Source organism: Podarcis tiliguerta (genome assembly GCF_965153285.1).
Source record: "Podarcis tiliguerta genome assembly, chromosome: 5".
NCBI lineage: Eukaryota > Metazoa > Chordata > Lepidosauria > Squamata > Lacertidae > Podarcis > Podarcis tiliguerta.
The window spans coordinates 52,432,049-52,576,227 of record NC_139538.1 but is presented as its reverse complement, the minus strand read 5'-3'; the positions used below and the strand labels follow the sequence as shown (position 1 = coordinate 52,576,227).

Sequence of the window (144,179 nt, the reverse complement as noted above, 5' to 3'; positions counted from 1 at the left end):
AAGAATATCCAATAAGCCGCTTGAGCTAATGTTTTTTATCCACTGGAGTTAATCACATTAGTGATTCACTTTTGAAGTCACTCACAAATCTTCCCCGAAGAATCCATATGCAGCAGATTCTGACAGAGCATTTCCCGCACACATACTTCTATAAGGAATTCTTCCAAAAGCACTCCTGGGAATTTAGGTCACAAAGGTATGGTGGACAGAAAGTCAAGATTTGGAACTGGAAGAGTAGGTTTGAATTCCAACCAATGTCACGTTAGCCAGTCTTGTGACAAGCCAGCTACCCTGCAAGGACACTGTTAAGCACATTGTGTTATAAACTCCCCTTTGTTCTTACATAGAACAAAAAAGATCAAGCATTGTGCACAAACGCGGAAAGTATTTCCAAATAAAAATTCAGCCTCAGAACAGCAGAGGGGCAACATGTACGCATTGTCCTTTCTAGGGATGTGTATCATAAATGAGTAGGCTCTTCAGAGGTGAGTCGGGATGGGCTTGGCAGCTATATTGCTTGAGCATGCCCAAGTATCAGCACTTGACCCAAAGGAGTTGGTGACACAATTAGCAAAGGAAAAGGCATGCAAAGTGATATTTTGATGTGCCTGAAATTGACATTTTTAAGAGACATTAATTATTACCTCTCAGTTCACAAGAAGGTTTAAAACAATTTGTGTGCTAACATTTTCTTTTGTACTTGAAAAAGGTAATCAGAGATTGTTGTATTACTTAATTCTTCCAAAAAAAAAAGGTGAGACAGGATCTGAATGAGGCAGCTTGAGACAAAGTAGAGACCCTTGAAGTATTTCACGGTGCCTCAGCAGTCCAGATAACAAAACAATGATGCAGACCAGCATCTACTAAAAGAAAAAACTAAATATAAAGTATTAACACCCTGGGAAAGGTAATAGGGAAAGGAAGAGCTTGCAGGCAGAGAGAATGATTTTATCCATAAAGTAAATTAGTTCATGCCCTTGGAAGGGACAATCTTGCCTACAAATTTAATGCAATTCAACCCCAAAGTTTGGCAGGCTTTGTCCACTCTGGAGAGGCTACTATATCTGCAAATTTCATCCACTTCTGGCAAGAGGGGGGAAAGTTCTACAGTAGTTATGCTGAATTGTGTGTGGGTGTGTGAAGTGAATTCAGATGGATACCAAGCCAAATCAGGCAGGCCACAAAGTGCCTTAGACTGAGGCAGGCTGTTTATGAAACTCCAGAAACAGAGTCCTAACCAAATATTCTAGTCACTACAGATCCGGGTGGCGGGTGGCGGGTGGCGCTGCGGGTTAAAGCCTCAGCGCCTAGGGCTTGCCGATCAAAAGGTCAGCGATTCGAATCCCTGTGGCGGGGTGCGCTCCCACTGTTCGGTCCCAGCGCCTGCCAACCTAGCAGTTCGAAAGCACTCCCGGGTGCAAGTAGATAAATAGGGACCGCTTACTAGCGGGAAGGTAAACGGCGTTTCTGTGTGCGGCTCTGGCTCGCCAGAGCAGCGATGTCACGCTGGCCACGTGACCCGGAAGTGTCTTCGGACAGCGCTGGCCCTCGGCCTCTTTGAGTGAGATGGGCGCACAACCCTAGAGTCTGTCAAGACTGGCCCGTATGGGCAGGGGTACCTTTACCTTACAGATCCCTAATATTTAACTTCCATATCTACCTATGCTTGCCCAAATGACACCAAGGAAGTTTCTAGCAGAATACCGGAACCAAATTGAAAGTATTAAATTACAGATGAGGAACGAATGCATAACAAGATTTATAGTTATTGTTAATCATTTCTATAATCTCAAAAAGAATAGGTTTTGCTTGGCTCCTAATAAGTGTGTATACAAGATTGCGCTTTAAACATTGATTAAGTTCAGTTCCATTTCCTGTTCAGGGTTTCTTCGTACCAGTGATACTTTCACTCATGATAGGGCACTTTTTTTGATACAGCAGGCAAATTCACACAGCTGTAATTTGTAATGTTCAACTTGCTATGCCAACACAAGACTTAGGCCTCTACAGGAAGCACCACATGTCTCTAAATGCATCCAATTCTGAATGGTACTTAATTTTTTAGCCTGTAGGGGCATCAGAATTTGGTACAGGTTCTCCACAAGTATTTTAAAGCTGGCTAGATGTGCCTTATGCCTGCAAAATTTTCCCCTTTCAGTCACTGAAGATTATTAAGGAAATTTTCCAGAGTAAATTGCTTCTTTCACATTATCTGTTCCTGCACATATGGTTCACATGATGCAAAAGATCTATTTTCCTTTTCACATAATTTACCTTTTGGGTCTTGTAGCAACTGCCACTCAATTAACTCAGATAGACTCAGACCCAGGATTAATTTGGGGGTAAGAATAACAGAGCGCTCACTATATTTAGAAAAATAATACACGAAGATGTCAGCTATCGGTTTCAGAAGATTAATGGGACTTTGTTTAACAAAAACCAACCTACCAGGCAGAAAATTCATTCCTGGCATAACTAAGTTTGCAGTGCTAAATGATATAAACATGGTAGCTGGAATTGCCTGAACTAATTCATTGAGAATATTTTAAAATCTCAACTCTTTCCCCCTTTCCATTCTCTTGAGACCTGTTGGGAAATAAACCTTTGCCTGGTGCTATTCATAATTGTCTTGAGTGCAAATGGGTCCAGAATGAGAAAGGATGGAAACTGAGCTATATCTAAGTGAATGGATCAATGTTGTTTAGTCGTTTAGTCATGTCTGACTCTTCGTGACCCCATGGACCAGAGCACGCCAGGCACTCCTGTCTTCTGAATGGATCAATAGCATGGTTTAAATGCTTCAGGGTCACCTGACGGGCATTATTCAGGTGGGAATAATTTACAGGGGCCTGATTGGATACAGGGCATGCCAGGCCAGCACAGTGGGCAACATCCTTGTACCTGACTAGGAAAAGAAAAGACAGTTCAGAATATTTAAACTAGCCACACTCAGAGAATTATGCAGCTGCAGGCTCCTGGTTTCATAAAGCCTCAAATCCACCCTTTAGGACTGTACCTATTGTCCAAATGGAGTTTGTCACCATTTCATGTGTGTATGTTTGTTGCTAGATTAGTATGAAACCACTTTTTTATCCTTCCTCAGGGTGATGGGCTTGGAGAGGACATGTTGTTGATTTGTGAATTTGCCTAATTGGGTTCTGTTTTGTCAAAACTTGGCAGATGGGGCAGTGGTGGAAGAAGATCCAGTTAGACATAGGGCAAAAAGAACATATCCTCAGGAGACAGGTAGGAGAGATCAAGACACCTAGGAAAACTGTTGGGGGGAGAGTATTAGCTGGATGGCAGAGCTGTTGGCTGTTGGCTGGCACTGCCCTTCTTAAAAGGCAGGCTTGCCAGGTCTTCGGCAGCTCAGTGCTGAGCCAGTACTTGAGAACAACTGGCAGGACAGTCATTCCAGGTCCAAATGGCATAGGGACAACTGTGGCTTCATCGCTGACCTAGAATGTCTGTAACTTTGGACAGTTAACATATTTATGGTTTACAAGCAGTGGCGGCCTATTTAATTCCAGTCAATGTGCCCATTACCCTTGCAAATAAGTGTTTGTATGAAAGTCAAGTTGACTTCAGCACTGGACAGCAGTACATATAACTTGCCCAGGCAACACCTTTCCACACTGTTGTTTAGGCTCCTACAGATTAACTACTGCATGCTGAAGCAGGACATGAGATCACCCAATCTACTATTTCCTACACTAACTGACAGCTGCTGTCTTAGATCTCAGGCAGAGCTCTTTCCCGAGAGCCCAGCAGAGAATGGAAATGGAGGGGGTTTTCTGTGCTCCACAGCTGAACTATGACAGTCCCTTGAGCTCCTACGGTTCAGCAGCCTAATTGCAACTGAGTGAAACACTTGAGAAGGAATCAGAACATTTTTTAGGTTGAGCTATGCACATAACAAAGAAGTTGCTCCAAAGTCTCACAACAGATGACTGGAATGGTTTTGTGCTAATGGTATTTGGACATCAAGATTCTGAGTATTGGAAATGCAGGCAAATAGTGGATTTTCAGCTTGTTTTTATTACGTTAACAGCTCTGTTTAGCAATCGGCTCACATACACTAAATCGCACGGAGGTTAGCTGAGAGCTGCTAAACAACCAGAGAGAAAGCAATGAATGAATGTGCATAAATCTATCTGCAGTAGCCACTATTACTCACATTTTAATGAACTGTACATTAGCATCAAATACAAGCTTGTCCCACTGGCTTTCTACCACTCAGTTATTCACTGAGAGTGGTATGCCACTCTCTCTTTCAACTCATACATTCACCCAGACAAGTAATCTCAGAATGCAGGGTAATCAATAAGTCACCCATAGTCTATTGATCTCTTTGCTTCTTCTCTTCCTTTTGTATCCAGTGATTCTAATTCTCATCTAGAACCACTCACTCAGCAACTGGGTCTCAGGGCTGGTAAAGCACTAGTTGGAGAGTTGTATGTGACTGCGGACAATGGAATTTTAAAAGGATGTGAAGAATTTGGAAGATGAATTCTAGGAAAGCAACCAATATGAGAGGATAAAGCATGCATAGCAAAGAACAAAAACAATAAAAATCCACCCCACCCCGAAATTAGAATCCTACCTGCAATTTAAAAATTAAAATTAAAATTAAATGAATTAAATTAAATTAAATTAAGATAAAACTCGATATACCAGCAGGAACCATGTGCACAGAACTCATGCATCAATTTTTCCAACAAAATGGATGAAGAGGCAAGTGGCACGTCTTCCTGGCCCTGTGATGTGCAGCAAGCAGCCACATTTCAGTACAACTTATGTTGCTCTCCAGGGGGAAGAAATGAGAGCTCCCTTGTTGGCTGTTACATGAAAGCCTGAAAAGCAAATGCATGAATGACTCTTTCCTCCATGCTCACTATTTCATCAGAACATCTGGAATTGTCATCGGTCCGTGACAATACTGAGAAAAGTAGCTTAGCACTGAAAATGGATTGGTTTGAGGCTGCTTTTGATCAGAAATGAAATCTCACCACCTATTTGCTATGCATCTTTCAAATTAAAATAAAATCCACCATCATACTAAAACAAAACAAAACTATGCATGCCCATCTTTATTCCTTGGACTTTTTTTCTGCAGAAATGCTTTTATTCAATCCTTATTCTGCAGTTTACATTTCTCTGGTCATTTAATCAAGTCACTCTGCTGTAAAGCAACTTTATTCCCCAAGCCTGTTATTTTCTTTTTACTTCTGCCACTTTCCTCTTACATTTATCTTGTCTAATAGCTTATTTCCAGTTTTACTGGCACTCCAAGCTTCAAGGAAAGAAAATGTGATTTGAATTTCTCATATAGTTGCCTTTTCAGACTCTCTCTCTCTCTCTCTCTCTCTCTATATATATATATATATACACAGACAGACAGACATAAGAGTGACTGACTGCAGAAGCATCACAACCAGATAAAAATTTCACTGTTTTACATTCCTAGTAAAGAATATATGAAGTGTGATATCTAAATAAATAAAATAGTTTTGATACTCCATTGACATATTTACTATGTAGTTCTGTTTTTTATATTATACACCACCTTGTTATATTTCCTATGAAAGTGTGGTTTTAAAATATATATATAAAATATTTTTATAAGTTTTGTAGGCCTATAAGTGTTGTAAGAGGCATTATGTACTATATATTTTGGAAAGTGGTTTGTCTGTCTGTCCATTTTGTTTGTTCTCTGTGCATTCAGATGCCTTGCAAGATATTGCCAGCACATCAAGAAGAAAATCTTGATCTGTTTAACCAAGCATTTGGTGCTGAATCTGACATGTTAGTTAATTTGGTGAATCACACCCAAAATGTTCAAGCTAGTAGATGTAACTACATGTTGGATCTGCTGGAGGCCTCACAATATTGCAATTTAGAGCAAACTGGAAAATGAAATCACAACATCCCCAGGATCAGATCTATCAATGTGGGGTATATTCTATCAATAAATACAACCTGTACCAGAAAATTGGAATTTAGGCAATGCATCTCTGGAAATGAAATTGTTCAATACCCCAGTGAGAACTGGGCAAACAGATAAACATAGTATGAGCTAGAGAAGAACCATAACAGTTTTGCTGAAGAGAAGGCATGACCTGTCAATCTTTCAAAATCTCTTGAGGATGGTATCTTTCAGATAAAGAACTTTGCCCAACTTTATAAAAAGCAATTAAGGAAGTGGCATAAGAGGGATGTCTTTTTTGCAGCGGAAGAAGATAGAGGAAAATATAAAGATGAGGAAGAGATAAAAATAATGGATAGCTTTAATAACTCAGAAGGATGTAAAATGCAGGTCATCTGAAGTGCTAAAGTGGAACCTATGCTATTTAAACATTGTTAATCATGGCAATATAACAGAGAAGTCTGAAAAGCATAAAAAATAATTCCAGGAAGCTTAAAATTGGAATCTTTACAATAAGATCCTAAAGTGGTCCTTTTAAAATTTCTGAATATTGTAATGATGCAACTCTGACATCCTTGGAAAATTTTCTCTCAGTATTATATAGATAATAAAACTTTGATTAATGTCAAATAGTTCACGGAAAAGAAGAAGTAGAAACAGTTATGTGCACTGAAAGCGTATACTTACAAGAGTCCATTGGTCCAATTGTATAATGTCCATAGTGGCTGGCAGTAAGTCTTCAGGGTCATAGACAGGATACTTTTAGGACTGTGGAAAACACCTGGTGAGTTTATGATCGGAGGCAATGCAGAAAGAAGCTTCAGGGTACTAAGTAGGTGGATAGGTCCCTGCACACCTTTCAGTGTTTGACTGCCTCATGAGTCAGCTTGCTTTGGCTTCTGCAGCCCAGTGACCCCATATCCATTTGCAGCAGTTCGGTTTGAGAAAAACTGTGCAATACCCAATTTCACCCTACGCATTTTGGGATGCCCTTGGATGCATCATTTTCTGAATTTGATCTCCACACTTCCTTTCTTATAAGCTAAGACTTTGGCCTCTGTCCAGGGAGAATGTAGTCAAATTTGAGTCCCATAGCAATTAATGGGGCTCCAACTAATGGCACAAAGTAGATAATGCCCAGGATACCTTCTAGGAAAGCAGCTTTCAGTCTATCAGCTTCACACAGACACCACAAGCACCCTGCCCCCGCATGCTTGCAATATAACAATGGCTGAAATTGTCATAGAAAAATAGAACTGAAATGGACCATAAAGATCATACAGCCCAAACCACTGCAAGAATCTCCTAGCCCCCAACGTGGGGCTTGAACCCATGGCCTTGAGATTAAGACTCTTATGTTCCCCTGACCGAATTTTGTCCAAGTGTGAATCTAAAAGACACAATGACCACAATGAATTGCTAACAGAGCAATCCAGTGCCCCATCGAGGTTCATTAGAGCTTTTCCTTGCTTCCTTGTATATAGTATTACAGTCTTAAGCTGTCTGAAATCCATGGACTCAAGTTGGATTGTGACCATTAACTATAAGACCGGGTTTACTGCTTTTAAGTTCAGTACTGTGATGGTATTCTTTCCCATTTTTTAAATCAGGTAAAGGTAAAGGGACCCCTGACCATTAGGTCCAGTCGTGGCCGACTCTGGGGTTGTGGCGCTCATCTCACTTTATTGGCCAAGGGAGCCGGCATACACCTTCCGGATCATGTGGCCAGCATAACTAAGCCACTTCTGGTGAACCAGAGCAGCACATGGAAATGCCGTTTACCTTCCCGCTGGAGCGGAACCTATTTATCTACTTGCACTTTGACATGCTTTCGAACTGCTAGGTTGGCAGGAGCAGGGACTGAGCAACAGGAGCCCACCCCGTCACAGGGATTTGAACCGCCGACCTTCTGATCGGCAAGCCCTAGGCTCTGTGGTTTAACCCACAGTGCCACCCACGTCCCTTTTTTAAATTATCTGCTATTTAATTATACGAGTCTCCATTTACTTTTCAGCAAAGGCTGTAGCAGCCCTTTTAACAGAGGTCTGTCTTCAGTAGGGCACACTGCCACCTTAGTGTTTTGAATGGAAGCTGTTCCATGTTCCTTCACAAGAGAAGGTCCCCTAAGAAAAGTACATGCTGGCAGGTGTATATTAATGGTTTTGTATCTTGCCCCAATAAAATCTTATATCAATAGACATTGGAATGCTGCTGTCTTCTAATGGTCCAGTAAAGGGTAAGAACATACCAGTGCCACATGTTTATATCGCCTTAAATGTGGGACTGATGCAGGTGCAGATTAAGCTATTTCATAAAAGCTCATTGCCTATGGGATTCAACCAAACCTAGGTATGATCATTAACAGCAAGGCACTATTAGAAAGGTGTTTGCCACAGGGTAAGGATCTCATTTTAATTCTTCAGCAGAAAAAAAATGAGGAAATAAGGCAGGACCTGAAACTACTATCTCTCTCTCTCTCTCTCTCTCTCTATATATATATATATATATTGTGGAGATCATTTTGCTGTTGATGCAAGTCATTTTTATGCCTTGACATTGGCACATTGTAGGCAGAAAACATGCCTCGCATCTTTAAAATGTTGTCAACACCCCCTTTTTTATTATGCTTCCCAGACGTAAGTGCTCATCCATCATCGGTGATCACGAGGCATTGCAGATGTGCAGTTACCATAATGAGGTGTCCAGAGCAAAGAAACAATAAATGTGAAGGTTTAAAACTCTCCCATTAATCAACAGCATCTTCATAAGCTGTCCTGAGAGTTCATTAAAGGGAACAAATATGCTACCATAGAATGTAGAATTTGTTTATAAATGGATGTGAGGGAATGAACTACTGCAACATTTTTTGTTTTGTTTCCCCCATCTCAAAATTGATGTTTCTGGTATATTGGAGTCCACAGCACCCTTATTGGAAAGAATAGATGCTGGTGATTTAATGCAGATAATGTCTCGTTGATGTTGGCTTGACCATACATAGTATAATATTGACCATACATATTATAATATTTCATATTAACTTTGTTTTGGAGAAATCCTTGATATTTGTGGATGTTCACAAACTCTTAAATTATATTCCTGTGAGGTGGGGAATAACAGAGGGACAAGTACATCCTGTGGGACCTTATGGTGACAAAAGGACTTAAACTTCAAGGTTGGAAGGCTAAATATCTACCGCCTGTTACTCAGTGGCCTGGAAATCTTACTGCTCTTTCTACATTTGAACATATAATCAACAATCTCATTTGGATACCTATTTGGCCATATGCATGACTTATATTGCTGTATATGTTTAAATTAGGGTGGATAGATTATTCTTACCTTTTTTGGTGGCTTATTTGCATTGTTTGTAGCTTCAAGAACACTGTCTAACCATCTCGTCCTCTGTTGTCCCCTTCTCCTTGTGCCCTCCATCTTTCCCAACATCAGGGTCTTTTCCAGTTAGTCTTCTCTTCTCATGAGGTGGCCAAAGTATTGGAGCCTCAGCTTCACGATCTGTCCTTCCAGTGAGCACTCAGGGCTGATTTCCTTAAGAATAGATGCGTTTGATCTTCTTGCAGTCCATGGGACTCTCAAGAGTCTCCTCCAGCACCATAATTCAAAAGCGTCAATTCTTCGGCGATCAGCCTTCTTTATGGTCCAGCTCTCACTTCCATACATTACTACTGGGAAAACCATAGCTTTTACTATACGGACCTTTGTTGGCAAGGTGATGTCTCTACTTTTTAAAATGCTGTCTAGGTTTGCCATTGCTTTCCTCCCAAGAAGCAGGCGTCTCTTAATTTCGTGGCTGCTGTCACCATCTGCAGTGATCATGGAGCCCAAGAAAGTAAAATCTCTCACTGCCTCCATTTCCTCCCCTTCTATTTGCCAGATGGTGATGGGACCAGTGGCCATGATCTTCGTTTTTTTGATGTTGAGCTTCAGACCATATTTTGCGCTCTCCTCTTTCAAACTCAATAAAAGGTTTTTTAATTCCTCCTCACTTTCTGCCATCAAGGTTGTGTCATCTGCATATCTGAGGTTGTTGATATTTCTTCCAGCAATCTTAATTCCGGCTAGGGATTCATCCAGCCCAGCCTTTCACATGATGAATTCTGCATATAAGTTAAATAAGCAGGGAGACAAAATACAGCCTTGTCGTACTCCTTTCCCAATTTTGAACCAATCAGTTGTTCCATATCCAGTTCTAACTGTAGCTTCTTGTCCCACATAGAGATTTCTCAGGAGACAGATGAGGTGATCAGGCACTCCCATTTCTTTAAGAACTTGCCATAGTTTGCTGTGATCGACATAGTCAAAGGCTTTTGCATAGTCAATGAAGCAGAAGTAGATGTCTTTCTGGAACTCTCTAGCTTTCTCCATAATCCAGCGCATGTTTGCAGTTTGGTCTCTGGTTCCCCTGCCTCTTCTAAATCCAGCTTGCACTTCTGGGAGTTCTCTGTCCACATACTGCTTGAGCCTTCCTTGAAGAATTTTAAGCATAACCTTGCTAGCGTGTGAAATGAGTGCAATTGAGCGGTAGTTGGAGCATTCTTTAGCACTGCCCTTCTTTGGGATTGGGATGTAGACTGACCTTCTCCAATCTTCTGGCCACTGCTGAGTTTTCCAAACTTGCTGGCATATTGAGTGTAGCACCTTAACAGCATCATCTTTTAAAATTTTAAATAGTTCAGCTGGAATACCATCACATCCACTGGCCTTGTTAGTTCCAATGCTTTCTAAGGCCCATTTGACTTCACTCTCCAGGATGTCTGGCTCAAGGTCAGCAACCACACTACCTGGGGTGTACAAGACATCCATATCTTTCTGGTATAATTCCTCTGTGTATTCTTGCCACCTCTTCTTGATGTCTTCTGCTTCTGTTAGGTCCTTACCACTTTTGTCCTTTATTATGGTAATCTTTGAACGAAATGTTCCTTTCATATCTCCAATTTTCTTGAACAGATCTCTGGTTCTTCCCATTCTGTTGTTTTCCTCTATTTCTTTGCATTGCTCATTTAAGAAGTCCTTCTTGTCTCTCCTTGCTATTTTTTGGAATTCTGCATTCAATTTCCTGTATCTTTCTCTATCTCCCTCACATTTTGCTTGCCTTCTCTCCCCCGCTATTTGTAAGGCCTCATTGGACAGCCACTTTGCTTTCTTGCATTTCCTTTTCATTGGGATGGTTTTCGTTGCTGCCTCCTGTATAATGTTTCGAGCCTCCATCCATAGTTCTTCAGGCACTCTGTCCAGCAATTCTAAATCCTTAAACCTGTTCCTCACTTCCACTGTGTATTCATAAGGGATTTGGTTTAGATTGTATCTTACCGGCCCAGTGGTTTTTCCTACTTTCTTCAGTTTAAGCTTGAATTTTGCTATAAGAAGCTGATGATCTGAGCCACAGTCAGCTCCAGGTCTTGTTTTTGCTGACTGTATAGAGCTTCTCCATCTTTGGCTGCAGAGAATATAATCAATCTGATTTCGATGCTGCCCATCTGGTGATGTTCATGTGTAGAGTCGTCTCTTGTGTTGTTGGAAAAGAGTGTTTGTGATGACCAGCTTGTTCTCTTGACAGAACTCTATTAGCCTTTGCCCTGCTTCGTTTTGAATTCCAAGACCAAATTTGCCAGTTGTTCCTTTTATCTCTTGATTCCCTACTTTAGCATTCCAATCCCCTATAATGAGAAGAACATCCTTCTTTGGTGTCACTTCTATAAGGTGTTGTAAGTCTTCATAGAATTGGTCAATTTCAGTTTCTTCAGCACCAGTAGTTGGTGCATAAACTTGGATTACTGTGATGTTAAAAGGTCTGCCTTGGATTCGTATCGAGATCATTCTATCATTTTTGAGATTGCATCCCAGTACAGCTTTCGCCACTCTTTTGTTAACTATGAGGGCCACTCCATTTCTTTTACGGGTTTCTTGCCCACAGTGGTAGATATGATAGTCATCCGAACTGAATTCGCCCATTCCCGTCCATTTTAGTTCACTGATGCCCAGGATGTCAATGTTTATTCTTGCCATCTCATTTTTGACCACATCCAACTTACCCAGGTTCATGGTTCTTACATTCCAGGTTCCTATGCAATATTTTTCTTTACAGCATTGGACTTTCCTTTCGCTTCCATGCATATCCGCAACTGAGCGTCCTTTCGGCTTTGGCCCAGCCGCTTCATCAGCTCTGGATCTACTTGTACTTGTCCTCCGCTCTTCCCCAGTAGCATGTTGGACGCCTTCCGACCTGAGGGGCTCATCTTCCAGCGTCATAACTTTTATATACCTGTTGTCTTTGTCCATGGAGTTTTCTTGGCAGGGATACTGGAGTGGCTCCAGGTGGATCACGTTTGGTCAAAACTCTCCACTATGACCTGTTCATCTTTGGTGCCCTGCTCTGCATAGTTCATAGCTTCTCTGAGTTCTTCAAGCCCCTTCGCCGCGGCAAGGCAGTGATCCATGAAGGGGATCCATCTCGAAGCTACAAACATGAATCTGACCAAACTGTGGGTGGCAGTGGAAGACAGAAGTGCCTGGCGTGCTCTGGTCCATGGGGTCACGAAGAGTCAGACACGACTGAACGACTAAACAACAACAACATTTGCATTGTTAATTGGAGCTGGTGTGGGGCTTTTCTCCCTTGTCCCTTTTTTTCTGTTGTTGTTGTTGTTGTTGTTGTTGTTGTTGTAATGTGTGTGTGTATGTATGTGTGTGTGTGAGTGTAAAATAAAAGCACATAATAAACACACATCGCTTCTGTACATGCAGGTCTCTCTATCTGCATGCTTGCTATGCAAAAAATCACTTATCTGAACTTATATAGTTATGCCGAAACCTCGCTATACACTCCACAGATTCAGATATCCAAACACCAAGAGCTTGCCCACTTCCTTACTCCCTTGTTTGTTTGTGGTTTGCTGGTTGGTGGCAACCATTTTCAGGCAGAAACCAGGGAGGGAGGGAGGGAGGGAGATCAGACAAATCAGAAAGCAGGAGAGGTCAGACAAAACACTTTTTCCTTTGTTGGTTGGCTGCAGCAATTTCAGAAAGAAACCATGTAGAGAGGGGGAGAGAGACACTGGACAAATCCCTAATTAGAAATTTTCCCATAGGAATCAATGGAAACTGTGGACTTGTAATGCAAACACTCGCCTAGTAGATTTCTCATTGTGAACACATTGTGTTCGGTAAGTGAGGCCTGCGTGTAAATGCTACACATTTTTTAAAAGAAAATTTTAACTTAGCTATGTTCTTTAATATTCTGAGTAGATATTAGTTGAATATCACCCATATTCTATCCCACAGGGAAATATAAGTATATAATTAGAACATATTTTTAAAAGAAAGTATTTTTCCCCAAGGCACCAGCAAAATATTAGCTTAATAAATGCTTAAGTCAACTAGTTTTAACAACAAATCTGCTGTATATGCTTCTTATATAAGATTATATACATTTTTTTTTGTATGTTATGATAAAGTACAGCAAAAATCCCAAAAATATTTAATAATGTCATGTGTGAATTCTAGAGACAAAATTTTACATCTGTAAAAAGGCTTTCAGACAGCAATCTCTAATATTAGCATTCTGATTAGCTTCACTCATAATATTTTACTTAACAATCAAAAAGAAACATTTGCAGCGATTTCCCCATCTCTTACTCAAACAATAATTAGGGATTTGGAGAAAGTGACATTTGAAGATAAATTAAAAATAAATATCTATTGTTTGAACAAATGACTAATGGGAAATGAGAACACAGTTGTCATGAAATACCTGAGTTGAGAAAGGCATTATGTTGGGGGGAGGGGTCAGTGATAAAATGGCAAAGGAATTTATTTAACGTTAGCATCTGGTAATGTGAAAGTGAATAATTACCTGAAACAGATGAAAGATAAATACCTTTTCTGAGGGAATCCAAAAGTGAATTTAGACTAGATTAATCACCCACAGTTAGTGGCTGAATCATCATGTCAGATGTCTTCAGCTGCTATCATTTGTACTATTTTTAATTCCAAATTATTATAAAGCCACTACAATTCACCAAGGCAAGTCACATGCTGAAACTTATCCCCATACACAATTAATCATATTTTCTGCATGCACAAGAGGCTTCAGGATGGATGTGGAAGGGAAACTCTGCATTTAGCTTTGCCAACTCAGTGCTTAGCTTTGATCCTACCTCAAGATCCACAAATGGGGCAGCAAGTTTTGTGCCTTTAGACATACTCAGAAAAGTCCTCCCCCCTTCTCCTTTATGTTGGAGGAAGTGAACACCTTCTTTTCACTTACTACTTATCATTGATTTAGTGCAGAGAACAGAATAATCCCCTGTATGCAACTCCTCTTACAGACCTTTGGATCAGAAACAATGTGCATCCTTAAGCTAAGAAGACCCATTAAGATTATCAGAATATGGTTAGGCACTTCATATCATGTGGGAAATTGTCATACCAAGTACTGCCTTCAAACATCCTCAAACAGAACTCCTAAGTAGTGTAAATTGCTGTGGAACTATGTTAGGGTTTTGTCTAATCTATGGGACATATCTTAAAAGTAGAGACATCACCTTGCCAACAAAGGTCCGTATAGTAAAAGCTATGGTTTTCCCAGTAGTGATGTATGGAAGTGAGAGCTGGACCATAAAGAAGGCTGATTGCCGAAGAATTGATGCTTTTGAAATATGGTGCTGGAGGAGACTCTTGAAAGTCCCATGGACTGAAAGAAGATCAAACCTATCCATTCTTAAGGAAATCAGCCCTGAGTGCTCACTGGAAGGACAGATCGTGAAGCTGAGGCTCCAATGCTTTGGCCACCTCATGAGAAGAGAAGACTCCCTGGAAAAGACCCTGATGTTGGGAAAGATGGAGGGCACAAGGAGAAGGGGACGACAGAGGACAAGATGGTTGGACAGTATTCTCGAAGCCACAAACATTAATTAGTCTGACCAAACTGTGGGTGGCAGTGGAAGACAGGAGTGCCTGGCGTGCTCTGGTCCATGGGGTCACAAAGAGTCGGACACGACTAAATGACTAAACAACAAAATGGGACATATCCAGCCAACAAACAGTTGTTGTTGTTGTTGTTGTTCATAGGATTTATATACTGCCTTCCTTTTGAAGATGAAATGGGCAGCCCAGCACCTCCATACACAATGCACAGGCTTGAACCCCAAGGAGGTCACACAGTGATTTGATTTCATTCCCAGAGGTGTGCTCCATGGTCTCTCAAGACAGATGAATGCCAACAGCAGCAACAACACCACCACAAACAAATAAAAACCAAGAGCAAAAGAACAAAAATAAAACCAATTCTAAAAATAACAGCTGCCAGCAATGGAAATACATAGTAAAGCAGGTACCATACATTAAAATATCCATAATTAAAATATATAATTAAAAACTTTGTTAAATGGTGCAGTGGTCAAGACAACAGTTAGAGCAGAAGATTCAAGCCAGAAGATCAGGGAAGTGCTTATTTAAAAAAGCATTCATGAGCCGGTTGAATGCCAATATTGATGAGAACTCCTGTATTTTAGCAGTATAAAACTGAACTGCTATTCAACAATAAGCTAAACTAGGGGTGCTTGAGGAATTTGATCTTTATAAAGCCCTATATGAAATATCCTGATCCTCACATCTCAAGATTAGTTTGTGGATTGGAACTTAACTACCCACCACTTGAAAATACTGCAATGTATATATTACACTGGTAAAATTAGCAAAAATGTGTAAGACGTGCAATAAGTGTTGGAAATGTAAAGAAAAAGAAGGTACATTTTATCACATGTGGTGGAAGTGTAAGAAAGTGAAGGGCTTCTGGGAGATGATTTATAATGAAATGAAAAAGATGTTAAAATATACATTTGTAAAGAAACCAGAGACCTTTCTTTTAGGAATTACAGGGAAAGAAATAAGAAGAAAAGACTGTAAACTTCTTCAATATGCAGTTACAGCAGCAATTCTACTGGCCCAGAAATGGAAACAAGAGGAAATACCGACAATGGAAGAATGGAGACTGAAGCTGACAGAATATTCAGAATTGGACAGACTAACAGGGAAAATTAGATATCTTCAAGACCAAAAGTTCATCGAGGACTGGGGAAAATTTGTTGAATATCTGAAAAGAATATGTGATGTGCAAACAACGCTGGCGGGGTTTCAAGAGGCACTGTGAAAGTCGAGATATATTGTTAAAAAGAAATAGAAGTGGGAGGGAAGTTTAATGGCAATATAACTAGAGAAATGCGTATTTAAGAGGTAAATATGGATGATTGTCAGAGAAGCCAAAGGAAGTTCAAAAAGAACTAAATTTGTGGAAATTTCAATAAGATTGTATACTTGTGTTGGAAAATTAATAAAAAATATTAAAAAAAGAAAATACTGCAATGTAATTTTCATCAGTTTAGATATATCAAAACATAGATTCAGATATGTATTATGAGAAAGAATATTAAAATACAATTTTGATACTTTCTTTTTTTAAAGTGCAGGCTAATGAAACTGAATTGGATTATGGGTAAAAACACGCAAAAGTGACACAGACTAGGAATGGAAGGATTTGTTCACCCCCAAGTAGAATACTGCAGCTTTGCCTAACCCGATGCCATCCAGATATTTTGGACTACAGCTTTTATCAGCCCCAACCACCATGCCCAATAGTCAGAAGTAACCCATCAACATCTGGATGACACTAAGTTGGACAAGGCTGAACTACTGCATGAAATGATCTCCACTGACAACAACCTATCCCTATTAAGATACTGTTTTCTTTAAAGTGTCATTTTTATCTGATCAGCATACACCAGCAACTGGCACTTAATTCATATGAATAATTCACTTCAGCTGCTTTTATGAAGTTTTTGAGACTATTTGGATTATGATCAAGTTGATGAATACCCCCAACCCTTAACAGTAACTCAGCATGGATGGTGCTCTGCAGCTTCTAAGAATCTCAGTCAAACATGCCATAAAAATAGCACACACCTTTACTCAATTAACCATGGCAACAGTAATATTATAAGTGCTGCTTAATTAAACCTCATAGAGCAGCATCCACCTATGAAATGATACATGATTATCTCCAATGATCAGTTGAAGTTCAGATTAATGCAAAGCTTAATTTCCCATTGGAATAATTTTTATGATCACTGAGAAATTTCCTATACATCAGTGCCTTATCCCCTCTGAATATTAGTTCAAAATATGCAGCTCAGCTTCAACTTTTGAAAGTTAATCTTTGAATAAACTTGAGTGCCACCTACTCTGGAGCTCAAAGTGAATCAAATTCAAGTCTGTTGCTGAATGAATGAGCACAGAATGAGAGAGTGGAAAGAAACAGAGTAGAATCATAATGGAATCAAGGCAGCAGTCAGTATGAGCAAATGAGAAGTAGAGCTATGTGTCAGTTGCACAATTGTAATACGTCAGTCCAAAATCTAAGTACCGGTAACTAGGAAACAATAGTAGGAAAGACTATTCCCCCATCATCTACCTGTAGACTTTCTATAGTCATGTAGTTGGCCCCTTTGGGAAATAAGATGCTAGACCAGATAGGCCTTTGGTCTCATCCAGGAGGGCTCTTCTTAATACCCAGATGACCTATCCCAGTTGTTTCAAGTAGATGTTAAAAAGCATGACATTGGAACTCTGAGATACCTCAAAGCATCATATTCTGGATTTACCCCTCCAGAAAGGACCAAATCTTGCGTCTAGCCCTACTCTGGCAACACAGTCCAGAAAAATGCCATGGTCAATGGCACTGAAAGCTGCTGAGAAGTCCACTGTCATTTTTTTGCTGAAGGTCATCCACCAGCAACACCAAAGCAGTCCCTGTCCCATAACCTGGTAGTGCAGCTTTTGCTATCCCTACGTTTCTCTTGAATTCTACCTGTCAAATGGGCTTTTTCATTCAACATGTTATTAATTGATAGAGCTTATTGCCATGATACACGGTGCTGTGGTGGTGATGGTCCCTAGTTTAGATCAGACAAATCCATGGAGAACAGATTTACACATGATACCAGTGGTTCAGGTTCCAAGGCAGCACGCCTTGGAAGAGGTTAGCTCATGCCCTACTTGTGCACATCCCAGAGGCATCTGGATAGTCACTGTGGGGGGAAAGTCTAGATAGACATTTGACTTGATCCAAGAGGGCTATTCTTATGACATTATGTTGCTCTGTCATTTAAGGGATTCATAGCTTAAGGGTAGCTAAGCCATAATGTGCTACAGCTAAACACACTAGATGACACTAACAAATGATCAGTGATTAAACAGACAGCATAAGCATCAGACAGTTCAAAATGTCAGGTTCATTGCCATCCCTGTTTACTTGGCAGGATATTAGCTTCCCAACACATGGCTTCCTGGGCTATGTGAAGCTGGATTGCAAATCATCCATGTGTTTAGACAGGTAGAAAAGGGAGGTGCTTTTAAAGGTTACTCCTTCTGTGCAAGTTCTGGAGGGTGTTCCCTCTGAAGACTATGATTAATGTGTTAATCAGTCCCCATTCCTTGGATAGCCTCAGAAGTAGGACAATAGTAACCAGAAACAGGGAGAATATTCACTCAGTGAAAGGGAAAGGGAGAGAGATTTGCTTCTTCGGAAGCCTTGGGCTATGCCAGCTGCTTCCGCTGAACAGCAGGTTGACATTAGCATCTAAGGCAATCACTTTCCCACTGTGTCTCTTAGTAGGTTTCGAGTATTTCAGGATAATTCATTTCCTCTTCCCTACAGTGACAGTCAGAAACTCAATTCTGTTTCAATGGTCCACACTTAGCACATTCCAGTCCTGCTTTTTTATTATTATTAAAAAGAAGTGAGTAGTTTCTTGCCTCAACAACATTCTCTGCCCATTTTTGCAGAGATGGAATTCTCTTTGCATTCTTGGTCTGTATGTTGCTGTTTACAGAAACCAAACAGAGAGGGAAAGAGACACAGACAATCAGATTGTTCTCAGTGACAGCCTTGAAGACTAACAGTATACATTTAGCTGCATTAAGAGTGACTTATGAATAAACTGGTGATGTGTCAAATTAATTCTCTGTAGGAAGCGAAATCCCAACACTAGGATTATTCAATTTCGTAACACTCAGTTGCCACTTAATCCAGTCCGCCTTCCTTCACAGTGTCAGGGGGTATTCAGGCACATTTCTCTCAACTATGCAAAAACCAATACAAAGACCAATTTGTAAGTATAAAGGAGCAATTTGTAAACATCAGATTGGAGATTCAGCTCAATATTCTACTACCCATAATTACTAAGTTGACTTTTAGGTGCCTGAGTCAATAGGCATGTCTTTTCTAAGGGTGTTTGTTGAAGCTCATTAGAATAATGGGCTTCTTTTCCCCTCAAGAAAGGCTTGCCTCTGATTCTTTTCTATAATTTCTGCTTTTCTGTCTTTGGCATCACAGCCTGCACCAAAGCGTTCAACATTTCTGGACCTGAGAGAAATGTGATATGTGAGGACTGAGTCAAATGTTTATGGTCTGAGGTAAAGCATATGCCCCCTAGGACTCCAAGTCAGTTTCCATAAAGAAGTAAGGAGATGTGACATTTGTTTCAAAAGTCTCTTCTACGAAAATATGCCCCGTTATCAGCACCTCTGTGATAGGCATGTCCAACCACCCTCCCATGTCATCTGGGAAAGAAAGTTCTGGCCACAGCAGAGTTTACACCTCTCCTCAGCTCACCCTGCCCTTCTTTGAGGTACTTGTTGCCATCAGATAAGCGATGGCTGCCTTCAAAAGTTCCCCTGAGTCGCTCTGAAGCCTCCCTAGGTAGTACGAAGTTAAACTGATAGGCTTGAGGGTGTTTACATTATACTCAGACCACACAGCTTTATGAAACAAGAAATTAGTTTACTGAAATGGAAATATGGAATATAAGACATGCAGTTGTTGCAAAGAAAGAAATACAATGCACCCAAATTACAGAAAGCCAAAAAGCCTTTGGAGCAAAAATGAACAAAGTCTATACCACCCCTAAAACTCACCGGCTGTAGAATTCCTACTCTTGAGTAGCCTTTTGTTCTTTCAAGCCTCCCTCCTAGACTCATCAAATTGTATAACTTCGAGACCTGTCTTGGTCTCAAGGTTGGTACCACTGCAAGCTTCCTGCTGCCTTGCTGCTCCCACTCTCAGTAGCCACCAGCGGCAATGCGACCTCATGAGTCAATGCTGGTCTGTCTATTATCTTCATTGACTGGCAACAACTCTCTGGCTCTTTAGTATTTCAAACATGAATCTTTTACTGTTGTACCTTAGATATGGCAGGGATTGAATCTGGGGTATTTTGCATGCAAAGCTTTTGCTCTATCAGTAAGCTGGACCCTTTCCCCCAATAAATATTTGTCTGTTTAAGCCAGTATTGTCCACTCTAATGGTAGGCAATGACTCTCCAGGGTCTCAGGAAGCGTTCTTCTCCACCATCTGTTACCTGAACATTTTAACTAAAGATGACACAGACTTTCTGCATGCAAATTATGTGTTCTGCCATTGAGCTATGGACCTTCCCCAGCTAATAATAATGTGAATAGTAAAAAAGAAATGTGCTACTGCAGTAGGAAGAGATTTGCTTCAGCACTCAAAGGTGGACCATCATTACTAAATAAACCAACTGCAGTATTAGTGTGAAATGCATTTTTACAAGAAGCAGAACAATACAGTTACACTTTTGAAGATTCTCTGAATTCTCCAAGATCCATAGCAGGAACTTTCAAACTTTCTTTCTTTCTTTCTTTCTTTCTTTCTTTCTTTCTTTCTTTCTTTCTTTTTCTTTTGAGCTAACTCCAGAAGTCTGAGATCCATCAAGTTTTTCATGTTTTGAAGTGCCTGGCAGCACCTCAGAAAATACTGTTAATGGTTTGCTAATTATTGCAGATTCTAAAGATGGAGTTCTTAACCTATCAACTGTGCCAAAAATTTCAGTCCTTGAAATAAGTGAACAGGGCACACTCACAGAGAGTGTCAGTTGGACTGCATAGACCTGCATAGTCCTGTGTTGCATCTAGTCATCGTGTGACAGTATTCCCTAAACAAAAAATATTTTAGATCAACAGATACAAGGAATAGACAACATTGGCCCCTTCTGCTAGCCCAAGGACTCAGTTATACAGCTGCAAGCAAAACGTTTTGAATGTGTTGTAAAGTGCAATATAAAACTGTAACACTAGATGAGCTATAGTAAATTCAATGCATTTCTCAAAATGATTTTTTTTTAAAAAAAAAAAACATTTTCACAACGTTTTCAGCATGTGTGTAGATTCTACCACAGTCTTTCCTTGAGGGGAGGGCTGAATGACCTAATGTTTGTGTGAGCCCTTGTTAATATTACCTCTCAAGATGGGTGTTCCTGATCTGCCTAGTATGCCTGTATGCACAGGGGAGTTGTCTCTTTCCCCTTCTACATTCAATGACTACTTATTGAATGCTGATCAGAGAGTGCCCTGACTTTCAGGAGCGACATTTGAAAGCTGTGAGCTATTGCAGTTAGAATGCAGGGTCTGAAGTCTTGGTATACCTGCGACAGTTTGTATCTTGATTAGGGGGCACTGCACATAATAGACCAATTTTATGAACACACACACACGTTGGATGGAAACAATGAGCCAGCATTCCCATATCCTGTGTAAAATTGGTCAGATCTCTGAAAAGTAGTTGCATAACTCAAAATGAAAACCATTATCTCAAGTTAATGACATGGGATGAAAAGAAACAATATGCCATTTCTAAGGTCATTCTGGGACAACTGGTTAATTCAGATCTAAGTTCTATATTGCTATCCACAGAGCCATTGCCCAAAAGCAAATTTTTAAAAATATAACAAAGAGGTATATAGGATAGAAGCCTGTTCATTTCATTCTGAACCAAAAAAGCAGCCATCTGTTGAATAGGATTCTCAATCTGTTTAATGGTCACAGAAGCGCTACATAATAAGTTAAGATGGGACATTGGCAAAAAATATTGCCTCTAATGAAAATACAGATAGTCGCAAGGCAGCAAAGGTCCATATGGCCCCCAAATACTTATGCACACTGTACAAAGCCTTGTTAAAAATGATATTAAAAACTAACTGATGTATTACGGCAAGAGATGTCAGAGGAATCCATTGAAAGCAGACTATCAATATTATTTCCTTCTGTCATGGCAGTCCTTCATAGCAACAACTGCTGTGAACCCCAACAAGTACTTAAGATGGAGCAAGGCAGATACACTCATAAAAATTGAACTAAGCACAACACAAGAGTGGACAAAGAAACACAGGTTGCAGCTAGGAGTGGCTAGGAGGTAGGTGGAGTCATAGATCTAAAAAAAAAGTATAGACTCGCGCACACTGGTCTGCTTCCGTTTTAACTTGAAATGTTCTCACAACATTGGGCTTCTCAGAAGTACATAAAGGCAAGAAGCAGGCAAGGGGACCGCTAGTCTGCAATAGTGCCCACCTGAGAAGTGCTGGAACTGTGCTCCAGCATGCTCTGGCTGAAAAAAAACAAACCACTGCTACTGAGCCAGCTCATTAGTCTATTTAGTTCAATATTATCTACAGGGGAGTCTTTCAGATTGAACTGAGACCTTTTCCTTGCAATTTTGTCCTCAAACCACCAAACTGCCATTTCTCCCAATATCTCCGAAGAACCTAATTTTGGTCCATGTATGGACAATCTATCCGGAAGATAAATTGCATTTCGAGGAGTTAGTGATCTGACATGGTTACCCTCTCTGACTCTGTTCCTTAAGTTCTTTGATGGCATGAAGAACAGCCTTTAACGCCCTAATCAGTTGGAAGGAAGTGATAGTGCTAGGTACCTTCTTTGATGTTGGGCATTGTTTTGAGAAAGTGAGGCATTGGGAAGGGGTGGCTAATGAATGATCTGCATGTAGCCAGTCGGGCAAGCCACACAAGCTAGCTATCTATAAATTGGATGGTTTTGGGCAGAGTTTTTGAGAAGCTCGTGCATGGACTGATCTGGCTGCGGGGCCATGCAAACTGAGGCTACCTAGGGAGTCACTTTGCCGCTTCTTGAGGGCTTCCAAGTGGCAGACTGAAGTGCTTCCTTGGTATGTATATATTGCTTGCTGTTTAGAATAAAATCTTTAATCTTCTCACTCACTTGTGTTTTGTATTACTTCTGAATCTCATTTTAAAAGAACCACCTTGCATTTGGCAAGACAGCCCAACATTTGGTATTGGCTACTCTGCAGAACTCATGCAGAGGCTTTCTAACCTCACCGCCAGGTATCCTTTCCGACTGAACCTGTGACTTTCTGCATGCAAAACGCATACCTCTCTCCCTGAGCTCTGGCTATCTCCAAGTCTTGGTCTTCACTGAAATACGACGAAGAAAAGGGAGATGCATAAACTTAATTTAGCATAGGAAGTTTCATATGCTAAGTGCCAGGTATATTGTACCAAAATAGCACCCTAAGTGCACCTCATCAAGGAATTTGTCATGGTAATTCAACGCAGGGGAGAGGCAGGATCAATCTGTCAAGAGCATTTTATTTCAGCAAGGAGCATCAGCTATGTCTGCTTCAATCACTCTGTCCTCACTTCACCTTTAATACAAGGTATAAGTATTATTTTAGAGCTGAGTAAAAATGGGAAGGGGGTCAATTTTTGTGCCCCTGCAAAGCACCCCATCAGTGTTTCAGGAGTACATAAATGCCTGTGATATTGTTCATAGTCAGGAAAATGTGTTAGTCCCTTGCGGTGGCAACCTGATCAGAGCTCCCTGTCTTGTTATATTCTGCTGGTGGGCAATGAAGCTCCAGCACAGCAAGGCAAGACAGACACCCCAGTCCAACAAAAGAGACTGATGTGTGGAATCAGGTCTTCATGTGCCAGTCATTCACTGGATTAGGAAACATGTCTTAAATCAGAATTCTGATGGGAGAGAGGGAAGGGCAATGTCTTATTTTAGCTTTGAAGGTTAACTGAAGAAACAGAGCCTGGTATATTCTGTCAAATTTAATACATAAACTTAAGTCAGGAGCACATAAATTATGAACTATGTTTGTGTCCAAAAGAAACAGTGGTAATATAAAAGAGATATGGCTTGAGTGAGACATGAAAGGAATAAGACCAACTTGCTGGAGAAAAAGCTACACACACAAAAATAATAATAATGAAAGGCTGCATGATGGAACATTTCTTACTCTGCAAGTGAAGGAAAGAGAAAGAGGAAAGGGTAGCAAAATAAATAGGACAAGAATTCGAAAATGACTGCGGCAAAAATTAAACGAAGATCTCACAAAAAAGTGGCTATCACCAAGGAGATGTGTAAATATAGTACCCAAGTTTACCAGCAATGGAACAAGAGGCAGACAGTTTGACATGTCAGGTCCTCCATCATGGAGGGCACGTGTTGCGGTGAGATCACCAGAAACTGCCTCCCTGTTGTGGGGTGCGACCGTTTGGATGGCCACAGTGCCCCATTGGTTGCCCCTATGTTGCTGGGGCAGAAATTTGGTCAGTTGGGTTGGCTATTGGCTGCTGTGGGGCTACTTAAGCTGCTGCACGTCTCTGGAGAGTTTCACTTTCTTGAGACGTGCAGCAGATCACCCACCCTCCTCTCCCTATATTTAGGGTTGTTCTCATGGCCTTGCTATGCCTGTCTAGGGGTCGTCGGTTTTGGAGCAGGGGCCCAGTAGAAATTTTGCCATTTGACTGATTGGCTGGTGCCACTTGGTTTTTGCCTACCATGTAGCAAATCGTCACAACTTTGTAAGGTTGGTGGTTAGGCATTTGGTTCAATGTTCTGGGGAGAGAAAGTGGTTGGCTGTGCCTGCCCCTCCATTGCTGCTGCTAGGGAATTCCATTAAAGGAATCCAGGAGCTTGCCTTGCTTTTGTCCGAACCCTGTCAAGGGGCTAGGGCCATGCCAGAGCCGCTGGGAGCATCTGGGGTGAGCTGTGAGATCAAAGGAGTTCTTGCTCCCCCAGGATGCTTTCCCTTACTGACATATGGTGGTGCCCAGTGTCATTCCTGTTCCTGTCACTGTGCAGGTTCAGGTAGTCTGGAACCAATGCCTAAGCAACCACTCCCATGCTGTAATCAATAAAGTTGTGGCCAAAATTTAATGCCAAAAACCTTAAACTAAAATCTATTGTGTCTTCATTTGGGGGTGGTTTTGGGGGTCTTCACACACAACTAACTCAAGAAAACAATTTTTGAATAGATATTAGAATTGTAGCATTAGGCAATTGAACAGGTTAGGAAAGTTGAATAATCACATTTATGAGAGGTATCTATGAAAAGCTTGTGAAATGATTTGTAGAAAATGCTTAGAGCAGTAAATTGTGTCTACAAGGAACCAAGCCAGATGATCTATAATGCCTCTCTCAACTCCTAAAGGTATGATCAAGTCCCATTGATTTGGCTAGGAAAATTAAGCACGAATCTAATATCAACTGCTGAAATTAATGGGACTTTGTCTGGATTATGAGTCTAAAAAGGGACCAGAGTGGTTCTGAAATAAAGATTGCCTATCCTAGTTTTGCAATATGTTTCTTTTTCTTGGAGAAAGTAGACCAAACTCTTATTGGATGCTGCTGCACATACTAGATTCATCCTTGTAAAGTACATATTCATACCTGATTACTCAGAAATCTCACTGTGTTCACTGATGATGAGTTTCAAGTAAGCATGCACAGGACTGCAGCCTTATGAGTGTAATATTCTGCATGCCTACTCAGAAGTAAATTCCATCTAGTGCACTTGGACTTTCTCCAAATAATGTGTGCATTGGATTGCAGCTTTCATTTGCCAATTTGTTCCACCTTTAATATACCCACTTAAAAAACAAAACAAAACTAAAGACATGTTTTTAATTGAAATAGTAATATGGTTTCACTTTCAACTTGGCAGAATTTAGCATAACTTGAAATAATACAATTCTAATGTTCAAGAATGGCAGTGAACAAAAATTACTTGCCACATAGATCTTGATGACTTTCATGAAGGTCAGATATGACAGAGGTTTTACTCAAATTTATTAGTAGTTAATTGAAAGAATGAGCTACAGACATCAATCTGAATGTTGAATTGTTTGACTCTTCTAAATTTTAAGAGATAATGAACCAAGATTCCACTTTGCCAGTTTTCTGCCTCATTAAATTGCTACAAGGCTTCCTGTGCCAGGTAATTCAGTCCTTCATCAAGGCAACTCCAAGCATCTTCTATAGCCAGGTCATGGCACAAAAGATTTTTTTCCTCAGAAAGAGACTAATAAAGTAGAGATAGACTCACTGAGGGAAGAGGGCCCGTTGCCCATGCCCTCCAATACCTGGAGCTGACACTGTCAGAAGCCACTGAAGAAGCTCTCCATCCTTCTCTATTGCTATCACTGAAAAAACGATTTGAACATCAAGATTTGCCCTTCAAGTGAGCCAGCAAAATATGTTCTTCTCAAAGTCAAAGGATTGTCACCATTCTCCCACTCATGCATTGGAAATGTGGTACATTCCCCTCTCTTCACATGGGACACAGCACAGCCACCTCCTTTCTGAGACATTGGAGTCAGGAACTTTGTTCACCCTCTCACCAGCTGAAAGAAAAGAAATAAAAAACAGGGCATGGAGAGTAGCACTATCCTTGTCTTCTCTGGAAGTGAGAGGCTTGGGCCTGCCTTGTGTTCCTCCCAACTAATATACAGGTAGCCCTGAGGTTCAGTTGGTAGAGCATGAAATTTTTCATCTCAGGGTCATGGGTTCAAGCCCCACGTTGGGCAAAAGATTCCTGCATTGCAGGGGTCTAGACTAGATGATACTCATGGTCCCTTCTAACTCTCCTATGATTCAAATTCACATCTTACACTTACTTAGCATACGTGATCGCAGCTTTACATGTGTTACTGAAAAATAATTATTTATTAAATGGCACAAAAATGGTGTGCAGTGTGAGGTGGGATAAGAAAATTGCATGTGGGTGGGGGGAAAGGGGGCAGGAGAGCAGAAAAATGCAGACAGCAATCTCAGAGTGTTTGGTTACAGAAGAGGCAGTTGGAGAAGGTGATCAGAGGAGCCCAGTTAAGAAGGTGGTGATGACTTTGTTTAGCTCATCCAGGAAGATGTGGAAGAGCTAACTGAGGCCCAATAGGTACTGACTGTTCACGAACTGGAAGAACTGGTCAGATCAAGTTCAGAATGTGAGGATGAGTCAGCAATCTGGCACCTCCAGAAATTTTCTCAACTCTTCCAAGTCATAAAGCACGCAAATGATCTGATTGCTCCAGCTTGTGGATGTAAGGAGTGTGCTGGGGATGATCTCATTACAAGGAAATTGATGCAAATTATATAGATACTGTACCTCGTTTAAAACTTTCATGTTTTACAATTCCCACAAATATTCTAAAGACAGGATTTTATTTCAACAATGAATCAATAAAAGGGGTATTTTCCAATTAACCAGTGAAATTTCAGAAGTGGTGGCTTTAGAGAATTGTCAGGGGTTCAGGCACTGGGTTTTTTTCTATCGTCCACTTGAACTACTTGCTTCGGCAAGTTGATGCCATCTAATTCCCTTGCACTTAAATCCACAGAACTGTAACACACCTATAATGCTCCAGTCTTCAGAGACGACCCAAGGTCAAGGACTGCCTGATTCAACACTTAATGCCTACAATCATTCCTAGCTCCTTGTGCAACTCTCTCCATTTTACTAAAGAAAATAATTTCATTAGTGGAAGATGGGTGTAGGTTTTCCCCCCTCCTTGCAGGTAAGATTCCCAGAACTGCATAAGGGGGGGAAGTATTGAAAGATCTCATTAAGTTCTCCTCCTTACTGCTAACCTAGATAAGATGCTCAAAAAAAAGGAGAAAGGCAGTATGCTCATCTTCAGAACTGCTATACTGTGTGGGTGCAGACAAGTAAAATATGCCCAATCTTTGGGCATCTTACAGAGCAGCTCCAATTTGGCCCATTGCCCAGTTGATTTTGTGCTGTCTCACTTCAGAGTTATAGCAAGCAATATCCCCACAATTACAAACTTTAAACAAGCTTATGGAACCCATAGGTTGTATTTATTTAAATCATTTATGCTATGCTTTTCCTTGAAAGATTTGGATTGGTACATGATGCTTCCAAGTTGCATCACATCTAAGCCTTTGCCTGGTCAGGGAATGCTGGGTTTCAAAGGTGAAGAAAATAAATTAGCCACACTCTTAGGCTGTTCTCAGCTGCCGCAAGATGGACTATATCTTATGTCAGTTTCAAACATACAATTTTTTCAATCTTTCATATACCCTTTTCCAAGTCTGCCACCACAGGAACACCATGTTATTTCTGTTCCTGATACAAGTCTTGAATGATTTTTATTTATTTATTGTGCGAATCTTTTGAAAGCTGCTTTGAGAGCCTCTTAGGACCACAAAGCAGGATATAAATATTCTAAACCAATAAATGTAGGCATATATTGGAAACAAATCATAACTACTTAGGGGTTCTTTATTATACAAGCCTGAATACAGATAGAGATGTGACCATGGGGTGCAGGGAGGAATCCAAGTGAAAAAGATCTTTTTCTGTGTTTGGCACATCAATAAATTTAGCGACCTCTCCAAGCTGCTCTGGTTTTAATGTCAGCATTTTGTAATGACCCAAGATGTAAAAGGCGCACTTTGTATGGGAAAGGTATAATGTGCTCTTAAACTGCTAAGTGAAAGCGTTTCCCTGGACAATAAAATATTAAGCTGACTGGCAGAGTCTGGTCTTTTATGGAAAAAAAGTCCTTTTGTTTTTCATCCGCTGACTTTATAATTTTCTATGTTCAGTGAAGCTTTTTACAACCAAAATTCCTCTAACAAATTTGGAAGGGCAAATTGCAGCTGCCACCCTGTCTTGGATCTAAGTGGTTACTCAGTCTCCTGGAGGAAATGACAGGAAAGCTTTTAGGCAAATCCAGTACTAAATGTCCCTCTGTTGTGGCAAACTCTAAGGAAATTCAGGCCATGCAACGATTTCATATCATGTGGTGCCTCTGAAATCTGTGTCCTCATTGCTCTCTCACAACCTTGATGTACCTTATGTAGACATCACTATCTATCCCATCACCAACTCCTCGGGTGCCATGGGGGGGGGGCAGTAGGATTACAGGTAGACCCTAGCAACCTAAATGCTTGAGAAAACATCTATAGCAACTTCCCCATGGCAGAATGAAGGAAGAATGCAATACTGAAAATGAATGCCAACCACAATCTGAAGTTTGGAAAGTCTTTTAAAGACAAATGAGTGATATTGAACACTATGAATCCTCAGACAGTTGTAGACAGACAGATCTTCCTTTCCAGCTGAGCATTTAAACTTCCTTTTTGTATTTACTACACCTTTATATGTATATTTGTGGCTGCTGAGTTTTGTGGGTGATTTTTTTTCTAGTTTGGCTAACTGAACTGAATCTTTTTGTGAATCTTTTTGTGTAACGTTGTCATTATAGCGTTGCTGGTTGTTCTAGTGGAACAAATTGTTTTGTGTTGAATATTGGATAGGGTATTGACATTGTCCTGTGCTTTTTAAAAGAGTTGTCGATTTATTAATTTTCATAATGAAGTTAATGATTACACTGTTGTTTCCATATCGGAGCCACATTGGGTGTGGGGTAATTGCAGTACACAAATGCAATTCTTGACTTACTTGCAGTTCTGGCAAACGATGACTAGGTGAAAAGATTCCCCCTGTTCTTCAAGACCAATGTTTGGGTTGATGATAGAAGCCACATCCAAGTGTGTCTTGCAAAATCTTGCCTTTGGCTTAAAATAAGCCTCAGGACTTTGTGCACTGATTTCTTAAATTTTACAAGCAGCAGGGGAAGTTGCACAGAGCATGCATTCGAAGCAGTAAAACAAATTATAGGTACTACCCATTTCTTCTTGTTATTTGGATATTTACTTTCTTTTTCTGCCAATTGCTTCTGTCCCATTCATACCAGACCAGGGAAGCTATAGCATACTCACCATACACTGGAAGACAATTTCCTTCCAAAGAATCATGGGAATTGTAGTTTGTTAAGGGTGCTGGGAATTGTAGCTAAGTTGGAGTAGACCACAGTTCCAAGGATTACTGAGTGTGTGCTTTCAATGTATGTGTGTACATAGCCTATGTCTCTCTTCACATCCAAAAACAGCAGGTCCATTGATTAGCTATGCTTATCAGTCACTGAATTAACATTTGTACAGTACAGTGCTATTTTTCTAGAAAAAAGAGGTGCCAGAATGCACCATGAACATTCCTCTCATTTTCTTAGAATGGCATGTCAGTATATGAGAACATCGCAGCTGCAGACAGCCAGCTTGTTGACATCACAAGATGCGGCTAGCTGTGGGAAAGAAGATTCCCGGAAGTTCACAGGCTTCTCAGAGCTCTGTGAAGAGTGTAATTTGAAACCTTCCGTTTGTGTACGTACAGGAAGTTTGTCAGACTTGCTAGAAGAATTGAATTGATCGGACATGTTTTCTGTAGTGCTGTAAAGTCAGAAATAAAAGAATGTAAATAGACGTTTCTGACTGTCTCCTTTCCCTGCTAGGGAAGCAGGAGGAGGGGGTGTGCATTTACCCACGCTGGGAAAATGTTGCCTATCAAAATCTCCCTGGTCTGTCCGGGATGTCAGCCAGAGGAGGTTACCGGTAAGCAAGCTCCGAGAGCAGTAAGAGGGGCCAGCCTCTATGGAGGGGGCTTGTAAACCAACATGGCAATGGCGCCCACCTGAGAGGTGTCGGAACTGAATTCCAGAGAGTTCCGGCTGAAAAAAGCCCTGGTACAGTATATTAATCTTCTCAAAGTATAGCCAAATTCACATTTATTACACACATTTATACACTTTATAATATCCAACACTCAGTAGGTGTTATGGGGTTGTAATCAAGTAGGTCCCTCTAAGGGCAGACCAATTGAAATTAATGAACCTAAGTTAGTCATGTCCATTCGTTTCAGTGGGTCTACTCTGAATAGGACTAGTGTTGAATACCGCTCACAGACTGTCGGTGACATTCAATATAGTGCTAAGTGGGGATCTGTGTGCAGGGAACAAGTTCTGCTTGCACAACAGGACATCTTCCCTCTTTCCCTCATGCACACCCTAAACCAGTTCTAGACTGAGAAATGGAATTACCTCTGATTTTATCAGAAAGGTATTTTCTGGGATATTTCACCTGAGCTCCAACTGAAACCCAACACTAGGCACTCCACAACACTGTCACTAGCAAGTGAGTGAATGATGGGTGCTTTTCACTAGAGCAAAACTGGTTTTAAAGAAATGTTTTGTACAAATGCCTGAATCCCAAAAATCTGCACAGAAAAATACCAGTGAACTAGAAAGCAGGGAGTTAAATGGAAACTAGGCTACTTCTGTGTCCTCTCCCCACCCCCACCCTGCCTTCTGTTCCTGATTGTGGAGGTTTGGGTGGTGGTGAGAGAGGTACGCCTCATCTCACTGCCAGCATGTCCTGTGACAACTTGATCCTTTTTTACTTAGAGGTGAATCTCATGGGTCCCAGTAGCAATTACTTCCAAGTATGCTTAGGCTCCCACCCTAGGATAAATCTTCATGATAAGGCACGTCCTTGCTACTGTAAATAGCTCAGGACCCAAGTACTGTTGCGTGGAGCATTTAACAAGGAAGTATTAGCTTCCAGATAGCCTGCATGCGTATCAATATTTAATGCTTACCACTGACACTTCAATAACAGATTTTGTTTTACAAAACCTTCCCCTTCTTCCGTATGCTGTACGATGCATGGAGCAGTGTCTCAGATGGAAATTTACAGCTTGCTCCTGAAGTAGGTCTTTGTCTCTCCCAAACTTTCTACAAACTTCTCAGACAAAATGATGCTGTGCCAACTCTTTATCCATGCCTCTTTGCCTTGTGCCCTTTCCTCTTCAGTACCGGCAGAGAATATTACACAACTCCAGGGTACAGAGCTGTGGTCTGTGCCCTTGTCATCTCCAGGACTGGCCCAATCCATTTTGCTGCCTAAAGTAAAGGCCAATATGTTCCCTCTTCTCCCTATTCCATGTGCAAAAGCCAACCAGATTGGTAGGTGCATCTTACTTCAGACCAGTCTGGATAGTTAGCCTTGGTGAAGACTTGACGTTTTTATCCTCAAAAAAAGTTTTTGATTGAGTTTCCACTGAAATGAGGCTGCATTTTAATGCATTTTAATGTTTTAAGGTTGTATTTTAATCTTGTTTTAAGCTGCATTTCAAGCAATTGTTTTTATATTTGGTGTTAGCCGCCCTGAGCCTGGTTTTGGCTGGGGAGGGTGGGGTATAAATAATTATTATTATTATTATTATTATTATTATTATTATTATTATTACTTCAACACTGAAAAGTGGGCGGTGTCCTCCATTACACCCCAGAGATGCTGTCTAGATTAGGGCAGGCCTGTGACATTTGCTCAGATGCCTCCCCATTGCTGCCTACCCTGCAGCATCTGCTACCTCACTCTGCCTAATAATATAACCCCGCCCCCCGGTCATCTCTATATTGCAGACTGCAGTGCGTTTGTTGGGGGGGTATTTTTCTTGCAGCGGAACCAAAATATTCTATCAGTAGCAGTGCATTGTGAATTCACACTAAAGGTGATATTTGAAGAAGGACATCCTGGCATGCAGATAGTTCTATTAACCACTATGCTACATTACTTTCCAATTCGTTCTTCAATGGGACTCCCTAGAAACCTAGTTTACCCTGTCGCATAACAGGAGAGAACAAAGAAACAAGCACTTCTGAAAGGAATGTTTGTTTGCCTTTTTCATTATTGCTTTTACCACTATGTCTATATTTACACTTCAGTGCAGGCACTCTAAAACTTCTCAAAGCACCTCAACAAAGCAGAGCGGAGGGAATATAGATAGATGGATGGATGCAAATCACCTGCAAAAGTCCATATACACCAGCCTCCCTCACTGCCTCTCTCCCCTCTTCTTGCTATTTACTGGAGTGAGCCACTGCATTTAATTAAATTAGTGGCCTCCCACAGGAAGATACCTTTCTTTATTTCCCATGTCGTCATTCTGAAATGAAACTCTGCTCCTGGGGATTGGGAAAAAAATGATTCTATTAGGAGAATGATATTTTAAGAGAAACAAAAAGATGCATGGTGATGAGGGACAGAGAAGGGAGGTATGAAGGCAAAATTATAGAGGAACAAATTGGAAAATGAGTACATGCCAGTTACTTAGGAGAACATGACAGGAGAGTAAACATTGACTATGAGAGGAAGTCCCTTTGAACTCAACAGGACTAGGAAGTCCCTTTGAACTCAACAGGACTTGAAATATGCTTAGCATTCTCTTGCATGCAATTGGGCAAATTTGTAGCCCAATTGGTTCAGATCTTCCATGGAAAAAGATTTAGACTGAACATTATGAAGAACTTCCTGACAGTACAAATATTTGACATTGGCACATGCTGCCTCTGAAAGTAGTGGATTCTCCTTCACTACAGCTTTTCAAGCAGAGGTTAGATGTTCACTTAGCAGGGATGCTGTAGTGGTGGATTACTTGCATGGGGTGAGAACCTGGACCAGATGATCTTTGAGACCCCTAGCAACTGTACAATTCTGTGAGATGAGCCCATCAGCCATGCTGCTTAAGATGAAAGAGTAGTAATGGTCTTGTTGTCTTTATCCCACAACCTGTCCTCCATGACACACAAAAAGGTCAGTTAATCCTACCTTTATGGACCATTCTGAGTTGGACTTTCAACACATGCATGGAACAGCAAAGCAAACACTATGTTTCCTATTGAAGACCACCAGCACAACTCCTCGAGAACCTGGAAAACCACTGAGAGTCCGAGTAGACAGTACTGAACAAGATGGCCAAATAACCTGACCCGATATAAAACACTTTCCTATATCTGAATAATGCTCAGTGAGGAAGAGAGGGTAAGTTAGCAGCAAAAATCAAGCTCAGTTGCAGCAACCCCACATGACACATGCTGTTGCACAAATAAGAATGCGGTTATCTGCTATGTGCCTATGTTCTGCTCATTTTCCTACACAACTATAGTGAGTAACTCACATTTATAGTTATATAAACATGGGCATGCTCAGAAGCTTAAAAAAAAAAAGTACTATGAAGCTACAGCTGTGCATTGTACTTTCAAAGATTTAAGTAATTCACCCTGATATGCAGGGAGTGGGAGCCAAACTTGGATTCTCTGGGGCAGCCCACAGACCCGGTGACTGCATTAGCAAAAGGTATTAAAATTCTGGGCATGTGTGCTCTATAACTCCTGAGGGTACATTTCTTCTAGTTGAATTTTCTGGGTAATAAATATTTCAGAGGCAAAGCACCACCTATGCAGTCATTCCTCCTATCACAGCTTCGCTCAAGGGTTCCAGCTCATTTATCATTTCCACAGAACCCCACAAGTCTCAGATGTTTGTCTGGTGGAATTAGGCAAGTGCTTTATAGAATGAGAAAGAGTAGTTCCTCGTGGAGTGGGAGAAGAGCAAGCAGCAAAAATGGGCCGCTTCCATGGAGGCCAACGCTGGCAAGCTCCACTAAATAATTTCTAAGTCTTTCTGCTTAATTATGTTCCAACCACCTCAACCAGGTCAGAATCCCGATAGCTGCATGGGTAGTTCCATCTTCCCAAGCTTTGGGGCTGGGTTCAGGGGAAAACAATACTCTCTACCACATAGCGAACCACTTTTGAAACTGTCAAGACATTTAGTAGTTGTTAGAGATATGAGAGGGCAGGGGCTTCTGGTTAAAGAAAAACAATCCGAAATCTTATTGAGCATTGAGAAGTCCTTGAATTCTACTTCCAATAGTTCTTTGGACCCATATACAACTGATTGGCACATACGCTTTAAGATTATTGAAACCTATCTCTAGGTGCCAGATCTAGCTCTTGCATACTATTATATTTCTGGATGTCACCTCACAGTGGATGCTAGCAAAGTCAACAAAGTATCTTATGGTACGTTAAAGACATATATATATATATATATATATATATATATATATGTTGTGGCATAAGAAATTTTTGTTCTAAGTATACTCTCTATGTACTTCTGTCCACCTTTTTAAACAGCTTTTTAAGTTATTTTATGATTAAGTGGTTTACATATAAATGAGAAATAACAGGCTGCCATCTATATCACCACGTGCATTTATAGCCTAAGGCAGTATACATGGTTCTCCCTCTCTCCATTTTATTCTCACAACATCTGATTAAGTCAATAAAAGCTGCTGCTGCAATATTAGCAAGACTAAACACCCACAATCTAGGTAAAGTCTACCTTGACTAAAGCTGCAATCCTATGCCCGGTTACTTGTGAGTAAGCACCATTAAATCCAATGGTCTTGCTTTTGAAAATGCACGCGTCCCATTGCTCTTTTGATCCTGTTGTTGGTTGCAACAAAGCTGTTCCATTTGTTTCATTGGACCAGTATCATTTATACTCTAGCAGGCCAGCACACTACTTTTTTAGAGTTCACAAATAAAGTTGTCAGAAACGTGTTTCCTTGCTTTTTCAGCTTGGTATCTCACCTAGCAGTAAAAGAGCTATCTGGGCTGCTGTGCACTCACAAGGGACTCGTACACTGAAACTTAGTCACGGCGAGGTTTAGTAAGAAAAATATACTGTACCAATTCAATTCTGGGATGCAAATCTTGGAAACCTCAATGAAACAAAAAGTAGTATCTTTTAAGTCTTGTGCACACCATGCAACAGCTGGACTCCAGATCATTACCTAGAGCTGCAATTCTATGCATACTTTCCTGCACAATGAAAGCAGTTGATACTTAGTTCTGTTCTGAGCAAGCATGCATAAAATTGTACTGTAATAGTGCAGCCCAAGGGACTACACAGAACTCAGTGTCTACACTGAACCCAATGGCACTTACACCCATGTAAATATGTATAAGACTGCAATGTAAATCACTGAAAATCTCAGCTTTATTATATTCTATTTTAAGGCAGGTTTCTGGCCCTAGGGGGAGTGAAAAGAAATCTTAAAATGTGTAAGCAGTTCTGAAACCAGACCATGTTTCACTTAATGAGGCTTGGTGAATATTTTTGCACCCTGTCAACAATTGATACAAGTTAGCAATGTTGCAAATGTGCTTTCAGAATCCACTATTTAGCCTCTTTGACAACGGAACATTCTGTCTCCTTTTAATGAAAGGTAGGGTAAGCATCACTTTTTAAATCTATTGTAGCAGGGTGGCAGCAACCTTGCCCTTGCATTAAAAGATGTCAGATAGAAAGAGGGAGAGAGAGAAATCCCAGCGATTCTTTTTTGAAAAGAGAGCATACACGAGGAAATTTCTGTACTGAATTGTGTTTCCATGTAGTTTATTTCCCTTGCCACTTTCTGTCATGTTATTATATAGTGGACACTAATAAAGATAGTGACTTCCAATGATCAGAATGAAATTGATGGTGTGTACATAAATAGCTTGCAAAGCTGATTAAATGAGAAACAAGATAGGGTAGGAAAGAAAGCAATCTGATGCACGAGATAGCATCTCACAGGAAGGATATTTCAAATATAGTAGTGTTGAGGAGAGTTCAGTGTTCAGCATGTACTGAATAGGAGTTGTTGGCTTAAAAACCATTCTTTAGCATTTATTCCCTGCCCCTGCTACATGCACAGGCCTGGAAGCACCACTGAGTGCAGTGAGACTTACCTCCAAGTAAACCTCTAGAGGAGTGTTATATAAATATACCAAACACTGTGATCAACTCCCAAATCTCATATTTTCATTGAATCACAACTCTGCAGAAAAGGGACAAAAGAGAATAAGTTGATAATCTCCAATTTTCTGAATAACCGATGCGCAGAAGCTGAAGAAGGACAAAGCTGCTTTTTCCATAAGGACCACGTGAAGAGAGCCATACATTTGCGGATTTGGTTGCTGTGCTATTAACTGCTGCCAGATTAACAACCGCAAACAAATTGGAAAACATCACATTGAAATTGATTAGAAATACAATATCAAGAAATGTGGACTACAGCGCTGATGGAAGAATTAACAATTAAGCTGCAAGCAATCAAGAAAAGACCTAAAGTAGATATATTTGGAGAAATTGTTTTATTGAATCATATATATATATATATATATATAAACCTTTACACCACCTGGGATGCATGGAAGCCTAGAGCCATTGGCTTTGGTTAACTGTTTAGTTAACTACTTCCCCTCTCAATTATCTATTAGTCTCAAAATTATAGCTTAACAACTACTCCAATATTAATATCTATACTCTCCTGATATTGTGTTGTCCTTATTATTTTTGTGATGATATGTTTGTATGAAAAACGTTATAAATAGAAATATGAAAAAAGAATAGCATATGGAGCTTTGACCTCATACCTCTTCAGCAAACAGCTTATCCAATTTATAGTTCTGTAATCAAATCAGTTAATTGTAATAGCTGGTTCCTCGATGACTTCCTAGTATCAGCCTAGACATGAAATTACTTAATTGGGGGAAGAGATTAGAGGGGATGTGAAGAACTTTCTAATTAAGAACCTGACATAGCAAATGCACAGGTTGGAAGGGGGTGGGAACACGCTGGTCCAAGGTGCCAGGGGGTCACTTGGCGAGAGGTTATTCTGGTTGGTAATGCTTTAGGAATGAGATTTCTACAGCCAAATCAGTGACTGGATGCAAAGAGGCCTGTGGAGGAAATGACCAGGCCTATAAAAGGCAACAGACTAGCAGACTAATAGAATTGTAAATTGGCAGCAATGAAGGAAAAACACATTTTCTTCAGGATTGTATTTGCCACCTACGGACACAGAGAGAAGCAATGGAATAACAAGGTTTAATTTCCTCATTATAAAAATGCCACACGACTGGCAATTTTGAGCAAGTGGTACCCAATAAAACCCACACACTAATTATTTTACCCAGTGACTACATTTCATGCAATAGGACTTGAGGTATCATTTCATTAGGACAAAGACCGTCCTGAGGGAGTGGAGAAAGACGGTGCCTTTTCTATCCCCATCTTCCTTTTCAAATGTCACATTTCATGGTACCTTTAGCAAATGAGAATCAAACACCTGGGGGAGCTTAATGGGAGCTTACAATATTGTTGCTTGATCACAAGATCCAAAGTTCTACAGCAGGCATAGGCAAACTCTAGATGTTTTGGGACTACAATTCCCCTCATCCCTGATCACTGGTCCTGTTAGCTAGGGATGATGGGAGTTGTAGTCCCAAAACATCTGGAGGGCCAAGTTTGCCTATGCCTATTCTAGGGCCTACAGAACTGGGAGCAATCTCTGAAGTTAATATATTTTGTGTTTGTGGAGTTTTGGGAGGGTAATGTTTCCGGTGAAACTCTCTTCTCCTCCCCCCCCCCCCGCATAAACCTTCCCCCCAAACGCTCCTTACTGTATAGAATTTTTAAAGCCTAAACGAAACATTAGAACTGCAACGAATTGACTCAGGTTGGGTCTCCCCAGGTTTTTTTGTGTGTTTTTTGGTGTGTGTGTGTGTGTGTGTTTGAGATGACTCAACAAAGCCTATTACAGCTAATAAAATTGTTCCTCCCATATAATCAAGATGTATGTTTTTTCTATCTTCCATCTATTTGGCCACTGAAAATATTTACATTATGTTTAGATAAGATAAGATAGGCATAAGACTGTAGCCCTAATATAGTATTCCAGGATGTAATAATAATAATAATTTTTATTTATACCCCGCCCTCCGCAGCCAAGGCCGGGCTCAGGGCGGCTACATAACATACCATTAACAACTGAGCATTTGGTAACTTCTTGACATGAAACAGAAAGAAAACAGAGACATCACTGGAACATCTGTAGAAAGAAATATTTTTGTTCCTACTCTGTAGCTGGCAGCAGCTCCTGTGAATAAAGTAATCAGTAGTTTGTGCTAATTTCTCCAGCAAGCAAATATTTTCTCAGCCGAGGAGATTTACAGAAGCGGTGACATATGTTCATAGAGGTATTTCTTTCCTGAAGTGCTTCTGTTTCAATATCCAAAGGGAAGCTAGGTGGATACATAATGCTAGCTTCATTAGAACATTTTCTGCTCGTATGCGTGGAGGAAATGAGCTCATCTGAACCTGTCGTTTCACAACTGCTAGAATGCTACAAATTCCAAACACTTCTTATAACTCCCAGATGGATGGAATAATCTTTGGCGGGAGATAGCTACCTTCTCTCTATGGTAGAGAAATGACTTCCCAGTCTTAAATGGGCAAAACCTATCTTGGTCTCTCCTGTGTTCCTCTTTAAACACTTAGTAGCATGGAAGAACAGTTGGACCATAACTGTCAACTTTTCCCTTTTCTTGCGAGGAATCCTATTCGGAATAAGGGAATTGCCCTTAAAAAAAGGGAAACGTTGACAGCTATGAGTTGGACACACTTAGGGATAGAAGAATGTGCCATTTTGGCACCTTCTGTTTTTCATTCTTACAATCTTAAATTCAGTTCTCCACATTTTGCAGTGATATTTGATTTTTAAAAAAATCCTCATGAAATTTCACCAGTGTTTTAGTGCAAATTTCTCCTAATGAATGCATGTTTCTGTGGATCAGTGTACAAATCTTTACAAGCAAATTCCCCTAATAGAATGCATTGGTGTGAGTTATTTCCACTAATACCTTCATTTCTACCCACAATTTCCCTAAATACATGTATTTCTGTAAAAAGTGGTTTGGTTGGAGAACTGTATCATAAAACTCAGATAAGTGCAAATTTCAAAGGATTTGAATTTGTGTTTCAATTTGTGCACTGTTTTGTAAAGTGCAAATTTGATAGATTTGGCTTTAGATGCACACTGAGTTACATTTTTTTGTCCATCCCTAGGCTCAGTAGGCTAATTTGGGGAGGACATGGCTGTCAATGGCTTACTGCTCATGATGGCTGTGTACTTCCCCAAGGACCAGAGGCAACTGGAGACTAGGCACTGAGGAACTGCCATCACAATCTGCCTGTGGGTTTCCCTGGACTAGAGTTTCCTTTGGTCTGATCCAGGAAGGCTCACCTTGTGTTCTTGTTCACCAGTCATAGGCCAGGTTCCTATTCAGTAGCTTGCTCCCTTACAAAGATAAAAGGGGGAAGTATTGTAGATAAACGGTTTAAATAAAAGAAAAGGTTCATGTGCTATCTCAGGTATTTCTTTTGGAGGGAAAAGCTGGGCAGTTAAGAGTGTGCTAGCACATCAGATATGAGCAGCAGTAGCTCTCTTCAGCAGAAAATGGCTGACATAATCTCCAAGTAAGTAGCAATTTAAATCAAATACTTTACATTTAAATGTTTCATGCTGCTTGGGTACTCTGTTCCCAAGGGAGAAAATAAATCTTTTTTTAAAAAATCAAATGTACCTTTTTATTTTCAACTCCCCCCCACCAATTAAAATGTCAGTAGGATCAGCGTAATAGTCTCCTTTGTGGATCTCAGGAGGGAGAGCTTTACCAGGTTTTTATGTTGCACTGAAAACATCATATTATGACATTTGTGTTCAGATGGAACTGGGAAGATTTCTCCAAGGACATAACATTTATTTTCTTGGGTTTTTCTATGGACAATATTTACAATTGCTACATAATGAGGATGGCGAGAGCTTTTTAATGATCCAATAGAGACATTAGCCTTATGGTAGGAAAGGAAATAAATTGAGGGTCCAACTAGACAAGAATGCATTTAATGTCTCTGATTTTCCTTATTTAAATAGCAGCTGTGTGGAGTGGGGGTGAGGATAAGGATCAGGGCCATTTTGCACAGGGATGAGGCTGATCCTTTGTCCCTGTGGTCTTGATAAAAAAATGGAAAGGGGGGGGGACTCCCCTGTAGCTGCTATTTGGCTGGGTAGAAAAGCTGCCATTGGCGAGCATCATTTCCCTACCCCTGGTGGATGTTTTTCAAATAACAAAAATCAAGACATGTTTATTGCATTCACGCATTTAACATATCATGTACTTTGGCCCTAAGTGGCTGTGACTAAAATTTTGCTTCATTTTATACATTCTAATAATGAATTAAGCAATCAAAACATTGACTTTCCTTCCCTCCTTTGATTCTTTCCAGATCACTTTATATTCTCCTGGTGATATTCAAGACATAACTCCATCCTGACGTTTACAACTGAGTATTAAGTGGGTCACAGAGCTCATCTTTATACTTCTACATTTGTTTCTTCATTCTTAAGATATCCTTCCTCTGGAGGCTTGTACTCCCCTCTGGCAGTGACTCCAGCTGATACTGAAAATGTTCTTGGATCTGTTGCCAGCACTCCCATAGTCCCTTCAGACGCTTTCCCCCCTCTTTATTCTCCTCAGAGGGAGTTCCTTTTCCCCCCTTTTTTCTCATGCCTCATATTATTCCATTTGATCTTCTTCTCTTAACCTCTACATTTCTCAGGAACTTACTGGCTCACTCCTTAGATGTGGCTGACACCTCTTCACCCTGGGCCTCTGACACCTTGGGAGACATATTTTTAGGACACTTTCTAGGTTTGATTGAAATTTATTTTAAACCATTTTTAATGTTGTATGTTTTTGCTGTAACTTACCCAGGACATCATCACCATTGACCGCTATTTCAAGCAGTGACTAGACTCTATTAAAGACTATTTTCAGGCATTCATCTCCTTAGGAAAAATAATATAACTAGCTGCACCATAACTCCAGATGGTCAACACAAGGTAGAGACCGTTGACTGGGCGAGATTTCTTCTATGTTGGCTAAACATCTACCTCACATTAGACAAAGATCCTCTCCTCAGAGAAGTCTTGTCAGACCTCTTTCTTTCCCCAGGGCTACAACAGTTTAACATAAAGGTACAGCAACTTGGACTGTCAATGGAACTTTTGCGATCAATGCCTCCAACATCTGCCAAGGCTATAATAAAACTAGGTTGTGGGACATTGAACTCCAGGAACTAGCAGCAGCAGCAGCAGCAGCAGCAGCAGCAGCAGCGAAAACATGTTCCCCTCTTTACTTTCAACTTTCTTGGGCACATGAAACTAATTATAATTATCTTGAATTTCTGCCAGGTTTAATTCAAACCCATCAAACCTCCTTTGGGGTAGGTTCTCGGGAATGGTGGAAGGAGAAAGAATATACCCATGTGAAGACCACCTGCTGGAAACTCTTACTCACATGGTTCTTAAATGTAAACTATATGCTGATCTCCACCAGCAGTTTCTAGATCAACTCTGCATCCCCAAATGGAAACCAGAGTTGGAGGTCATACAAACACATTGCAGACATCTGATCTCCCTGGAGACCTAGAGATGTAACGTTAGACTTTTTCGCCTCTTTTCATTTGACAAATGTTCTGTAACATTGGGGAGGTAGTAATTCTGTATTGATTTACTATGAATGTTTGTATGTGATGCCAATAAAAGGTTTGATGATAATAATGATAACTCCAGACCAGTTGGCCTCAAAATATAAATTTAAGCTATATAAGAAAATACTCATCTGCCACAGGTTAGCCACAACAAACTGGCACCAAAAGGCTTATTTCATACGTTTTGTTTCAAATCAGTATTCCAGGTCTGAAATTACCCAAAGTGACAGAGATTCCCATTCACTTATTACATGTTATTTGACATCACCCCCACAGAGCCATCTCCAAGGAATTGAAGCTCCATAGTACAGATTCTGTGTCTGTCTTTCAGAATGGTCAACCTTCAAGGCAACTTTGCAGGCAAGGGATTTTGGGGAAAATCCAATGAGTATAAGAGTAGTGAAATTTCTCTTGTGAGATTCATACAAGCATATTGGCTTCATCTTAGTACTAGTGATAGGTGAAATCACTACAGATTAAACTGGATTGGCTCAAACATAATCTTCCCCCCAATTATTGTACCTTACACATTGCAGCAGAACAGTTGTAGTGGGAGAGACTGTGTATTCCCTTTCCTCCTTCAGTTTGCCATCACTTCTTGCCTCTATTATTGGCTGCTTCTATTACATGTCGGAATATATAATCCTTACCTTGTATTTCAGGTGAGTATTGTATGCTTGCAAGACAAATATCTGTGAACCTAGAAATACAAATTTCAATGATACCACTAAACCAGACTTTACTCAGTTATCTGAGCAGCTATCCAATGCATTGAGTACCACTGTATGAAATAGCACAAATCTGCTGAGTGCCAAAAGCTCTCTTTGAGTGAGTTCTTATTATATGCACAAAAGGCAACTTCTCCCGATATACACATTGTCATTTCAGTATGCATTGATGGCTGCCAACAAGAAAATATTGTGTAATATAGCTACAATTGAATTTTTATTGTGCATAAGGGATAAGAATTAGGAACAGAAAAGGGACTGCTTTGAGAATGTGGGAACCACTTATCAAAAATAAATAAATTGTGCAGTTGGGTTGCCTGAAGCTATAATAAGTGCTTTGTAAATATAGCGTTAGCTTTGTCAAAACTATTGATCAGGGGTAGGGCATCTATGGCTCTCCAGATATCATCAACACATACTCCCATCAGCCTCAACTAGGATGGCCAATAATCGAGGATGATGGGAGTTGTAGTTGAGAAAAACCTGAAGGGAAACAGGTCCCCCAACCATGACCAATTATATAGGGTATAGGGCGGTGTATAAATTGAAATAATAAAAAATAATGATAATAATGATAATACATCAAGGGTAGTCAATATAGTGCCCTCCATCTGCTTTGTGATACAACTTCCATCTGCCCTAACCACTAGTTATGTTGACTGAAGCTGATAGGAGTTGGAGTCTACAATGTCTGGAGGGAGCCACATAGGCTATATCTGTGCTAAATAACCAAATGCAAAACTAGAGACAAATCTCTACTGTCCTGTAATTAATCTATGCATTTGCTGCTTCTACAAACCTACCAGCAACGGGGCTAGGATGAATGAAGCCAAAATTTAGCATCTTCTGCTTTTAAAAAAACAACAACAGAAGACTGAGTCATAATTCATGTTTCACTGCCAGAGAAACAGATACCCAGAGCCTGAATGTGTCCACTGAACCAGGCAGCTGTGTTAAAAACCTGGTTTATAGTCTACTGGCTTTCTTTTCTCTCCATTTTCCCCTGAAGCTATAATTCAAAGTCACCTGGGCATCTATTGCTCTGAGTTGATTAGGCCCTAAGAATGTGATGCTACTTGCTTTCAGTTAAAGGACATAATATACCATCTCTGCTAAGCCAAACATTTTGATGCACAGAATCATATCATCATATGCTATCAGTCGCTCTCACATGCATCACAGAAACCACAGTTTCTCCTGGCAGAACGTAGAGAGGTAAACATGAATGAATCTGAATCTATGACCAGAAAATTGGATTGCGGGAGTTGTATAAAAAGGAAAGAAATAAGATCATTTAGGGATTCAAGGAATCTTACAGACGACATTTCCTTTGTGAGACAGCCGTGGGTACTCCCCAATACCAGCTTGATGACAGCTACTTGACAACATTATCAACATTCAGAAGTCAGTAGGGCTTAGAAAGCCAAGTCTCTTGCCAACAAAATAAAAATTACAGCATCACAATGTACAAAGTTCCCACATTCAAGTTCATTTTTATTGGTGCATTACAGCATTTACATTTCCTTCACATTAAAAGCACAAAATTAAAAAGACACTGATCCACAAAAATGCCTTTTCCTCACCATCTTGCACTAGTAACTGCAGCTCTTCTGGATATTTCCGTAAGGTTTACATCATTACATCCTCAGTAAATTTTAATTACATTAAAATCAAAAGCTTTTACATGGATTCTTTTATGGCCCTCAGTGTAATTACCTCCATTAAATACACTTCATTCTTTTGCCGCATTGCAAACTCTCTCCCAACTATTTATCTAGCAGTATAGATATATTTTTGTGGCACTGAATGCCACATTCTATAATCTGGTTAGCTGGGATTCATTTAATGGTTGGCAAGTCTTCTAATTATATCTTAAGGAAATGGGTGGAAATGGCTGGAGGAGGAAGGGATGTCTTCTTCTAAGACATGGTGAGTTCATACAGCATTCTGGAGGAGAGCCTATGTATTTCATTCATTTTTAAGAATTAGGCAGAACGAAATGCATTTAATGCATCACTTAGAAACATTCAGTCTTGTTGTGAGAGGAAACTAGGAAGGCAGCTTTGTTATGGAGGAGGGAACATTGATGAGGAAAATTAAGAATGATTGATGATACCTTAACATCATTATGCGAATCAAGCCAAGCTCCAAATGCATACTGGAACTGTGGCTACATTCAAATCAGAGTGAATCTGCTCTACATAGTGACCAGGCCAATTTTGCCATTGACACTGCAAGCCACAGAAAAGAGCTTGAAATGGTACGGTGGAAGTCAAATGCCCTGCATAGTGAATTGTGGTGCACAAATGGCTTGCTACAAGAGGTTGCTTTCTTGCTTTTGAAATGGACACCATGTTCAGTTTGTTCCTGTAAACTGGGCCACCATGAGAAGTTTTTTTTTAAACAAACCCATATGGATTAAGCCAGAGCTTGAGGGCCACATTCACCAACCTGGGCAACTTTCTGGGGGCCACATATCAGTGGCAAAAGTGGTATGAGCAACAAGCATGAATTTTACCTTCATACAGTATGCTAGCTTCTTCACACTAACACACCTCTCTCGATCCTCCATCAAGCATTACCAGAGTTCAATGACATATTTCAGCCAAGTCAAAACACTCAAGGAACATGCCTGGTCAGGCATGTGGCTTTGGGGATGTATGGCCTAGAGGCGGTCTCAGACAGAGAGGCCTAGATTGCTGCAGTTGCCTCCTGGGCCTGAAGTTTCCCATACAGTCAACTTGACTTGGTAGCCTCCAAAGCTCCACCTGGTTTAGAAACTCCAGATGTGCCAGTGCAGCAACTTTCAGTTTTTATCCCAAATATAGTGACATTGGTGGAGGGCATGTATGAGTAGTACAATAGCAGATTGGGGCCAGCCTCAAAGGAAACGAAGCAGGGGAAACAGACCATTGGAGAGAAACCTTGTGCCTGATCTACTAGTCTCACCAGGACACCTGAAGGCACAGGAGCAGCTAAACCTCCAGGAAAGCTTTTTAAACCCAGGGCAAGTTCAGCAACACCTCCTGCTTAAAGGCCGGTTCCCATGACAAAGGCTTTGGGTGTTCTTCAGGACATTCCCACAGTCCCTCCTCCAACCACAGTTGGCACATATAACATACTAAGGTTTTGAACAGTTTGTTTCATGCATAGACAGATGTCTGAATAAAAAAATTAGAGCACCTCTATAACAGAATTCATTCTGTAAGAATTTTTTTCTCTCAAAAATATAGATCTAGGACCATTGTGAAAATTTCACTAGTAAGACAGTAAAGACAAGTGATTCAGAGTATATGTAAGTATCTGATCATTGGGGGGAATACTGCAAAACGTCCCAAACCCTATAAGGTAGGCAAAAGTTATGTCATTGCATATTCAGGAAAAGTGAATCCTGATACTATTCTGACTTTCCACCCATTCATAATTTCCTTTTCTCTCATACATACAGAGGTGTAAGATCCATATCTCCACAGTATACTTTACATCCCAATATATTTACATAAAAAACACACACAGGAACACAAATGTCTCTTCCTATTAAATTCTACAGGGCTTTTAAAAGAATGTGATTCTAATTTATTGTATATTTTCAGTATATACAATCCTCATTCCGGGTATTTTTTTATTTTACTGTGTGCAATGGATCTATTTTAAAAAGGGGGGTTTATCTGTTCTCACCTCTGACCCAAAAAAATCATAGTTGTCAACCAACAATCACTTCCTTCAGGTAACACCTGACCCCCTGCAAAAAAGGAAAAAATTGGCAAAGAAAATGCTCAGTTTTTATAGGGGGATGTGAACTTGTTAAATTACAGACTAGGCCAATGCATAGTCCATCAGGCACACATTAGGTGTAAGTATAGCTATGGTAGCAATCCCTTCCAGTTGAAAGCACCATAATGGGTAGCATTGATCAAAGCAGCCTCTGTTAGTCCAGCTAGCTGATCAAACCAAAAAATCCCATTGTCAGATTATTACATAAAACATCTTCTTCCCTAGTACGCTTTTAGAAAGATTTCAGCGGCATGTTTTTCTTTCTGTCATCAAAAGGGACATGATTTCACTGCAGTATGACACTTGCACAAAGAATTAATGGAAGAAGAAGAAATAAAGGAGGGAAAGATTAATGAATGTGGATATGCTACATAATTGCTCTGCTCCTATAAGGGTGGCAGAGACCTTCACCAATGCATCCCTAACTAGACTGGGAAAAAGATGCACAAGGCAGCAACCTGGACCACGTGGTTGTATTCATGTCCTGAGGCTGTGAGCATTGCTCCCAACACTGGGTGTGCAGTGTGCAATGAGGGACCGAAGAAAGAAAAATCTCCCTTGAGTCATCCTGCCCACTTGTTATTCACCACACCAAACAGTGGCCAATGACTTTGTGAGTTTTTGCTGAGATATCTGAAATCTGAAGAGGGGCTGATGGAATAATGAACAGGATATAAACCATTTTGTCAGTAGATGCAGTCTTGTGCACACCTGTGAAATATCACAGCAGGTTCACGAATCTGAGGTACAGCCTGAGGTACTACTTATCAAAATACAGTGGGCTAGTTCATACTTCGAACACTGCCAACAACCTTGCATAAGCGAAAGGCTGCACACGAGTGAAGGGTCCCTATGGAGTTCACCAAAGCAGCATGCTCGGCTGGGAGTCCCCGCTTTTTGCCACAGACTTCTGAAATGAGGTCTACGATTGTTCACATATATGCCACTGAGTGCTGCCACACACACACCTTCCCATGCATGCACTTGTAGTAATATAACAGCAGCCTCCCAAACAAGCATAGCTGTCAACTTTTCCCTTTTCTTGCAAGGAATCCTATTCGGAATAAGAGAATTTCCCTTTAAAAAAGGGAAATGTTGACAGCTATGCAAACAAGGTGCTTGGGAAAGTGCTAGATTCAGAATTGCAGATGCAGAAGATAACACAAGTTAATATAGCGTTGGTGGGGGCAGGGAGAGTCAATCTTCCCAAAAACAGATTGCCATGAATGGCAAACTATTAAAATCCCCAGAAAATAAACAAAGGAAGAAAAACCCATTAGACTAATGTGACTCTAGCTCACATATTCACAAAAATGTGGTTTTTTCACCTTCACAATTCAGGATATTTTTGATGTTAGGCTTTTTTGTTTTGTTTCTTTAAAAAAAGGATTACAACTTGCTGTTTGGCAATGAGTTGTCCAGCTTGAATGTAAATTATGCTCTCAAGGGAAAGGGAAAAAAATGTTCCACTAATGTGTTAATATTAAGAGTGTCCAAGTGATCCTATCAATATACGTTATTGCCAGCTGAGAGTTCCAAGGTCTTTGCATAACTGTGCTGTGGACATCTTGCTCGGGAATGACTGATGCCTGCAATCTTGGCCTCCTCCAGCTCTTGCTCTTTTGTATATTTAAAACCATCATTTCATTATAGTCAGCACAGAAGAACGCTGCCAGACTTGATGGGCAGCACAAAGATATTTGCACTGCTATGTGTTAGACAACTGGGAGACACCCAGAATGCTCTTGTAACCGCATACAGAGTTATGAGACATAAAAGAAATAAACCTTTTTGATACATGTTGAATGCCTTCGGAAAAGAAGGTGTGGTGTCAATCACGGTTCAGTATGCCTTTAACTTCTTAGCAGAAGATATTTAATCCCTTTGCAGTCGGTATGGTCCATCCGAGTAAGAGTTGGTCCTGATCCGTGTTCTAGCTCAGCCACAGGTTCACTGGGTGGCCTTGAGCAACACATTCTCTTCCAGCCTCTGCCACCCATCTATAAAATGGGAATAATAATGACCTGCCTCAGACGGCTGTTGGTAAGTATGAATAAGCTAGCACTCTGCACACTGGAAGTGCCATGTAAATAGAGATTAGTAATCATGAGCAGCGTCTCACGGATCTTAGTTCTGTATTTGTCCCCTTAAACAATCATTGCTTTTGCATGGAACAGAGGGCGTGGGAAACACAGGACAGAGGTGTGTGAGGGGAAAGAAAAGGATATGGAAAAGTAAGGGAGGGGTATGGCAGAATCACAGCTGTTTAAGAGACATTTGTTATGCAGAGAGACCAGTGTGGATTGGCGGAATGTATGAAAGGGCTAGAAGTTCATCCTGCATGTGTATTAGTCATACCGGACCTTCTGTTATCCCTTCCAGAGGCAGGCTGGTTGCATTATCCACTGTGGGCGCCTCTTCTTTCTTCAGCACGGTCTGAGCAAGCAGACTGACGTAAGGCTTGTGACAAGACAGGTTACCCAACGGAGGGTAGTGTTGTCTGTAGCAAATGTAAGCAAACATGAGGCCGATGACCCCTCCGACAAAGGCATCTAGATGTGGGAGGGAAAGGAAAACAATATTTGCTTAAAAGTCATGTATTATTGTTAGAACTACAGGAAAGGAAGAAAGGGAGGGAGCCCCCAAATTAGATACAGCATGAACTCACTAGGGCCTTCCCACCCACTTCAGATAGGGGGATAGCTCAGTTAGTGTGGGGAGGGTGGCTTGGTGGCTCTGGGCTACCACACCAGCAGGTACTGAACAATCTTCGCGACACAATAGCTTGTCTTCTTAAACTGGACTGCTGAAATGAAGTCAGCTTGGAATGACCAGAGACTGATTTTAAAAAATGTAGAAGCTCACCTGGTTCAAAACAAAATCCTATGCTCTGCTCAGAGGCAACATGTCTGCACATTAAAATTAATTGTTTGATTAATGCCTTGCTCCTGTTGAAGTTTGGGGTTCTAGTAAAACACAAGTGTCAGCTTCCTTTCCCCCCCATTTGGATGAGACTTTAATGTTAATTATTACCTAGGGTTTTTATTTTGATCATCTTGTTATATTCAGTAAGTCAACTGAAACAAGCAACACACACACCAAAATTAAGAAAGGTAGGAATCACACATGCTTGATTTTTGTTAACCAACATGTTCTGTATTAAAAGGGACCTGGAATAATTTAGCTGCGGAATTCTTACACTTTAGTTTCGTTGGTCAACTTTTGATAGTCAGCAGAAGAAACTGTACACAGAGAATCTGTCTTCAGGTGTTTATTTCCCTACAAGATTGATATTGCAAAGAGGAGGAAGCTGAGGTAACTGCCTCCCTGCCCCCAATGTCCTCCAGCGCTGTCCTCTACATAAAAAAGGCAACCTTCTGTACAGTTACATTCAGTGTAACAGTATGAATTACACTGTTACAAGAGCCTGTTACACTCATGTATGCTTCCTGCATACATTAGAGCCCTAATTTGCTTTATTTTGCAAATACATGTATTTAAATATATAAGGGTTCTGAAGCTGGGGTAGCCAACCCAGTGTTGTGGACTTCAACTCCCAACATGCCTGAGTCATTGCCAGGCTTGCTGTGGCTTATGGGAGTTGTAGTTCATAGCATCTACAATAGCTTTCCCTGTCCTAAAACATGTAAGGAGCTTACACAAGTGCAGCAGACTCCTCACTGCTGAAGTTCACACTCCAAATCATGGCGGATGGCAACAGACAGGTTGAAGAGAAACCCATAGAGGGTTCATATACAATTTCATTGTGATTATTAGCAGTAGCAGAAAACTAATTTGGGGTTTATATCATGTTGTTAGGAAGCCTATTATCTGGAAATGCTATCGCCCTGAAAATCGCGTGCAAAGGTTAAGTGAGAATCACCACCGAACATATGATCTTTAATGACTAGTCCTGGTGCTAACAATTCCACATATTCACTTTAATAGTAACAACTACAATTGCCATGTGGATAGTATAATGACTTGAAAACACTTCATATTAAAGCTGGTCTATGACAGTCATTCCATGCAGCAAAACCAGTTATCACATAAGTACAGTCGTACCTTGGAAGCCAAATGGAAGCCATCCCAGAAGTCTGTTCTACTTCCAAAACATTTGGAAACCAAAGCGCAGTTTCTGATTGGCTGTAGGAAGCCCTTGCAGCCAATCAGAAGCCACAGAAGCCCTGTCAGACATTTGGTTTCCAAAAATAGTTTACAAACCGGAACAGTCACTTCCGGGTTTGGAGCGTTTGGGAGCCAAAACGTTCGGGAACTAAGCTGTTCGAAAATCAAGGTGCGACTGTACTGGGTTATGCTGTTGCTATTACATTGGTGTTAAATAAATGAAATTTGTGCTTTTTAAGACCAACCCAAGCAATTTCCAAGCAACTGTAATTTGAATAGATTTACAAGGTGGCATCCAACTTCAACCTTGTTCATTATTTGAAACCACAAGAGGAAACTAATACTTTGTTCTATCAAGCAATTAGTGCAAAACAAAACATGCCATGCTGAACAATACATATTTGTTTTAATTGATATTGATGACTAACACCCTCTCTCTGGGCATTATCACCCATTTCTTCCACCTTTATTAAACTCCTTTGCACCTATGTGTGCACTCAAATGAGGGGCTTCAGCTACTTATTGCTACTTTTATTATATTTGACACAATAAAACCAGGACATTTAACCAAGATATTAGTGCAATATGCTTGTTCTTGTTTCTTAATTGCATGATTGCTTTCCACAAGGAATTGCAAAAGAAATCTATTTAAATACATGGTTTCATGTTTATAGTCTTTACCCTCAGCCTTTTAAAAGTTCCTACACAGAATTTATAGTGCCCTGTCACTAAATAACCAAGATCTATTTATTTTTCTCCATTTGTGTTCTGCACTCATTATAATTAGCATGCAGTACTTCTCTCCCATCCTCTATCAAGAGAATCTTCTTCCTTCCCTTGAAAATAAATGGTGTCCCAAAGAAGATAAAACAAATTTAACACAAGCAAATACTGGAGATCATCTTGTATTCAAGAGAGCTGTATGCATCTAAGGTTCTCAACGACAACCATATAGAAATGTGAAACAGTGAGCCCCAGGGTACTTGAACAATTACACTTGCACACACACACATTCACTTGCGCAACTAGTAAAATAAGAGACATTTTGGGGGACACATATATAGAGCAATTATTTCATGCAATAAACTTAACACTAATGTGTAGGATAATGAGAAACCTAAGAACATAAGAAGAACTGCTGGATCTAATCCAGCAATTTCCTCACAGTGGCCAACCGGATACCCATGGAAAGCCAGGAGTTTAATTTGAACACCCTGATGAGCATGCTTTCCCCATCTTGCTTGAAAATACCTCATCTTGCACAGGTGTGTTTCCACTTACTTCAAGGGAAACCTGTGAGTATTCCTCTTGAGTGAGAATCTTCTCCCGGGGTGGGCAAATATTTACATGGATTTTATGTCAATTTGCTTTTTTTAACATAGAATTTTATGAGTAGTTAATGAATATTTTATATTTTTTGTATAACCCACTTGGAGATTTTTGTCAATTAAGTTCTATGTAAGACTTTAAAAACAAAAGCCTGAAAGCAGAACCTGAATGCAACCCCACTCTTTGTGGTGCTTCCATTAGCAGCTGGCAAACTAGAAAGCCATTTCCCCAATCCCCCACCTCAAATGGAAGGGCCTGTGACTTTGAACTTTTTGGAACTGCCTCAGAATTATTTTACTTTATTTTTTTATCTCTACAGTACGGAAATAAACACAAAGGATGTCAGAAGGAATAGGCTGTTAGCCCAGATTTAATGCTTGACACTCAGTAGCCTTTTATCCATTATAATTATTTCTGTGTACCTTGTTGGGAAAATAAATTGCAGTCTTTTAAAAAAAGAAAAAAAAAAGAAAAGGAGGGTGGAAAACCTTGTTAAAAGTAATTACCGACCTGCTTGGAATTCACAATGGAGCAAGTTCATCTGCCATCGTTCCACCGTTATGCTATGCTTTCCCATTAGAGTGGAAAGGGGGTCATCATATTAATTTAGTCAAACTTATATATGACTTTTTAGGTGTATGCTGTCCTATTTGCCTTTCACATACAGTACCTGCGTCCCATATGTTATCCCTGTTTGTTCCCCACTGGGCAATAAAGGCTGTTATCACAAGTAATTCAGCACAATTGCCTGTCTCCTCTCATCATAAGAGACAATGACTGAGCAACAAAGCCTGTAGCTGCATTTTACTGAGTCATTTAAGTCTCCCCATTCTGGACGTGGTCCTTTTAGGTAAGTGCTAAGGCCACCTGCAGAAAAACATGTTGTTAATACAGTCCTTGGTTCCCATCAAAAAGCCAGCAGAGTTTTCCCAGTTCTACCTCCTTAAACTTCAAAGACAAGCATAGACAGCCGTAATGGACATAGCAGTAATCCCCTTGGGTACAGTGTATTTCCACCATACAGAAAACGCTCCTGTAATTATCTGCCTCACAGCACACATTTCATTCCATGAATAATTCTGGCTTTTGGCACAGCAGATTTCTTAAGCACATACTTCTAGACTTACCTCTACAGCAGCCTTCGGAATAGTTTTGCCTTTTACACATATACATATGCATACCCACAGGTACACACACATACACATTCTGAACACATCACATGCCCTGCATAGCAGATCAGGGGAAAGCATATTCTACAACATAACATCTATGAATTTGACAACACACTCTCAGTTCATGATATGAGGTTAAGAGAAGACTTCTTGTGTGAGTAGAATTCTGAAATAGTTTTCACTGAACTATCCCCAAGAGCCTTCCAACACACCCTCTACGTGCTCATCCAGATGCAAGACCCACTGTATTCAATGGGTCTTCGCTGTATTCAATGGGTCTTTTTCTAAACCTTTGGTGCATTTATTAGGGAGTTGCGGGACTGTTATCTGACTACCTTTAAACAAACTGAGTTTCTTCTCCTTTTTCTGTATTATCTTAAAATGCAACCTTAAAGCTATTAAAGGATTCATTTTCAATGACTCAGAGCTGGATCAAAACACCAGATGATAAAATTATTCAATCCCTTGTCAAAAACAGAAGATAATCTACTCCCAGACCTTCAAAGTGTAAGATAGGTTATCAGAAAATTGCATTAATAGGCAACACCCAAAATGTGGAGAACGTAGACATTCAGACACAAATGCTGACTATAGCAAATGGTTTTTGTGTGTGTCTGAAAATAGTTATACATTCCCTCACTTCTTGAAAAAACATGCTGACAAATCACATTTAGGAGTCTATTAACAGCCATCTGTTTATTTCTAAAATTCTGGGCATAAGATTCATCTGGGATGCTAATGTTCATATGAATGTAAACATTCACTATATTTTGGATTCACTATGTTAATGTTATATCATCTATAGTATGATGTTACAAATACAGTATTTATCTATATAGTTAACTGCAGATCTAAACTACAGTGATTCTGCTTTCTGCAGGAGATGAAGAATCTGAAAATACAGTTAAGCATCTGATGCCTGGATATAACACATGATGATGTAAATCAAATACATGCATGTCTGTACCTCAAATCAGTACCTATCTATAGTAAAACATAACACAAAAATGGACACATGTAGGCTCAGTAAACTAACAGTTAGAGTGGACCATCATTTCTTTCTACTTTATTATGTAAATAAAAAATATATTTCCAAAGGAATACCCTGGGGTCAGAAAATTTGTAAGGTGGAATGGGGGACAGGTTGGAGCCTCGCCAACTCTGTTCTGTTTTACACTGGCTAAACTAACTGCTGACCTGTAGCCAGAGATCTAGCTTCCAATTTGAAGTCAGGAATCTTGTGAGTAAATTGCTGCTTATGGGATACCCACTGGTGGAAGAGGCCATCAATACCAATCTCCCCTCTAACCTACACTCCTTCTTTCCTTGGAAAATCTGTTCCAGAGGGCTGGGAGACCCCCCAGAGTCACAAGAGAAGTGGGATGGGGAAGAGGAAATTGGCAAAAATGTTCCACAAGCCAGAGCCTCTGCTGGATTATTCATGGAAGAGCAACTCTGAAATTGGAACAGATGTCACTTACAAGCCTACAATTACAAAACTGAACTGGGTCAAAAAGCCTTAACTAATTACCTCTGCCCTGTATTTCATTTAAAAGATTTATTGTATTTTTTTTTTAAAAAAAGCCTATGTGTGGACACTGAATCAGAGCAGTGATTTGTCTTTCCCCTTGGATAAGAATCACTATAGCAGACAAAAAGACAACTGACATAAGGGGGAGATTCCCATGGCTCACCTTGCCAATGATGCTTGTAATCGCACATGCGTGACAGAGCGATCATCATGGCGCAATAGAGAGGTAGAATCGCTGCACAGAGCCGCCAGCTTTTCCCACGGCCTTTCTCGGTAAAGCAATGCAACTTCCCAGCCAAGTAGAAGGTGGTGAAGCCAAGGCCTGAAAATGCAACTGCCAAAGGAAAAAGAAAATGTAGAACCAGGTAGCAGATGAGAGGTAGCAAAGAGGCTGCTTAGAGAGTTGTGCATCTAGAAATCCAGTCCTTTTGCTGCAGGGAAGCAACAGCTAATGATGAGATCTTAAGCTCACAGTGCATCATCGTTAAGGATCTCTTGTGATTTCCAACAACTGGTATTCAGGGGCATTTTTCTGTATCTGCTCTCATACGACTTATTAGAGACTTACATTTTCTCCATCTTTTTTATCTGCAACAACCCCTAGGTACATTCTAGTTTCTTCCTGTTTTATTGCAATAGATTCACCTCCATAGCAATACCAGCATTGCTTAATTCAACTCTCCCCCCCCCCCATGGCACATTTCAATCATTTGTGAATATTTACATAATGTTACTCTGGTAAATATTATGTAAATATTCATAAATGGCTGATATCTATCAAGATGCACATGTAATTGGCTTTAGGTAATGTGCGATGCTGACATTATTTATTTATTTTAAAGATTTCCTTACCATCTTTCTTTTTAAAAAAATGTCAAAGTAGTTCACTTACTTTTTTGAAAAACAACAACAACAACACACACACACACACACACACAAAATAGAATAAAACAAGCAATACAGCATCAGCTATAAACCAATGCAAATCTCTGTAAGCTGGTAGTAATGACCAGTGAAGGCCTGGGAGAATAAATAATTTTTTTAGCAGGTTCTGATAGCAAAGCACCATTGGTGCCTGCTTTCTTTCAGTGGGGAGTTTGTTCAATACACTGGACTCCACCAAAACAGAAAGGCCCTGCCCCTGCTTGCTGTGAGCTGGATCTCATCAGGATGGTCCTCAGCAGGTTGTTTTGGAGCTATTTTTGGCAAAAACAAGACTGCCAACGTGGGTTGCCATACATCTGGACATTTCCCCCGATTTCTGCCCAGATACTGTTTCCGACTGCAGTATTCTGTGGTTGTCTGGGAAATTCCAGACGCATGACAACCCTCCAAGGGCCTCATTAGAAGATCTTAGTGAAAGAGCAGGTCAATATGGAAGAGGGCCAGTGGTTGATGGTGGGCTGGGATGGCAACTCTTGGTGGGGTGAGCTAGCACCTTATTGGCTCCACCGGTGCATTTGCACAGCAGAACTCCTTGCCACTTTTCCTCTTCCAGCTGCTGGTAAGTCAGGTGGGCATCTACATTCCACTCCACCCTAGTATCCACTACTGGAGAAGGCATTTCCTCAGATAAACTGGTTTAATCTTTATAGGTCAGTACCAACACCTTACACCTGACTGTGGACAGCAAACTGGCAGCCAGCACAGTTCTTTTAAAAGCGGTGTCTCAAGATCATGGCAAGTAACTTAGCAACTTAGCCACGCCATTCTGCACCAACAGCAGCTTCTAGGCCAGTCTTAAGGGCAGATCCTTTTGTTGTGCCTGGTTTGTGATGCCTTGTCCTCAGGTTATTCAGGTTGGCTCTGGTGTGTCTATAAAAGGTAATTCCAAGAGTCCTGGGATAACTGGTGAGGATTCCCATCTCTAATTAAGGGGTTCCATTGCCAAAAGTGGGAACCAAAATATGAAAAATAAATGCAATTTCTCACTTGATTTAAAGGCATTGCTTACAGGGTGCTCTCTGGCTATCCAAGTAAATGGGAGTTGTGTTTACACATAGAGCATGTGAGGTAATTTAAATGGAATAGCTACTGTTATTGCTCGCAAAGCACTTAAATAAAAATCCCCATTAAATTCAAGTTCAAATATAATAATTTACACCTTTGATTTCTATAAACTTGCCACAGGCCTCCACTCGTCCCACTGTACATACCTTCCCATACAAAATGAAAAAAAGAAAATATAATTACTTCAGTGCACTACAGATGAAGATGCAATTTTAGCTGAAATTATAATAGTTGGTTTTTTTTAAGCATGCTCTAATTTGAAGCCTGCAAGCGTTTGTGCACAATTACTAAAGAGCTGCTTTTTGCCTTTAATCACAGCAATACATCACCTCTTTGAAACAAAAACAACAACGGGGGAGCCCAGATACCAAATTCTCTCATGATGATTTCAAAAAAGTCTTGCAAAGATGCAGCAGCAGGCCAATGTACTGCAAGGAAGGAAGTTAGTGGAAGTAGCAAAATGCATTGATCACATCAACAGCTGATTTGCATGAAGGCATATAGGAATTATAATTCCTATAAAACCTAGGGGGAGCACTGGTGAATAGATTGTCCCTTGAGCACAAGCTGTCAGTTTTCAAAACCACAATTTAAGTCAGAGTGATTACTGAAAACCCCTCTTGTTAGGGGTTTGCCCCACCTCTGAAAAGATCTGTGGGAAACGCACAGTGCTAAGAATTATAAACTTCATCATGCAAGCCTATTCTCATGAGATTGTTTCACGTGAACACTTCCAAAGGGGTCAGAAAAGTGGGTGAATCTTTTCTGTGGCATAACACTTCTTTGGTATAATGTCTTCTTTCATTTAGCATCAATGAAGGTCAATTTCTACACATAAAAAGAATCAGCAGCTGCAATTTCCATCGGGACGGCAGCTCCTTACAGTTTTATAGTTATGCCTTGTCTAAAGATAAAACACCTCTCTCAATCAGCCTCCCAACTGAACTTGCCATCGATTTGAATCTGTGATTAAAAATGCATTTGTTTTGAGGGATGAAATGTGCCAAAAGCTTCAAAAGCAAATGCCGTTTTGGCCTTTGTTTTCAGAAGCAATGCATGCAAGATAAAAGGGTTAACAAAACTCCAGTACTCAATAATTATGCCTTTGTGGGTGGCGCTGTGGGTTAAAGCCTCAGCGCCTAGGACTTGCCGATCGAAAGGTCGGCGGTTCGAATCCCCGCAGCGGGGTGCGCTCCCGCTGTTCGGTCCCAGCGCCTGCCAACCTAGCAGTTCGAAAGCACCCCTGGGTGCAAGTAGATAAATAGGGACCGCTTACTAGCGGGAAGGTAAACGGCGTTTCCGTGTGCGGCTCTGGCTCGCCAGAGCAGCGATGTCACGCTGGCCACGTGACCCGGAAGTGTCTTCGGACAGCGCTGGCCCTTGGCCTCTTTGAGTGAGATGGGCGCACAACCCTAGAGTCTGTCAAGACTGGCCCGTATGGGCAGGGGTACCTTTACCTTTTAGGAGTACAGTAGGGACGCAGGTGGCGCTGTGGGTTAAACCACAGAGCCTAGGATTTGCCGATCAGAAGGTCAGCAGTTCGAATCCCTGCCACGGGGTAAGCTCCCGTTGCTCGGTCCCTGGCTCCTGCCAACCTAGCAGTTTGAAAGCACGTCAAAGTGCAAGTAGATAAATAGGTACCACTCTGGCGGGAAGGTAAACGGCGTTTCCGTGCGCTGCTCTGGTTTGCCAGAAGCGGCTTAGTCATGGTGGCCACATGACCCGGAAGCTGTACGCCGGCTCCCTCGGCCAATAAAGCAAGATGAGCGCCACAACCCCAGAGTTGGTCACGACTAAACCAAATGGTCAGGGGTCCCTTTACCTTTACCTATAGGAGTACGATGCCTATTCTTGGCTACTGGCAATTTAGGGAAAGTTTAAGTGAATGGAGGCAAATGGAGAAGGAAGCAAATGGTATCCTATTGGTTACTAATTCCTCTGTACTGAGCAATTAGGATAATGTAATGGAGTTGGGCAGGGAAGATCTGGATTACCATCAGTCATTTGCCTAGCTAAAATCAGTCATTTGCCTAGCTAAAACACTCCTGGTTTAACAAAGCATAGTATATTAAACCAACACTCTCGTTCTGCTTTCCGTGCTTCCTCCTCCCCTCTACTCTCTCATGCAAAATAAATAAATAAGCCACAGTTTCTGATTACATCAGAACTGAGAAACTGTGGTTCAGTCTCTGACTACAAACCAGGATATCAAACTGGGCTCTGATTGTTGCTTGATATCCTGGTTTGTAGTCAGAGATAAAACCAGAGCTCCCCAGCCACATTTTCAATGTGTATCCCTGGTATTAAAATGAATGGGGTGGAATAATATAATGACATCATAACATGTCATTTACATAATTCCTTGCGTGAATTATGTAAGCTCACACCCTCCAACATTTCTCCAATGAAAATAAGGACGTCCCATCCATAATGATAATTTTACTATTTATACCCCCACAACATTTTACTGGGGTGGAATCTACACACATAAAAAAACGCTGTGCTTTTTAAAGAAACGTTTTGAAAAATACATTGAATTTGGCATAGCCAAATGTCACATTTGTATATTGCACTTTACAACACATTTAAAACATTTTATTTGAAGCTGTATAGCTGAGTCCTGGGTTGCCCCAGCCACTCTGGGTAGCTTCAAACACATATAAAAACATAATAAAACATTTAATATTTAAAAAAATCTTCCCAATACAGGATTGCCTTCAGATGACTTGGGGGTCAGATAACTCCATACCCTCCAACATTTATTCAATGAAAATAGGGACATTCTAAGGAAAAGTGGGACATTCCAGAATCAAATCAGAAACCAGGATGGCTTCTCTAAATCAGGGACATCCCTGGAAAATAGGGACACTTGGAGGATCTGTAAGCTATGCAATTTCATCACAGAGGACAGGCAGACAAGTAATGTAGTGTTTGGTGGAAGATGAATTGCAGCAGAATGGAAACAGTGTTGCATGCAATGAATACAGGGTAGGACAGATAATTAGGCCTTCTTACATTTTTATATGCAATAAATAAATATGAATAATTTCTATTCATAAGAGGGTTTGGTTGCCGGCACACAGTTGGGTTCAAAGCATGATAAGTAATATTTTTGCTGGCAATTAACTTTTATGGTCTTATGTAAAAGGCTTAATGTTTTGTTACACTAAATCTTAGTGATACTTCCAATTGAGTGTCAGTGGTGAGGAGATATCCCCTCTCATGTAGAAGGGGAGATGGGAATCTTGTGCAGGGGTGCGGAGAGTGACTGTCACATTTGGGGTACCTGCCACAGAGCTGTCTCAGGGAAGGGTATTGTAAAATAGTGATGAAAATGGTAAAATAGCTTACAAGTCATTTTAATAATCTAAATGGGCACTTGAAAATGATAGACAGATGACAGATAGATGATGATAGATGATAGATAGATAGATAGATAGATATAGATAGATAGATAGATAGATAGATAGATGATAGATAGATGATAGATAGATAGATGGTTGATAGATAGAGATAGATAGATGATAGATAGATGATTGATAGATAGATTAGATAGATAGATGATGATAGATGATAGATAGATAGATAGATAGATAGATAGATAGATAGATACAGATAGATGATAGAGAGATAGATAATAGATATAGCTAGAATCATTATGAGTTTTCCTCCAGCCTCATAGAAACCAGAGATAATAGGCAGCTTCCTTGATGTTTCGCTTTTGCAGAACGGATAGTCTCAGGAGGGGTCCCAGAGTATGACATATTATTTTTTCCTTTTAACTACACAAAGGCAACATGAAGAAGGCACAAATTATCACATCCACAGGGTTTCCAGGCCTTATTTTAGGGGGGGGGAGGCAGGCTTTAATGCTTTTCCCCCCTTTGAGAAGAGAACAAATGTAATTGGGGGTAAGGGGCAAAAGTCTGTGAAACAAATCAGACTGAAATGTATTACGACTGAATCAAACAGACTATGTGGAGCTGTTAATGTCAGATGTGAAGTAGAATTTGTTCCTATAACTAAGAATTGTTTAGGAATGGAGTTGTGTGGGTTTTTATTATTATTATTGTTTGGTTTTCATTTAAGAGAACTGACCTAATTCATACCTCCTAGACTAAGCATTGGGGTTTTTTGTATGAATGGTATAACAAATAGTTCAGTGTTGAATTTGTGGGGAAAGTGGCTGAATTTAGTTTGCTGGGAATGACATTTCAGGGCTCTTTACATTTCATTGTCCCCACATTGTGTTTTGTATAGTTGTAATATTTTAATGCCATTTGATGCCGGTATGTTAGAGGGAAAGCACTTGTGATGTGGTCCACCTATGAAATGGAGTCTAATCTAGCTGTTACAATCAATATAGCTCTTTCCTCTTCCCTTTATTAAGTATTATCTTTTGGCTGTGTGAAAACTGGTACATAATAGAAAGTACATGATAGGATTGAACCAGAAGGTGAATATCTAGCAAACTCTGCCTTAAATTGTTAAGCTTATTCCTTTAAGGTGAAGGGGATGAGGGCAAATATTGACACTTACAGTCCTGAGTACCATCAAATCTTTCCTGTCACGTGGAGCTACTACTCTTGTGCAAGATGACTAACTGAGGGAACCCTGCTGTGTTGTGTGGCTATGAAACTAAATACAATTTTTTGCCAGCCCTAGCCTTTCTAGTGAAATATTTATTGTTAAGATTGATTTTCCCAGCTGTGCAACCATCCAAATTTGGGTTATTTATCCAACAACCAGTGCACATAATGTTAGCAGAAAAGAAAAGAAATGTAATTATCAGCAGTTTGAAAGCTCTCTAGTCTTGAGATGCATATGGATTTTGAAATTGTCGAATAGCTGTGCATTGTCTGTAGACTAATTCTCAGTTTGATAAGGTGAGGGTGTAATTAGTAAAATAAATAGGAGTGGTAATATTATGTCCTAAGGACTTGGGGATGCTGTTTCCTCTGCCACAAATTAGCTTTGCTTCTTCCAATACTATACTTTGTTTTACTACACTCTATACATTGTGAGGTGATCAGCCTGTGGTCACAAAGTAATAGGGGCTTATGGCACACCTGCACAGTTGCAAAAGGATCCAGAGGATGAGTCATGGCATACAGAAGCCAGCCTCTCTCTCATATGCAACATACTGCTGCCAGGCACCTGGCTCAATATTGTTGTTTAGTCGTTTAGTCGTGTCAGACTCTTCGTGACCCCATGGATCAGAGCACACCAGTTACCTGGCTCGATAGTACAGCTGATTCTCAATAGTACAACTGATCTGCATTTTCAAGATGGGGAGGTGGTGAGGCATTTTTCTACTAGGACCCTGCATGTACCCCATGATTAACCTTGTAACCATAATTGTGTTTTTAAAACAGTCCCATAGTTTTCTCAGTCTGTCCTCGGTTCACTCTGTGATTTGAGTTTCAATTCACTCTGCGTAAATCAAAGCTCTGTGTTTCACATTCATTCTTAAGGGAAATCTAAAAATGAATATAATTTTTTTCCCTTTGGGCAGAAGCGTATTAAATTTGCAGGCACAGAAACTCCTACTGAGTGGGTTAAACCTGATGGCACAAAAAATGCTTTTGTGAAAATGGTAAAAGGCCCCTAAGAATGCTAGCTAAGTTCATATGTAATGGCAAGTATGGTTTGACTGGTGGTACCACCAGAATATTAGACATACATGTTTTCCTCTTCCTCCCCACATCATGCACTCTTGATTTGCTCCCTCACTTCCTTGGCTGAGGAAATCTATGCTCTGCCATTACATTTGAACCAGTGAAACTATGGTTTCTGCAAAGTAGGAAGTAAGGGAAGGAACTAGAATATGCAAAGAGAGGGAGTGTACAAGCCCAGATGTGGGAAATAGCAAAACCATAGCTTGCAATTATGTGAGAATCAAACCACTATTTGATTGGTTTCATGAAGGACAAGGAGGAGGAAGCTTAGGCATGGAAATGCAGCACTCAGTAGAGTGAAAAGGAAGGGGGAGGCAAAGGTAAATATTGGGGGATTTGATGTGGTTGGATTGAGATAGGTTATTGTAGTGGTTCTAGGGGTTGCTCGTGCGTAAGCCGGTGCAAACACCTGGCTGGGTTGCCTGAGTGAACCTTTTCTGTCCGGACAGCCACTCACCCGTGGCTGTCTCAATCGCTGGCAGAATCCGTCAGTGGGCGTTTCTTAAACTTCTTCCAGCAAAGAAGCTCTTTGACGCCTAGTCTCCTCCTACTCTCTCTGCGCGAAAGCCTTCTGCGCAAGGAGGGCGTAGGCAGCGGAGGACCCCTACTCTCCCCGCTGGTCCCCGACAAGGAGTCATGGGACCGCCTCGCCGCTTCCCCCATCTGCCCCCCTTCTCCACTGGTGCTACACTGATTCTCTTCCCCAGAAGATGGGCTGCTTCTCCCAATCCCGGGTCGCTCTCTGGAATCCCTCTGGATTTTGCTCTCTCCCTCCAGCACTGATGGCAGTTCCCTGACAGTTATGTACAGTCTGATCAAAATTATCTCACTATCTTATTTTCTCAGCAATTTCTTTCTTTCCACAATGATTAAGGAAAATGAAAAATCATTTGAGAATAGGTCATGAAGAAAGCACATTCAGTAATCCTATTAACCAAGGAGATACTCAAGCAAAGTATATATTTTTAAAATGCAAAGTATAAATTCATCACCTCCATCGAACCATGCAGACACAAACACACACACAATTCTAATAGACCTATACAAGCTAACAAATAAAGCTGGAAAACGTCATATTAAAGTATTAACTGCAGTACTTTAAACAAGGTTTAGATTCTACTTTTGCTCCATTATCAACTGCCTTTCCCCCTAGTTGTGAAGAATTAATATTCTGAGGCGGTCCATGTAATGATTTGACATACTACAACTCCAGTGAAAACAGGAGAAAACAAATGGCAAACAATCATCAGAAAGTTTGTCAGGCTTTGATAAATCTACTATTAACATAAGCTCACTGTTTTCAAACCTTGATACTAGGAATACACCTATTCCAAGTCCATTCATCTTGGTGGATCTTGGGTTTGGTGTTAATAGGAAAATAAGAACCCTTGTACCAAGTGGGACTTACTTCTGAGTAAACACACTTGTGTTTTACATACTGTAGTGAACACTTAAGTCTATTGCACTATGTGTAATTGTCATTTGAAGAGGGCTCATGTTGAATGGATGAGAAAATAACCTGCAAGCCAATGGTCTCCATTTCCTTTTGTCTGCCAAAACCAAACAAAAAGAAAAACCCCCACAGAAGTATGGCTCATTGCATGATCTCCACATGAGGGAGGGCCAAAGCAATTTTTCTCCTCAAAGAGTTCCCCTATCTTTTCAATGCTGAGAAACATTCCATCAACCCACCATAGGCAGAGGTGAAGCAGTGCACATTCATTTCACCCAGGTTCTCACGGTGAAGTAATACAAAACAGTATTTATCGTCTGCTTTGTAATAATTTAAGGGGCAGAAATTCACTGGGGGAGTTCACTGCTCTCTCCGCTTAGGACTCTGCAGTATGTCAGCAGCAATGCCAACCCTGACAAACACTGGAAATATTACAGGGTTTACTTTCTCTAGGCCTTTTGAAGCTATAAGTAAATGCTGCAGAGATAGAGGAAACAAAGCAACTGGGGCAGATCATTCCATGAACACTGTTCTTCTGTGCTGCCTGGCAGTGATGATAACAGACTGGCTTTCCTCTAGGCTGCTGAAGCCTATGGAAGACAGCAAGATGAAACAGAAACCATAAAATATTTGTATATAATATGAATTATAAATATTTAAATCATGTAAAATGATTCAATAGACTTAAATAAGAACATAAGAAAAGCCTGCTGAATCAGGCCAATGGTCCATCTAATCTATTATCCTGTTCTCACAGTGGCCAACCAGATGCCTGTGGGAAACCAGCAAGCAAAATTTGAGCACAACAGTCTTCTGGTTTCCAGCAACTGCTATTCAGAAACATTGCTGCCTCCAACTGTGGAGGCAGAACATAGCCATCATGGCCATGACTCTTTCCTCCATGAATGTGTCTATTCCTCTTTTAAAGCCATCTAGGTTGGTTGCCATCACTGTCTTCAGTAGAAGTTCCATATGCACTGAGTGAAACGCTTTTATCGGTCCTGAATCTTCCATCATTCAGCTTTGCTGGATGCCCATAAGGGGTTAAATTCATTGGATGTCCACATTAAGACATACCTAAGCAGCTTTCCGGGATGCAGGTGGTGCTGTGGTCTAAACCACTGAGCCTAGGGCTTGCCAATCAGAAAGTCGGCGGTTCGAATCCCCGCAACGGGGTGAACTCCCGTTGCTCAGTCCCTGCTCCTGCCAACCTAGCAGTTCGAAAGCACGTCAAAGTGCAAGTAGATAAATAGGTACCACTCCGGCGGGAAGGTAAACAGCATTTCTGTGCACTGCTCTGGTTCACCAGAAGTGGCTTAGTCATGTTGGCCACATGACCCGGAAGCTGTACGCCAGCTCCCTCGGCCAATAAAGCAAGATGAGCACTGCAACCCCAGAGTCGGTCACAACTGGACCTAATGGTCAGGGGTACCTTTACCTTTACCTTTAAGCAGCCTTCCCAACCTGCTGTTCTCCAGATGTTTTGGACAACAGCCAACAACATCCCTGACCATTGGCACTGCTGGCTGGGACTGACAGAAGCAGCAGTTAAAAATGTTCAGAGTGCACCTGGATCTGTAAAAATTGTGAAAGGCTGAAACTAAAGCTCAATTGTTTATCAGTGCTCCCAGCCTATTTGGTTGCAGTGGTGGAAAGTGGGCAACAGGTTCATGCCTTGCGGAACAATTGTCTAGCATTGTGATTTGGAAAGGACTCCCATCTGCTTAGAACCCTCTCAACATGGACCTATCTCTCAATAAACCCCTGAACATGGGTGAGCATTCTGAGGTACAGCCTAGGGCACACTCTAATCTAGGCAGGGTTGTTGGGACTAAAACTTCATCCATGTAATAAAGCATTACAGCCAAACTCCTCTGTGGTTGTTCATTTACAGGGAAAGATCAGTCATGGCAAAAAAAACACCCTGATTTTCAGGGAAGCTTGGTCATCATGGCTGATTGTCTAATTAAGGAACACCTAATAAATACCCAGGGACATGGGTGGCGCTGTGGGTTAAACCATAGAGCCTAGGGCTTGCCGACCAGAAGGTCGGCGGTTTGAATCCCCGCGACGGGGTGAGCTCCCGTTGCTCGGTCCCTGCTCCTGCCAACCTAGCAGTTCGAAAGCACATCAAAGTGCAAGTAGATAAATAGGTACCGCTCCGGCGGGAAGGTAAATGGCATTTCCGTGTGCTGCTATGGTTTGCCAGAAGCGACTTAGTCATGCTGGCCACATGACCCGGAAGCTGTCTGCGGACAAACGCCGGCTCCCTCAGCCTATAGAGCGATATGAGCACGCAACCCCAGAGTCAATCACGACTGGACCTAATGGTCAGGGGTCCCTTTACCTTTACCTAATAAATACCCAATAAACCCCAAGGTGTGAAAGAAGTGATCTTCGCTTAGAAAAGTGGTTCGGCATGATTGTTGCATGCAAACTTGGAGTGAATTTTCATTGATTGATTTGCACTTTTCATATCTAGAATGTGCAAAGCACAAGCTTGTTAGACTGATGCATTAAACCTCAATGGGTGGTATTCTGTGCTAGTCCTGCTCAGAGTAGCCCTACTAAAGTTAATGAGCATGACTAACTTGGGTTTATTAATTTCAGTGGATCTACTCTGAATAGGGCTTAGATACAACCTAAATACAACTAATATGTGCATGCAGCATTTTTTGTATAAAATGAAACAAAAATCGTATTCTGATTTTAATACTGCAAAGCAACATGTATGACAAATTGGCTCTTTCTGTATACAGTTGTCACAGAATGTCTTAGCTTGAGGCAGCAGATGGTAAATATTCATGTGTTGATTTCGTTGTGATACAGATATGTCTCCGAAGAGTCTTAACTCAGATTTGAGCTGGCTCTTCCCTTTAATATGTTACTTTTTTAGATCACAGAGGCCACAGAACAGGGGAAAGATTGGGAAGCTTAAGCAAAAAAAAAAGTAAAGCAGTGATCGTTTTCCTCTCCCACAGGCATTGTAAGATGTGAATGCATCCTCTCCCTCCCTCCCTCTCTTTCTCTCTCTCTCTGAGAGAATTCTGGAAGAAAATAATTCAGGGTGAATATTTATTATTTATAAAGCACCAGAAGTGTGCCAGGTTTTTATTTATTTATTTGCAGAAACAGATGCACAAGAAATTTGCAGAGGAAGCTCCTGGACAGACAGATTTTTGTCCACATTTTAACCGACAAAAACAGGAAGGGTCTGATGAGGGCAAAAGCTCTAACTGCCCCAATCTTCCCTTCATTTGCACCTGAGGCCCAGAACCAGAAAGGGCAACAAAACAGTGGCACAGGTAAGGACCTTGAAAGACACTTCATGGCTGTGCAAAACTGACTTCTTTAAGTGCACCCTTACTGTCTCACTTCGGAGACTGGAAGGAGAGCAGCCATCTAGACAACATGGATTGGCTCCAGATTTCACAAAATACAGGCAACCCCTGATTTGCAGATCCCATTCCATCCTCATTCTGCTCTCTTCCAGATTCAAAACGACCCACACGTCTGCGGTTGCACGTCAATTGCATGCACCCAAAATGGTCACAGCCTGTTAGTTCTGCGGCCCATAAGCATGACACACATTTGAACCCACGCATACCTGGCAACATGTTTCTGCATGTCAGTTGGTGAATACAATATAGTTATCATAATGAACTTCTCCTACTTTATGTAGGGTAAGTCGATGAATGCTTCTCAACACCAGCACATTCCCCAGCCATTAAACGCTACCAAAACAGCCAGCCAGCCAGTCGACAAACAAAACAAAACAAACAAACAAACAAACAAACAGAAATAGGAGAACAAAAATATATGGCCAAACATCTGAAGGCCCCAATTACATGGCTATCATTTTAAAGCTGACTTCCGTAGTCGGGTACTAATCTTCTAGTACTGATACTTGACTTTGGAAAGCTTGACTTACAAGTCTTTGCAATGTGTTACTATGCGTAACATGTAACCTTTTGGATCTGCTGCCAATGCAGCTGTGTTCTGAGTACTTGGAAGTGCTGTAATAACTGATACCCTCCCCCCCATCTGCCCCTTTCAATCCCTGAAAAAAAAAATATGTGTGTGATGATGGTGAGGAACAGTTGAGACTTTCAGGGGTGGTTGGCTACCCTTAGCAACCCATCAGTATTCCCTTGGAAATTGGGAACAGAATGTCCCAGGGGAACAGAGCTACACCTATAATACAGCCCTGGTACCTAGTGCATTTCTTGCTTGTCTCCTGCAGTGGGCTGACATACCATACCTTGAGAATGCTAGGTCATAGAATTGTAGAGTTGGAAGGGACCTTAAGGGTCATCTAGCCCAGCCCCCTGCAACCTCATATAATATTGCAATGTCTGCTGAAATATGAGCTGCATCCGATGAGCATATATTACTTTGCACTAAAGAAGAAAATTATCACAATTTCTAAATGGCAGAAAATTACAGAATTGCCAAAACACCAATTTACAAAGCTGCCCGAGCAACAGCAAGAGACAAATGATCCAGCGCTTTTGTTTATAGAGCCTGATACTTGCCATGATTACCATCTATTTTCCAAATGCAAACAGATAACATTCATCATTGGAATGGCACAACAACTTGCTACAATTCTAGAAGGGGTTTTACACTGCGAGCTTCACACTGTTCCTGCAACTGGATAGATGTCTCTCTCCTTAAGGAAAATGCATGACATCAGATGGAAGCCGAAATTACAATCTGACTGTGCAACCAAAAGAACAGTTGATGGATGTACATTTCAAGGTCAACATTCTGGACTTATTGGCACAGGAACAATACCTTTGTGAACAAATCAGATAATAAACCAGGACAGAACGGTATGTTCTCACATTTTTTTATATGCAGAGTAGCAGAGAAAGAAGGCAGTGAACCTTTCAAAAGAAGGTATATGAATATTATGAATATGAGACAAAACGTAATAAACAAACAATATAGCAGACATTGGTGATAGGATTTTACAATGATACATAACTTACCAATGCTAGATACAGTATGTGTTCCTCACAGGATCCCTGTAAGGCTGGCCAGTCATATAATCTCCCTATAAAATATGGGAGACTGAGCTCCAACACCCCAACAGTGTTGACACTTCTCTAGAACTTTCCACATTTGGCAGCTGGGTCTGCGATTATCCATTTAAATTTCCCACAATGCCCTGGAGTGACACTAACTTTTGGCATGGACGTGGCCAACTGAAGTGGCACCTCCCAGCTGCCCTTGAAGGTTTCTTCTTATCCTATGAGGTTCACCAGGGGGCATTTTGCCCAGGACCACTCTCAGACTCAGAGCCTGCCCTCTAGGGTATGTAGGTATGTGAAGTCAGGCAGGTTGGAAAGCAAGCAAACCAAACAACCAAGAAACAAACCAAAAACACCTTTTGCTGAAGCATTTGTTACAGAGCGTTTATAGCTGGATTTGGATTTTTTATGTGAGGAACACTCAAAATAACTAAACCCATGCAGAAAGTTTGCCTTTCTACTAAGCACATTTATCCTTTTCATGCATTGTACCTCTGTAAGAGGTAAAGTACTGCTTATTAAAGTCAAAGGAGAGCACAAGTGGACATTTTTTACCAGTCTTTTGGGATTTGTGTTTTATTGGAATCTTCCCAGTCTCCAATTACCTATAGCAAGCTTTTTCATCTCCCAAGTATGTATGAGACAAAGGTGTGTGGAATTACCTTTGGGGAAAATGTAGCAAATATTGTTCAAACTGAACTGGGTCATTTATAATAGTATTACTTCAGCCAACAATGGGACTTCTTTTTTGCTTTCTCTCATAGAACGATATTTAATTTGGCGTTTAGTCACAAGCTGCTATGATTCTTCTCAATCCTGCTTTCTTGTCTGCTATTTTTAGCTTAATCATTTGGTTCCTTTCAGTTTCTTTGCCTTTCTTCCCAGAAGCCAGACCGGTGATTAATTTTCCTCATAAGATTTACTTCATCGGGTTCCTATATAATATTTGAGGCCGCGCATTTTTTATTTATTTAAAAGTTTCTTGAATAATAAAAAGCTAATAAACATTAAACTTTAAACAGGAGTTTTGTTTCTCCTCTGAAGCTTCCACCATGACCAATGGTAGGTAGCTGAAACTGGGGCAGGAACTTAGCTAATTAACTAATAATGTTTGCATCCCGAGGCCCTCAAGCCCTTCCCCTGAAAATAACTTCACACTGACTTGTAATTTTAGTTTAAGTTATTGGGCAAAATTTAGGCCACAACTTTATTGATTACAGCAAAGTGAACGGTGTTGGCTTAGGCATTGGCTACAGACTATAACAGACTTCTGCCTCTCTGTATGGAAGTCTGAAAGGGTTAAAACCAAACGAGGGAGCAACATCGATGAAGACCAACGAAGCTCACCCCGGGGTTCCTGTGGTCCTGGCATGGCCCTAGCCCCTCAAGCGGACTTCGGACGAGATCCAGGACCCCCAGATTCCTTTACCGGAATACCCTTATTCATGGAGGGGCAGGTGATGGCCACACCTCCTCTCTCACACACTTCAATAAGCCAATGCCTAACTGCCAAACCTTACAAAGTTGTGACGATTGCTAAGGGGGTAGGCGAAAACCAAGTGGCTACATCCAATCTGCCAAATGGAATAATTCCTACCCAGCCCCTGCTCCAAAGCAGGTGACCCAATCCAAAGCAAGGCCAAAGCAGCAGCACCTAAAATTAGGGAGGGAGGGTGGGTGTTCGGCAGCGCGATGCAAGTTCCCCCAGTTACACCGCACTGCAGCTTTTATAGGCCCCAGGAATCGCGCCAACTGCCCAGATTGGCCCAAGCAGCCTGGCACGATCCCGGGGCCCAACGGTTAAGGCTTGGGCCGTGCCTGGCAACAACTCTCCCAGTGGGGTGGCTTAGGGGCCTGTGCGCAACCAGGACCCTCCATTAAGGAGGATCGCATATCCAGTGCTATTTTTCTTAGAATGGCAATGGTGCCCACCTGAGAGGTGCCGAAATTGAGTTCTGGTGAGTTCTGTCTGGAAAAAAAGAGCCCTGGTTGTATCGGTTCTAGAAGGAGAATTCTTGAGGTTGCAATCCTAAACATATTTTTTATACACACTTAGGCTGCAACCCTATACTCACTTAATTGGGATTAAGTCCCATGGAACCCAAATAGTAATTAAGTCTGAGTAACTACATAGAGGACTTCAGTGAACAGGAGTAAATTCCATCAAACAAAGTGGGCATAACTTCTGTGCCAACATGCATAAGATGGCACTACAAACTAAATTTACGTTTTCACAGCTGAAGTAGATTAAAGTGCTCTGTCACAACAAGTACATTAGAAAATCGAAGTTTTGATGTTAAGAAAGTGATGCGGAAGTGCATTGAAAAGTGTGGAACGAATGTGTGATGAAAAGGAAGGCATACAAAAAGACTACAAGGAAACTGGGATAGAGATTGTCTGAATGCTCATTGTCATATAAATTTCCTGCAAACAAATCAAAATGAATGCTGTATAATCTAACCGCCTTTGTGCAACCTAATCCAAGATGGATACTCAATAAACAAGAGGAACCTATAATCTGAGACTACCTGTTCATTTCATGTCCGACTGGCCTTCCCTGCCCAGTTTGAACACCAATGGAAATGTTATCTGAAGCACTTCTTGTGTTTCAAAAGTGGCTTGCTGTTCTAAGTGAAGAGGGGGGAAAGATTTAAAACTACACTGGCTGAGTGCAGTTCTCTAGACTGTGACGAAAATGCTCAACTCATACTTGTGTGGTGTGTGCACTGAAAAATCAATGTCATTTTCATCAAAGTAAACAAGTAAACTGTTTGGTTATAAAATACAGCATGAGTAGGCTGCATGCTACTCAAATGATTCTTCATGGCCCACTTCTCCCCAAGGTGTTTTGTGTTGGCAATTGGATTTTATTAAGCACCAAAGAATCCCAATGGTCCATTTGAAATAGTAAATTTACAGCTCTTGAGTCTTTGGGGGTAAGTTTGAAAATATGATAGCAGCTCTCATTATTTCTAGGCCTCTATCAAGGATTTCATTTCATTGGCTCAGGGGATTTTAAACATTTGGGGTTTAACAACACAGAACTGGAATGTAAAAGCAGCCCTACTCATAGCCCAAGCCCCAAAGCTACCAGTTCCAAATTTGCAGAGGACTGTGTAACAACAGGAAAAAATAGATTTCTGCTGTATGTTCCAATGCTCTGGGTGCTCAGAATTTTAGGACTACAAATGCAGATTAAGCTAAACAGGATGCTTAGACATGTGCATTTTGTTCCCTTTTATTTTTCCTTTTACAAATAAAAAATAAAAAATGAAGTCATAGGAACTACACTTTACAGTGAAAAACTCGTGAAGGAGAGTGGCTTCTTAACCCTTTCCACTCCTGGCTACTTTTTGCCACAGAGAACATAATAATAATCTGGGTACCCATATTTGGATAGCTTTCTCCCTCTCAGTTTAGGGCTGCAGCCTCTGTAACTCTGCATTTTGTATAACAACAAAAAGAAAAACCCCAGCTGAAAGAAAAAGAACATCTTGTATAATTTGGCTGCAAGCTCTTCCCTGTCCCAAGCTTCTCTCTGAAAAGCTATTGATTGTCCTTAGTCCTTTGCAGATTTACAATTACACAGCAGAATTTGACCAGCTAGATAGAGAATTCTTTTGTGGTTGACCTGTCTAGTGGTTTTCGTCTTAAGATTGGTTTTGTCTGTTGTCTTTGTTTCTACTGCTATTTCCTTTTGTCAGTATATTTGCATATAACGTTGCATAATTAGCCAGGCTTTAAAAGGAAAACAACAATACGTGAGCGTCTCAGACATAAGAGGGTGTTCGAAACGGGGCAGACCAATGCAAGCAGAACTGAAATGGGTCACAGTTGCCAAATTTCAGGTGTGAATCCCTTAAAAATATATATTCCTCCTTCATCCCTACTGCAGATATTCCCCCCAAAGTGTAGGGAAGAAGCCAGTGCAATCCACAACAGCAGGGATGGGGCAAATGTGCACATCCATCATATGCTTGTCACTGCATGCTTCTGGGTGCCTTGAATAGGGCTCACCCCACTCGTGAAGTTTATGGAATTGCCCTTCCAGAAGGGAGCGTTGCATGTATATATGGGTTTGGATTTGATATCCTGCTTTATCACTACCCGAAGGAGTCTCAAAGCGGCTAACAATCTCCTTTCCCTTCCTCCCCCACAACAAACACTCTGTGAAGTGAGTGGGGCTGAGAGACTTCAAAGAAGTGTGACTGGCCCAAGGTCACCCAGCAGCTGCATGTGGAGAAGCGGAGACGCGAACCCGGTTCCCCAGATTACGAGTCCACTGCTCTTAACCACTACACTACACTGGCATATTTACGTTTCAACGCTAACAAGGAAGCACTGGAAGGGGGCAGATGTCCTTAACTCAAATGTTGTTATGTTGGGAGACAATTAAGAGAAAGAAAACCATCCAGGGTCCAAACTATTCTAAACAAATATAAGAGAATGAGGATAACAAATCACACTAAACGTCCCCAAACTAAAATTAGGAGGTCTACGGGAGGTCTTCATTCTCCTCAACTGAACTCTTCCCTCTATTGCTATGGCTTCTTCAGAGGGTGAAATATTTCAGAGAGACATTCCTACACAGTTGTTAATTAACAGATTTATCTTGAAAATAGGAAAGTGGTTGCAATTATGGCCAAAGACCTGGAGCTTGTAGCTCATCTATTACTTAAACTGTTCAATCAGTGCTGAAGGAAATATGGTTATACTCCATGAAATTACTAACTGAAGATAATTAATAGCTCAGATTCTCATACCCAACTATAATGGCATGTGCAGAAATCATGCATGATATAAATTCTCTTACTGTACAAAAGTAGGCTATTGAAACTAAATTATGTCTCCACTACACCACACACAGTTTGAGTTTCTTTAAGCTAATGAATAGCTTCAGGAAAAACAAGACTATTGTCTTCCATAATTCATTCATGTCCCAGTTAGTTTATGTGAAGAGATTTTTGATGAAAATAATCTGCCAGATTGCATATTTTTCTACATTAATCTTATTTCCTTTGGAATGCATCTTACTAAATCATACTCAGAGTACATCCACTGGAATCAATGAATTCTTTAGTCATCTGTGGTACGGAAGTAAATCCATATATTCAGAAATGAATTCAATTACCAAGGTAGCCACGAATCACTTAAATTCATTGATTTCAATAGGTCTACTTAGTGTAACAATGACAAACCTAGACAGCATCTTAAAAAGTAGAGACATCACCTTGCCGACGAAGGTCCTTATAGTAAAAGCCATGGTTTTCCCAGTAGTGATGTATGGAAGTGAGAGCTGGACCATAAAGAAGGCTGACCGCCAAAGAATTGATGCTTTTGAATTATGGTGCTGGAGGAGACTCTTGAGAGTCCCATGGACTGCAAGAAGATCAAACCTATCCATTCTTAAGGAAATCAGCCCTGCTCAATGGAAGGACAGATAATGAAGCTGAGGCTCCAATACTTTGGCCACCTCATGAGAAGAGAAGACTCCCTGGAAAAGACCCTGATGTTGGGAAAGATGGAGGGCACAAGGAGAAGGGGACGACAGAGGACGAGATGGTTGGATAGTGTTCTCGAAGCTACCAGCATGAGTTTGACCAAACTGCGGGAGGCAGTGGAAGACAGAAGTGCCTGGCGTGCTCTGGTCCATGGGGTCATGAAGAGCTGGACATGACTAAACGACTAAACAACAACAACTTAATGTAAACTGAATGCAACCCTTCAACTTCAGCAGCAGAAATTCATACACACACACACACACACACACCATAGAGGATATGCTTCTAAACTTAGGAATGCTTCAAACATGCATATCATCACTTCACAAACTTGAATGTGCAGATGTCTCATCACAGGTAAACCACAGATAGAACTTTCCTATTATCTCACACAACCGCTAATGCAGGTGTTAAGTTCAAATATTCAGATATTACCTTGAAACATGTATGAATTATCCCATTTTATCTTCCCTCCATTATACCCTGACAGCTTTGCGAGGTATGTTAGGCTGACAGATAGCAACTGGTCCAAGGTGACCTATAACAGGATTTATGGCCAGGTTGGCATTTGAACCTGTATCTCCAATGTCCTAGTTGCTAGTACAACCAGTACAACCCAGTGGCCAAGTGCAGCACTAATTCAATTTCAACTCAATTCAATTCAATTCATATCTACTGTGTCAATCAAAATCAAGCTATCAATTTACCATGCAAGATTAAAGAGTGTGTGGTTTTCACATTTTATTTCTTATGTAAGATTTGCCCTATATAATTTAGCTTATGCCTCAATGGCACCTTCAAATTAGAACCATCCATTTCACACCACTAACTGGCTGCCTAATTAAACAAGAGATAAAACAAAATCATGAATGCAACCAGCTGGGTTAAGAAATGTACATTAAGTCATGTCTGCTTTCTGGAGTGTTGCCTGGATAATGCTAAAGCCATTTTTTTTGCACTACAAAATTGACCAAATAAGGAAGTTCCCACCTAAACATAAAATCTTCTTTAAAGTGATTTTGTTATGTATAAAATCCTGCAAGCAATTTTTTTCTTAGAGGTGTGTTCACCCAACCAGATATTGGCAGTTGCTCTTAAAAAAATGTGGAGTTATTGTCAAGGACCAACTGCTTCATAATTCTTACACGGTGAGTGCTTTTGAATACTGTAAACATATTGGGAATGGTTGGTATCTGCACAAAGAGGTTACAAGAGGAACAGCCCTGAGGTTACCATAGCTTAAAATGAAACTATTGTTGAATTTAAGAAGATAAGGGTGTAAGAAAAGCCTACTGGATCAGGCCAATGGCCCATATAGTCCAGCATCTCATATTGGCCATCCAGATGCTTGTGAGAAACCTGCAAACAGGACCCAAACACAAGAGCACTCTCTCCTTCTGCAGTTTCCAGCAACTGGTATTCAGAAGCATTATCACCTGGGACTGTGGAGGTAGAATGCAGCTATTGTGGCTGATAGCTTTATCCTCTATTACTTTGTCCAGTCCCAATTTAAAGCAATAAAAGAAGCGACCTAAAGAATAGCAAAAACATCAGAAGGCTATAGTCTTGGGCAGAACACAATGAGATAATTAATAATAATAATAATAATAATAATAATACTTTTTTTTATTTATATCCTGCCCTCCCCAACCAAAGCCGGGCTCAGGGTGGCTAACAATAAAATAATACAACATTCTAAAATCATTTCATTCTAAAATTAATTCAAATCAAATTGATGGCAACCATTGGGCTAGAGTTCTGTGAAGATTGCCAAAGGAGGGAGTCAGGCTGTGCCCTGGCCAAAGGCTTGGTGGAACAGCTTTGCCTTGCAGGCCCTGCGGAAAGATGTCAAGTCCCGCAGGGAAACAGATAATATGAGAGAGAGAGAGAGAGAGAGAGAGAGAGAGAGAGATTTTCACAAACAGCTCATCCAGCTAAAGAACTCTGGACAATTGCCCTTGTTTACTAATGTGATGCAACTTGCAGCCATTTCATAGGCTATAAGTTGGCACTGGCACAACACATTCCTACATTTGAGAGTCCATGAGAAAAGGCTATAATTTCTATGCAAAGGGGAGCTGGACAGCAGCCTCAACCAATATATCTGTGTCCAATCAGTTACACACTGAAGTGCTCTTCTGCTGTCCACTGATCATGGAAATATCCAACATGCTGCTTCTATATTTTAGATCTGTAATGTAGCGCAGTGTCAGTGTGATCCTATGTCCCTGCACTCAATTTATTTTAATTTTTTAAAGCAATATTATACCACTTTCTATACCCTCCCTAGCTATGGCAGCTACCCTGAGATTACTTCACTGGATTTCTACCCATCTCCAGTCTGCCCCATCTCTATTAAGCAATGCAATTGTTATTCAGGGACTTTTGAGTGAGGGGTTATGCTAGCTGACAGCCTGCAGCTTTCAACACCCCCTCGGAATTCCTTGCTTACATATTAGGTATCTTCCAATTAGCTCACTGATTAAACTGTGGGGGGGACACAGGCTTGTTAGGTATGATACACATAGCTACTGCTCATGGGCATACCTTCCCCATCCCCACATAAGGACAGGAAGCCAAATCCTTGTCCTGTGCAATGGACCAGAGTCAGGAGTTGCATACCCTTGGTGCTCCATCCCTGCAGGATGTGCAGCCCCTGGACCATGCGGTACCTAAACTCCAGGTATTCCAATGACTGCTCCCCACATCAAATGGGGGACACCTTTTGCATGGTCGTGTGCAGTCCCCCAAGATCCCAATGTTGCTCCCAGTAGTATGGGCTGGCTTCACCCTCCCCAGGCTGGATACCTGGAGGTCTCCGCCTACCTCAGCCAATTGCCCAATCCTGCCTGGGGAGGCATTGCCAAGGGATTGGCCAGGTGGGGGGGCTGCCGTGCCCACACAACAGAAGGTGAATCTCACCTGAGAAGTGTCAGTTGGCTCTAGAGCTTCTCCCACCCTGCCCTCCCTCAGTTAAGCCTTCTTGTGCACCTCTTCTCCACAGGTATGCGGGCGCTGCTACGTCATGGTCGCTGTTGAAGGGCCAGAAATTATTTTTTCTGCATTGGCAGGTCTTGCCTTCCCCGTAGCAAAACATCACAACTTTGGCGGTTTCAGGCCTTGGGCGGAATCCTTTAGTCTATCTTCCCTAAATGGGGGGGGGGGTGAAGCGGTGACCCAGGCCCCCCTTGTGGCGGTGATCCCAGGGTTCCCCGTTAAAGAGGTCTTCAGGGAGGCACGGGCCATATGCTGAGAGGTTGTCATTGCTCTCCCCTGCGATGGCAGCGAAACGGGGGGCGGGCTCTCTGCTTGAACATATGTTCTCCAGAGCCAGCCCAATCCCCACACATTCCAGATAACCCTGATGTCCCCCCGACTGGGGACTGGGAAGGATAGACGCCCAATGCCTGAGCCAAGGTCTCCCTACATCTGAAACTAAATAAAGTTGTGGCCAATTTTAATCCCATAGCACGTTGTCTCGAGTCATTATTCCACTCGGGAGTCACCTGAGGTTGGGGGGATTCCGCCTGTCCACGCAAATGTTTTCTGATACTCAGTTGCCTGCATTAGCATGGGAGGAATCTTTGCATCTTCTCATCTTAGCAGAATCCCAGGTGAGGAAATTCCATGTGACTCCAGTCTTCTCGCAGGTGGAGTGGAGTGATCAATAAACTTTATATTGGCTTTTAAAAACACTAGCAAAGGTTTTCTAGTGGTTTCAGTTAATGCTTGCTGTTTTATCATTCTTGGCAATAAAAATATAAAGTAATATAAAAGAGCATGTTTTTTGATCAGAAAGCATCAACAGAAACAGCACCCCTTATCAGTGCATTAACTTTCAGTTTCAAAGTATTATGTGTATTAGTGAACCTGGAAAAGCGAAACAGCTTTTCTTTTATAGGGACATAATTCTTTCAAAGAAAAAAAAATTCTACCTTAAAAAAAAACAGAAGTCAGAGTGCAGCCACTTCCACAAGCAAAGGACACGATAATTACTGTTATAGAAGTTATAGCCAAATACACTGATTACATGCTTTATCTTACTGTTTCTCATAATGAAAGACTCTGATGTGCTGTAGTCAACAGTAATTGCCACAACTATTATTCAGTCAATAGAACACACATAATGGTTAGATGAAAATAAACAGAAAGATTTAGTGTAAAGGGCTAAATCTTATAGCAGAAGAAATAAACAATGAGCAGAGATAATACCCCAAATAATGTCCTAATATTCAGATCTCAAGTGAGTGTTGTTGTTTTTAAGTCAATGAAGGTTTTTGGCTTCAAAAGCAATTGCACACTCTACCCAAAAGTCAACATATCGCATCAATGAATCTTTACTAATTGAAATATGTCTAAGAAAATTAAACAATTTACAGGGGTAAGGGGAATAAATTAAATCAGGCATCCCCAAACTCGGCCCTCCAGATGTTTTGGGACTACAACTCCCACCATCCCTAGCTAACAGGACCAGTGGTCAGGGATGATGGGAATTGTAGTCCCAAAACATCTGGTGGGCTGAATTTGGGGATGCCTGAATTAAATGATCTCATCAGAGGCCACACAATTATTGGCAGGAGTGCAGCATACACATTAGCCCCTTTATTCATCAATATTAGGGTATATAAACATTTCTCACAATGTTATTTTTCATTTACAAAGGAATTCAAAGTCTCCAAAAGTCAAGAGAAGTTCAACAGAGTGCCAACGTTAGGGCTGAAATTGTAACTGGGTGTTAAAAAACAGGGAATTCAGAAATTGTCTAGTAGAAAGGACATGGTTGATGGACAGGAAATAGCTTAATGCCCAGGTTAAAATATTGCACTCCACCCTGCCTGGATTGCAGAATCCCAGCTATGTGGAAGAAACCCTGGTAAAGTATATACATTGCATGCAGAATGTTGAACCCAGGAGGGAAACACCCCCATATTTTTAAAAAAATTGATTCATTGCAATGAAAAGCTAGACAGGAGGCACCAGAAAAACTCCAATTACTATAACCATTTTTAAACAGATGGAAGTTAATTAAAAACTCAGATCATAACTTTGAAAAAGAGACTTGTCAGGTTCTCATACTGTTAGAAAATTGGTATGCTAATTCAGCAGGAGGCTGTGCATATAATGCCCAGCAGATTGTTTTCCAACTTCTAATGGCAATACACATTCCTCCTAATCTTATTGGGGTGGCTTGCTGCTTTTGTGCCCTCCTTGTGATACAAGATTAGATGGACCTTTGCTCTGATTTAGCAGGACTTTAATCACTTCCTTTTAAATTCAACAGCTGTGTGTGTGTGTGCATGCAAGCAAGCAATCTGGGAACCCCCATATATTCCATGCATACTGCATGTTCACAAAAAAAGTATTTGAGAAATGGTTCATTTTTTCATAACACTGTACACATAATTACAAAGGTTTTTAGCTAGACCTTTCATAACAAACCACGCTTTAAAAGTTTAACATTAATAATTGCCCTAGAAGACATGCTTTTCAGAATACTTTCCAGTTGTATTAATAACACTGAGCCTTGTACATAAGCAGCTATGTTCAGACTTCCAGGCTAAAATAATCCAAGTGTTGATTTAGGTCACACTCAAGCCATTCATCTCCTCAGTTCAAGAATGAATGTGACTTCCCAACCCTCACAAGTAGCAGCTGGTGCCTGAAATCAAGTATTCACTGCAAGGGGCAGAAGGCATTCAGAAATGATGCACTGAGAAATCATTCCTCAATTGCTCAAAAACAGAGGGCTATTTACAGTAACAAAGAGTGGAGCTATTTTTTTAAAGCACCTCCCAGATTTAATTTCCAACCTTTTATCGCTGGACATCTGGTCAGCCTGGATTTGCTTTACTGCATGCAATGATGGCCTCGGAAGAGTTTATTTCCCATGCACTCTCACTCTGTGACATTGTTCAAAGCCAAAATTACACTTAACAAGAGACGCTTGTCCAGCGGAAATTCTCCAACAAATATTCGAAGAGTGACACATTATTAATTTGCTGATGAATTACCCTACAGGACTCAAGCCACATACCTCCCTTATGAAAGTATATTCTTGACTTGGCATGGATATTAGGACATTGATTACTTGAACCTGCCACAAGTCCAATCTGGAAGTACCATTTGACTATTCTGTTAAAGTACATGGAATGGTTGCCAACTTTTCTATCTTATTCAATTAAAACACATATACTGGTCTCTAGAGAACACAGGTGAGTACCCCTTAGCCTAGGGGCTGTATGTCCTCCCCTAGTGCTTCCTGAAGCAACCGCATCCATCTACCCATCACAGCTCCTTCCTTTCCAGTTGTTTCCTTCTTATTCTTCCTGCTTTAAAAATGTCCCCCTCCTCTCTTTCAAATGGGGGGAGAATACAAGTGCAGACCCAGGTAGCAAGAATAGCAGATAAAAAGACCAGTACCAGAAAAGTATCTATCAAAAGGAATTTGGAATAAAAAAAAGGTATTCAAATCCCATTTAAAAACCTTCAAAATAGAGGACATACAACATGATCTAGGAAGGGAATTCCATAGGCATTGGGCCATCATTGAAACCGTAGGGGAGAGAACAAAATATAGTGGTATTTTATGAGCTCCTTGGAGAAAGTGCAGGATAAAAATCTAACAACAATATATTTTGTTTTTACAAACACATTACATGCATGCTGAGAACGATCTTTATGGGGGGCCGTTAGGGGCGCATTGGAAGATGGCCAACAATACCATCTATCCGGCTAACACAAGGTAATTAAGAGGCTGATATGGGAGTATGCAGCCTCCCTTGTTACCCCAAGGGAATGGGGAACACTGCCTTGCCTGCTGTTGCCATAAATCACCCCCGGATTCGAAAGAAGGGGGTGAGGGCACTAGGCACAAAGCCCTTGTGTGGGTCCAGCTCTCCCTGATGCTGTCTCTGATTGTGCAGCTAGTTGCAGCAGCTCAAAATAAACAATTAGAAAAGAAGCAAATGCACATACTTCAAGTGAAGATCGGGAGTAAAGACTGCTAATTAAAGGGATCTCTGTGAAGTGGAGCGACGGGCTGGATAATAAATCAAGAAGACGACTCATCAAAGGATTGGTATGTTGGAGCGAAACTGAGAGAGGGGGAGGAAAAAACTTTTCTTTTTTTGTCTTATGTGAGTACCCAATAACCCTCCCCCCCAGAGAAAGAATCGTTGCAATTACTGATCACAAGCAGGAGATCAAGAACTGTGTGGAAATAAATTACTAATCAAAGATACGGCTTGTGGGAACATCAGGAAAGGAATGAAAGCTTTGTGACGCAGTTATAAATAGAGACTTGTTACGGCAGGCCTGCCCACAGGAGGATGAGGGGGAGGAAGACCATGGTTTGTTATTATATCGGAATGTGAGTTTGACCTGGCAGGGCCCCCTGAGAAAATTGATGACAGACTGGCAGTCCTGTGGAAATCAACGGACAGACTGTGGGAATGTTTTGTACGGAGGTGTGGAAATGGCGTCTGTCTTTTTTTTGATATGGCTCTTGGAGAAGCGTAAAATCCACACAGGATATAACAACGTTTGTTTTCAACCCACTTGTGAAGACTATCAGAGATCAGAAATAAAGGAATATATGATAACAACAAGAAGATGAGGAAAATAACAAAGAGACTATCTGGACAGAACTGTGTAATTAAAGCAGCAGCAAGAGAGATGTTTGGATCCCTTTCGGAGCTCGAAGTATGGGTACCCCCAACAAAAAATTAAAAATTTGGCTGTGTAATTTGGAATTAATGTGATTTGGAATTAATGTGATTTGATTGGCCTGTTAATAAAAATTATTTTTTTGAAAAAAAAAGAGAGAGAGAACAATCTTTATGGCTCTGTAAGGGAAATCAGTATTATTAATATTAACCCCATTTTGAAGATAGGGGAGAAGAGACTGAGAAATAAGTGGCTTGTCAAAGATCACTCAATAACTCCATGGCTGTTCTGACATTTGAATAGGGGCATGCAAAGCTCATGTTCTTAATCACTATGTTCAGTCCTTTGCTCTTAAGAAACTGATAGGCAATCAACATCTCTGTAAACAAGCAGCATGTTTTGAAAGACTGAGAGCCTCTTTTTGTATTCCTCTGCTCTCTCATTTAATTTTGTTTTGCAGCCAGCTGAACAGACACCAGCATCTATAAAAAGACTGACAGAGCACAAAATAAGGCCTTTCTTCATGAACCACACTTTTGTCAACTTCTGTTCATCAGTTTATTTCAGGGGCTACTCAGCTAATTGTCTTCCTATACATCTGAGGAACATCCAGCCTTCTCCCAGCAAAAAAGGATGGGCGGGGTATAAATAATAAATTATTATTATTACTATTATATAAAGAGAAACACTCAGCAATACTTCCTGGAATAAGAATAATACAAGGACAGGCTGACATACATCCGAGCAACATCCAGCCTTCCCCCAGCAAAAAAGGAGGTATATAAAGAGAAACACTCAGCAATACATCCTGGAATAAGAATAATACAAGGACAGGCTGACATATCAAACAGTCCCCATTTTAGCACTGTCATAATCAGCCTGCAAAGAAATCACCCTCATGTACACAAGAGGATGGACTGCAGATTTATGTGAAAGCAAACTATTCAGCAATTTCCCCTCCCTCTTTAAGATGTGAGATTTGTCTTGTTTTGCTTTCAGTAGGACCCTCTCCAAGGCATAAAGAGAAGAGGAAAATCACAGAATATTCGCCAACATTCTGTTACTATCCAAAAGCATGTCATAAAGACAGGCAATGAGATGCATTGCAATGTATCTCCCTTCCAATGGAGTTCATGTGAATGGAGGCCAGGACTTCCACGTCAGGTAAAGTGAGCAGGTTTTGCAGGCACTATAATACTGAACCCAAAAGCACTTTCTTCTTAGCATGTGATCAAAGAGCAGAACTCAAGGCTAACTTTGAAGTGAAAATCTGCCCCCTGGCTCTTCCTCCTCCCCTGCAACTACATCCAGAATCTCAATCCATTTATTTAGAAGGGATAAAGCCTAGAAGGCATTTTCTTGGGCTTCCATAGTAATGGATTTCTAACCTCACTACATGACTCTTCCCTTCTGCTGAGATGCTCATTGGATTCCTTCTTCTGGCGTTATGCAGCTTTCTCACTTCAGCTGTTAAATATTCAAAAGAACCGGAGAAGGTAATGCATGATCTGGCTCTAGGACCAAGGTGGGAAATGTTATGTAATATGTCAAACATGCCAATCCAATCCTTGCTAAACACCATCAAGAAAATGGAACCTCACATAGCAAGAATTTGATATTATGCACTAAGAAGATCATCTGCTTTCAACTGATCTTCTTTACTCATAGCATGTGACGTGTTAGCTTCATCTACAATTTCCTTCCCATGTTCAGACAAACCTGGGCTGGGGGGAGCGTTATATTTAATCATAGGAGACTGCTTTTAATTCTCCTTTCAAGAGACTCATCATGCATTAATCATGGCAACTGCCATTCTTTTCTGAGAGAGACAGCTTTGTTTTTTAAAAACCCTACTGTAAAAAAATGAAAACCAGCAAAAGAAGGGTTGTGTTGTTGTTGTTTCTGCAATATTTCCAAATGCAACAGGTGCTGGTGAAAAATTGTTGAACTAACCTTGAATGGTGTTTACAACAAGAGTGGGGAACCCTTTTCAATCTGAGGGCCACATTCCCTCACTGACAGATTTAAGGTAAGGTTACTAGATGTCCCCGTTTCCTGGGGACAGTCCCCAGATTTACAAATCAGTCCCCATACCAAATCCATTGAAGCTGAAAAGTGTCCCCGGATTCATTGAAAAAAATCTGGTAACCTTGATTTATGGGTGCCACATTCCAATAGTGGACAGGGACAAAGTACACTATTTTTTCCTGTAGTAGGCTATGTTTCAACTATGCAAAAGCCAGAAGGTTCTGCACATGCACATCTCTCTCTATTCTCCATCCAGGCAAGCAAGAGGCATTATTAAGAGTGAAAGAGCACCTTCCAGTCAGGGGGAAAACATTTGAGAAGAGTGTGGAGCGGGCAAGTGGGAAATGTGGCCTGAGGAGGGGGAAGGCCTGGGAAGAATCATGAAGGATTGATAGATTTAGCAGGCCACCTTCAGCACCCAGGCTTGAGGTTCCCTATGACAACACAACATATATTAGCAGAATGCCATTCTGTTGAATTAACTGGCTACAAATAAGACCAACCCTCTCACTTCCATCTCCTGCCTGGCTCTCACTTCTTTCACAAATTCACAGACTCACCCCCTCTTTTCCTGCTTCAGCATTAATCCATCTCTGGAGGGCCCAGACATGCCCTAGTGAAAACCATTAGGGAGATACTGGTTTGTCCAAAGTCAACTTTGCACATGCATGGTCAGTTACTGACAACTGCTTCTTCAAGAGATCCTATATATTTTGGAAAGGGGCGTCTCAGATCAAACTCCATCAAAAGCATGCATATAATTCTACAGCCCCCTTCATGGATCACTGCCTTGCCATGGCGAAGGGGCTTGAAGAACTCAGAGAAGCTATGAACTATGCCGAGCAGGGCACCCAAGATGAACAGGTCATAGTGGAGAGTTTGGACCAAACGTGATCCACCTGGAGCAGGAACCGGCAAGCCACTCCAGTATCCCTGCCAAGAAAACTCCATGGACAAAGACAACAGGCATATAAAAGATATGACGCTGGAAGATGAGCCCCTCAGGTCGGAAGGCGTCCAACATGCTACTGGGGAAGAGCGGAGGACAAGTACAAGTAGATCCAGAGCTGATGAAGCGGCTGGGCCAAAGCCGAAAGGATGCTCAGTTGTGGATATGCATGGAAGCGAAAGGAAAGTCCAATGCTGTAAAGAAAAATATTGCATAGGAACCTGGAATGTAAGAACCATGAACCTGGGTAAGTTGGATGTGGTCAAAAATGAGATGGCAAGAATAAACATTGACATCCTGGGCATCAGTGAACTAAAATGGACGGGAATGGGCGAATTCAGTTCAGATGACTATCATATCTACTACTGTGGGCAAGAAACCCGTAAAAGAAATGGAGTGGCCCTCATAGTCAACAAAAGAGTGGCGAAAGCTGTACTGGGATGCAATCTCAAAAATGATAGAATGATCTCGATACGAATCCAAGGCAGACCTTTTAACATCACAGTAATCCAAGTTTATGCACCAACTACTGGTGCTGAAGAAACTGAAATTGACCAATTCTATGAAGACTTACAACACCTTATAGAAGTGACACCAAAGAAGGATGTTCTTCTCATTATAGGGGATTGGAATGCTAAAGTAGGGAATCAAGAGATAAAAGGAACAACTGGCAAATTTGGTCTTGGAATTCAAAACGAAGCAGGGCAAAGGCTAATAGAGTTCTGTCAAGAGAACAAACTGGTTATCACAAACACTCTTTCCCAACAACACAAGAGACGACTCTACACATGGACATCACCAGATGGGCAGCATCGAAATCAGATTGATTATATTCTCTGCAGCCAAAGATGGAGAAGCTCTATACAGTCAGCAAAAACAAGACCTGGAGCTGACTGTGGCTCAGATCATCAGCTTCTTATAGCAAAATTCAAGCTTAAACTGAAGAAAGTAGGAAAAACCACTGGGCCGGTAAGATACAATCTAAACCAAATCCCTTATGAATACACAGTGGAAGTGAGGAACAGGTTTAAGGATTTAGATTTGCTGGACAGAGTGCCTGAAGAACTATGGATGGAGGCTCGAAACATTATACAGGAGGCAGCAACGAAAACCATCCCAATGAAAAGGAAATGCAAGAAAGCAAAGTGGCTGTCCAATGAGGCCTTACAAATAGCGGAGGAGAGAAGGCAAGCAAAATGCGAGGGAGCTAGAGAAAGATACAGGAAATTGAATGCAGAATTCCAAAAAATAGCAAGGAGAGACAAGAAGGCCTTCTTAAATGAGCAATGCAAAGAAATAGAGGAAAACAACAGAATGGGAAGAACCAGAGATCTGTTCAAGAAAATTGGAGATATGAAAGGAACATTTCGTTCAAAGATTACCATAATAAAGGACAAAAGTGGTAAGGACCTAACAGAAGCAGAAGACATCAAGAAGAGGTGGCAAGACTACACAGAGGAACTATACCAGAAAGATATGGATGTCTCGTACACCCCAGGCAGTGTGGTTGCTGACCTTGAGCCAGACATCCTGGAGAGTGAAGTCAAATGGGCCTTAGAAAGCATTGCAAATAACAAGGCCAGTGGAAGTGATGGTATTCCAGCTGAACTATTTAAAATTTTAAAAGATGATGCTGTTAAGGTGCTACACTCAATATGCCAGCAAGTTTGGAAAACTCAGCAGTGGCCAGAAGATTGGAGAAGGTCAGTCTACATCCCAATCCCAAAGAAGGGCAGTGCTAAAGAATGCTCCAACTACCGCACAATTGCACTCATTTCACACGCCAGCAAGGTTATGCTTAAAATTCTTCAAGGAAGGCTCAAGCAGTATGTGGACCGAGAACTCCCAGAAGTGCAAGCTGGATTTAGAAGAGGCAGGGGAACCAGAGACCAAATTGCAAACATGCGCTGGATTATGGAGAAAGCTAGAGAGTTCCAGAAAGACATCTACTTCTGCTTCATTGACTATGCAAAAGCCTTTGACTGTGTCGACCACAGCAAACTATGGCAAGTTCTTAAAGAAATGGGAGTGCCTGATCACCTCATCTGTCTCCTGAGAAATCTCTACGTGGGACAAGAAGCTACAGTTAGAACTGGATATGGAACAACTGATTGGTTCAAAATTGGGAAAGGAGTACGACAAGGCTGTATTTTGTCTCCCTGCTTATTTAACTTATATGCAGAATTCATCATGCGAAAGGCTGGGCTGGATGAATCCCTAGCCGGAATTAAGATTGCTGGAAGAAATATCAACAACCTCAGATATGCACATGACACAACCTTGATGGCAGAAAGTGAGGAGGAATTAAAAAACCTTTTATTGAGGGTGAAAGAGGAGAGCACAAAATATGGTCTGAAGCTCAACATCAAAAAAACGAAGATCATGGCCACTGGTCCCATAACCTCCTGGCAAATAGAAGGGGAGGAAATGGAGGCAGTGAGAGATTTTACTTTCTTGGGCTCCATGATCACTGCAGATGGTGACAGCAGCCACGAAATTAAGAGACGCCTGCTTCTTGGGAGGAAAGCAATGGCAAACCTAGATAGCATTTTAAAAAGTAGAGACATCACCTTGCCAACAAAGGTCCGTATAGTAAAAGCTATGGTTTTCCCAGTAGTGATGTATGGAAGTGAGAGCTGGACCATAAAGAAGGCTGATCGCTGAAGAATTGACGCTTTTGAATTATGGTGCTGGAGGAGACTCTTGAGAGTCCCATGGACTGCAAGAAGATCAAATGCATCCATTCTTAAGGAAATCAGCCCTGAGTGCTCACTGGAAGGACAGATCGTGAAGCTGAGGCTCCAATACTTTGGCCACCTCATGAGAAGAGAAGACTCACTGGAAAAGACCCTGATGTTGGGAAAGATGGAGGGCACAAGGAGAAGAGGACGACAGAGGACGAGATGGTTAGACAGTGTTCTCGAAGCTACAAACATGAATCTGACCAAACTGCGGGTGGCAGTGGAAGACAGAAGTGCCTGGCGTGCTCTGGTCCATGGGGTCACGAAGAGTCGGACACGACTGAACGACTAAACAACAACAACAATTCTACAGCCACTTCTCTAACAACACTGCTAATCTTTCAGCAATTTTCGCAAAGCAGATTACTTATTCATTCAAATGCAATGCACTTGAGTAGCTGCCACTCTCCGTGAATGCCTGACAGCTCTGCGTGCACAATGACAGTGTTCTTTTGCATTCTTCTGTACATAATTTGCTGGGTGTGTGTTACTGGTGCATCTACCTGCTCTAGTTTTTTATGTAAGTTTCTTTCTTCCTTTAAAAAACAACAACACAATAACAGTATCCCAACAGAAATGACAGGTGCTGAACAAAAGACTGCCAAGAGAGATGACAATCACAAAGGCTGCACTTCCTCCAACACATTATTTATTTCCTCATTTAAATTTATACAGTTACTTATCTTGTAAACCAAGCCTGAACAACTTGCGGTGCAACGTACTGAATGCAGCTCACCAGCCATGTATGATGGCTTATCAAGGTTCGAAAAACTCATGGCCTTCCAAAAAACAGGGACTGATGAAGTAGCTGGCAGGCTATTCTCAGGAGCACCTGGTAGAGAAGGGCAGAGTTCTGAACCTGGCCTCCCAAGGAGAGGCTTTGCTGCTGTATACTAGGATACTGAGTAGGTGGGGCAGCATAGTAGCAAGGTTGCAACAGTTCAGATTGGCAGAGCCAATCTGGTGCTCCCGCCAGCATGCTCAAACTGTCCTAACTTCGCTGCCACCCTTCACCATCCCAGTATGCAGTACTGAAGAACATTTCCTAGTCCTTTAGACCCAAAACATTTCTTTTTAAGTTGCAGCCCTGGACATTCCTTCGATCTCAAATCACTCTTGAACCCTCAGGAGGAATAAAGGCAAAAAGGGGGAGGGGAAGAGGTGAGGAAAAATGTGGAGCTACTTTGGAATGAACTTACAGGAAGAATGGATACTTGGAAAGCTTTTCCTGCCTTCGGAGACCACATCTGGATCACCTGTGCAGTCCATGTTAGACTTCATGTCTCCATCTGGAAAGCAGCGGTAAAAGAAATCGGGACGAGGTCTGCAAGGAACACCATGGACATTTGAAACGAAAAAGCAGCCATTAGTAAAACCTCAAAGTGATAATTACATTAAACTGACTGTTTACATTGAGGGAGTTCATTTCCTCCTCTTTTCTGTTGAGCAAGGGTGCTGCAAGAAATCAATTTACTTGGTGATTTAATCTAGAGTGCTCTGGCCATGAAAGTTGTTAGGAATTCTAACAGCCTACTACATAGTGTTGGTAAAGAAGTAGATGAGCCTCAGAGTGCAGAGCAGTTTCTTTAGAAAATTAACTGGATAGTTCAGTTATAAAGTACATTTACTATATATATCAGGGAAGGGGAACCTGTAGTCCTCCAGAATGTAGGATTTATCTAGCCTTATATAGCCGACAAGCTTAATTCTAATTAATGCATGAAGGGGTTAAGACCATAGAATAAGCTGTCCTGCCAGGCTTTGCTAGGTCACAACGTCTCACCTTGGGAGGAAGAGCTTCTAAACACTTTGTTCTCTCTCTTTCCACCATGTGAACCCTACCAGTAAGGAAGTCTAAACTAGATCATCCAAGTTAGGCGGTGTGGCTTAAGCAAACCATCTTTGTGTTTTTATACAAATGATTTAGAAGCATTTACAACTTTTGGAACCTAAGTAAAGCTGCCTGTCTTTTCTTGCTGCTGTATGGAGTAGCACCTGAATCTGACCTTTGAAGAGTTTGTAAGTAAACCATTTCTAACTTACCAAACGTGTGGTCTCTTTCTATGCTAAGGGAAGTGGAGAACTTTGGAAGCAATTTAGAATGTGATATTTTAAAGGTCTTATATTTCCACACTTTATTTTGTTGCATGTTTTGTTATTTTAAATCTCTGGTGGGGCTCTCACCAGAGAGTACTTGCCCCAAACCTGGATCTAGGCATCCAGGGAATTCACCTTTTATTCTATCATATCTATTTTCCCTTTTACCAAACCAACACAGACACTGCCAGACTTCAGCTTTCATTACCCTCATCCAGCATGACCAGCAGTCAGGAATGAGAAAGCTGTAGTCCAACATCATCTCTGGGAGCCTCAGTTTCTTCATCTCTGAAAAGCCCAGAACTGTGTGTGAGGGGGAAATGGAGAAAATTGTGGTATGGGCCCATATGTCATGCAGAAAGCACAACTAAATTCCAGATTATTATAAGTCTTTCTTTTAAGGCTGACAGAGATTTCAGCTGATGAAACCAAGCTAAAAGAGAGAGAGAGACTGATGTGAACCTAAAAATTATTATGGATCCCTCCCCTCCCCCCAAAATTCACTATTTTATAAGGGGCACCAGAGAAAGCTGAATATGTAAACAACAATTTATAGAAACAGTATGTATCTCACAGACACAAGAATGAAGAAACATTCAGGCAGGGGACAACTGTTCATAAATATTAAAGATCTTCAGCAAGCTAAGCTTTTATCTGCCCAACTCCTAATGAATCACTAGAGTGCACATTATCAAAATTCATGGGCAGAGAAGTGGTGAAAAAAACACCACACCCTCCTATTGCTCATGATGCTGACAAACTGATGCAAAACCATGGGTGAATGTCATGGGTCTTCCCAGCCCGCTGGCCACCACATCCCTGATCCATTCAAACTGAGTAACCCTGAGATGCTAATGTAAGGAAAACAAACCAAGCCTACGCTTTCCAAGTGATGCCCCCTTTTCACACACCAGAGAGAAGGAAGAGAGTAAGATTCCATTAAAACAAAGATGAGGAACCTATGGCCCTGGTCAGTGGTGAGGCCTATTGGGAGTTGTAGTCTAGCACTATCTAGAGCTGCTTTCTACAAGTGGTGTTCTCCAGATATTTTAGACTACAGCTCCCACCATCCCTGACCACTAGCCATGCTGATGGAGTTGTGGTCCAAAAAAGTTTAGAGGCATATCAGGTTGGAGAACGTGGATCTAGACAGCCAAGGTTCCCCAACGCTGAGTTAAGATATATTGCTGCAGCAAGTGTTTGAATGAAAAATAACTGGGATGGAGGGAGTAGGAGAAGCACAGAGCTTGACATCAGGCCCTCTATCTGACATTATACATAACAATAATCCCAAAAGGCCTTTTGAGGATTGTGCATAATGACAAGAGAATATACTAAATTCAGTTGATTAATGCATATTTCCCTGCTTAAAATTTTGCATATTGACCAAGCAATGTGCCACAATTCCCTCTGCACGTTCTGTGTGAGGCGGTTGTTAACTATTCAAATTACATTCCCCTTAACCATCATTTAAGTGACACTTCCTCTTTGACCTTTTATGTTCTTGCTACTAGTTATTTTGCAAAAAAAAAAAAAAAAAAGCCTAATGCTCTTCTAGGAAGAAATCTAACTATGTCCAGTCCATTCCACACTAACTTTCCATAATCTTTCAGTGTGGCTATGAGCTTGTTGCTGAAACTTATTTTCATGAGATTTTATTTTCAAGGACTATAAAATGTGGGGGTGGGGGGTGGAACTCTGGCTGCCAGATTGTTTTTTATAGCTTCTATCTGAGTACCCACACCTCCGAAGAAGTGTGCATGCACATGAAAGCTCATACCAATAACAAACTTAGTTGGTCTCTAAGGTGCTACTGGAAGGAATTTTTTATTTTGTTTCAACTACAGCAGACCAACACGGCTACCTACCTGTAAGTATAACTCCATTTATATTGTTCATTCTGTTGGGCATTTAAAACAATTGTTGTGATTCCACACTGGCCATATGAAAAAAAGGTTCATGGGAGGTAGTTACTGGAAGAAGGAATACTGGATATGAATACTGTTTCATAAGGGGACTGCATTATTCCTGCTTATGCACAATGAACGATTTCAGGTACAGAATATTAATACCTTCAGATGTGTTACTGAGCCCACACATACTAGATATTTCTAAAGAATAGCAGAACTGTTAGAACAAGCCATTAGTGTCTCCATCCTTTATATAGCAGTTTCCTATTCTACAAGGACAGGTGCTGCAATCATTACACTACCTTTGTACTAACTTTTATTTATGTAAACTTCCTGATTACCATGTCCAGTCAGAAGCGTTCATGGTTACTTGACAGATAGCAAAGCTCAAGTCAACAGTTGGAATATTCCAGGACTTACCTCCCCACAATTAATTTAATAGTGTTTGTGCAGACTCCGTTCAAAGCAAGAGCCAAGGAAACAGCTAAAAAACAAAATGAAACAAGAACATAATAACCCAGAACCACAGCATATAGAGCCAGATTCAAGTCAGTTGTTGCACTAGTGCAACAGGATATTCCACCCCACTCCTGTCCACATTCCCTCCCCAAATCTGTTCAAGAAGGTCAGAAGAACCCTCAGAATAGAGAGGGGAGATCATCCCTCCTGGCAAGCACTGAGGGAACAATCTTCTTAGCATGATGTTGAATTCCAACCATACATTTTAAGTGTTCAATATGTTGAGAACTCAGAAATAGATTGAAATAAGAGTCTTCAGTAAGGTTAACTCATAGCTTGTAAATATTCAAAGCGTGTGTGTGTGTATCACCCTTCCTTCAAAAATCACAGGGTGGTTTACAATCTAAAATATTGTATACAGGCTATTCTCAGAGAACCCACACTAAAATCAATGGGCAAGTTAGTCATTTCAGTAGATCTCCTCTGCGTATGACTCACAGTAGTCAGATACAACTCAAATACCCAATTGGTTTTCTTGCATCGTGGGCTTGTGTCTTAAAGTTGCCTCTTTATTGGTGAAATAGATGGGCACTGATGGAGCCCATAAGGCTCCTGATTTCTTAAGCTCTACCTCAATAAGAGATCTTCTGGGGTACGTTGGGTAGTCCCCCACACTCCTGAGGTTTGGTCAGCCTTTAACAGGGACTGTAGTTTAACTGCCAAATGCCTTACCAACAGAGGTGTGGCAGGAGTCATCCATGCTTTCTCATCTTTTAAACACTGGACTGCTTAGCAGGTCTTTATAAGTCTCATTGTTTCTCCAACCAGCTTTTATCAAATGTGTCTGTTCTTGTACCATGTTTTCAGGTTGCATATAACCTTGATAGCTTTCCTATAAAAACATGGTTTATAAATATCTAAATAAAGTAACACTACTAACCAATTAGGAATCTGGGTTTTGATTACAAAGTTACACTGGGAAGGTCAGCCCTGTACTGAGTCAAGGAGATAAGAGGAAAGTGGACAGGAGAAAGCATATGGGTCCCAGCAAGCCAGCAATCAAAGAAGCAACAACCAATAGCAAAATACCATCTAAGAATCTTCCATCCAACCAAAAGGACAGGCAGGGGATGTTGGTCAGTTCATTAATATCCAGAAAAGTTATACAGAAAACTGCCAAGTGCTGAGACCTACAGATCCTTAAAAGCGAAAGAAAGCTTCTCCCCAACTGCCTTGTGGCTTTGATTAAAAAGCATCCTGCAATATTTTGAGATAGGTCACTCAGGTGAGACTTGCTCCATGAGGTCTGGTGTTTTGTTTTAAAACAGGCATCCCCAAACTTGGCCCTCCAGATGTTTTGGGACTACAATTCCCATCATCCCTGACCACTGGTCCTATTAGCTAGGGGTGCTGGGAGTTGTAGTCCCAAAACATCTGGAGGGCCAAGTTTCGGGGTGCCGGTTTTAAAATCTCATGATGGCTCTCTAATTCAAGGTGATGATTTTAAAAGGCCACACAGTGAGACTTATGTATATTTTGAACTAACTACACCTGGAATCTTGTATATCCAGTGGCATGAAGACTGTGCCAGTATGAGAGAAAAGCCCACCAATAGCTTAGTATTCCCCATCTTTGAGCAAAATATGTGTGGCTTCTCACTTGTCATAGTATTCCAGTGGAGTTCTTGCTCAACAACAAGTTATTTCGTCTAGTATAAAAAGGCCTGTTTATGCAATACTAGAACAGTGTTTCATTCCCTCTGCTAACAAACTTATAGGGCTTTGTTACTCAGTGTTCCTTTCTGCAGAGTCATAGCACTGTGCAACACTGTTAGGTGGCAAGGAAGCACAGGGTCATCCAGCAATTATCTGAAGTCATTCAATTGTCCTGAAAACTTCTGAACAATCGTTTCTTAAGGGTTACTTGCCTCTCAAAGGATTCATTGGAAATGCAAGAATGCTGCAGCACAAGTATGTGGTATTACCTTGAGATGCTTCTGGTTTGAGGAGCCAGAATTAAATTAAGGTGCTGCCGTATGAATAGCATTCTTTCACTCTATATGCGCCAGCAGAAAAGTGCTGGACAGCTCCTAAGAAACAGCTTTCTTGTGTAGAATGTGGCAAGGCACTTCACACTTTCATGATTGAAAGTATCCTTTTTTGCAATAGAGGTAGACAACCCAAGTAATGAAGGCTACAGTGCTTAAGTTGACATTAAATATGTGCCATTCCAAGGAACAAGTTCCATGAAACAGCTTTGCAGCTGGTATGAAGAAAATAACTATGACCGGTAAATGAGCAGGGGATGCCAATAGTTTTGTGGTGGAATTGGAACTCTTCCACCCACAGTTCTTGTTTATGTTCACACTTCAAATGACTCAAGTAGGTACCTTGAAATAGTGGCATGAGAGTACGTCCTCAGTGACTGCTCAAAGCAAATGTGTCTTTTTCCTTGTGTAGCATTTGGAGTGGCCGTAAGATTTGCTAAAAAGCAAAGCCACTGAAAAGGCTAATGTAATAGGAAGGGACATGTAACTCTGGTGGTCTGGGCAAAAAAAGAGTGGAAAGGGGTAGAAAGGAGGGATAGAACTGGTTTGATGGCGTGTAGTGGGAGGTGACTAGATCTTTCCAGTCCCCAATTGTCCACAGGCTACTTTGACAGGTGATGCCACTAGCATGATAGCTGCTTCGCCTTCAAATGAAAGAGTACAATCATTTCTTCCTTGAAATCAAATGACACCTGCAAAGGAAGATCCATTTTATTCCCAAGATTAATTCAAATTGGGGATACATAGGATGATTTGAACTCTAAGTGAACTCCTGGATTTTTTGTGTACATACCAGGTGTGGGGATCCTTAAGCCTTTCAGAGGTTGCTGAAATTATTATTATTATTATTATTATTATTATTATTATTATTATTATTATTATTATTTGTATGCCACTCTGGGTGGCTCTCAACAGAATATTAAAAGCATGATTAAACATCAAACATTTAAAACTTCCCTAAACAGGGTGCCTTCAGATGTCTTCTAAAAGTCAGGTAGGCACCCAGTTCAAAAAGCAGAGTGTTGGCTGCAAACAAAGACTTGAGAGTGTACTACAGGTTCTTTTGTCTTCACTGCAGCTTCAAGTTTCAAGCCATGGCTTGAACTTTTCTGTGCCTGGTTATCATATATGATCCTGGGAAAGGTTGCTGGGCTTAGCCTAAAACTGCCTGGCAGTCTGAATGATAATATAAGGCTTTGGTGTGGGATTCACTTAGAAAGTTTAGAAATCTCTCACTCTTTCTCTTTAGATCAATTACCACAAGACGAAATGTAGGCTTCTTCCAAATAGCTGCAGCAGAAATTCAAACACGCACACTGCTGCTCATCTCCCCAAGGACAGAAAGAAACACTATTTAATACAACCTTCCACTGCCACATAGCTTTCGCCCACTCCTCTCACCTTTGCCTGTTCTTTACTGCTCTATCAGTAATTTCTGCTGACTTTAAGGTGCCGGAATGAACACAGGTTTCAGGAGGAATAAAAGCTCTTGCCTAACAAAGCCCAGGAAATGTTGGTTGTTTTTGTTTTACTTTTTCTTTTAAAGGTATAAGAACATCTGACACATGCTTCCTGAAAGAAATAAAAATGTTCCTCCCACATGTTCTGAGAGCAATAGCTTTCCGATAAAAAACAAATAAAAAAGCAAGAATATGATTTTCAGTTTACCTAAAAAAGCTTCCTTAATTTCAGTCTTGTCTGTCCGTCGAATGATTTTCACCACAAAAATGACAGCCAGAGGTGTCAGGAATGAAATGGCCTATGAGAGAGATATAAAAAGACATCATTTGTTACTGCATCTTCTCTCCATCAGTCCCATGGAATTAATAATTTCCAGTTAGCTTCATTTAGATGATCTGGCTGAATTATCTCTGGCGAGTTCCCTAGATTAGAGCAAAGCTGCATGATCACTATCTGTAGCCAAATAGCACACATGCTTTAAAAATAAATAAATCAGAGGCTTAGTTCTGAATCTTAACTGATATATAAATCGCTTGGAGCCCTACTTAAAATGTGTCAGCTTTTAAAATGGAAACTAAGAGCTAAAAGAGGACAGATTCCTAAATTGCAGATCAGCAGTGTTTCCCAGAAATAGCTACACTGTTTGTAAGCCCCAAATGTGTGGAATCTCTGTGTGTACATGACACTCCAGTTTGTACATCACGGTAAACCATAGTTAATGGTTTCCCATGAGCACACCAAACTGGGTACTTGCACTACTTCCCAATCACACCAGGGAGAAATAAGCCATGATCCCTGGTTAAGCATTATGTCCAACCCAGGGAACATGATTTGTTTCTCTCCAACAAACCAGAATCAGTAAGCCAAGAACAAACATTGGCTACATTTTGTTGTTTGTTAGGTTTGGATAAACTCTAAAGCAAGGATCATGGTTGGTTTCATCCCAACACAAACTGGAAAGCATGGGGCATCCATTCTTTAAAAACTCAAATTTGAATTTGCTTGCTTTCTAAGGAAAATATGTAACCTGTCCTCAAGATCAGTCTGTATAGCTGAGAACTGGCCAATGTAACACCAATTAATAAAAAGGGGATCCAGAGGAGATATGGGAAATTTAAGAGCAGCTAACTTAACATCTCTTCTGGGAAATCTGATAGAAAGCATTACAAAAGATAAAATTATCAAGGCATGTTCAAGAAGAACAAGTCTTGCTGAAGCAGGGCCAGCATGGTTTCTGCAAGCGCAAGTCCTTTCTCACTGACCTATTAAGTGTTCTTTGAGAGTTTCAAGAAGCATATAGACTAGTTGCTGGAAACCACAGAAGGGTAGAGTGCTCTGGCATTCAAATCCTGCTTGTTCATTTCCCACAAGCATCTTGTTGGCTACTGTGAGAACAGGATGCTGGACTACATGGGCCACAGGCCTGATCCAGCAGGATCGTCTTATGTTCTTATGTTCTGTTCTTTGTTAACAAAGGGATTAGAGATTTTTGCTTTTCAGCCACAATGTTTCTGTGCAATGGCATGATGTGTGTGTGGGGTTTCTACTTGGGCTCAATTCTCCAAGAATTTACAGTGTTCCTGTTCTTGCTTCCAAAAAATAAGGGAATGGGCTGATTTACAGTCCAGAGGTCTGGTAAGTGGAAATGCACGGGGCCTTGTCTGCTGTGAAATGTGCCACTGCCCACAGCTTCCATCACTCTTATCACAAGCCTCATAAGCTTCATTAGTGCTGGGACACTGCTACCATTCATCATTTCAACTTCTTCCTGCCACTCTCACAGAAAGGATTATTTTTGTCTTGAGATGGGATTACGATATAAAATGTAAGTCAAAAGGCCCAATTAGTTGGAACAAGACTTACAGTGAAATCCTGTGTATGTTTACTCTGAAGGAAGTCTCATTGCATTTAATAGGACTTACTCCCAGATAAGCATGAAGACTTTCCTTATACATAAGTTCTGGAAGCCTTCTCCATTGCTGCAATTATGTAGGCTCCACACATCACAAGTTTGCACCTGTGTTTACCATCCAGTTACCATATTCAGCATGACACATGAGAACCTCATAGATGCATGTGTGTGCATCTTTTTTAAAAAATATTATTATTCCAAATGTTTGCAGGCTGTTGAGGGGGAAGAAACTTCTGCCTCTTTGGTCTCTTATTTGTATAAAGAATTGCATTCTACCACATTCAGACAAATGAGCCTGTCTTTGATTATCCCTTGGATAAATGCATTTGGTGAGTTAGCTTTTCCACAATGGCTATAAATCATATTTTTTAATGCTATAAATCTTTAAGCAACCTGTGTTTGTGTATATAATTGAGATTGGATTCTGAGCTGTGTAGACTAGCGGTGTGGCATCGGCTCTGTGTGTTTGTATGAATAACGTGAGGTGATCCATGTTAACAGAGCGTGTCGAGGTGGATCAGCGAGTTCCCAAACTTCTGAAAGGCTCTGCTGTCTTTTCCCTTCTTTTTTGTACATAAAGTCAAACTCTCAGCTCCCTACCCACTGCCTTACTTTGCTTTCCCGAGAAATGAAATGAAGCTGACTAGGGAAATGTCAAGCAGTCAAGAAAGAAAAAGTTGGGTTGTTTGTCTTGACAAGCAGGTCTACCTTTTAATCACAGTGAATTATTCTCCCAGTGAACTCCAATCAAAGTTATTTAGGGGAGGGATGCTGAAGGAAACACACAGATCCTCCTCCTTATAATTTTGGCTGGGAAAGCAGAACAAAAGTGGTTGGGTTAAACTATGGGGGTGACCTGCTTTCCCCCCAATCATTCTCCCCCCCCCTTACAAACAAAATCATAGCACTTTGTTTTTTCTTCATGGAGGGTACTTCCAGGAAGAGTGATGAGAAAAAAACCCTAACTTTTCAGGGATTTTTTACTGCAAAGGTGAAATCACTGAGCACAATAGCCAGTGGACCTATTTCTCCAGACTTTTGTGGCTTTGGTACCCAGGCACCATGTATGAATGTTCCCTCATGTCCCCAGTTTTCAAAATGATTGCCCAAAACAATGTGAGAGACGGAATGTGTCTGCTATTTTCTCATCCTCAAATGGTAAAAGTCTGCCCTTGCAGGGAAATCGCTGCCACATATTTTTCTGAAATTTGGCAGGCTTCATTCCTTCAGAGAGCATCCAATTCTGGCAGAAAATAGAAGAGGCTAAGTCTTTTTTAAAATACAAAACACCAACACATAAATGCCTTGATAAATTTGTTTGAAATTTGGCTGGCACAATCCACTCAGGAAGGCTTCCTTTGCAAGCAAATGTCAACCACTTATGTGTAAAGAGGGAAAAGTTATAGCCTTTTTAAGATTCCACATTATAGCCAACAGGGCCAAAATAGAGTTTTGGATTTAACCAATCTGACTGCGACCCAAATAAACAAATCAAACTGGAATGACACAGAGCAGATTTGAAACAGATTGGGCTGTAGAACTGCTCCAGGTATAGGGCGATATATAAATCCAGTAAATAATAATAAGATACAGATACAAGGCTAATCATGTGATTGCTGCACACAGCTAGCATGTGCATGCATATGAGACTAGTAACACCAGCATTTCCTGCAGCAACCATGATTTGCGAAGATGACCTCAGTAACGTGAAGTGTGGAGCTGCCCTTGCAATAAAGAAAGCTGCTCAAAAGGTATTCCAAGCAGGTTAAAACAGGTCTCCTAGCCACCGGCAATCATACACAATGCCCTCTCCTGAGTTCCTATTAATATATGTGGTAATTCACAGAACATTTCCCTCTGTTGTTCTTTAAACTGCCTGAGGGCTGAACTACACATTATTGCAGTAGATCTGTGGTTGGCTGTCCAGGTGCTTTTCCTTCATTAATGAAAAGAAGAAGCCATGTAGGGATGGGCTGCCAATTTGTCTGGAGCACATAACAGTCCTGATAATTTTGATGGACTTCCCTTTATGCAGGACATGATTAGAGCTCCCTGTTCTCTCACCACCCCCTTTTTTTTTTTAATGAAATGTAGTTGTAGAGCAACACTGCCATTTTGTTGAGAGCAGCAGGTTCAATACTTCCCCTGAAGTTTCCCACTCAAAAATCCTCCCCCTCCAGCGGGTGTATAAACTCAACAGTGCTTAGTTTATCTTTTGGTTGCTATTTTGTTGATGTTGTTAATACTGTTCTATAGATTGTAAATGCTGTGTTGACTCATTAATCATATGACATGACTTCTGCTTTAATTGTGATTGTGACATTCAGCTTATTATTTTTTTAGTTGTTGCTTTGTTAATAGAGTTTTATAAATTGCAATTGTTTCACTGATGATCTGTTACTCTATATGCTTTATGCTGTATTTGTGATGTTCCATTTTCTTCTTATTATTTATTGTTTGTAAGCCACTTTGGGACTCATTTGAATGAAAAAGGGGCATAGAAATATTAAAAATCAGATCAGTTTAAGCAATCAATGGTAAGCTACCTCTTTCCCCTACCTACCATCCTTTCATTTCCTTACATAATATCAGATTTGCTGTCCTTTGTCTTAACTATGCTATTTTCCAGCAACAGAGATCCCTGCATGCTTGTCCCTTGCATTAACTGCTATAGCAAAGTCCCATCTTTACAAATTAGCCACCTAAGGTCGCCTAACTCCAAGGTCAATTCTAGCCCTGACAGCAACCAACTCATAATAGCATAATGAATAGGAGTACTTTGTGTTTATGCGCACCCAAAAAATGTACCGTAATTATAAATACAATGCTATGGTGTGCAACTCTAAAACATTCTTCAGTACTCCACACCCCCCTTCAAGAGCCAAAGCTAGGGTAATTGGTTGTCTTTTACAAGTTGTTATCTCTCCTAAGAATAAAATCCATAAAATAATCCTAGATGAGATCTCCTCTATATAATTCCAGGTAATGTTTTCTGTCCTGCCAGTGACATTTTCCTGGATAGTGGCTGCTTTCATGGGCAAGACCTTCTTAAAATCAAGCACATTCATTATCTATCCTGGCAGCTGAAAGATACAGAGCTGTACAAACCTTCCAGAAAAGCACTTCATGCCCTCTCATTACTTCAGGAAAACCCACTATCAGATAAGATTTAATGTGTGTGCTGAAAAATATTGATTTTCATTTAGGGCCACCTGGATAATATTTTTCCTGGATAATATTTTTAATAGGTCACTGCTGAACTGAAACATCCCCCCCCCTTTTCCTTTTAAACAAAAAGTCAGTGGACAACTGGGCAGCCTTACTGCTATGAAATGAAAGGAAGCCATGTTTTGCTCCTGAAGGGCAGAACAACACATCAGTATACAGAATTTGCAAGATTTTACCTCCCTCTCCAATCAGAGAGTAGATTCATACCTATGTACGATACCTAAGTACAAAATGCTTATGGCCCAGGCCAGAAGTGAGGGGCACACTATGTATTAGGAGGGCTTGGCCCAAATACAGGCCTAATCTTTTCCCAGTTGACAACTTGCGCTTGTTAAAGAGAGAAGTGCCATGAAAAAAAAACATATGCATGCAGAGCTGACCTCAAACATTTGGCCATCTGAGGTAAAGGACAAGATAGTGCCAGAAATTCTGTGTACAGAAGACAACATGATTGGCAGTTCAATATTACTTCAGTGCTGGTGACAGGATCTTGTCCATACAGGCTATGGTGTTTTTTGGGTGAGGAGGGTGCTACATGGTGCACTCAGCTCTAACAGAAAAGAATGAGTGGTGATTCAGGATGAATGGCTATGGGGCTGTCCCTGGCATATATTCTACCTGAGGTAATCACCTCACTCTGCCTAATGGTAGGGCTGGCCCTGCACGTATATCCTATGCAGCAACCTCAGCTATGCATGCGCCTCATGAAAGGTTAAGGAACACAGAACACTTCTGTTCCTTTTCAATAGGAATCCAGAGGACTGAATCCATGTTGCAGAACTTGTCTGAGCAATGTCGAACCAAAAAAAATAAAAGCTAGCCTGCCTGCTCAATACATCCACTGGTGCTGAAAACAATTATATACTTCAGACCTACTGGCTGGCGCTGAACTTATGGCAGTCCCAGATCTCACATGGCAAATGCATGTGGTGCATACAGTATGGGCTGTCATCTCCCTCAGCAAACAGGTTTGCAGTACACAACAAGGTTCTCCAGCTGTAAGACACCAAACTGACTTGGTAATATCACCTGGAAAGCCAGATAGCATGATGGCACAGAGTCCCTGAAGAAAAGCAGGTAACCCTCTAGCATTCTGGCCCAATCCCTGTTAGAATTACTCTACTGCCATCTGCACTAGGAAAAGATCAGAACAGTAGGCTAGACAGACCATCAGGCTAACTGCTGCAAGGATGCTTTTTCCTCTCATGCCTCCAAGGAAGCGTAGATGGCAATGATGAAACTGACAAGTTGGGGAGGAGATGTGGTGGATATTGAACAAGAGATGGGTGTTTAGCAGCAACCGTTTGAGTTCCAGAAGCCTGCTTTGATTTAAAACCACTATTACATTAATATTTAAAATGTTTTGGGATCCATGTTTACCTGACACAGGGAAAGCAAACTGACACCAACCATTTTGGTTGCAGCCAGACATTTTTCTATTTCCTGGGCATCTGAACAGCACCAATGATATGATATTGTATGGTTAAATCTATTTCAAATAATGCTCTTGTAATACACACACACACACACACACAAAAATATCTTTGGTTGTAAATCAGTTTTGGAACTTCTGGAGAGGGCGTGAAATATAAATTGAACAAACCTAATTTGACTGGCAGTCAACAATTTATAAAATGAGAACATCAATCAATCAGAATTTGTGACAGGGTGGCTTAAAGAAATGTCATACTGTCCTTCACCCCAACATGCAAATAATATCATGTTCCATTTATGTTCTCACTGCAGCCTGCGAACGTAACTGTTCTTTTAAAAATGCACTAGTTTCCAGTTTTTCTTTAGCTAACAAACAGTCATCAAACAAGCCTCACACAGCCGTCAAACAATCATTAAATCTCTAGTACTTACAAACATGAGGCGTGTAGGTATGTTGTCAGATTCAACCAAAGGGTTTTTATAGAGCCAGATCTCTTCTGGCTGAATAACTCTCTGGAATGGATCCAAAAATTCTGTAAAACTAAACAAAACAATAAAAGAACACATTGTTTCACCATGTACCTGGAGCAAGAGACCTCAAAAAGTACATCATGGGAGATTCCCGCTTGCCATAATGAAAGAGAGACATTGTTTAATCAAGTGCAAGCAAATACAAGGCAGAAAATGTTTGTTTATCTCCCTTCTTAACCTTACCCATCTCTAGAGTCCAGGGTGAATTCTATATTACAATATGCAAACAAAGACATAGCAAAATAAAACCAGACTAAGAAAACAGAATACATATTATGAGTTGTATCCAATGAAGCTGTTGCACTTGTGCAATGGAACGTCCCCTCCTACCCCCAGCAACCTCTCATTGAACACCCTTAAAATGGGTTAGGGGATTCTCCAGAGCAGATTTTTACAGTTTGCAGGAAAAGTAGAAGAAGTGGAAGCCATGTTACATGAATGGTACTCCACTCACTGCTTTATATCTCCAGTTCCATATACCATACAAGCTGGGGTTTTCCTCACACCACTGTTGTCCAAAATGAAAAGGTTTCAGCAGCATGAAGAAAAAAAACCTGAGTTATGTGATAAACTTACAAAGCAGTGACAGACAATATTTGGAGCTATGAGTCAAAGACAAAATGCCTGAAGTATTTTATTGTTTCCCAACACACTTTGGAAAATTACAAATTTGTTCTTCAGGAGCAAACTTCCTCATCAGCAACCTGCAAAAATATAGTACTCTAGCTTCCTCCTTTGCCGAACTGTTAAGGAGGATTGTCCCATTGAAGAAATCTCTTGTTTCCAAAATTTGTGGGGCAGCAATATAATATTTTGGACCTTTTCCTCCACTTGTTTCCCCTTTGTTTGGCCTTAGAGTTGTACCTCAGAAGTCGAATGGAATCCGTTTTGGAAGTCCATTCAACTTCCAAAACATTTGGAAACCAAAATGCGGCTTCCAATTGGCTGCAGGAAGCTCCTACAGCCAATCGGAAGCCACAAAAGCCCCATCAGACGTTCAGCTTACAAAAGAACGTACGAAAACCGAACACTCACTTCTGGTTTTTGGTCGTTCGGGAGCCGGAACGTTCGACTCCCAAGGCGTTCGGGAACCAAGGTACTACTGTACTTGGAACTACCTGAAGAGCTTCCACAGGGCAACCATAACATGTAAACTGACCCCCAAGAGGCACACATCTGTCAGAGCTGCCACAAATGGCCACACATAGAAACACAGGAGCCTGGCTTAGGTTGAGTCAGAACACTGGTCCATCTAGTCCAGTCATTGTCTATATTTACTGGCAATGGCTCTGCAGGGTTTTAGGCAAGGCTCTGGCCAATCTAGAGATGCTGGCAATGGATTCTCTGCCATGCAGCCACAGCCCTTCACACTCATGTATCTCAGATCTCCAAACCAATGGCAGGCGCGGCAACAGTGGGTGTGGCCCAACAGACACAACTCTTCATTCTCTATCCAAGCAATCAAGAGGTATTATCACAGATCAGGGACGCAGTCTAGTCAAGTTAAATAACCAGAGGAGGGTCCAGGGCCAAAGAGGACTGTAGCCTGGAGTGGTATAGCCTGGACTGAATTCTATAAATCCCTGGAAAGCTACATTCACCCTCTGGGGCTGAGATTCCCCACCTGTGATCTCTTTGTTCCCTCCTACCTCCCAGTCTTGCATTGGATGGGTGAAAAGCCTATTAAAATATGTGTTCAGAAGCGTTTTTGAGCAGGCTGGCCTGCACAACCTGTGGCCCAGCAAGCCAACTTTACTCATTAAAAATACTGGGTTTGCTACTTTTCTGGGAATACAAAAGCAAAGGATGAGGCGTTGTCATGCATCTGACATGCTTGAATGCATGCTGCATTCGGCATGCCAGCTGATCAGTTTCTTCAGGCCTACGTTCCATTTTGTTTTATAAAGAAAAAGTAAATGTAGTCACAGCAACAAAATCCACTGCATTTAAATACTGTCAGATTGCTTCCTTCTACATTTCCTCTTCCGTCTATGTAAAATGTTCAAATTATGTCTTTCAGCCATATGCGGGGGAGGGAGGGAACAGGCAAATTAACCTGATGACAGCGAACAATAATCAACTAGAGTCACAACAGAAAAAGAAACTCCTGCTGAAGACTTGGCTGCAAATCCAAAAAACAAAACAGCACCGCCCCCCCCCATCAAAAGACCAGATGTATTTCATGCTGTTTGTCAACACTTGTGCATATATGAACTCAGTAGTACAGTGGCTCCTAAACTCTACAGACCCATTGTTGGAGGTCTTGGCAGACCACTTTTTTGCCTCTTTTTTAGCATTTGTAGTGCACTGTGCTAGATACCGATGTCATCACTGGGGGCCTGAATGACGCTTGTGGGCCCCTGGTGGTCAATGGACCTCATTTTGGGAACCTCTGCTGTAGTATATGAACTATATTAGTGGGCCTTCTCAGTAATATCACCTACCCTGCAATCCCTGGCCCCCTCCTCAGCAAAGGGCTGTTCGGAAGGTGCAAACAATTCCTAAAGACCTATCTATACGTACAGGATTTCCCTGGCTCATAACATACATTGCACTCCTCTATTTTATTGATGTTGTTGATGGATTCTTTGTTTTTACTGATGTATTTCTTTGTATTTCAAGCTATAATGTGTGTGTGTGTGTGTGTGTGTGTGTGTGTGTAAAAATTTTCTGTTTTAAGTAAACCCGTTTAGGGATTTCTTATATTAGGCAGTCTGTAAATATTATCAGTAAAATAAACAAATTAGGTTTTGAGAAAGAGCTCATACAAACAGAATAATTTCTCTGGATTTAGGGTTATTTTTCTCCTATTATGCTCTTCTACTTAGTCAGAAACAGCCTTTCCATGATCAGAAGAGGCTTTCTGCTAGCAGAAGGGGGATGTTTGGATCCAAGCCATTATGTCTTAGCAAACAGGAAGCTAATGTAAGCAAAGGGTTTTTTTCTCTAACGAAAAAGAAGTCACAATCACATTTTCCCCCTCTTCTGAAATATCATAAGTAAACCTGTCTTATCTATGGCTCAGCACTACTTTGTGTGCAATTCCTGAAGTGGCCATTTTACAATCTACACACACACACACACACACACAGAGAGAGAGAGAGAGAGAGAGAGAGAGAGAGAGAATGTTATACATCCGTGCCATCAAATTATGTAACATCCATTCAGAAATTAATTTGATCAGGGGATCACCCGAAAAGGCTAATCCTAACAGTAGGTTTTCTGAGCAAGAGCTTCTTTCCAGAACATGCAGCATAATTAGCCATTTCATTGAGCACATTTCCATCTGTCACCCCCAATGCACACCCATGAACTCCATGCAAAATAAATGCCATCAGAACCAAATGCCAAATTCTGAACCAAGAAGTTGGTTCAAAGTTACTGTTTGCCTCAATCAAATATGTTCACATTTTGCTTTCATTGTGCCATTTACTCTACTTTTTCTTGTCACTGGAAGGGGCGGGCGAGCTCTGGAAGTCCTATAGTGAAACCCTTAGTACAACAAACACGCTCTGCCAAACACTTCACAGGGATCAAAAGTCTATGGCAATAGATATATCACAGTATTAAAAATGTAGCAACGTTGTAGATGTGGCTGGAACTTTGGGATTAACCACATCGCTGTTTGCCCAGTCACTTTCCCCCAGAAAAACCCATCATTTAGCACTGAATCGGAACCAACAGCAATCACATTTTCCACAGAATTGCCTTTTGTTCTGATTTAGTGCTAAAGGGCGGGGTTTTTCCTGGGACAAGCAGCAGGGCAAAGCCAAAACTCGTGGAAATGTGAACAAGCCCTAAGCAAGAGAGAGTCAGGAGTGCAGACAGCAGTTTCCAGAAGACATTTCCAAAGCAGCCATCAAATTGTGAAACCCAAATAATGAGTTTGGCAAAGTCAGTTGTTATTGCATCTGCAGGATCAGTGAAGAGGAACACATCTTTGAGTATGTGCTAAGTTGCTGATAGTATAGGTGAATATTTGTTGTTGGGCGGGTTTTATTTCTTTTGCACCAGGCTCCAGTTGGTGGATCCTGGGGTTCTAGTTTGAAGTGTCTCTTGCCTCTCCTCATTAAAACACACACACACACACACACACACACACACACACACACACACACACCAGAGTTCCTTCAGGAAAGTTCAGACAAAGATTACTCCCAAAGATACATCCCGGAAAATATTTTTCTTTTTTTCTTTTTTCAGTGAAAATAGGAAGGTATTTGTAGTTCATCCAGAATCTCCAATCCAGAATACCATATGTAGGCTTCCAGCTATATATCAGTCATCAGAAACAAAATACTTACCCTGGTGTTCTTTCTTTTTGCCCTTTTCTGTACAGTTTGGCTAGAAATGTGTATTTGCTGAAGGCTATGAGCAAACATTTCAAATCTAAAGCTATGATACAGGTGCCAATAATCCAATGGAACAATATTTGCTGACTTTTAGTGCTTTTTAATAAGACTTTCCCAGAGAACAGAGTTTTCAGAAATACCATTGGAAGTCAAAATTGCCACATTTTATAAAAATTGATGTGGGTTTCTGTGCTTTTTATTTTATGCTTTGCTGGAGGACCCAACGTGAAAGGTTTTAGACTCAGACCATAGTTAAGGGACAGGCTTGGATAAGTTTGTTAGATGAACCAGTGAGGACAGATATCTGATTTCTTCCGTATAATTGATGTTTCAATTATTTAACAATCAGAAGGTAGCTTTAGCATTTATTTCATGTTAGCTACTTCACACAATGCACCCAGCCTCAGTCTCCATCTGCCTGAGGCGGCACCTTCTTACATAAACCCCCCAGAGAGTTTACCTCCAAAATAAAGCAAGCCTCTCGAAAGGATATCACCACAAATTTAACGTTCTAGAGGACAAGTTTCTCAAACCTTCCTTCCTCCCACAGCCACCTGCAAAGTGAGGCTATCTGTGAGAGGATGCACAGCAAGGCTAACTGAGGAAGACGATCTTAACAGGAAAGACTCTAAAGGATGGAAAAGAACATGTTAGCAGGTATTGAGCCTAGATATCAAATTTGGAAGTAGAAGTAGAGTCAAGGGACTCCATCGTAAGGAGAAGAGCTCCGTTTTGAGAGACACCCTTTGGTATGAATGAAGGAGCTATGATGGGCTTCCAGATGTACTTGGACTTATCAGCCCTGGCCAGCATGGCCAAATGCCAAGGATGATGGGAACTGGAGTCCAAGTGTATCTGGAGGCCCATGGCTCCTCCATCCATACCAAAGGGTGCTTCTCAGCATGGCCAATTGCCAAGTTGTAGTCCACATACCCCAGGAAAACCACAGCTTCCCCATTCCTGACATAAGGAAAAGGAGGAATAGAGGTTCCACTCATGAAAGATGTGGAGCAAGCCTTCTTTACTAAATAATAATGATACATGTATTGTAGATTACTTCCTAATATAATCTGGGGTAAAGGTAAAGGTAAAGGTAAAAGTCCCCTGGATGGTTAAGTCCAGTCAAAGGGGACTATGGGGTGCGGTGCTCATCTCGCTTCAGGATGAGGGAGCTGGCATTTGTCCAGAGACAGGGTCATGTGGCCAGCATGACTAAACTGCTTCTAGTGCGCAGAACACCATGATGGAAGCCAGAGCGCATGGAAATGCTGTTTACCTTCCCACTGCAGCGGTACCTATTTAACTACTTGCACTAGTGCGCTTTCGAACTGCTAGGTTGGCAGGAGCTAGGACAGAGCAACGGGAGCTCACTCCATTACGGAGATTCGAACTGCTGACATTCTGATCAGCAAGCCCAAGAAGCTCAGTGGTTTAGACCACAGCACCACCCACATCCTAACCTGGGGTACACTACTTAGAGATTTTTAAAAGTATTAAGCAGTTCATTTAAATGCTTTTCAATAAATTGAATAAATACATTACCAACAATTCCCTCCTTTTATTTCACTACTTAAACCTCACCTTTCATGCCTGGAAAATAACCACCATAAACGTTAAGGAACCTTTGCATCACAAAAGAAACTTTATGTCACCTTCATGCATATTTGAAATACCACTATTAAAAAACGGTTTTTGAACCTCTTTCTAGTTCCTCTGCAAATAAATGACCAATATGAAATTCCTTACTGCCTCTTTGATGAAAAGCCAACCCAAAAGGAGGCCAGAAGCTGATAGTCAGGGGCATTGGTGAGGCAAGATAAGTACAAATGCAGGTGTTTATCACTGTCATCCTGTTTACCACATGGAAGTTGGAGGAATTCTATTAAACAGAACAAAATGTTGCTGACCAGTTGTGCTGCTCAAATAAACTGCTTTTATTTGAGCGCAAAGACTCCCCAGAGCAGGGAGGCTGTTTTCAGGACAGTTGCAATTCATTAGTCTGAAGGGTGCAATAAAATAAACAGAATGCTATTACCAAAATATTAAGCTGGCATTGACGATGTCCCCCACTTCTACAGGGCAACATTCTGCCTTCTTCACTGAATATATAAAGACTGTGACAGATTCAATGGAGCAGAGAGTATGGACCAGCTTCAGAAGCCCATAGGATGACTGCTGAACGAAGCACTGTGATTGCTACTAACCCTTATGGCTTCAGTCTTCCTCTGTGTCTGAATGCTGGTTGCTGGAAACCACAGCAGCAGAGGGGATGCTGAGCTCAGGATGCTGCTTGTGGATCCCACTGGAATCTGGCTGGCCACTGTGGAAAAACGATGCTGGACTAGATGGGCCACTGGCCTGATCCAGCAGCTCAATCCTTATGTGAGTGCACACATTATGGTTTCTGTATGTATAGTCCCCACACAGAGGAGACAGTTCATATAAATGGCCATAAGATCAGAATCTGTTTGGACAGTTCCCAAGTGATGGGAGACACATCACACCGATTATTGCTGTGGACCCCTGTTCAAAGGATGTTTGAGGAGCTCATGTTTTGCAAATTCCACTAGAAGCTGTCCTGATCCACATCTCCTGGCCTAATGCATGGATCGGAATTCAGTCATCCATTAGGTTTCACTCTCCTCTGGGCATTTCTGTTTTCAGCCGAAAGAGGCAGCAACAAGCATTTCAAAATGAACATTTTGAGATGAAATCCTTTCAAATGTTTATCTTGAGGAACAAATGTTTCCATTTAGATCTGAATTTTTCTTTGGGGTCTTCATAAAAACCTAAAAAATAATGTGAAAACTGGAGGGAACAAACCTATGAGTGTGCACGTGTAAAAGTGGCATAGCTTAGGAAGAGACTGCTTTGTTCATGCCTACCCTGCTGCCTTCATATTTTCCTGGGGTGAGGAATCTGTGGCTACAGGTCCTATCGGTTCCTGCTGGCTAGGGCTGTTGCGAGTTGAAGTCCAACATCTGGAGGGCCAGAGATTCCTCACTCCTGATATATATTGGAAGGGTGTGAAGACAATAGATTTAGGATGGGGAGAGAAAGATGCTTGCCAGACCTGAGAGAAGAAAAAAAACTAAATTCCAGCAACACATTCTATTTCAGGGGTGGAAAATTGGTGACTGACACCTTCCCTGTCCTGACCCTTTAGCTGTTTTTGCTGGTACTGATGGGACAAACAAGACCTGGGACTCAGATATAAGCTGCAAATAAAACATTTTAAATGTGTTGTAAAGTGCAATATACAAATGTGACACTAGTTGGCCACAGTCAGCTATGCCAAATTCAATGTATTTTTCAAAACGTTTTTAAAAAAAGATTTTCACAGCATTTTTTATATGTGTGTAGGTTCCACTCTGGAGAGCCACAGGTTTCCTACCCATACAGCAGTATTTGTTCTTCTGAAAAACCATTGAAGTCTAGAATGCAATTATCTAAATAATTAAAAGCATCAATAATTATCTTGATTTCCCCCACACTTTAACAAATGTTCATCAAGTATACTTGTTGTGTTCATGCACTACAAAGGCTTATTGCAAACTGTAAGATTTATAGTTTGACCAGGCTGTTAACACTATTGCAAATCAAATTTTGGCTCCTGTGTCGTAAAGGGGAAATGCTGCATGATAAGTTTTTGAACAAAGTAATATGCAGTGTTTACTCTCAGTTTTGATTAACAGCCTATAAAGCAAACATGAGCCTCTATTGCCTTTGATTGTCCTAAGGGACAGAGGGTTCTTAATATTCAGCAAACACACCATGCAAAGAATTTAAAATTCATTTCAGAAATGAACAGATCTAGTATCTCATTTTTATTCTTAGCCACACTGTAATTAGGGATTGTTTTTTAAAAAAACCAAAACCACACCAAATATTAAGACAGCAGTAATGACAACTATTGGGAATAGATAATATAGTTTGCAGTAGGAGGCTGTCTAGATAACAAAGTTAGTAAAGCATGGGTCAAGAATCCAGGAAGCCCAATCAAAACTAAATGGCAAGTCAAATGAGATTCAAAACACAAAAGCACATTCCAGGTACAGTCCAATGCTAAACTAGTACATCGCTATGCAAAGACAGAGTGCAGCAGCTGTAACCAAAGATATCTTTCTCAGAAGCAGCTGAAAACACCCACCCTCAAGTTCAGGGGTCCCCAAAAAGCAGGCCATACCCGCTTCCAAAAAATGGACACCCACCCCAACAAACAAAGGCCTTAGTGGGTGCCAAAAGTGGGGGGGCATGCCCAGTGGTGAAATATTGGGAACCTGAGTCCAAGTAAAAGTTCTATGGCAATAAACACAGTTAAAAAGGTAAAAGTAAAGGACCCCTGACAGTTAAGTCCAGTTGCAGCGACTCTGGGGTTGGGGTGCTCATCTCGCTTTACAGGCGATTTTTTCCGGGGCATGTGGCAACGGAACACCAAAACCAGAGCAGCACACAGAAACGCTGTTTACCTTCCCGCCGGAGCAGTACCTATTTATCTACTTGCACTTTTTTTGGCGTGCTTTCAAACTGCTAGGTTGGCAGGAGCTGGGACCGAGCAACGGGAGCTCACCCCATCGCGGGGATTCAAACCGCCAACCTTCTGATAGGCAAGCCCAAGAGGCTCAGTGGTTTAGACCACAGCACCACCCACGTCCCTGGTTATACACAGTTCTCTGGGAGTAAATCTCTGGAACTTAACATGCATTGACTTGCACAATTCTACACTATAAGTTTATTTTAAAGTACGCCTCATTGTTTCACTCAAACTTACTACCTTAGAAAAGGAACACCTTTGAAGCCTGTAGCCCTTCAATTAGTTGTTTCCTGTTCATATTAGATATGAATTAGGTACAGTGGTACCTTGGTCCTCAAATGCCTTGATTCCTAAATGCCAAAAACCCGGAAGTATTCCGGTTTTCGAACGTCTGATGTGGTTGTCAGCTATTGTTTCCAGGGCGCCTGCACCAATCAGAAGCTGCACTTTGGTTTTTGAACATTTCAGAAGTCAAACAGACTTCTGGAATAGATTAAGTTTGGCGCTTTTGTTTTTGCTATTTATTTTGTGTTTGTGCCTTTTTCAGTTAATTTGTTTTTGTGACTGTGTGGAACCCAGTTCAGCTACTGATTGATTCAGTGAGTGAGTGAGTGAGTTTGTCAGTGAGTGACTGCAGAAATGGATAAAAGCCCCCCATCCAAACAATGACTATCATCCGTGCAGGTAAGAAAAAAATTATATTTTTTAATTTTTATCACCTATTTTATAGTACAGTACATTGATTATTGCTTTCATTTTATGGATCAATGGTCTTGTTAGATAGTAAAATTCATATTAAATTGCTGTTTTAAGGGTTGTTTTTAAAAGTCTGGAACAGATTGATCCATTTTGCGTTACTTTCTATGGGAAAGCGCACCTTGGTTTTGGAACGCTTTGGTTTTGGAACCGACTTCCAGAACGGATTAAGTTTGAGAACCAAGGTACCACTGTCTTTAATTAGTCAGGTCCTCCTGTCAGGTAGGATCTTGAATTGTTCCTTTCCTCTTTTCAAGCCAGAGCAATTTCTCCTTCATTTATTTTCTTTTAATCTCCATTTGTTTCAGTTCGGTTTTATCATAGTTGTCGAAAACTAGTGTGGAGCAAACTCAACTCTTAATTAAGGCTATCACTTCTAATTCAGTGGAACAGCAGTTTTTATCCACTTCTTTTCTAACTCTCAAAAGTAGCTTCCCCTTCCCAGAAATAGTGTCTCATTTGCAAAAGTTAAAACAAAGGATACAGTAATTGAAACAAAATATATTTTTGTCTATTTATACACATATATAAAATTTTAGAAAACTCAAAGAGAATAAAAGGGTCCAAAGTTGTGGCTCCCTTATCCTACCTGGGTGAGCAGATAAATGGCTACAATTCACCTCCGGTTTTGATGGACATGGATCAAATGCATAACACACCCATTGGCCAGTCACATCTGTTAGAATTCCTGCTCCATGATTGCAGTCATGGGATTTTTGTCTATCACATGACGGTGTATGTTTTGACTTCACAGAGTGGGAAGTGATGGAGACAGGATGTTTGTGTTACTGTGTTCCGTGAAGTGGGACTATTGTCCTTTGCTCTTTCTCTTTGCTGTCTGATGCTAGAGAGAGAGGGAGCCATGTTGCAGTGCTCTGGGTGTGTTTATATGTAAATAAAGTAGATTAGCCAAAATGCTGAGTTGCTGAGGTCTGTCACGCAAGCTGCAAAGACTCTGTGGATCCCTAAGTGTGCCGATGTCTGTTGGCATCGGTTACTGTGATGTTCGAGCTGAAGAAAGCTTTTGAAGCTCCCGAAGAAATGACCAGGAGGGAGAGAACATGCCAGTCGGGTATGTGTCTCTACCAGGGTCCTACTCAAGAGTAGGATGAGCTCCTTACAACATCTCCCCTCCATTCAATAATGTGTTCCTCCTCTGTCAAACGGAAATTGCTTTTCTATATTGTCAATCTGGCCATCTGACTCCACAGGCCTGGAGCAGTTACCAAGCTATGCACTATTTATTTATCTTCTCTCCTTCGGGAGGAAGGGAAGAGCTAATTTTACAGAAATCACTGGTGTAAGTAGGTAAAGGATCAGCACCCACTGTGCCCTATTGAGTCAAATGCTGGGGAAATATTATAGAAACTAAATTGCACTGGGCTACTAATTGGCAAACAAAAAGTTATTAGAACACACCTGTATTTTCTGACAAACTTGGACTAGTGATCAGAAAGTCTGTCTCGCTTACATTTATTTATTAAAATCAGCTTTCCAATGAAACACTAATTTGTCATGCACATCCTCTCCTGGGTATCCCAGATGAATAAGTAGGAGTGACCTCAGAATGTTTAACAACGTTGCTTCTTTGTGGAACCTGACTCTGTATCATTTCAAATATGAAAAATTCATGGTTGCGCCCTGGAGATACTTTAAGGAAATCAGTAGAAATAATAAATTACTTTTAAAAGGGAATTTCAGTGGAGAAGGATTTGTCTTTGTCCTAGTCCAATGATACAGATAAGATAAAGATTTGCTATATATTCTTTCTTGTTGCTTTTAACGTCAAGGAAAATCAGCAGCAGTTCAAAAACTATGAGTTTTATTTTTACCACAGTCAGAAGCTTTCTGTGGAAAGCCCTGGAGAATGAACAAATTTTAAAAGTTTGTGCACACACAATTTATATCCAATAATCTGCTGATTTTGCAATTCACAATTTATTGTAATTTTATGCTGATCTTGATATCCCCATTAGTCTCGCTAGGGTATCTGCCATGAAATATACAATCCTGATACTCTGCTGATAAAGGAACATCAATTATACATTTACAAACGACCAAAGTTTGTTGAGGGATTTGGAAAGTTGAGTGTGAATGTAGATATTCAAAGGAAATGGATCCTTGCCACTGACTTACTACGATAAGCAGGTAGGAAAGAAACAAAGGCTTTAAGTGTTTCTGTGGAACCCAATAGGCTTTTTCAGTAAGCCACCAGGTGTTCTGTAAATCAAGTTCTCTTCTAAGCATAACAGGAAGTTATAGCTGCTTTTTTCTGCTTTCTCACTCAGCAGATGGCTCCCAAACCAGGGCAGGCTTACCTTTCCCTAGGCTACAGCTGTTCTGCAGTGCAAGATCTCTTGCTCATATTCACTCTGCCTATATTTAATGGCCTAAATCTCACCGAGCGTCAAGACCCTTAAACAGAGGTGCCAACTTATGCCGTAGGTTGAAGGGGCCCCAGGGTCATGGGTCACGTTACACGTGAGATGCACGAGTGTGACGTCACACACACATTGTTGGAATGAGGCTGAGCAGGGAGCCATGCTTCTAAGGCCAGCAGCTCATCCTCTCTCTTACTCGGCCTCCTTCCACAGCAGTAGCAGGAGGAGGAGCAACCAGCCACACCACCCAAGACAGCTCACCTCCCATGAGCTGGCACTGCTGTCCCCAAACCTAGATATTCTAAGGAAGATACAGAGGAAAGGAATTACACATTTGCCCCAACTAGAGGTCTTCTCGGCCCCTCCTCCGGCTCCTAGTCTGAAGATATAGCCCTTCTGCCTTTTTCAGACTCACAAACTGAACCCCAATAACATCTCTATTCCTTGCAATATCATGAATTCTGCACATACAGACTTGACGAGGCTTTTTAAGACAGCACAGTAAGCTCCTTCCAGGAGGAGTCAACTTTCCCAGCCTATTTATGGCCCTGCAGCTTATAGAAAGATATGGGTTAAAACCAGTATCAGATCACAAGTATTGCCACTCTCTGAAGATGTATTGTAGAGAGTTCTCTAGTAAGGCCCCAGGTGGAATCTACACACATATAAAAAACGCTGTGAAAATGTTTTTTAAAAAAAATAATAAAAAAAAGGTTTTGAAAAATACATGGAATTTTGCATAGCTCACTCTCGCCATCTAGTGTCACATTTGTATATTGCACTTTAAAACACATTTAAAACGTTTTACTTGCAGCTGTGTAAGTGAGTCCCAGGAAACATTACAGTTAGTGTCATTGTAATTGTAATTAGTGTCATATAGTGCTATACTGTGTCACTAAGTCTTTGCGGCTGAGGTCAGGAGTTTCCTGTTGAAATTCTGTTCTCTTTTAAGAGAGATAAACTTCTTGTTTAGCTAACTGTTCAGTGTGTCCTCACAGCTTTCCATGATAGTTTTTTTAAATATTAAAATAAAACATTTATGGGCACAGAATCAGCACATTTTTAAAATGACTGTTGCTCTTGCTGAGTTTGTCTAAGATCTACTCTGGATCAAGCTGAGTTAGAACAGTGATTTAAAACTAATTGTGTGTTGATTCTGTACCTATGAATGAAATGCATTTATTTATTTAAAAACCCTTCAGGAAAAAGTGTCATAATAATGCAAAATACTTTAAACAAAACACTGAAGAGAGAAAAATTACCTTTTCTGTCTTCAAAGTAGTGTGTGTGTGTGTGTGTGTGTGTGTGTGTGTGAATACTGGGAAAATAACCCCAGAAGAAAGGCAAATTTATAAATCCCACTTCATAGTCTAATAAAACACATTAATGTGATGGTGGGGGGTGGAGACTTTAAGATGTCAAGCAAAGCAAAGTACAATCCTATAAATGTTTATTTTGAAATAAGCCCTGCGGTGTTCAATGTGGCTTACTGTCTACTGTGTTTAGGATTGCAAACATGCACATTACAGCTTTAATAATGGAGGATGAAAAACAGTCTTGGAGGCACAGTAGATAGGAATAAACCATCACAATCCCGTAAGTATCTAAAACCAGATCATGGAGCTTAAATAGGTTTTAGCCCTTCATTCCAACCATGGGGATGAACTGAATTTCATTTACTGAAAAGATAAATAGCAATAGCTGAATACCTCTACTCAGTAAAACATATGAAGACCAATTATTCAATAACAAACCATTGAGCTAAACCACTGAGATGTCATAAGTAGCAGCCGCCATTGACCCTGTTCAGTACATTATTCATTCTGGGCCCCTGACATTCAAATATTGGGAGGGCCTCCTGTAAAAGGGCATCTTCTGTATCCATAAGGACTCTTTGTGCCTTTTAGAACCCTGCTTTTCCAGGGTTTTGAAATGTGTGGGGAGCATCCATGAACACAGAAGTCTCCCTGCTTCATACGATCACACCCCCACCCACCCCCAACTCAGAGAAGGTAACAAGGGGAAAGAGTGAGCACACTCATCCATACAGCACACTCTTATAGGATTACTCTACCCAGCAACAAAATGCCTGACCAAGGCTTCAGAATTTAATTTGTTCTGAGAAGTACCAGAACTGAACAGAGCTCAGATAAAAAAATCCACTCCTAGTGACCTCGAGTTTTCTTCATTTCAGCAGTACAATTTAGGGTGGATTGGGGGGTGTCATTTTGTTGCTGCTATCGCTAAACAAATCAGAGTCAGAAATCCTTACTGATCTAATACCAATCACCCAGGGATCTACCAGCATATCTACCTTCTGCCAGCCACTGACTTAAAAAGAAAATCTGGCCGACACAATGTGAAACCTTGCCCCACAAATTTTACTTGTGTCCAAAGATTTCCGAGAGCTTAATAAACTAGCTTCTCTTCTTATGAATTAGATAATGTTTGGTGAGCTCTTAAGGATGTGAAAAGCTCTATAGAACTGTTAAGTATCACTGTTTAAGATGTGACAGTAGTGAACCACTGAACCAAGATAGATACAGTTCAGTGAAGGGAAAAACTGATCAAACAAGCTCTTTGCTTTCCTTTTTATTGCCATCTCCCCCTTAGTAGTGCTATGAAAACAGAAGCAAGGCAAGAAGTAATGGCTTTCAACAGTAGATATGGAGACGGAGGTGAAACTATTGTCCTAATCTTAAGAGCAGGTCAGAGTTGTGCAGGGTTGGGGAATTGGACAGAGGTTGTTGGACTCCAACTCCCAACAGCATGATCAATAGTCAGGGATGCAGGAACACAAGCTTTGAAGGCTAGAGATGTGTAACACGTGGACCACACCAGGACCAGGTTCATACCCTGCGAAGTTGTTCTTTTTCTATTGCTTGAGCCCTTACCAATCACTGTGTGGCTTACCAGATGACTCACACACCAGGAGTGTATGATAACCATGCATTTACTTCAAAATAATTCACAAATAAGCATTCTTACAGTAAATGATTTTCCCCCTGTTGTAACCAAGTCTGCTTGGCTTCTTGGAAGCAAGCAGCTTCAGCGATCCACATGGTAACTCAGCAGCCTGGGTGCTTTTACCCTCCAAGTAGGTCAGCCAGCCTGGAAGATGAGGCAGAGCACAACCCCGGCTTGCAAGCTGGAGCTTGACAACTGTAGCAGGGTCAGGATTACCCGCCGGTTCTTCCGTAGCAAACATCCTGTTCCACTTGAGGTGTCCTGCTGCCCACAGTGTTCTCTCTCACCTTGCCCAGCATCTGATGCTGGTGGTCGAGAACTGGATTGTCACCTCACTAGAAAGGGCTTAACTGAACGCATTTACTGAAAGAACAATGGGGGTCACATTGCAGAGTACTGCTCCATCCAAGGGGAGATCCTGATTGTCAAAGGATCCTCTCTTCCAAGAAGGAGCTCTAATAATAATAATAATAATAATAATAATAATAATAATAATACATTTATTGTCATTGTACAACCTGTGTACAATGAAATTAAAGAGCCTCCCTCCCCCCACCACCACTCAATCTCTTATCGAACAACGCACCACCTCGCAAGTCAATTTCACGATGTTATTTTCCGTTCAACAACCTAACAGCCCACGGATAGAAGCTATTTTTCAGCCTGTTGGTACGGCTGATTATACTTCTATATCTATAGAAGATTAGAGAGGTGATGGCCGGGGTGTGAGTCATCCCTGAGAATTTTTCTCGCTCTCCTGAGGCAACGATCCCTTGCGATGCCATCTAGCGGACTCAAGGGACAGCCCATGATATCATGAGCTGTATTCACCACCCTCTATAGAGGCTTTCTGTCTGTGGCTGTCAGGCCAGCATACCACACTGTGATACAATATGAAAGGACACTTTCTATTGTGGACCGGTAAAAGGAGTTCATCAGTTGTTGTTTAACATTATTCTTTCGCAAAACCCTGAGGAAATGGAGTCTCTATTGGGCCTTTCTTACCACCTGAGTAATGTTGATTTTCCAATCCCAGGAATTTAAAGGAGACTCTCTCCACACAGCCCCCCCAATATACAATGGGGCAGGTTCCCCTCTCTTCTTCCAGAAGTCCAACACCATCTCCTTTGTCTTACTAATATTTAGGTACAAGTTATTCTCTAAGCACTATGTAGATACTTTTTGAACCTCCCCTACAGGTGCACAATGGGATGAGGCCCCTTCTCAACAGTTGCTGAACACATGTCTTTTGGGAGTTATGACCAGCCTGGGTTAGGATATAGGAGCACAGCGGAGGGGCTGCCTATGAACTGTGAATGAGGCAGAGATAGTAGATGGGTTGGAGCTCCTTTAATTTCCTTGATCAAACCCAATGGGGTGGGTGAATGAGTGAAGGACAGACTATCCTTTTGGGGCACCTCTATTGTTGCTTGGGCCAGTCCTTGCATTTTTCTTTAGTGGGTTTGCTAACAAAATTCAATCTGCCTTGTATTCATTTTCTCATCCCAAGTGTCAGGGACAGGCTGCCGGTTTTGGTGATGAAGGAAAACATTCTGCGCATGCATAGGCACTGTTCTTAACTTTTGTTGTACATACTCCAGAGCTCAGCCTGACAACAAATCTAGGGCTGCTAAACCCTTCTGTCATTTAAATTCCACTATCCAAGAAACACATCTTCTCCCACAGTGCTGATCTGAGGCAGTGGGAGTGGGGAGAGGAAGATTTACTAGAAGGGTATCTGGATATCTGGAATTTTCCTGTATATCTCAGTAGAATCCTGCAACACAACTACATGGGAATAGGCACCATTAAACTTGGGGGGACTAATTTTGGAGAAGAGATCATACATTGGTGGAGTAAATCAAAGGAACTTCTGATTAAATATGCATAGGACTGGACTGAAAGCTTCATTTCAGTCTCCCAAGCTGCTCTGTTTTTTTAACCATGCCTAGAATTAAAATGCTGAAGATCTAGAGAAGAGTTTTCAAAACACATTGTTCTCCTTGTGGGTTAATTCAAAGCAGGTGGTTTTATAGCCTTTAGAACTAAATGAAAATCATCATTCATATTAGTGGTTTAAATTACAGAAAGGCAAAGGTAATTCATTGAAATGCCCTAATGTAGGGGAACTATAAGCTTCACTCTTGGTAGTCAAATCTGAAGACAATAGCAGCTTCAAAGCAGTCACTCTCAATAGGAAATTAGTTTCTACTGCAAAGATGGCTTCATACAGCTACATACATTTTGTCGTCAAAACACTGATTTCAGGAAGGCATATAAATATGGCTCGATGGTTCGTACAAATGCTTTTGTTTCACCACCCCTTTCCCCCCTCTCTCTGTGTTTTTCTTGTATCTGCACATTTCCTTTGCTCCTCCAGTACATCATCTTAAATTTAAGCACTTGTGGTTCACTGAGTTGTGCTTCGTGTCACAGATATGTCATTCTTGATAGTACAAGAGGAGAACAACATCCAACAAAATTACCAGCCATGTGACTGTTATTGACTAAAATCCAGATCCTCCAGCTTATGCACTTCAAAGCATGCTTCTGAATACGGAAGGGTAACATTTTCTTCCTTTGCAGCTGCGAAAGGCGGCAGGGAGCCATCTCTTTACAGGTCTGAAATTGGCAGACCATGTCTTGTCCAAGTTCACAGTTCAGAGTTTTGTTCAGTTATTAGAAATCACAAGATGGAGATTGCAAAAATAAAAAGTAACTGACAGCAGCGGTGCCAAGGAGCAGTCTCAGAGCCAAGTCCTCCTTATTTATCTACCACAGTAGAAAAGGTCGATGATGTTGTTTTGCAACAGAATGAATTACATTTCTCATTGCAAGTGAAAAACATGCACTTGATGGCACTACAGCCTCCCCACAATACAAAATTGCAATGGAAATCGATTGAAACCAAAATTCAATCAACAGGTTCAAAAGGAAACTGGCCACTTTTTCGACTGGGTGCAACAATGTAGCACACTCACATTATAACTGAACATCCAGACATTCACATGGAATAGAAAAGATGGAGACATAAAATGATAATACCCAATTTATTTGCAGAATCCGTTTCACAGTCTTGTCTCAACAAGAGCCCTTGGCAGCTTCGTTGTTGAAGGGTTACTGAAAAATGACAACAAGGAAGATGAAATTGATGGTGACTTATTGACAAGGATGTGGAAAGTGCCGAAGCAGCAGTGACTGGTACCCAATACAGCTGGTGAGGTGGAAGGCAGGAAGCCCACCAGCAGATGCAGCCAGACCAGCAAGGAAGGGCTGGGCCATGGGAAGTATGGTAGTCTGGAGCAAGTCCGGAGTTGGGAGCCAGGACTCTGGATCAAAGAGCAATCAAAGATCAAACCAGGAAGCAGAACCAAAGTATTACTAGGATCCAATGGAGAACATGCAGGCAAGGGGGGAGAACAAATCAGGATTCAAGGAAAGATCAGAAATGCAGAGATATGCCAGGGCTTAGGCAGAGTTTGCTGCTCAAGCAAGACACAGATGAAGAGGGGAAGCCTTTTATACCTTTTTCCTGCAAGGAAAAAACAATGATCAGCCAGCGTAGTGGGAAGTGGGGGGCAGTTAAGAAGGTTTCTTCATGCATTTCAGTGGTTTACCACATGAGGCAGCCACACATGTCCTTAAGCTGCTCTTGACAGGAAGCTGGGCAAGAATTTCATCACCTCTGAAAACAGGAACAGAAGAGCTGTAGAGCGCACTCAGCTCCACTCTAATCCAGGGTCATCGAGTGACTCAACCATAACATGACATTAGAGATTGGATGGTCATTGGTTAGTCATGATTTAGTTTAGATTCCTGCATTGCAGAGGTTGGACCAGATGAGCCTTGGGAATCCTTTCCAATTCTACAAGTCTATGATTCATTCCCCGCAAAGACAACCATAGCACAAATGTAGCAAATGGTTCAGCAGTTTAGTTACTCCTTGCAGACAGCAGAGTTCAGAACAGATAAGAGAACAGTCAGGAACATTAATCTGTCATTAGCAGGATGCCCACCAAATGTTGACGATGCCTGTAGTTTTAAACATAGGCCACCTTTCCATTGTAATCTCAGACTTTCCAAGCATGTAAATACAGGGAGGGCAGACAGAGAGAATCAACTTCCTGGGATAAAAACAACCCTTAAGATATGTTTGTCCTTCCTGCTCTTCTTAAGTGGGTATTTCATTTGGGAGGGCTGTCACCAAACTGCCTTTGCCCCTTCCCCTTCCTTGCCATCTTTCTGACAGTCCACACTGGTCAAAAGACAGGTGCACAGACATCTGGAAATCATATAAAATTGTTCTGGCTTCTCAAGGAGACTGTTTCAAGAAAAAGTTGTATCTGAGGCACCAAAAATCTTTCTGCAGAGGAACCCCAATTCATTGTCCATCAAGTCATATCAGGAAGAGCTTGAGACAAAATTACTCTGTCTGCATTAAATACATAATCTTCTGAAGATCAATTGCCTGCGCTGTTGGATGGTCTATTTTCTACTCCCCACCACAATTTCGTGCCAATATAAAAGCTTTAATCCTTTCTGCTTACTTAGTACTAATGCTACTTCTTAAATCACCAGTTGTTTGCTGGTACCTTGAAGTACGTAAAAATGGCATGCTCCATGTTGAGGAGGCTTGCAATAGTAAATGAGAGCCACCGTCACACACACACCCTGCAGAAAACACCCGCATTGAGATTAAATATAAATAAGGTGAGAGACAGGACCAATTTGATGAACTTTTGCATCATCATACAGCAAAGGTGGGACAGAAGAAAACACGTTCGTATCTTTGTTTCTCACGGGGACTGAAATGTAGGATTCTATCTATAGTCATGAGTGAATGCATTTGTTATGCCACCCACAAAGGACAAGTCTGGGTTACCAATAGCTGATTAAGTCTTAACTGACGTAGGATTACACAGATTTAATATAATAACTATTCAATAATAATAATGTACATGTCTATACAGATTACATCCATATCACCCCACAGATAAACACATGTCTCCAAGGGATGCTGTTAACAAGATATTGCTTCTAAAGCACAATCCAATTACCCTGAATGACATTTCTACTGTGAATTACCTCACAATCAGTGAAGATCTCAAGCTATGATAAAATGGCCCTGAAAAGATGTTGTTCTTAATCAACACGTGAAACAATTTTTAATGTTAGACAATGTCACCTTAATCAACACTAGATCCCAGTCATGGCTGCAGTAGCCAAATCTGAAAAGTCACAAAATAGCATTCTTTTTATGAATGCCATCTCACCAAAAAGCTAATTGCGACCATGCAAAGGCATGCATGGTATGTAGGCTTTTTTGCAGTTTGATAATGGCTGGCAGCCAGGAAATCAAGAGCTAAATTTGTGACTCAACTATGATTTTTTTTTTCTATTGTTTATTTTTTGCATTCTGTTTTGTTATGGCTTTTAGCTAAGCAAATAAAATTATTCCTACCTAATGACAACCATGCCCCACCTTGTCACTGTTGTATTTTTAAAGTCCATGCATCTGATAAGCAGCCATGTTTCTTTTTTTTAAAAAAATACACCCAAATCTACTTCAAGTGTTTAATGAGCAGACACTTTGTTCCAATTTGTATCTTGCAATCCAGATAAATATATTTATATGGTATCAGGTATACAAGATACAAAATGTAGAAACCAAGCTCACAAATCAATGCAGAGAACATAATAAAATACAGTATATATCAATGAGTTCACAGAAATACAATATGAGACACCTTCAAAGACTTGCTGGAACAATAACATTTTATTATTTAGCCATTTTTATTAACACTTAGCTAATGCCTAAAACACATTGCAGATAGTGCCAGCCTGATTCCAGTGGACACAACGTTCCATAATCTCAGTAGCCACAACTCTGCATGCACATTTCTAGTTAGTGATAACATGACATTACAAGAGCAGTCAATCATGCCTCAGTGATGGACCATAAATGTAGTGCAGGGATATAAAAAGTAAGGTGGTCCTTTAAATACCACAAAACTATGAAGAAGCCATAAACTTCACTCTGACTTTGTGCTGTGTCTAGTCTAACAGCAAAAAATAGTGACACTCTTCAAAAGGAACATTTTGATTTAGCATCACTGCAAGCCTTATTCAGGCATTATGGTCTCCACAAGTAGAGATCTGCTTTATACACTTTCAGCAGTACTAAACCATGTAGAATTAGTGGTCTGTGTTCCTCTGCCGACATCTGCCTTGAGGTTCCACGTTAAAACTGAACCTTTGTTTAAGCAGGTTCTAGATCATGCAATCTCCCCTCAACTTCTATTATCCATATCGCATCCTCACTGTCATTCATTTTAACATCATAACACCATATCTAAGTTGTCATTTTGGTGGTGTGATTCATCCCACCCCCCTGTCTAAAGTCTGGATGTTCAACCCTATATTTCATCCTACAGCATCCAGCATGCTACATGCAAACAGGTGGCTACAGAAGGTCAGAAACTTAATAAAATAAAAGCATTGGGTGCTGACATGCTGCATAACATCAGTTGATCCAGCTAGCTCAATGGGTCTTCAAGGTGATGATCAAACCTGGGACTTTTTGAATACAAAGCTTAGACGCTACCACTGAGCAATAGTTCTTCCCCTTTGGGAGTTAATTGTTTTTGTGCACCATCCCATCACAATGCCACTTCCAACCCCAGATACAACATCAGCTAAAGTGAGGAAAGGAGTTCAGTAGCCCTACTTTCCTTTCCATCTCCTCCTCTAGATGGGCAAGAGTTCTCATACAATAAAACTCACATGAACCCTCATAACCTAATGGGGGAGGGATTCCCCTTCTGGTTTTGCCCATAGATCAGAGATGGGGAACCTCAACTTGAAGACCAAATGTGGTCCACCAGACCTATCCAGCTGGTCCTCAGGACTCTCCCCAGGCACACAACCTTTATCCAAGCCACACCTTCATTGGTCTGCCAGGCTTTGCATCCTCCTTGAATGTTCTTGCCTAGCTGCAATGTACTCTTGAAATCCACAATTTCTCTTAGCTTCCCTGGTTGAAGAATAGAAAGGTGTGTGCGAGTGTGTGTAGAAATTAAACCTACTGTACAAAAGTAAGATGTACTTTTGTTCCTCCACCTGCTTTTGCTTCTGGCCCTGCCTACCTCAGGCATGCAGTCCAAAAGGTTATCCAGAATGGAATGCACACCTTGATACCAAAAAGGTTGCCCCAACAGAGATGGACAGAGAACAGGAGGATCTGGCAGGCTTTTTCTCTCCAAGAAAAGGCAGGAAAGGGAACCAGGATTGCAAAGCAATCTACTTTATCTCTTGTGTCTGCTTGTGGGGAAAAAACACCATTACTCAAAAGAGTAAAGCGGGGATGCAGATAGATATTCAACTATTTACTGGGCACAGAAATGTCTAGCTATGACTCTGAATTACGTCTGAATCGACCTGCTAGGTCAAACATTCTGCCTTCAAAAGCCTTCACTTCATTCTGCCTTCAAAAGCATACACTTATCTTACCCCTGATTTGAACCATCATTAGGCTACTTAAGCTATCTAACTTCAGTAGCAGAACACCCTGGAGGATGAGGTAACCTTCACCATTTGATATTTCTAAATGCAAAGGAGTATTCACTTACTCAAATTTTAATTAGGTTATTAATTACTCATTTATCAAGTACAGCTGATGCCATCTCAAACAATTGCTTGCAGTTTTATTACTTTTATGAATGCCATACTCCCACTCTAACTCAAATACGTGTCACACCCCAGTGCTCTGCAATAACTTAGGCCCAAGAGTTTTCATCACTTTGAAATAGCTGGAGATTGCTACTCAAGTCCAGCCAGGGTCATTCACATGCAAAAACCAGTCTGAATCTTGAGTGCTGGATGCTCACAAAAGAGAGGCATGGTGAGGAAAAAAAGCTAGTCCCATGAGTGTGCACAGGCATTCAAGGTTATTATGTGCTCTGCACATCACCCTTGCACTGCACTACTGTTGGTGCTCTGGAGAAGTGGAAGTACTATAAATATAGGTACTGTCCATTGTCCTGAAACAGGGCATCAATACTGTCCTACTGGACAGCACCCATTCTTGGCTGTACTGCAAGGAAAGGCAGACTATTGGGAGAATTTTATGCACAACACAAAGAAAATAGCCCATTACAGCACTGGTGTTTGCTATCACAGTTAAAGAACATGGCCAGGATACTATATATGCAAAACAGATGGCTCTTTTACTGTTATCTGATTATCAACTGAATTCCTGTTAAAGATGATCTGGTGGGACAAGTTAACTTTTCTGCCTGTACTTATTTTTCATTCATTAAAGCTAGAACCAATGAACACAGGATGTCTCTCTTATGTGGTTTAAAGTGCCAGACTCTGGAAATGTATTTGGAGTAATAGATACCTTAGAAAACCAGTAATAATTTGCAAATCCCTTCTCATTAAAATCAATCTTTTGATCCAGCAATGAATTTGATTACCTGGCTTGATAAAAATTCTATTTTTCTTTCTCCACTTTCATCCAACTTTAGTATTCAAGGAAGAGTGGAGTTTATTCCCATGAATACAGAATGCAAACCTGACAGCATTTGCCCCAGATGAACCAGCAACTCTACGACATCGTCACAAAGAACAAAAAGAGTTTCACCAACTCTCCCCCTTCTCCTGAGAAAAGTGCAGTTTCAGTTCCTGCAGCCTTGGGGGGGGGGGGAATATTAGAACTGTGGTTCATGGTTCACTTTTTCAGGTAGCACATCAGACCTATGGGGGAAGATAAGGAAAACTAAGAGAAATGGGGTTGTCTTTTAAGTTACCACTACAGTGATGAGGATTTCATAGAAATGAACACCATGAAACTGGTTTCTCCTGTTGTGGGAATAACATTAGACAATAGTGGCCCACAATACAAGAAAGACGAACTCATCGCCATTTTGCTGACCCTTGGTAAACCCCACTGGAAAAGTATTGTTTGGGAACTAGTTCCACAGCCATTATTATGCTACTCTGGGAACTGGAGTTCCAACAGCATTGGGTGGGCCCCAGCTTCTGCACTCCTGCAATAGTCTATCCTTGCAACAAACCATGCTTTGTCATGACATGAATGCACTACTTCAGTGATCTAAAATGCGTTCCTGTAATCAGTATGATCACCCTCTTGCTTCTAGGGAAGGGAATTATCAGGACTTTCTTGTGCCCTGGTAATTAATTTCTGGCAGAGGTGAGATGTCTTTTCCACCAGGACTTACTTTCTGGTCGAACGTTCAGTTTCATAGCCATTCTGCTACACTAGCTCACCCCAGACCCTTCTACTAAACACAAACACATAAAACATAACAGAGGATTGTAGCAAAATGCATCATACTAGCATAAATCTGTGAGTAGTTCCCATGGTGGTTAGCACACATGGAAATCTTATCACTTGCCAGCAGGAGTCCCACTGAAAGTACTCCTGACAAATACAATTCCATCTTTATTTGACTCTTTTATCACAAATCAACTAACAACCAAGCTTCCACAACATCTATTGTAATTATCATTAAAATCATGTTGCCTGAATCCATGCCTAGTCGTTTCCATAATGAGGGCATCCAAGTATGAATTCTGGTGCTGTTCTGTATTTTATCAGCCTTACCAATTTATGTGGGACAACATTTATGGAGCAACAGACTAACTGCTTTAACATGAAGATGTCACATTTATCAAGCATTATTCATCTCTCTCTCTCTCTATATATATATATATGCATAGAAGGGGGGCAATGTGCTTTTGAAACCTCATTCAGCTAACACTCTATCAGCAACAATACAAATCCCAATGACTTTTGCCTTTTAGAAGGGAGTGGCATTGCATTTTTCTGTGCTACCAAGCTCCAGCAACAGATACACCAGGCACTTAAATTCCCTCATCATTATTTTCATCTATTCAATGGGAATGTTTCCTTGTCAAGAGAGTGGTGGCATTTTTGTGCTGTCAATTGACAAATGTATTCTTTTAAAATATTTATAGTCCACTCTCCATCTGGAGCTATCTGGGCAAGTAAACAATAAAATCTATTTAAATAAAAAATACAAGACCATAACAATTATGAGCAGAATACAATACCCTGAACAATTAATCACAGAAATGGAAAAAGAAAACTGCAGTTCCAGCTGGGTATTAATAACTTACAAAAGCCAGAGTGAAGAGCCAAGTTCTAAGCTGTGTCTGAATGAAACAAGTATAGGCACCTGCTGAATTTCAGAGGGGAGAGTTCCACAGTCGGGGTAGAAGGTTTATGAACATAACATAATGGAACAGGTGGGAAATCAGTTAAAAGGAGGAAGCTTCTTGGTAATATTATATGCTTTGGATGTAAAAAGTAGCAGATTCAAATCCTGGTATCTCCAGGTAGGAGTGCAACTAAGACTTCAATGTGAAATGGTGGAGAGTTCCTGCCATTCCGTGCAGTCCAGGGATGCAGAAATGTTTTCAGCTCAGGGGCTGTATCACCTCAAAGAGAGCCTCCTGAGGGTGGGGCCAGCAGCAAAAGTGAGCAGAGAAACAGATATGTATAGGAGGCTACATTCCAGCCATGCAAAAGTCAGATTTTTCTACAAACATGTTCACACGCACCTCTCCATTCAGTAAGCAAGAGGCATCATCACAATACATCAGCCAAGCAAAAGCAGGGAAGTAGAGCATGGGGTAAGGCTGGTGGAGTGAATGGCCTGTCCTACCAGACAAAGAAGCTTGGAGCACCACATTCAGCCCTGGGCCTGATGTTCCCAACTCCTGGTGTAGACAATAGACCAATGTTCTAGCTCAATATCAGGCAACTTCCCTATGGACAAGCCTCAGCTCTCTAAGAAACAAACAGATTCAACCTGGAGAAGCCCCCATTCAAGGCTCCTTCTTTTAGGCAACTGCAAAATTTTCACTGAATAGACCACAACCCTCCAGCCCACAGCCAACCATGACGGGGAATCTCCTAGTTCAGAAGCTATCAGCCATTGATGTGCAACAAAGTAGTCGAAAGTTGTTGTACCAACATTTTCAGCCAGTTCTGGAAACATCAGATGGCATGATCATCAATGTTAATTAAAAAGCAATCAAGCTGAACAAAAGATGGTAATCTCTACATTTGCCAGTACAGGGTAAACTTTTGTCTTACACAGCATGTTAACCAGCTCATGTTTTTTTAAAGAACTGAGAATAACTACAAGCCTTCTATCTAAACTCAAGACCAACAGAACTGGAAAAGCATGAAACATCTCAGAAAGTATAGCCCCAACCCCAAGTTGTTCACTTTAATGCAGCAACAGTCTTGCTCCCCGATTAAGAATTTTGCCACCTTCCATTCTTCTGAAGTAACTCTAGTCTCACCTTCAATGTTAACAGGAGCATATTCTCTGTGGGTAGCCAACAAACCTTTGCATGCTGTTGAACTCCATCTCCCATCAGCCCCAGTCAACACAGTCAGAGGATTTCCCCTTTTCTTCAGCTGGGTTGAAGACTGTAGCTGTTTGATCTGTCCTCCCTTATACTGCATCCCAATCTTGAACTCATTCACTCCCATTTAGAAAAGGATATCTATGCCTGCATGCAACCATGCTTATCTCATCTGGAAAGGACTCGGTGGATACATCTGATGCTTCCAGGAATCACTGATGGGCAAAGTGCCAGCTTGTGGGAAGAGAAAGCAACAGCTTTAAGCATGCCCCACCTAGAGGTGTTCCTCACAGCTTCTGACCAACAACAATCTATCTCTCCCTATATGCAGTATAGAATTTGCTGGCTGGTGTCAAAGAGTTGAATGGGAATCTTTTTGTCCCATGTTTTGATTGACCTGGAAGAATGGCTTTTGGTTTTTTTCTGCTCTGAAGACTGACCGTTAGTGAGGGGCCCAAGTTAAATAGGTTGGGTTGTATTTGATGGCTTGGCAGGTATGTGCAGGAACAGGTAGGCACCCCGAGACATTTTTGCAGGTGAATGGTGATTCCTGAGGCTTGCACTCAGGGCTGTGAGACCCAGGAGCACCATATGAATCATTTGGGGGGGGGGGTAACCTGTATCACTCACTCAGAGCTACGAGGCACCAAGGAGAGATGAGATAGGAAGACTTTCCTCCTCACTTGAAAGGTGTGGCCAGGGGGCTGGGGGATATATTTCACTACTTCTTTCCTTGGCAGGGGAGTTTCATCCAGTTATATCTGCTTTATTTCCCTGTTAGAAGTATTGAAGATTATCCCCACATATGTTTTCCACCCATTCAGATCCTACAGTGTAGCAAATGAAAGTGACCCTAGTTAAACCCCACACTTGGTGTCTTACTACACTATTTACATGTTTCCGCACACAACCAACTGATGTGGTAGCCAATCCAAGCTGGAACATTAATGTTTGCTTTTCCTCTCATAGCCTACAGTACAATTCTGTGAAGATTTCCCTGCATTGGGTTTTCTTATGGGGCATTTCAAACTGCAACCTTTTTAACACCCCATCTGTCATTTTTAGTGGTACCAGAGGGAGGTCTTTTTTTAAAAAAGCAGAAGGGGAGATCCCACGGAAAGGGAGTCTTTCTCCTCCCTCTCATCAGTTTTGGCTCGTGTGCTCAGCAACCAGGCAGGACTATTCTGAATATTTAACTGAAAGCATGCACACTATTTTGTAACGTATTGATTGGCCTAATAAAAACCCCTAATGTGGAGTTTTATTATGGGCCAACACCACTCCCTTTGCTTTCTCTATAGTCAAACAAATATTCTACTGACACAGAGAACAGAAATCACAAAATGTGCACTGCAAATCCTTCCAGGCTTAGCAGCATAAAAGTGAACACTTTCAGCATGCACAAACTTAATAAAAAGTTGATCCAAACAAAATTGTACCGTAAGCTTTTCTGATCAGTGTATCTGGAGGGTGAAGGCTGGTATTAACAGGCAAAGGAGGGAGTACGGAGAAATCTCACATCCAGTCATTGGAGCAAGCCCTTAATGTTACTTTGGAAGCTCCTTAAGGTAGCCTTGCTGAACGAAACACTTGTGAGAAGTTATTTAAACAGATTTGCGTTGTTCTTTTACTTTGTGCTGAATACATGCTCTTCAAATCCTTAGTCCATGCTGCAGGTTTCAATGGAAAGGAGAATCCCAAGTATGATCATAAGGGTTACCAACTGCTGTGTGGCATTTCAAGGCTGTAAAGTGAAAGCCAAGTGTGTTCCCTATGGAGGGGAAATATCTGCTACATAATATTTTTTTTTCCTTAGAGAAAGGTGGCTTGCCTCTTCTAAGAAAGGTGGAGTACAGAAGGGTGAGTTTTTGTTTAAAAACAAGAAATGTGACAAATCATTAATAAATGCACACAAGATTCCTTTTTTAGCTCCAGAGTCCCTTTGAGCAAAATAGACCCTGCACCATTTTTAAGTTATGTTACATAACATGTCCTCCTCCACCCTGCAAGGAAAAAAAAGACAAAACAAGGCACCAAATACAGCTGATTCACTTTCTTTTTTAAAAAAAGATGAGAATCGGCAACTGTTTTCTACTACTTCCAAGCTACAGCATGCACTACAAAAGCCAAACACTTGGTGGAAATTACTCAGCACAAGTGTCCAAGATCCTTTACAGTTATCAAACATGCAACACTAACATAAGCGTCCCAGCCAATTAAGAAGCAGCAGTGGTGCAGGGAGGCTGTGGAGGCAGCAGGACAAAAACCTGTTTTCTTCTGTCCCAAATCACAGTCATCTTTCTCCCTCTTGTCAGCTTCCAGCAAAAGGCAGGAGGAACCTATTCAGCAGATTCCTGGCACAGGCAAGGAGGAGAGAACAGAGCATATAAACCAAGCCTCACTGCAGCACCTGGCCTCTCAGGTCAAGATGCCTTGATGTTGTTCAACTGGTAAAAGGAAGCATGTTTTTTCTATCCTTGGTGGAGTGAGGAATTGAAACAAACAACTCTGCTAGCAACCTTGGTGCTATTTATCACTTTCTGTACATTATTATTTTTTTGACACTACAAGCCTATGCATGACTACTCAAAAAGTAAGTCTCACTGACGTCAACGGGACATATTCTGGAGTAAGCAGCCATAGGGCTGCCACCTTACAGCATGTTGGGAAAGGGCTGCAGCTTAGGGTTAGAGCATGCAGAAGGTCCTATGTCTAATCATGGGCATCTCCAGGGAGGGCTGGTAAAAACCCTGGAGAGCTACTGCCAGTCAGTGAAGGCAGTACTGAACTAGATGGACCAATGGTCTGACTCAGTATAAGCCAGCTTCCTGTGTTAACTCGGAAGTTAGTGCCACTGGGTTCAGCAGGGCTTACTCCCTTGTAAGTGGGCATAGGATCGCAACCGAAAGTTAGAATGAGGAGAAGAGAAGGAACAGAAAAGTTGAAGCAGGTTGAGGGAGAATAGAAAGTATGGATAGGATACTAAAGTGAGCCACTAACAATGAATTATTTATTTTTAACGGAGCAAAATTTAAACAAGCCATAGAACAAACACAGTGCTAGTCATGGGGCTTACTTTTGGGGAGACAGGCACCGGATTGCACTGTAAGTGAAGCAGAGAAAGGCACAAATATTGAGGAACAAAAAAGGGATTTCTCCTGGTGTTGATCCCCTCCTCCCCTTCTAAACCATTCCCAGCAGATAATGAACAGAACTTATACAGAGGGACACTTTGCAGCCACACGTTGCAATCATGTTCCATTATCTAGATGGTGCTGTTTTACAAATTCTTCAGAATTATTAATTTTCACGAGAAGAAGAAAATATTTTATTTCTTTTCCCCCTGTGGAACAAACTGCACCAACCAATGGCCGGTTGTGTCAATGTTTTACTGTTGGGAGCATTTTAACACCCCTCCCCTCAGGCAGCGTTCGGAGTGAAAAACACGTTCTTTGCGGCAGGATTCGTTTGTGCCAAGGCTGCCTGTTTCCAGTGACAGGACTTAACTCTGGAGCACGCAGAGGTGTGATAGAGAAAGGTGTCTGAGCGCGTGCAGAGTGCATTTCTTTTCCTACCGTGCGACCACAAGCAGACTTCGCATATTGGGCGGGGGGGGGGAGGTATAGAGAAAGACTTTTAAGTTAAAAGAGAGGGTACCCTTTGGTTAGAGTAAGGCTTTAAGGGGAGGCAAGTTCATTTTGGGAAGCTTTCAGTACCGCAGGTCCTCCCTGCCCACCTTGACAGGTAGGGCGAGCAGCTGGAGCCTCTCCCTCCTGCAGCCACAGATCTCCCAGGTTGGCAGCACCCAAAGGCCATCTAGTCTATCCCCTCCCCTCCAACTCTCCCCGGTTCTGGCAACGGAGCTTTTTTTAAAATAAATAAATAAATAAATAAATAAATAATCGGTTGGTGCGCGCTGGCGAGGCAACCGCCGTCTAGAGGAAACTTCCTGGGCTACTTACATGAAGACGCCGAAGAGAAGGACCCGTATCCCCACCTCCAGAGCGAGGTCCCACATGGCTCGGTCCAAAGAGAAGACGGGCTTTTGGGGGGGTGATGGTGGTGTGGAGGCAGGTGAGAGGTCCGATCCACTCGGCCGGCGGCTGCTTCACCACCTTGCTTTTAATCCCATGGAAAGAGGCAACAGGGAGGTGAGAACCTCAGCCCAAGCGCGGCGTCTCTCCGGAGCCCGAGAGAGAGCCCTCCGTGGCCAGCCGAGTCCAGCGCGGCGCTCCGAGTCCATGCCAAGCGCCAGCCAAGCGCCCGGGAGTGCAGCCTGCGCCCTAGACGGCAGCCGCGACTGCGGCGACGGCGCGCTGGCCTCTTGGAGCTGCTGCTGACTCTCCCGCGCTGCCCACCCGACGCTGCTGCTCTTCGCCTTCTGGCCGGGACTCCCTTTCCTCTCGCAGTCTCGCTCCAAGCACGCCTGGCAGGAGAGACGCCTTTCGCTTCCGAGAGCAGTCTGGGCTGAAGGGATCCTGGGGGGTTTCCATGCTCCTCCCCGTCGAGGAAAACTATCTGTTGCCTGCCTCTAGTGGTCCGACGCTCTCCTGCCTCTCCGCCTCCCGCCCACCAGCTCGGGAGATTCCCCTCTGGCAGGATCTCCTTGGCTCTCTTGATCAGCATCCGGAGTTGCCCATTTTCGCCCAGAGAGACGCGTTACCCAGGAGCGAAATGCCAACGCTCATTCAGTGTGTAGTACGGCGTGAAAAATCACCCGTTATGTTTACGGGGTTGCAAGGTGGTGGAATAAGGGCTAACGCTCCTGTCAAACTTGTGTAGCGCAGCATCACAGGCAGAGATGGAGCAGGTAAAGCTTTCAGCAGGCAGGCATCAGGAAAGCTTTCTTGGATGAATGGTTTGCTTTCTGTTCCCCTGACACAGAAGCCCCGCCAGGAAGAGATTTAAATAAGGCAAAAATCTTTCAGAAGTACCCCCCCCCCAAAAAAAAATCCCCAATCAGCATTTATTTATTAGCTTCATAATCATGCTTCCACTCTCTCCTTCCATTTTTGTTCTCACAACAACCCTGTGAGGTAGGCTAGCGTGTGAAAGAATGGCTGTCCCGATGTGCTCTGCAAGCTTCATGGGTGAATTGAGATTTGAACCTAGGTCACCATAGCCTCACAATATAGCAGGTTTCCATCCCCCTGGTCAACAAATTTCGACAAGGGCTGAATCGGGAATATGAGAATCAGGACCCTCACACCAAGAAAAGAGCGTTTTGTGTGAGCTTTTGCATGCAGTTTTCAACTATAGCACTCAAGCTCTTCACTGGTTTTCTAAAAGATAGCCAACAGAATATTTGGTTCCAGGGCAAATAGCAGCTCGTGGGCTGGAGAGTGAGCACAATTTTCATTGGGATCAGAGAGTTGGGAGGAAAGAGTGAATTTGTCTTGCCTGCCACAGTAAAACTCCTGCTTGGTGCCCCTCTCCACCCCAATATTAGCTATTTACATTGGGGAAAACATGCACATTAATTGATGTAACTAATGTCACGTTTAGTTTGGCTGCTGACTACAAGAAGCAGTGTCTTGACCACAAATGCCTGGACATGATTGTGCTTTTATTGCTTTTCTCCTTAAAATATCTAAAATCCTTCACCCCATCACCCAACATCTTGATTCTAATGTACTGCATGAAGATAGAACATGCATAGATAATAATACTGGAATATTAAAAGTCGCAAAATAAAGGCACCTTGGAAGAGAGAATAATCCTGCTAAATTCCCAAGAAAAACTTCAAGCATGGCACTCCCTCTCTCCCCCTCATACACATTTACAACACCCAATATCCCACACTGAAACCAGCAGAGGTTTTATATATTTTATTTAACGAACACATTTACATCCTGTCTTTCTGATTAATTGTCCAAGGTAGCTCACATTAAACATATAAAATGATAAATCAACCATAAAACCATAAAATGCCAATGAACATTGCTAAGACTCTCTTCGACTAGGGAATATCCACCCGGCAAAGGCATAAGGATCCTGTGGCTCACCATATGCTGTTGGACTGGGTCTCCCATCATCCCCAGCCACTGGCCATGCTGCCTGGAGCTCATGGGAGTTGGAGTCCAACAATACCTGGAGGGTCACGCATTGCCCACCGCTGCCCTAGCAGATAAAAGAGCAGAGCAGGTGGTAGGTGAGCCTTCTTGTGAGGAGAGTGTCCCAAAGCCAGGGTGCCACAAACAAAACGGCCACCTGTTTAACTTCTGAGAACGGGGCAGCATTTCAATCAATGGCAGGGCCAGGCTGACCATGAGGCAGGCGGAAGCAGCTGCCTTGACCAGCAGAACCCAAAGAGGCGATGGCCCTGTAGACCACCCCACTTGCAGAAAAGCAGTGGTGATAGTGGCTACCAGTGAAATCTTGCAGGAGCTCACCAAAATATCATGAGATCTTGTAGGCTCTGTGAGATGTGCTGGAGCTCACTGTTGCCGTTTTGCGGCTGCAGCCACACTATCTAGGTAAGGGGGAGGCTTCGGCACCCAGAAGTTTCAGCAGCGGGGCAGTGATGGCAGGGTGGCACCTTCCTATTTTGCTTCACGTAACAAAACTGGATGCATCGTCCCTGGTCAATGGGCAGATTGCTAGGGGAGGGGAAACTGGATCCTCCCTTAAAGAGGGTACGTATTGTGGTGAGACCTGGAAAACTGACACCCTGTGTTGTGGGTGGGTACAATTGGTCAGCCACAACACCCGATTGGTAGGTCCCTCAAAGCTGGGTGCAATCTGGCCAATGGGACGCAGTCCAAATTGTTTGAGGGACCTATTTATGCCCATGCACATGAACCCCTGAGAGGGGGTTTTGCCCATGCCTGAGTCCAGGGGGACATTTGAGTGGCGGAGTTGGCCCATTCCCGGCTTTCCGCTTATCCAGGTGTTCATCCTTGGCTGACCTATGCTGGTGCCCTGGGTCAGCGCTACCTGCATGACAGGGAGCTAGTTGAACCAGAGCCTATGCAACCAGTCACTTTCTGTAATCAATGAAGTTGTGGCCTAAATTCTGCCAAAAACCCAAACCAAAATTTGAGTCATGTGTGAATTATTATTTTTTAGGGTGGAGGTTTCTGGGTCTGAACACGCAAAAGGTGTTCTTTTAGAGTCTCAGGCCTGCTAGATAAACACAATTCCAATTGGGCATGTAATTATACTCGGATGTGGATGAAAAGTTACAATCACAGTATACTAAAAAAGGTGGGGGGATTAAGGAGGCTCTGGTTTCTTGGGGCATAGTTGATATACCATGCGTGCATGTAACATCCTCCAGTGTTCAAAGCCAGCTGTTGTCTCGTTAAAGGTTTGCTGCTGAAGCATAAAATAGTCTACCTGAAATCAACTGAAATAGCTACAACATATTCAGTAAGGCATATAATCTCAGTTTTTAGTTTGATTCCTTTATCATAGCTTCTCTTTTTTCTTTACTGATTAAGTCTTCATGTAAACAGTAGTCAACAAAAGAACTGGTCCTGCACAGAAGTGCAATGGGGCTTTCTAGATTTATTCACTGGGTGCCTGTGGAATAGAGGTGCACAGGCTCTGGGCTGTGATCTCCAGTCAGGTGAGCTGTGGAAAGGTTATGGAGGAACTGAGAATGTCTAGTTGGTGGCGCACCTGATTTATTTTGTCTAACAAGAGAGATCTAGCCCATTTTTACAGAGCCAGATTGGTGAAACAGGCCCTGTGATTTCTCATAATATGGCATCACTGCAGTCTACTAATTTCCCCCTCGAAATGTTCCGGCTAAAGGGGACTTTCTAAGCAGCCTAGCCTAGGGCATGTGATATTCATAACACAGCACTGCTTTTGATGAAAATGCCATTGCTGAAGGGAAAATATATATATGAAGTGGTCTGCTGAGACTCTAGTCATTTTCAAGTCATCTGCAGGTGGAAATTTTAGATCTTCTGCTTGAGACGAGTAATACAAATATTCCAAACCTAGAATGTAACACTTGTAGATGCAGGGATAACTAGGCATGCCACATATTCCAGCATTAACTGAACACATATAAAGCAATAAATAATTCCGTATCTAGGAGTATTCCATGCCTTCTGTAATATTTTTGGCTTCTCTTTGTGTTGTGTGATCTTTGCCTTAATTACTAAAAAGGTGTCTATATAGTTGCCAGCAAAGGAATGCCACTGCTGAATCTTCTTAGCGGTTGCTTAGGCAAGCAACAAATGTTAGAAGTGTTTTTTTATCTGATCCCCTACAGGCTAAAATAATCCCCAAGATTCAATAGTAATATATGTATTTTTTTTCCTCCTTCATAACAAAAGCCAAATGGCTGATTTCTCTCTTCCCCCAGGTAGTAGATGTAAATGGAAATGTCAGGCATAATATGCCTGCTGTCATTCTCATGAAGCATTTAAGTATCAGATCAGAGATTCTCCAAGAGTTATCTGTTAAATCTCTACAGCCAGGTATTCCGTTTGATGATACGGGGAGAATTCAGAATGGTGAACAGTCTGCTTACCTGGTATGTCACTATTAAATTTCTCTCCATAGCCAGTACCTGTCACCAGACTATACAAGCTCACTGCATTCTGCACTATTTGCACTCTCAGAGCCAACACCCATCTAAACCACTACCCAAATTATGAGCGAGAAGAAAGGCTCTGACCCATTAACCTCAGATGCCATCTCCCTTAGCTATTGTTTTCAGAAGGCTAGAAGTGGCAAGGTTAAGCTAAACTGGGAGGAGTCAGTGGTCAGAGCTGGTGAATTTCACAAAGGACCCACCATAAATTGAATACAGTACTATCCAGCGCCAGTCCAATACATTTTGCTGCTGAAATCAAGGTGGTGCTTCCAGTACAGTACAGAAAGTGGTTACACCAGAGATTGAATCTTCTTTCAACATGGATGACAAGACAGCACCCTTGATGGATGGGGTGAGGAGAGACATTTGTTTGCTGGCATTTTAATGAGAAACTACCCAATTCACACACCCCAAAACAAAATGCAAACTATCAGCTACCCTCTGAAATTATGATTTCTCTAAGTTTTGTGACACAGTAATTCAGCCAGGCAAAAATGCATATGGCTGGGGAAAGTCTGCATAAAATAATTTACAAAACTCAGTATATTGGGGGGGAAATACTTGCAAAAAAATTACTTGTATATTAGTGAAAATAGATTACAAAAATGTGTATTGTAGGAGAATGTGGTTTTGAGAAGTCATATATAACACTTTGATACACATTGAGAACTGAACTTAAAATTGTGAATTTGAGAAAAATCTAAATCAACAGATTTATTCCTCCCTAGATAAGGATGTGTAGGACAGCCTATAGGGGCCAGGACTGATCTGTTCTCCCAACACCTCGCCACCTCTCTCCACCAAGCAGCCGCCTCACTCTGTTTAATGACAGGCCTAGCCCAGCCACCACGAACTTCTGAATAAACATTCAAAACCCTGGCAGGCTACAACAGGGATCTGTGGCCCTCCTGATTGTTGGAATCCACTGCAGCGAGAATACTAATGGCTCAGAAATGGAAGCAAGAGGAGCTACCTACATTGGAAGAATGGAGAATGAAAATGATGGACTTTGCAGAACTTGATAGACTGACAGGAAGGATTCGAAATCGACGAGATCAGAGATTTACAGAAGGTTGGGAAAAGTTTACAGAGTATATGCATAATTTAAGTGAAAAACAAATAACGCTTGTAAGTTTTAATGAAGCTCTGTAAAAAGAAATGTTAGAATATGAGTGAAACAAGATTTAAGTTACAAAAATAATAGGTGGAAGGTTTTAGAAATGTGTAAGAAATTAAGAAGGGAAGGAGTATCAGTCAGGTTGAGGGAAGTCAAAAAACGAGAATGGATGTAAAAAAAAGATGTATGAATTGTATTAATTTTTTTTATTGAAAAACTGAATAAAAATTATATATAAAAAAAAATGATTGTTGGAATCCAGCTTCCATCAGCCCCATCTAGCATGGCATATGGTTAGGGGTGATGGGAGTTGTAGTCCAATAACATCTGGAGATCCTCAGGTTCCCTTCCTCTGGGTTATGAAATGGCCTCTTCTGTGCACTTGTAAAGCACCAGATGTGAATCTGGATAGAGATATTTATTTGACTTATCTTTGATTCATTATCTGGGATGTTTATGCCACTGAATCAATATTACTGGCCTTTATATCATCAGGCTTTTTCAGTGGATAGTCTCACTTGCAATATTCCTGCTTAGGAGTAATTTACACACATGGATACTGCTTTATTAAAATTTTCAGGCTCATTTCCAGTGGTTTTTTTGTTTGTTTTGTTTTTAAAAAAGTCAGTCTATATTTGTGACCCATTGCACAGAAATGACGCAGCTCACATTATACGTGCGAAAATAGTATAGAGGTGGCATTTTCCAAAAAAGTCAGTCTGTCATCCCCATGCATCGAACAGTCAGACAAATGTTGGGGGTGTAGACTTAAATCTCTCTCTGGGCATCGTCATTTTCTACATTCTACTTGGAATCTAGCTCACAAATGACATTAAGTAAATGTTAAACAGAAACAATGGCATCATGCTAAGTCCCACTGAGTCCAATGGACTTCGTAGAAGGTGTGCTGAGGATTAAATCTAAAGCACTTTGAACATTTAAAAAACTGAAATCTAAATGATGAAAACTAAAAAAAAAGTCTAAAAAACGAAAACACTGAATATTCTTATCAGCTCAGAGATTATTCATGTTGTAAAACTTTTCATCTGTTATATTTTTTTAGAATGACAGACAGGAAGAAATTAAAATTAAGAGGCAAATATTTCCGTAGTAACAAACCAAAGAACACTTTCTCTCCCTTGAACTATTATAGTGCTAAACTGTGGATCTAGCCCTAAGTATATGGGATTCAAGCAGCAGAAAAATATTCCTTTTCATTTTCCATATTGAACACATCATTTAATTTGGCTAGAAGCTGCCTCCTTAATTTAAATTCATTAGGTACTTGCTATCCTGCGCAGTGAAAACAAGATTTTTCCCCCCTGAGATTGCTTATATGTCCCATTACCTGCTGTAATAGTCATCATAATAAATTCATAAAAATGAAGCAAAGTTTTTCCCCTGCTATCATCATTGGCTTGCTGATGCCTGATCACTAAACATTTATTGCTTCTGGTTATTTATGTAGCATAAAGATTGAAGATTGATTTTCTAATACTAGGTGGGGTTTGCTGTGCTAGCAGCTGGTTAAATTTCCTTTGGAGTTTTCAAGAGAGCAAAATTGATCCAAGGATAGAGGAAAATAATTAAGATATATACTGTACGCTGTCAATATTGTTCTGCTCTGATTTCAAGCATGTCCCATGCCCCTCAATGGAAGCTCCACAATATCACTCAATGCACATTTGTTACTCTACATCTCCATGATTGTGTCTTGTTCTGAAATCAGGTTCTAAGGCCAAGGGCAGAGACAAATGCAATACAAGATGGTGGCTCACAGTGGCGTCCTCCTACCTTTGCAACTGCTCTGGCATCCAGATAGATTGAATGCTGCTCTTGCTCCTTTGGGGCCATGCTTCAGTCTCCACCAACATCTGAAGGGCTGCAGGTTCCCCATCTCTACTCAAAGCCATGGTTGGTCTGCTGTACATCTGGAAGCCCAAACCATGGTGTGTGTTCTCAGCTCTGGTTGGCGCATGGTTTGGCGTGATGTCTGAATTGAGCCACAGATAGAGGGAATGAGAGAAATGTAGGAAGCTATTGTAGGCTCAGAATAAGGCTGAGTTTTCTGGAGATTTGTAGAGGAATGGTGAAGCTATGAACATTCACAAGGCCCCTAGCTGGAATTGAAATGCAGGACTGGCCCAAGACTCCAGTTCATAAAACAATGTGTTTGCCATGATATCTGAGAGAAAGAGAAGAGAGAGCTCGGCAGGCACTGGAGCTTTACAGGAGAAAGCTGCTTATTCTCTTTGCAAGGCTTTGGTCAGACTTTTGATGATACACAGAAGGGAAATATAAGGCAACAGAAGAACTTGGCTGCTGCATCACTTTATTCCTTTGAGACAGGATGACACAAGTCTTCCTAGCATAACTTCTGAAATTGCCACCATAGAAACTAGAGTCATAAAAAAAAAAAGTTTGTCCCTTGGGACCAGAGAAGGGGAATGGCATTTTGAATACCGTATATGCTGCCACACAGCTTTTTTTCTTCAACAGCAAGTGTATTCTTTCTGTGGCTTAGGGACTTCTGCCCTCCCCACACTGTTCTACCTGGCTGCATCAGCTATGGTGTGAGGGAAAACACAAGAGGAAAGCAGTCTGTCTTTCTCCTCTAAGAAGATAGCCTGACAAAACTCCCTCCAAAGCCAATGGCTATACAGTGGTACCTCGGGTTACATATGCTTCAGGTTACATACGCTTCAGGTTACAGACTCCACCAACCCAGAAATATTACCTCGGGTTAAGAACTTTGCTTCAGGATGAGAACAGAAATTGTGCTCTGGTGGTGCTGCAGCAGCAGCAGGAGGCCCCCTTAGCTAAAGTGGTACTTCAGGTTAAGAACAGTTTCCGGTTAAGAACGGACCTCCAGAACCAATTAAGAAATGAACCCAAGGTACCACTGTATATTTACGGTCCCAGTGTGGGGCAGTAATTAAGAGTTTTTGACCAGCACTCAGGTCAAATCCCCACTCAGCCATGGAGCTCACTGGCAGCCTTTGACCACCCACTTGCTTTCAAACTAACCTGCTTCACAGTGTTGTTGTGATGATAAAATGGGAAGGGGAAGAAGCATGTAGACTACTTTGAGCCACTTGGAGGGGCTTGGACTAGATGACCCTGGAGTCCCTTCTAACTCTACAGTTCTATGATTCTGTGTTTATGCAACCACAGCTGGGCATTTTCAATAACGTTCTTTTTCAAGAACAGAGTTCTCAGAGGATCAATCCCATCTGCAGCTCTGGACCTCTTGAATAGTTACATTTTCCCTCTACCAATTTACAGGCAACAGCTTTACTCTCTCAGACTATGCTGAGCAAGTTAATTTACCAGCAAGCAGGTGCTTTTATTCCTGCCAAATCTCATATGATTACATTTTGCCAGTGCCACACAGTTGCAGACTTCAGTTTAGCTTAGCACGATACAATTCTGGACTTCATCTTAAAATCTTCACATATGCACAAATGATTGCTTCAGAAAAGCCCTGGCTGTTATAAACAAGGGCAATAAAATGCAGGCGGAGGGGCATAACCAGTGCTTTTTTTCTTTTAAAAAATGTTCAAGGGCACTCTCATTTTCCTACTCATATTGAAATACTGCCCCTCAAAGGGGCCAAACGTAGATTCACAAAATGTTTAGGGGTATGTGTACCCCTGCGTCCCCCCACAAAAACAGCACTGAGCATAACTGGCATGCCATGAAACAGTGTCAGGCACCAGAGAGCACAGCAGCAGCTCCGTTTAAAGCAGTACTTAAAATATCAGTGGCTTCCCCAAAAGAATCCTGGGAAGTTCAGTTTGATAAGAGTGCTGAGAATTGTTAGAATACCTCTCTTCCCCTCCCAGAGCTACAGTTCCCAGAGTAACAGACCATTCCTCTTCCCTGGAAGCTCTGGGAGCTCTATAGTACTGCCTATATTCTATCTGTTTGAAAACCTCGTTTCTGTGCATGTTGCCAGAAGTGGCTGACTGGAAGGGAGAGGCTGATGGATGAGGTGGTAGAGAGATCGGCACGGTGCAAATGCACCAGCAGGAGTACTGAAATGGCTCTGCCATTGCATTTGTACCACACCATACCCCATCATCTCCCCCCTCCCTCTTGGTAAGGTAATATTGACACACCTGCTGTGAACCTAGGATAGCACCTCTGCCCCAACTGATGAGCCATTTTTGGCACATACTGTCCTAGGAGATATGAAATAGACCGGTAGGTCGCCCACTTCATACTCACTCTGCTCGACTCTCCAATGTTGCTGGTTTTAGATTTTTAAAATAAAATAAAATCTCAGTGTCTTAAAAACTATGACCACCTTCAATACAGCCATCATTATGCATAATTCTGTTGAAATTGAGTCCACAGAATGGAAAGATCTAGTTTATTCAACTCAATTACTCAAATAGATGCACAGTGCAGGCTCTTTGTTTGGAGATATATATATATATATACCAGACCTGAAGAAGTTCATCTCCTGAACCCCAACCTCTCTCACCACCAAAGGAACACAAGTGAACAACACAAACAATGCTGACCCCAAACTCTACATACATTAAACATAATAGAAACACCGCCACCCGACCCCACCCCCTTCCATCTTCCCTCTCTCCACCCCCCACCCCCCTTTCTTTTTTCTTTTCTTCTCCCCCAATGCCTCAACAAATGAAATGGATTTGTAAAAATGTTACATGGAAAAACAACAATGAGGCATTACACTTACTTCTGTAAAACAAGAAAATCCTTAATATATCAAGATAAAAAAAAAAAGCAAAGATATGTTTTGGAAAAGTCAGTTCAGCTAATGTCCTGAGCCCCTGGCCTACCTGGCAGCAAGTCAGTATGTCAACAGTCCAGGGCCATTCCAAGTAGGCCAAGTCTGAAGTCCAGCAGTCAGGATACAGTCCAGAGTCAAACCCAAAGCACAGTCCCTTAGAGGTCCAGGTGTATCCAAGGCAAGGTCCCTCAACAGGGGCAGGTAAGCAGACCCAGCACTTCAGCTCTGCTGCCCTTTTATACTTTGTCTGCTGTTTGCGGCACCTGGGTTTGATGAGTCATGTGACCCTCATCTGCTCCAAGCCTACTCCAGC

The 144,179-nt window shown here is 41.4% G+C and overlaps 1 protein-coding gene and 1 long non-coding RNA gene across 3 annotated transcripts; one reads left to right on the top strand and one right to left on the bottom strand.

The window, feature by feature from the left end:
- Positions 1-44,415: 44,415 nt before the first annotated feature.
- Positions 44,416-134,139, bottom strand: PLPP4 (phospholipid phosphatase 4). Of its 2 annotated transcripts, XM_083439753.1 has the most exons (8): positions 133,390-134,139; positions 102,915-103,023; positions 96,116-96,206; positions 92,362-92,425; positions 89,134-89,258; positions 55,037-55,207; positions 49,077-49,265; positions 44,416-48,713 (listed from the first exon to the last, which is right to left on the bottom strand). In XM_083439753.1, exons 1-8 carry the CDS (start codon positions 133,443-133,445, stop codon positions 48,664-48,666), a joined length of 855 nt encoding a protein of 284 aa, XP_083295879.1. In that variant the 5' UTR covers positions 133,446-134,139; the 3' UTR covers positions 44,416-48,663. The 2 variants fall into 2 exon arrangements, with proteins under 2 accessions (XP_083295879.1, XP_083295880.1); XM_083439754.1 differs by having other exon boundaries at positions 44,416-49,265; positions 133,390-134,138.
- On the top strand, positions 107,945-110,108 carry LOC310677221. The gene is made up of 2 exons (XR_014511001.1): positions 107,945-108,022; positions 109,444-110,108. It is a non-coding gene; the product is annotated as an uncharacterized lncRNA (long non-coding RNA).
- Positions 134,140-144,179: the final 10,040 nt, after the last annotated feature.

Bases quoted from the DNA above. Each gene is read 5' to 3' on its own strand.
- PLPP4 (XM_083439753.1), bottom strand. From the start codon at position 133,445: ATGTGGGACCTCGCTCTGGAGGTGGGGATACGGGTCCTTCTCTTCGGC. The intron at 96,207-102,914 runs GTAAGTACTAGA...TCTCTCTCATAG, and splicing joins TACCTACACGCCTCATGTTT to GCCATTTCATTCCTGACACC. The intron at 92,426-96,115 runs GTAAACTGAAAA...TTTGTTTTTTAG, and splicing joins AATTAAGGAAGCTTTTTTAG to CTGTTTCCTTGGCTCTTGCT.